We start from the raw sequence: 144,179 nt of genomic DNA, 5'->3' as shown, positions 1-144,179 counted from the left end.
ACACACCGATCAGCGCCTTCCCTAGGTACAGCTCCTATAGGTGCTGTTGGGCCTGGTGCACCTTTAGTATTGACCCAGGCAGCAGGTATGTCACCATGTTCCACTGCAATTTCAGAGGGATGTTGGCGCAGCAAACTTCATCTAGACTAGGACCAAAGCTCTTTTTACCAAAAAACCATGTTGGCTAACACCTTTTTTTAACACCACTTAACATCTAATGTTGACTGTGATTAACACATTTTGAAAAGTGCTAAAACCTGTCTAGTCAAGGGGCTGGTCTACATGCAAATGCGCATCAAGTTCATGCTTGTCTACACATACAGCACTGAAGTGGCACAACGTCTGGTGATGACGCTCTAAGCCAGTGGGAGAGAGCTCTCCCGTCGGCATAATAAAACCACCTCCACAAGCGGTGGTAGCTGTGTCGGCAGGAGAATCTCTCCCACCGACATTGCACTGTCCACACTGGTGCTTATGTTGGTGCAACTTATGTCACTCGGGGTGGCTTATTTACACCCCCGAGTGACATAAGTTATGCGACATAAACTGTAATGTAGACATAGCCTTAGTTGAGTCTGTTTTCTAAACCCAATCTTATTATTTCACTGCAAATCTGTGTGTGGACTCTCTCATTTCTGAATAAAAGTGTCTCAAGTTGATTTAGCTAAGCTCAGTAACTTCAGCTAAATTGTTTTAGCCACTTTGGACTCTCTTATTTCAGAATAAAAGTGGCTAAAGACAATTTAGCTAAAGTTACTGAAGCTTGAGCTACATGTCGAATTTACTTCACTATAGCTGCCTCTCAGGGGTGTGAAAAATCCACATCATGAGAGACGCAGCTATACTGACCTAGCCCCTAGTGCAGTCCAGTGCTAGGATGATGGGAGAACTTTCCTGTTAACCCAGCTACCACCTCTCCAGGAGAATCCTTCCCGTCAGCGTACACAGTACCTTCTCTGAAGCACTACAACAGCACAGCTGAAGCAATGCAGCGTTTTAAGTGTCGACAAGCCCTGAGTTTAGCTAAAATTGACATTAGCCATTCTAAAGCGAGGGGCCACCTGCAGATTTGCAGTGAAATCACCAAATGGGTTTCAATACACACCTTTTGTTGTTTCAGTGGAAATGCAAGTATAAACCAGTTTGGGATGTGTCTGCCCTGCCCTCAAAGCTATGATTGCAACACACATAGACAGACCAGAGCTAATTTTACTCTAGCTAGTGCAAGTACCAATAGCAGGGATGCCTAAGCCTGCCTAGAACCCTGGGTATTTATTCAGATGGTTAGCCCACGCTGAATTTGTGCTGGAAATGGCCCACCTTGATTATCATACACATTGTAAGGAGAGTGATCACTTTAGATAAGCTATTACCAGCAGGAGATGGGGTGGGGGGGGAGAAAACCTTTTATAGTGATAAACACCCATTTTTTCATGGTTTGTGTGTACAAAAACATCTCCTGTATTTTCCACAGTATGCATCCGATGAAGTGAGCTGTGGCTCACAAAAGCTTATGCTCAAATAAATTGGTTAGTCTCTAAGGTGCCACAAGTACTCCTTTTCTTTTTGCGAATACAGACTAACACGGCTGTTACTCTGAAAGCTGAAATGTGTGTATGTCTACACCTGCTCCAGTCACATCTCTACTTGCAATGCAGATATACTCTGAGGTGTTAAGCGGTGTTTTAAAACATGACAGTTGGAGGTTTTTAAAAACTCCTTTCCCCCTAGTCTAGACAGAGAAATAGAGGAATAGCAGCTGGCATGGAGAACTACCAGTGAAATAGTTATTCAAAGCTCACCATGTCCATGCGAACTTGACAACAACACCTAGCTCTTACATAGCACTTTTCATCCATAGATCTCAAAGCACCTGAACAAAAATCAGTGTCATTATCCCCATTTCACAGATGAGGAAACTGAGGCATGGGGTGGGAAGTGACTTGCCCAACAAGAATACCCCCCCCCTTTTCCATTCAACTATTTATTGGCAACTATCCTGCAACACAAAGGAAATAGATTGCTGACAGACTGAGACTCCTCCATGTATGCCATGGAATTAGTGTGTGGAAAGCAATGAGAATGGGTTACTAGATTTGCCCTGTTTCTTAGTGCAATGACACTTTTCCACAGCCTAGGTCACTTCTGTGCCATTTCCTGTTTTATTTAGGTTCCCACTTTGACCCCTCCTGGCATTCTGTATATTTTGATGGTCTGACCACTTCATCTCTTTCCCACAGATTAGCAACTGGATAAACAGTGGCTGAGATGGACCAAGCAGCCATTTGGAAAACAGCTCAGGTCAGAGTGCCACTGTAGATTACTATAATTCACATAATATTTGAGATATGACAATTGTGCTGCCTTGGTCTCAAGGAGACTAAAGCGGTAAGCAGCAAAACACAAATCTGTTGTCATGACAATGAGGGTAATAATAAGGGAATGGTGTCTTCTATTGAACATTTAATGCTTTGAAAAACTAATGAGGATGGTGATAAACTCCCAATGGATTTAAGTATATTGGAGAGTAGAGTGGCACAACAGCAGATGAAGTTAATTGAGATGAACATGAATTATTATTATTACTTTGTACTGGTGCAAATTGCCTGACTTTCTCCTGTGCAGTGATGGACCCTATTGTTCCTCGCAATTGACAAGAGACAGGGCTCAAGTGCAGTAGACACAGAGGGGATGCTGGTCCCATGTAGACTCTTTACACCTACTTGGCTCTTTGGCTCACAGCAGGACCTGATCCAACGCCCAGTCAAGTCAATGGGAGTCTTTCCAGTGGATTGGGCTCCCAGCTATCGAGTGTGTCCAATATCTGAAGACCATAGCATGTTCTGTAAAGTGTCAGCATACAGGTCTGCTTTTTTCATGGGCTGGACTGCTGGCTACACTCTGGGACCTGAACCACTGTGTTCATTTGAAGGAAAAGGCTGTGTCCAAGTCTGGTCTCCTCCGCTAACTTTTGGAAAGATATGCACTAGCAGAGAACTTCATAACACTGTCTCATACCTGCCTAGCAGCTTCGCACTTTACATCTATTAATTAATTATGCCTCTCTACTCTTACCGGAGATGGTAAGAGGTGCACTCCCAATGGCTCCAGAACCAGACCATGTAGCAGGTGCTGATCCACTCCCTGGCTCACTAAATCCTGACCTCACCATTGCACAGCTGTGGGGATCAGTGCTTCATGCAGACATGAATATCCCATTTTTATGGAATACAGATGCAAAGGGCTCTCCTCACTGGTGGCGCAGCGTGCTCAGGGCAGGCGACAGGTTGGAGTTGGGGCTGTCCAGCACCTAATTGCTGCGCTGCTTCCTGTCCAGCAGCTCGAGCCCCTCAGGAAGCAGGGCCAACCCCACTAGAAGTGAATTGAATTGGGCAAGTCACTTCCCACCCCATGCCTCAGTTTCCTCATCTGTGAAATGAGGATAATGACACTGATTTTTGTTCAGGTGCTTTGAGATCTATGGATGAAAAGTGCTATGTAAGAACTAGGTGTTGTTGTCAAGTTCGCTTGGACATGGTGAGCTTTGAATAACTATTCCACTGGTAGTTCTCCATGCCAGCTGCTATTCCTCTATTTCTCTGTCTAGACTAGGGGGAAAGGAGTTTTTAAAAACTTCCAACTGTCATGTTTTAAAACACCACTTAACACCTCAGAGTATATCTGCATTGCAAGTAGAGATGTGACTGGAGCAGGTGTAGACATACACACATTTCAGTGTGTATGGGCCCTTGTATGGGCCCTTCAGTGGGTGGCCCTTGTGAGACAGCTTGCTGCTGTGGCTGCTTACAGCACAGGAGTGGGTTGCAGACAAAGCAGGGACAGGTCGGGGATGGATTGGGGTGGGTCAGAGGATCTGCCACTGAGCAGATAATGTTGTCACCTCCTATGCAGGGAGCATGCCCAGGCTGGAGGAGCTGTTCCAACCATGAGACAGACATAGCATCTGCAGATCAGCTCTGCTGTAGGTCCACAGCCTGGGGATCTCACCTATACCCAGCCAAGCTACTGAGGCTGGGTGCTAGGAAGTGGATTCAGCCCAAATAATTTGCACTTACTTTGATTATTTAGCCTGCAAAAGAGAAAAATTAGAGAACAGTTGACTGAAGTTTTTTTTTTAAAAAAAAGCTAAATTTGCCCTAATGCAATGGGTTTGCACAAGGCCCTCTGCCTCACTTAAGCCCCATTCATGCCCTGATTGCAGCTTGCACCATACCTTCTGCACTAGAAGTGAATTAAATTCAAAGGGGAAATAGACAATTCTGTGCCATTTGTCTAAAAATAAGGATTGGGGGGACTCAGGGAATGGACACCAATTTAGAACCAGTGAAGGAGAGTATGACTGCAACGTATGATCAGCCCATGATATTCACTGTCACTGGATGTCAGCAAGGGAAATATCATGGCTGAATACTTTAAAGGGCCAGAAAATTTGATGACCAGTAATTAGGGAGCAAGCCTCAATTCCCAGTGTAATCAATGGGAGCATTGCATGAGTGAAAACTGAGAAAAGAATCTCACTGAGTGCAGAATGACCCCATAGAGCTAAATTCACCCTTCTAAACCTATTGAATTCATTAGGGATGAATATGGGCTATAATTAAGATCTAAAATATACAAGAATGGGATTTTATTCTGGCTTTTGGGTCCAATACAATTACATTGAAGCCAATGGGATGCTTTCAATTGACTTACATGAAGGTTGGATCCAGCTTTTAGAGAAAATAGCATTTCATTTATTTTCAGTGTTTTTACTGCTAAAGCAGAAAATGAAAAGATATACAAACTAAAACCATGAAATAAGATGTTAGAAATCTAGCAGGAAAGGCCTTGTGTTAAGTGTAATAGTAGCTTTCAGCTTGGTCTGACCTCTGCTTTAGCACAGAAACAAATGTATTTCCCCCCACCACGATATTATCTTTTCTGATGATACGTGAAAGGTATTCTGTTTCCCACTCCATTTGAAATCAAATTACTTAAAAAAAAAAAATCTTGGGTATGTCATTAAAAAATAAATAACCATGTCCCAGACACATCTGAACTAGGGGATGCCTCTGGAATCAGATGTTAATCTGTTATTTCCTTTAAAAAGGCTCACCTGGGCGTCAAGCCGAGGCACGTGCCAATATTGGGTTTGGAGCAATATTAATAAACAGTTAATCAGAGCGTTTACTGCTCTGAGTTGTTTTTCAGAGAGCTAAACTGAGCAGTATATTGTGAGAGAAATGTGTGCTCTCCACCCCGCAAAATGGCAGCAAGCTATCATGTGATGACAAACTCAACCAAGCCACAGTATGCATCCGATGAAGTGAGCTGTAGCTCACGAAAGCTTATGCTCAAATAAATTGGTTAGGCTCTAAGCTGCCACAAGTACTCCTTTTCTTTCAACCAAGGAAACATGTTAAAGTTTAACATCATCAGAATAATTTATTAGTTGACCGTGCCCTCAGAGCTCGACTCTCATGTAGTCTGTTGCCTTATAGCAATTAACTCTTCCAAGCCAAATCCTATTTCCCTTACTGATTAATTGAATTTAATTATTAGTGAACATATTAATGAGACTGCTCTGGTGAGTAAGCTAAGTAAGGCTTTGCCTTGTGTGAATGTCATATACCCCACAGCCAGCCTGTGGAACATGTTGCAGGTTAAGCATTTTGAGAGTCCACAGGCTGAAATATTCCTAGGTTTTTATTACTTTCTACCTATTGACCTGGCTGTCCAGCTCAATGACAACTTAAAAACAAACAAAAAAAACACCCTGCCCTGATGCCTCACAGTGAGAGAACTCCTCAAAGTGTGCAATCCTTTGGCCTTTGTCCAGTGCTCTTTTGTGTTCATGACTTATTTACTTTTGACCCTACGGCACAGGATTACAGATTTTTTTTCTTACAAGGATAAAGTGATAGTAGTAGACCTTCCAGTTCATAGAGTTTTTTCTTTTGTTTTAAGGCCAAAAGCTATTGGCTTAGATCCAGGCATCTCCCTCAAGCATCTGAATGTGGCTGATTGAGGACAGTTTTAAAACTTTCAGTGCCCAGTGCTGCCGGATTGCTGATATTACATGTTTCCTAGCTGGGTATGGAAGAGATATTAGACGAAAAGTCATGATGGGCAGAGGCATGGGTGATCTATTTAAGATACTTTATGCCAAACCTTTGTCAACCTCCTCAACTCTTTTCTGATTCCTACAGGGCCATCTCTCCACTTTGCTTCTGTTAATCCTAAATGTCGTCTCAGTCTAGTTCCAAGTGGACAAATGCCCCCATCACAAAATCCATCACTGCTCTCCGTAGATTTATAGAAATTAGGGATAGAAAAGATCTAGTCAGTCACTTAGTTCATCTCCCTGCTAGTGCCTGTATTTGTGTATTGTCAAACCTGCTTTGCAATGCCTCAAGTGATGGGGCTTCCATCCTTCTCCTGGGAGACTCTGTAGCCTAGTACATCTCACCCACAGAAAGTTTTGCTTGATGTTCATTCCTCTTCTTAATTTCATCTGATTACTTCTGGGTATGCTCTCATGTACCGTTTGAAGCCATTTATATCTCCCCAGCACATTTCAGCTATGTATAGACTGTTACCATCCCCTATTCTATTCTGTCAAGTTCTTCACTGTAGTATGTGAGCATCTTCCAGTACTTCATTAAGTGACCCGACTAATGCCTGTCATGTGAGGTGTGCTTTCTCTCACCCCCTCTCCAACTCCCCCCTCCCTCCAGTAATTATCCTTCTTCTAAACTACTGAAAACACGGCTGCATATCTGTAAAGTAGACACTGTATTGGGGGTCTTCAAACACCAAGGGCAAAAATCATAGCTCCCGTCAAGTTAATGGAAGTTATGCCATTGACTTTGATGAAGCCAGGATTTCATCCTGACTGTATAACCCACTTCAACTGGTCTAAAAGTGGCCACTTCTGAACATTTTGGTCTTAAATCTGAATTCTTACTTATTCATGGAGGATAGGTCCATCAATAGCTATTGGCCAGGATGGGCAGGGATGGTGTCCCTAAACTCTGTTTGCCAGAAGCTGGGAATGAGCAACAGGGGATGGATCACTTGATGATTACCTGTTCTGTTCATTCCCTCTGGGGCACCTGGCATTGGCCACTGATGGAAGAGAGAATACTGGGCTAGATGGACCTTTGGTCTGACCCAATATGGCCATTCTTATGTTTTAATTAGTCAAGCCATCCAATTGTCTTTGTTGCTCCCTCCTCAGTTGCCTCCACTTTTTCAATTGGCATTAACAGGTGGGTTCTGCAAGGAGGACAAGGACTATGGAGAGTGACTGATCTTCTTTTGCTTAATGGTTGTCTCTCCAGAAGGCGGGGGTGGCTACACAGTCAAAGCCTGTCCTCTCCACCTCTTGGGGTTAAGTATATACACTTCTCTTCCTGGTGGAGACTCAAAAACCTGTCACCAACACTGAAAATGTATTTTATGCCAAGCTGCAAGGAGCTAGAGTGGCTTCCAGCAGGTGGGTTTTAAAGCCAAAAACAATCTCAGGCCTCATTAAAGTCAGTGGGTGTGCCAGACAGTCTCTTCTGGCTCAATAGAAAGAGCCGTCAAGCCCTCTTTATGTAGTAAAGACAGCAGGAAACAATGGTGGCTACTACCTGAGGCACTACCCGCATGTGGCCATGGCTGAGCAGGCAGTGAACCCAGGTAGACTCAGGTCAGCTGACTCAGGCTCGTCTGGCTTGGGCTAAGGGGCTGTTTAATTGCAGTGTAGCTGTTCAGACTCGGGCCGCAGCCCAAACCCTGGGACCCTCCCACCTTGCAGGGGCCTAGAGTCCATGCATCTATACTGCAATTAAACAGCCCCTCAAGAGCCCCTCAAGCCCAAGTCAGCTGACATGGGCCAAATGCAGGTTTTTAATTGTAGTGTAGACATTCCCTAGCCTGACACGGCTTTCCCTGATGGCAAGCGCAGAGTCTAGGTTATTGGCTGCAAGCTGTGTGTGTGGGTGGCAGAAAGCCAGGAGAAGATGTTATTGTGACTCTCAGAGGAAGCAGAGAGGCAGCTCTGTGCTCCTTGGGCACAGAGCTCACTGGAGTGGCACATTTGGGGACTTCTGAGCAAGGAAACTCCCTGTTCTCTGTTTGTATTGTGGTCAAGGAAATAGGACTTTGGGGACACTTTTGTAAATCAACTAGATTATCCCAAAGAATAGAGCTGACTCATACCAATTTCTCATTATAATGGAAACTACCTGCCAATTATTCAGGGCCTTGGCAAATGGGTTGGCCCAGAAGAACATCAATTATAGCCTACAGATAAATCCTGTTTTGTCCTTGCCCTCTCATACTTGAGGAAATTTCTGAAAAGTCCTTTCCTGACTTGTAATCTCGAGCCCTCTCTGGGGAAGCCCTGGTGTTTGATGTTATAACAACCCTTCACATTTATATGGCACTTTTCTTCTTCAGTGATTTTAAAACATTAATCAATCTTCACAACTACCCCACAAACACAAAGGTGTTGTTATACCCCATTTTACAGATGGTGAAATGGAGGCCCAGAGATTAAGTGTCTTGCCCTTGGCAACAGAGGGAGCTAGTTAAAGCCAGGGTTGGTACTTTGTGTCAAAGTTGGGACCAGAACTAAGGGGCTGCTGGTTCCCTACCCTGTTAAGCTTCCCAATTATTTCATTCACTGAAGCGTAGCTACAGTCCAAGAAGTCACTCTGTAAAAACAGTCCCTTATCAGCTCCCACCCTCTCATCCAAGTCATGTGCGATTAGTTCACTGACACAAACACCACTGGCAGAGACAAAGCAGCTGCACGAGCCAGTCGCGATCTGATACAGCTCGTGCCTTTGCAGCACCGTTCCTCCAGTAGCCATGTTCTAGCTGGTTCTAGGAGCCTGGCTGTTGGGGATGGGTTACAGAGCAGAACAAGAGAGCACAGTTTGAGTGTCAGCTATCAGGTGGAGCTGGCTGTGTTGGTAATTAAAAAAAAAGCCAGCCTGGATTATAATTATAAGCAGAATCAGCTTGACATGGAAGTCAGAGGTGGAGAACAAATGAGGGACACCGGGAATCATTCTCGGGGGTGGTTTTTCTTTTTTGGATCGCTTTACAGGAAATACAGCAGCATGAAGCCTGTAGCTCCCTAGCATTCAGGGCCTCCCACATGTAAGCCCTATACTCTGTCTATATTGGGTTCGCTACATCCCAGCACTCCACCCCCAAACCCTTGTAACATCATAATCACACTTTAAAATTCAGGCTACAGACATTCCTTCCATCCAAGCACATAGCGTTTGCTGTAGCGCAGGGGTGGGAAAACATTTTGGCCTGAGGGCCTCATCGGGTTTCCGAAATTGTATGGAGGGCCAGTTACGGGAGGCTGTGCCTCCCAAAACAGCCAGGCATGGCCTGGTCCCCATCCCCTATCTGACCCCCCCTGCTTCTACCCCCCGACGGCCCCCCGGGACTCCTGCTCCATCCAAACCCCCCGTTTCTGTCCCCTGATGGCTCCCCGGGACCCCTGCCTCATCTACCCCTCCCTGTCCCCTTACTGCCCCCAGAACCCCTGCCCCTTACTGCCCCCCGGAGACCCCTGCCCCCATTCAACCCCTCTGTTCCCCACCCTCTGACCGCCCCAACCCCTATCCACACCCCCGCCCCCTGACCACCCCAAACTCCCCTGCCCTCTATCCAGCCCACCCTGCTCCCTGCCCCTTACCGCGCTGTCTGGAGCACCAATGGCTGGCAGCACTACAGCTGTGCCGTCCGGCTGGAGCCAGCCACACCACCGCACAGCACAGAGCCGGCGACTCAGTGAGCTGAGGCTGTGGGGGAGGGGATGGGGGCTAGCCTCCCAGGCCAGAAGCTCAGGGGCCGGGCAGGAGGGTCCCGCGGGCCATAGTTTGTCCACCTCTGCTGTAGTGGTACAATCTCTAGTGATTTGAAGTCTTGCAATATTCAGTGTTTTTCTTCAAGCCCCAACTTCTGGATTCAGGAGGTGGCAGGAGCATCTCAAGCTTCATTGTTTAAAAGAAGAAAGATTGTAGCCATTGTGGTTGTGGAGAAAAGCTTGAAAATGCAAAACAACTGCCCGTCCAGTGCAGCAAATAAAAAGAACACGGTGTTTATTTTTTGAATCGGATGCTTTTAAAGCCAATGTCATGATTTCTGGGGAGGGATGACTTGTGATTTTTGCACACTTGCAGTTGGCAAGACTGCTGCAATTTTTTGAATATATATAATTCTTTTGGTCCAGATGTTTCCAAGACAGTTCTCTCATACTGACTTCATAAATATATGGTAACTTTTTAAAATAAAATAAAAAGAAACCTGTACTATATCTTCTGTCCCGATAGTCGAGTCAGATGCTTAGGATTTTGCCATAGTATGTTTCCTAACTCCTCCCTCCCCCCCATCTCATTCTTGCTATTATTTACAATAAACCCTTGGAAACTGAGATGCAAATTTATTTCCCATTTTCCCGAATGTTTAGTTCATAGTCTGGAATATGCCCGGCTCATACTCCGGAATATAACCTGCTGTGCGAAAAAGAGATTCATTTCTTCTTTGGGGGTGGGAGGAAATATTCATCTATCATTCCATTTAAAACTGTTCTTACTCTGCATTCAAAGTGCAATTCATTAAAATCCTCGTTGTGGTAAACAAGCCATTATTGTGCCTGTGAACCACAAGAGATGAATTGGGAGGGGCGGGGGGCGAGTAATGTTCTCACCGCAGACCCTAAGCACTGAAAAACAGACTGGAGAGAGCATGGTATAGTGGTTAGAGCAGCACCTGGGCCCCAGAACGCAGGACTCTGGTTCTGGCTCTGATGCTCAATCATAGCATGAAACAGGGCAGTCACTTAGGGGCAGATTTTACAGGTATTTAAGCACCTAAAGATGCAGATAAGTACTTTTGAAAAGCCCAGCTGGTGCCTAGGCCTAACTGCCATTGAAAATCATTGGAGTAAAGATGCCTAGGCATCTAAATACCTTTTAAAATCTGATCCTTAATTTTTGTGCCTCATTCTGCCCATCTATAAAATGGGTATAAACAGCCCCACAGGGTGCTGTGATGCTTATTTAATAATACTTAGCATTCTTCATCTTCAAACACTTTACAGATGTTGACTCATTAAGCCTTCCCACCCCCCACATGTATCAGGGGGGTCAGTAGTGTTAGTTTCTCTATCTGTAAAGTGGGTCTAAGGCAATGAAAGGCTAGATCCCTCAAACCTTACCCCTACAAATAGCCCTTTAACTTCAATAGAACTACTGGCAAGAAGGAATAAAAGGAGTAAGTGGGCAAAGGCTACTAAAAGGGATTGATTACAGAGAGGTAGTGTGGCCCAGTAGATCAGGCCCTGGACTGAGATTACAGAGACTGGGATTCTACGCCAGCTTTTCTACTATCCTGCTGGCTGTCCTTGAGTAAGTCATTTAACTTGTCTGTGCCTTTGTTTCCCCTCCCAACTTTTGTCTATTTAGATTGGACCTAGCTCGATGGAGCCCTAATTCTGGACAGGGCTGCTAGCTGCTGTAATACAAATGATAAATTAATTGACCTAGACACACGAAGTTATTTCAGCACTGTACTCTGCTCCCTTTTCCTCTCTGCAAATGTAGGTCTGAGTGAGTTCTCGTTAACAGAAACCTTAGTGGGAAAAAAAGTATTGCAGACACTCATTCAGGAGTTAGTGGCACAAATATTCATGTTGGAAGCATTTTTGTGGCCAGCTTGAAAGCTCTTTGTGGATTTGGGAGTTATTCAGGCAGGGAGCAGAAGTAATATCATGCAGCTCAGGTGATCAGACCGATCACAGAGCCCTAATCGTGAATAGCAGATACTCAAAGAAATAAATTGCAAAGGCAAAAAAGTTCTCAAGCTGCCCTATGGAGTGAAATATCTTTGCACAAACAATCCCTTGAATGATGAACACATCTGTAAAAATGGAAATCTGTTCCTGGTGAACCCACTAAAAATGAAGGGTTAAATTCATGGAAAAGGGGTTTGTTCAGCTGTACTAAAGACTATTCATGTGAATGATTTGTTACAGGACGGGAGCCTAAATGACTAGCCCGTGATCTCCAAGGGGAGGTATTAGCAGAAGAGGCTTCAGCTCAGGAGTTCTCAGCTCACTAGATCATGCCTCTGTGTTTTAACCTAATTTTGCATTTACATGGCACCTCTCATCTGAGCATCTCAAAAGTGCTTTGCACCCTATCAATTAATTAAGCTGTACAAAACCCCTGTGGAGCAGGTCAGGTATTTGCTATTATGTACCAATAATAATAAAGCCATTAAAAAATCACTGGCAGACATTTGTTTGAGCTTCTCAGATATGACGAGCTATACACACAAATTATTATTTAGTAAGCTGTTGACACAGAGGCCAGGGATTGATTTGAGGTTTTTTAATACTGGTCTCCCTTTTAGCACCTCCCTTGTGCAAATGAACACAGGTGTTCCCATAATTACTTGTGGGCATAATTTATGCCACTTGGACATATAAGTACTTGATTTGCAGCCACCAACAGGTACTAGCAGATGGGTTAGTACCTGGTTAAAAAAAAATCCAGTTAAGGCTGGGCAGAAAGTTAGGCTCTGAAAGTGGACAAAAAGCCCAAGACTCGCTTGATTCCACGGCACAAGAGTGCTCTAAGCAGACTGAGCTGTGCTAAATAGAAAATGCCACCTGCAAATGGCCAGATTCACAGCTGGTGTAAATCAACAGAGCATTAGTGAAGTGGCTAGTGCTATGCTAATTGACATGAGCCGTGCCTCTGGCCCCAGAGCTACCCTTTTTCACACACAAAGGATCCAGATCAGAGAAGTGGGGCACCGTTCTGCAATGCATAAGAAGTGAGAAAATTGCAGAATGGTTCAGGTGGCCAGCAGGATTGTCATTTCAACAGGACAGGTGTTTGGTTCAGCTCAGGTCAGCTCCCAAAGAGGTATTGTGCTGGGGAGGTTCCTAACATTAATGCTGGGGCGGGGGAGGGTTCCAGATCTTTTGTGAAATAATTTCAGCTAATTACAGGTTGCAGAGTCCAACATCGTAGAGTCTGCATAGTGGATGTTCACTGAGGACCCGACATTGCAAAGTGCTAAGCGCCCTCAACTTCTACCAACCTCGGCCCCAAGCACCTCACTGGATCACACCCTTCCATTCTCCAGTCTCTCTGTTTTAAAGCTCTAGCAGAGTTACACACCCTGCTTTTACTGTCTATCTATAGGCTAGCAGAAACAGCTGTTGAAGTAAAGGTGAATAACAACACGCAGGCTGTTCTTTGATTCACAGCCTCAAAAATCTCACTAGGCAAATGGAGTTTAACCTAATTACCTAGCCACAGTTGTCGCAAAGTGCAGGCAATGTCTCAGGGGAAGCAAATCCAGGTTCACACATGGGGTCAGTCCAATATTGTTTTACTGGCACAGTTCTAACATTGGCTTCACACTCGATGAAATGGCTTTGAGAGCCACTGGGCCCCACCAGCAACACTTGGCTTCTTGGGATGGGGCTAGAGATTGTCTGAACTGCCAAATTTGGATCCATATCTGGATTTTGTTCCACCCACCAGCATTTGTTGGGGCTTGGAGATGGCTTGTGCGGGATCAGCCACAAAATTCTGACCTAGGCGAACGTTTAGATTCCAACCCCGACTACCGCAGATTAGGGGTATTTGGTCCATTAAAGAAACAGGATCCAGTTATGAAATTTAGATCCAGGTTCAGATTCCCCAAAGTTTGAGACATATAGATCTGAACCCAACCCCAGAGCTGAGAATCTAGTTGCACCTGTACTGCAGGATCATAGTAGTTACTGAGGGGTATTTTGGTATGTAACTGCTCGGCTCTTTTCTATTAACTGCCCTTTAAGGGACATACCACATGAGCTAGTCCAAGATAGCCACGGTTACTGAGCTAATCACACACACTGTGCTCTCTCTAATGGAGATTTTGCATTGGTTCTTTCTTTGCTGTTTCTGTTACTCTAAAACAGCGGTTCTCAAACTGTGGGTTGTGATCCAGTTTTAATGGGGTCGCCAGGACTGGCATTAGACTTGCTGGAGCCTGGGGATGACACTGGAGCCCGAGGCCCACTACCTGGGGCCAAAGCCCAAGCCCCACCTCCCAGAGCTGAAGTCGAAGCCCGAGGGCTTCAGCCCGGGTGGCAGGGCTCAGGTTACAAGCCCCCTGCCTGGGGCTGAAGCTTCCCCTCACACACACACCTGGGGTGTGGGGCTCAGGCGGGCTCAGGCTTCGGTCCCCCCTCCTGGGGTTGTGTAGTAATTTTTGTTGTCAGAAGGGGGTTACGGTGCAATGAAGTTTGAGAACCCTGCTCTAAAATAAAATCATCCAGGCCAAAGAGTATATGTCAACGCTTTTCCTGTGGAAAGAACACAACAGTAAAAGACAGAAGGCTCATTAGATCACCAAGTCCACACTTTGCCAGTGCAAATTTAACACATTAAATCTCAGCCAAAAAAGATGTGGCTGCATGGTACCTCCTAAGGGGACGCAAGTACCTTTATAGCAATTCCATTGGGACGGCATTTGCTATTTATGCTACACATGCATATTTACTACATTGCATAATCTTGTTGATGTTTTTCCCTTCCAAGAGCCAAATTGTGAAGTCAGTGAGCCCTAGAACTGAGTAATATATGTCAGGGTTTGGCTTCAGGTCTGCCTAGTTAATCTCTTGTATTGATTCTGGCTTTTTTACTGTAATTATCTCTTCCTTCCCGTGATTTAATTTTGCTGTGGTTTTGATTTATCACTTTGTTTTTGTGAAAGTTCCTGTCCCAGGTTTTCAAATCTGAGTCTCCTAAATCCATATTATTGAGCCTAATTTAAAATCTGGCCAGACTTTCAGAAGAGCTGAGCACCTACTTCTTCAATGTACTTCAATTGGATTTGTGAGTTCTCAGCACCTCTGAAAATCATGTCCGACTGATTTCGGTGCTTAAATATAGATGTAGGCACCCAGGTTTGAAAAGTTTGGTTTGTGGATACTTAGCCTTTGGTAGTCACTTTTTTAATATGCAATCAAAGGAATTAGATTGCTACTATTATTAGGGCTGTCAAGCGAATCAAAAAATTAATCACGATCAATTGCTCGATTCAAAAAAATTAATTGCCGCTCGATTAATCGCGCTGTTAAACAATAATAGAATACCATTTATTTAAATATTTGGATGTTTTCTACATTTTCAAATATATTGATTTCAATTACAATACAGAATACAAAGTGTACAGTGCTCACTTTATTTTTTATTACAAATATTTGCACTGTAAAAAAACAAAAGAAATACTATTTTTTAATTCACCTAATACAAGTACTGTAGTGCAATCTCTTTATCATGAAAGTAGTACTTACAAATGTAGAATTATGTATAAAAACCCCCTGCATTCAGAAATAAAACAATGTAAAACTTTAGAGCCTACAAGTCCACTCAGTCCTACTTCTTGTCCAGCCAATCACTCAGACAAATAAGTATGTTTACATTTTCAGGAGATAATGCTGCACGCTTCTTGTTTACGGTGTCACCTGAAAATGAGAACAGGCATTTGCATGGCACTGTTGTAGTTAGTGTCGCAAGATATTTACATGCCAGATGCACTAAAGATTCATATGTCCCTTCATGCTGCAATCACCATTCCAGGGGACATGCGTCCATGCTGATGATGGGTTTTGCTTGATAACCAGCCAAAGCAGAGAAGACCAATGCATGTTCATTTTCATCATCATGAGTCAGATGCCACCTGCAGAAGATTGATTTCTTTTTTGGTGGTTCAGGTTCTGTAGTTTCCGCATGTTGCTTTTTTAAGACTTCTGAAAGCAAGCTCCACACCTCATCCCTCTCAGGTTTTGGAAGGCACTTCAGATTCTGAAATCTTGGGTTGAGTGCTGTAGCTATCTTTAGAAATTTCACATTTGTACCGTCTTTGCATTTTGTCAAATTTGCAGTGAAAGTGTTCTTAAAACAAACAACATGTGCTGGGTCATCATCCGAGACTGCTATAACAGGAAATATATGGCAGAATGCGGGTAAAACAGAGCAGGATACATGCAATTCTTCCCCAAGGAGTTCAGTCACAAATTTAATTAACGCATTATTTTTTTAACAAGTGTCATCAGCATGGAAGCATGTCCTCTGGAATGCTGGCCAAAGCATGAAGAGGCATATGAATCTTTAGCGCATCTGGCACATAAATATCTTGCAACGCCAGCTACAACAGTGCTATTCTCACATTCAGGTGACATTGTAATTAAGAAGCGGGCAACATTATCTCCCATAAATGTAAACAAACCTGTTTCTCTGAGCAATTGGCTGAACAAGAAGTAGGACTGAGTGGACTTGTAGGCGCTAAAGTTTTACATTGTTTTGTTTTTGAGTGAAGTTATGTAACAAAGAAAATCTATATTTTTAAGTTGCACTGTCATGATAAAGAGATTGCACTACAGTACTTGTATGAGGTGAATAGAAAAATACTATTTCTTTTGTTTATCATTTTTACAGTGCAAGTATTTGTAATAAAAAATAATATAAAGTGAGCCTGTACACTTAGTATTCTGTGTTGTAATTGAAATAGATATATCTGAAAATGTAGAAAAACATCCAAAATATTTAATAAATTTCAGTTGGTATTCTATTGTTTAACAGTGTGATTAATTGCAATTAATTTTTTCAATTGTGATTAATTTTTTTGAGTTAATCACATGAGTTAATTGCGATTAATCGACAACCCTAAATTATTATGTACTTATATGAACATATGCAACAGCTTGAATACAATTATTCCAAATAGATAAACAGACCGATGGATTTTAAAATGACTTCTTCGTGGTGCAGTATGTTTTTTCTGACAGATTAAGACACTCACCAAAGCAAAACACTTGGCGGGCCATATGCAGAAGAGAGAGCGCCATTGCCACAGGTGACCGCTAATACAGAGCATCTTTCTCTGGCAAAGGGAAGGCTAGTCAGAGCAGGTGCACTAAATTAAACTTTTGGCTCTGAGGTTTTCATTCAGAATAGCAATAAACTCTTGCTCTTGGATTATAGGAATGCTCTCTCTATTACAGTGGCTGCTTCAGAGTCAGGCAAACAAATGAAATTTTGATAAGCTGATTTGCCAGTAATGTTATTACAGTTATTTTTAGTCCCTTCACAACACAATCTGACAGCATTTCACTTTATTACTTTGAGTCTTGTTGGTTGAGATGAATCTCAGAAATTTGCTCCTTTTTTAATGCGAGGCTCTTGCATGGACAGTTGGAGTTTGAGCAGCTGCTGGAAGCCTGGTGAGAAAAGGCATGTGTTTATGGCTCTACTCACACTTCTAAATAATAGTTTTGCAATTTATGGGCGTGATCCTGCGTTCTTACTTACAGATGAGCCAAGATTTTTCACTTAACTGTCAAGGGTGCATAGACTGTGTGCTGGCCCTCTGCAGAGGAGTGAATTTCATCCTAAATTTGCGTGAATAATTACGTTAGCAGACCAGACAGAGATAAAGCGATTCTATTATAGCTGCATTTTAGTTAATGTACAATAATGCAGAACCATGAAAACCCTGTCTCTTTCCATTTGTTTCATTTTGATTTATGCATCTTGTCAAAGTTGGTTCTGAGGTTTGTGGCTGACATCTTAATTTTGTGCCACCTTAATCCAAAGATAAGAAATAAAACAAAGTCTCCCCTCCCCAATTTTTTTCTACATATGGTCACTATCAAATATAACCCTCAGTAAACAGACTAGCAGGAAATCGTGAGCAAAGCATTGAACAGAGAGATTCACAGTAACTCATAGTTCCACATTTTTTTTTGTCCTTCCTGACCGAAGAGGCCGCTGGTGACAGTATTATGTCTGGTGAGTACCGTTGGGGAAATAAAGGCCGATGTACAAGTGGCAGTCCTTTCTGGTAGCTCAGTGAGGCAAGAGAGATTACGGTCTGTGCCTGCGAGGCCACTGTGGTTTATGAATCAGCCTCTGTGCCTCCAGATCCGTAAAGCGGTGAATCTCGAACTAGGAAACCGCATCGTTGACTACTGCTTGCCAGTGTGATCTGTTGCTGACGACTCCCAGCTGTCAGCATCAGTGTTGCACTGTTTCAAGTCATGCTTCAGAAAGTCCCTGAAGTGTTTCTTCTGGGCAACTCGTGTGCAGTTCGCCACAAAGCAACTGGTTTGGCATTCTGGTGTCATCCATCCTTAACATGAGACTAGCCCAGCATAACTGTGATGTGACAAGCCTGGCTCCAATCCCTGCGGAGTGACTGCTTTCCAGAACCTCATCAGTGATCACTTTATCCTGCCATGTGATGGCACGCAGGTGTCATAAATGGAACTTATCTAGCAACTTAATGTGATGCCTGGAGCAGGTCCAGGTCTCACACCCATGCAACATGTTTCACAGCACAACTGCTTTATAGCCTTTTAACTTGGGTTGAAGCTTAATGCCATATTGCTGCCAGACTCTGCCTGGTAGTCTGTCAAATGATGAACCGGCTTTGCCGATATGACTTGTCAGCTCCTTGGCTATAGTAACATTTGACAATATGTTGTCAAGATAGCAGAAGTCTGTAACAGCATTCAGCTGTGGGTTGCTGATGGCGACTTCTGGTTTCATGTAAGGTTTCCCCGGGGCAGGCTGATAACTGTCTTGTTCAGACTGATTGTCAGTCCGTACCTTTCTGCACACTCTGCGAATCTGACCATAATCAACCGTGTCTCTTCTACAGTGGTGCCTGTAGGGCACAGTCATCAGCATACAGCAGCTCATGAACAATTGCCTTAAAGACCTTGGTGGAAGATCACAGCCTGCTGAGAATAAATAATTTCCCAGAGGATCAGAAACATATGCTGATGCCGGTATTTGGGTCTTGTGTACCCTCATCAAGCATCGCTGCACAAAAGAGATTGAAGAAAGGTGGACCAATTATGCAGCCCTGCATAACATGATTAGTGATAGAAATGGGTCTGACAGAACACCATCTACACAGACTCATCCAAGCATTCCATCATGAAATCGCCTCACAGTGTTGGTGAATTTTTCTGGACAACCAAATTTACGTAGTAATTGCCAAAGCCCAGGTCTACTGATGGCATCAGATAAAGTTAGTGTAGAGGTCTTTGTTAGAGGGCTTATTCCTTCACCCACTTACTTCCCTGGTCCTTCTCGCATGAACAGAGAGCAACAATACCCGAAGTCCAAAGGTGCAAACAATTCGATGTTTATTGGGGTGAACTTCCAGCAAGCATGATTCCAGTTTCCTTCCTTAGTATCCTCCTTCCCAGCTCTGACACCACAGAGCCTTACACCTGTGTCCCTGTTCCCATTCCTACCCTTAGCCAAACATGATTCCAACTTCCTTACTCCCATTCCCTTCTCCCATTTCCCCCTTTAGCAAAACATGATTCCAATTTTCTTACCCCCATTCCCTGTTTCCATCTCACACACCCACATGCCCACCCACACCCACATGCTCACCCCCACCCACACCCACACCCAGTCACTTCCTCATTGACTACAGATTATATAGTAAAACTTGAGTTCTGCTTAGCTATACCTTAACCAATCATTTTCCTGAAATTTAACTAACCAATCCTAACATATTGTAACATGATTACGTAACCAATTATATCCCACCACCTCAATTAGTTTACACCCAGCAAAATTAATTATACAGCAGACAGGAACAATCACAGAACCAGACAGAGATTATACAGACAAACGACAGCAAAGTGGGAACTATAATGACAAAACAAGACAGAAGTGAGGATTTCACATCCCAGCTATTGATAAATGAGTTCTTGCCAGACAGGATGCTATCAAACTAAGTTTCCTTTTACATTTTCTAGGCACTTCCCTTTCTCTGGAGGTGATGGGAATACAATCCTGTCCTGATAGTGCCTAACAGCCCAACAGCACCTTATTTCAATGTGACTAGTTTGGAATGTGAGGATGTGACCGTTCGCTTCCCAGCTTATGGCTGCCTCTGCTGCTTAGCCAAAGGCCTGAGCCTAAGCACAGGGCCACAAACTGTCACAGTAAGAGAAGGCCCTTACACTGGCAGACAGTGGTTTTGATTCTTTCTTTTATACCTCTATCACTAGCCAAGTGATAAGAATACACCTAAATTCTTAGAGTATAGGCCTTTACAGACAGGCCTGAATATCTATATCCTAACACTCCACCCCTTTTTTTTTTCTTTTTCTTTTGGGATCCTCCTGCCCAGGTATCCCTGGAAAAGCATAGGACATATGGCGACACATTTCCTGATAGGGCCAGGCATCAAGGTGGAAGGTGTCGATATTCCATTTGTCCCACTGCCCCTTGTGTAGTATTGTGCCCTGCACCTTCTCTCATACGGGCATACCACACTTATTCCAATTAGTGTTCCAGACTTCCCATTAGAGTGGGCCTGAGAAGGTTGGGTCCGGGTTGTCTAGTACACTGCAGGGTTTGGAGGGCTTATTACATTCCTAATAGGTTATCTCCCTATGCAACGTAACACAAGTATAGTTAACAATACAAAATCCACAGCAACACCGAGTCCTGACCACTGCAGTATGGTCCAACATCCGAGACACCCCCAAAATACTGCCTCTCCTCCTTCGATGGGGTCACGATCTTGTGTCCAGTTGCTGGCAGTTGCAACAAGCTGCTCCTGCAAGTTTTGTATGCTTTTGTCCATATCACAAGTCCATTGTCCATTGAATGTTCACAGAGAAATGGGATATTGTCCAAACCAGCTTGACCACTTGGTATGGAATCAGGCAGTAAGCCCTGGCTTATTCACAGCAATAAGATTCACAGATCCATTTGTGCACCAAAGTCCATATAGCAGCATGTAGATGGGTGTAGTTTGGTTATGGGCTGGTGTAATTGTGCCCCCAGTAATATGTGCATTCCCAGCAAAACACCTTATACACAGTACACCCAATTGTCCACCCCTTGCATAGGCCATTGATCCTGCTCCTCTATAGTCATAGGAGAGGGGCACATCCAAACATCTTCTATTGATTTACACTATTTTACACACCCCTCTGTTAATTCCCAGTGAGCTCCTCCCCTTTTCATTATTTCCATAGGGCTTGTGGGGGCCACCTTAGTTGCCATTCCATTTCCAGGTACCACGGTAGCTATTACACAGGTGCTGGCCTCCTAGTTGAGAATTTGCATTCCCATACACATCTTCCCCCCCAAGGCCAGCCTTTTGAAGCCACCCCCCACCCATATCATGAGGTTTTCTGTTCATTAAAACACAACAATGCTAGCAACAAGACAAACACCACAGACAACACAAAACATAGATCCATGGTATTCTGGGTTATTTTTCCCGCTGGCGCCACCTTGCTTGTAGAGTGTCTGAAAAACAAAAGAAACAATTTCCTTCCCCATGGTGGGGACAGATTATTGCTTAATAATAATACCACTTTCTTTTACAAATGTCCTTGCTACTTGCAGGAAAAACAGAAGAATTACCTCCAGACTGTCCTTATTTTGTTCTATAGTCAGGCTAGTGAATTACCTCACTCACTGGTCATTTATGAAATTCATGAGATGGTGTACCTCAGTTTCCCCTCTTGTACAACAGACCAAGTTTGCAATAGTTTTTCTGCTGTACCAAGCTTTAAGTTTATTCTCAGGTAATAGCTGAGACACAGCTTCAGATTTGAGCACTGTACACACACACACACCCCTTAAGGTTAACCTGTCCCCCTTATTTTCAGGCTTGACTTGTTTTTTTTTCACCTCCCTTTCCTGAAGGGCCATAATCTGAGTCTTCTAGTAGCTTGTTTGCTGACCAGATGTATTCAGTTATTTGCAGCTCCTTTGTGCCCATCAGCTAGGTAATTTGCATTTACACACAGAGGCTTACTAGCTTGCTTTTGGATCCAAAGCTGTTAGCAGCTCAGACACTGTCTTAAAAGGGAAGCATTTTACTTCCACCAGAGTTCTGATTACTTTCCACTTTCATCTCCTGCTCCAAAACACAGCGATCTGAAAAAGAAAGCACAACCTATTGTGGCTCCTTTTGGAGCCCTATTAGGATTTTAATGAAGTACCATGTTTTATTTGCATTTCTTTTACTCCTTTTCCAATATACACTGCACATGTCCTGGGAAAATGCAAATTCCTTCCATATAGTTTAACCTCCATAACATCATATTAGCCAAATTAATTTTACACAAGGTATAGCTGCCTCCCCCATGCTTACAGAGTTTTCATGCACACCCACCAAAGCAACAATCTAATCCCCCAGAGCCATCCCAAGGCTCAGTGTTCCCATCATTCCTCCCCTTTTTCTTTTCTTTTACCTGTGCACACACACACAAAATTCTGTTTTGCCTAACATCCCTTGCACTGTGATTACTCTTTTTTACACAAGTGTACCCCAATTACACTTCCATCTTGTACAACTAGACACAACTAGGGGCAGCCAAGTTAAGTTCCAAAAGAAACCTCTTCCATCCTTTAGTGATTTTGATTACATTACCCAAAAGTCAAATAATTTTGCTCAGATTCTCTCTCCGCCTGCTGCCTGCAGCAGCCCCCTATAGACCATTTCTGTGGGAAAAGGGCCCATTTTCCCTCAGAATAGCTATAAAGGCTTCTGGGGACAGAAGCGTAGTGGTGGTAGTAGCCACTCTACCTGACCCCCTTGGATAATTTAATTACCAAGCTTCCATCCAATGTGACTGCACAGAGTTGCACATACAGTTACATTGATAGAACTGGGTTTTATCATTAAACAAAAACTTCCTTCTTGACATCTCACATAAGTATCCAAAGTACCCTCCATTAAAACTTCAGAAAAACAAAAGAGTGTGGAAAGGCAGGTTGCATTTTGAAACTTTTATTTTTTTTTTCTCCACTCCCCCAGGACCAAGTCTCAGATCCAGTCTCTAAAGGTAGTCTGTTAACTCTGCTTTTGACCTTAAACCCTTTTGTGCCAAATCATCTTTCACTATCCCTAACTAATTTACAACCCTTCAGCAGCCCTTGCTGAAGCAGCACCAAACTTGAAAGATTACTGGCATCTTCCCATAATGCTGCCCTTACTTCAAACCTCTCAAGCAGACTGAAGTGCCTCTTTTCCCTGGGAGGCATTCAGTCCCCATGGGCAGGGACCTTCTTCCCCTACCCATATACCAAGGAGGGTGGGCTCCTCAGCCACCCCCCATACCTCTGGGTCCCCTAACACTTCCTCCATTTCCTTTTTAATCTTATCCCAGGTTGACCCCTGTACCTGGTATGGGCCCTGGTCCTCCCTTATCCATTCATCCAAAAAATCCTTTACCCTGGCTTGCCAGAACCCGCAACTACCATCACGAGAGTTCGCGATACCCCCTCCAAGCAGCTGCGCGGACTGTTGGGGAGGGGGACTTACAGGCTGCCACTCACCTATCCAATGCGATGCATCCGAGTCACGGCACCAAGATGTTAGAGGGCTTATTCCTTCACCCACTTACTTCCCTGGTCCTTCTCGCATGAACAGAGAGCAACAATACCCGAAGTCCAAAGGTGCAAACAATTCGATGTTTATTGGGGTGAACTTCCAGCAAGCATGATTCCAGTTTCCTTCCTTAGTATCCTCCTTCCCAGCTCTGACACCACAGAGCCTTACACCTGTGTCCCTGTTCCCATTCCTACCCTTAGCCAAACATGATTCCAACTTCCTTACTCCCATTCCCTTCTCCCATTTCCCCCTTTAGCAAAACATGATTCCAATTTTCTTACCCCATTCCCTGTTTCCATCTCACACACCCACATGCCCACCCACACCCACATGCTCACCCCCACCCACACCCACACCCAGTCACTTCCTCATTGACTACAGATTATATAGTAAAACTTGAGTTCTGCTTAGCTATACCTTAACCAATCATTTTCCTGAAATTTAACTAACCAATCCTAACATATTGTAACATGATTATGTAACCAATTATATCCCACCACCTCAATTAGTTTGCACCCAGCAAAATTAATTATACAGCAGACAGGAACAATCACAGAACCAGACAGAGATTATACAGACAAACGACAGCAAAGTGGGAACTATAATGACAAAACAAGACAGAAGTGAGGATTTCACATCCCAGCTATTGATAAGTGAGTTCTTGCCAGACAGGATGCTATCAAACTAAGTTTCCTTTTACATTTTCTAGGCACTTCCCTTTCTCTGGAGGTGATGGGAATACAATCCTGTCCTGATAGTGCCTAACAGCCCAACAGCACCTTATTTCAATGTGACTAGTTTGGAATGTGAGGATGTGACCGTTCGCTTCCCAGCTTATGGCTGCCTCTGCTGCTTAGCCAAAGGCCTGAGCCTAAGCACAGGGCCACAGACTGTCACAGTAAGAGAAGGCCCTTACACTGGCAGACAGTGGTTTTGATTCTTTCTTTTATACCTCTATCACTAGCCAAGTGATAAGAATACACCTAAATTCTTAGAGTATAGGCCTTTACAGACAGGCCTGAATATCTATATCCTAACAGTCTTGTTGCTGTTCTTTGCATTTTTCCTGCATCTGACAGGCTACAAATATCATGTCTTCTGTTCCCCATGTTGGAACCACACTGTGACTCTGGCAGCATGTGATTAACAATGTTGCATATCAGATGATCAAAGAGTATTCTAGCCAGAACCTTTCTGATGATGGAAGGTAACAAGATAGTTACCACAGTTGGATTTTTCACCTTTCCTCTTGTACATGGTGACAGTGATGGTAGGACTCCATATATTGAGAAATAGCCCGTGTAGTCGCCTCAGCAGGATCTCACCTCCACACTTGAATATTTCTGCAGGAATGCGATCAGATCCAGGAGCCCTGCAGTTCTGCATGGCACTGATTGCAGTGCTGATTTCATCAAGAGACAGGGTGTGTTCATGTTGTCATTATATTGACATATGCAACTCAGGAGCATTTCCCTGGAAATTTAACCCTATGAATTTTTAATCAATGGCATTTATAGACGTTATCTAAAGTGATGTCACTGAGGTTTAAATTTCTCAATCATTTCCAGCACTGAAGCATCAGATTAAAAAGTTATTAGACATTTATCAAAAAGAATAGGTTTGAATCATCAGATTAGGAAGGAAATTGACATTAGCTCAAAATTTCTACATACATTTCCATGCTGGGATTTTTCAGGGTAATTGTTGGCTTTTTGGGTTAAATAACAGCAATCTTATGGGGCTCTACAAGCCACATATCTAACACTGATGGATCCTACTGCTTCATCCCTTTTCAGGTCACACTATACATTCCACCACTATCTTGGGAGCATGTTAAACACCAGCTACTAAGAATAGATATTTTTAAATCAGCAAATCCAGATAACTTTCATCCAACAGTTTCAAAAGAGCTGGCTGAGAAACTTGCTGGGCTGTTAATATTGATTTTCAATAAGTCTTGGAACACTGACAAAGTTCCAGTGTTCTAGGCTAGAGGAAAGTTCAAATGTTCTAGAGGAAAGGCTAGAGGAAAACTAAAGTTGTCCCAATATTTAAAAAGAGTAAACTGGACGACCTGGGTAATTATTGGTCTGTCAGTCTGACATCGATCCTGGGCAAGATAATGGAGCAGCTGATACAGGACTTAAATAATAAAAGAATTAAAGGATGGTAATATAATTAATGCTAATCAACATGGGTTTATGGAAAATAGATCCTGTCAGACTAACCAGATTTTTTGTGTGTGGATGGAATTACAAGTTTGATTGATAAAGGTAATAGCATTGATGTAATTTACTAAGACTTCTTTAGAGCATTTGCCCTGATACTACGTGACATTTTGATTAAAAAACTAGAATATAAAGTTAACGTGGCACATATTAAATGGATTAAAAATCTGATAGGTCTCAAAATATAATTGTAAATGGGGAATCATCTTCAAGCATGTATATGTCTAGTAGGTTCCAGCAGGGATTGGGTTTTGGCCCTGCGCTCTTTAACATTTTTATCAGTGACCTGGAAGAAAACATAAAATCACCACTGATTAAATTTGCAGATGATACAAAAATGGAGTTGTGAGTGATGAAGAGGACAGGTCAGTAATACAGAGCAATCTGGATCACTTGGTAAGTTGAGTGCAAGCAAGCAATGTGTGTTTTAATACGGCTAAATGAAATTTATACACCTAGGAACAAAGAATGTAGGCCATACTTACGGGGGTGGGGGTGGGGAACTATATAATGGGAAAAAGATTTGGGAGTCATGGTGGATAAACAGCTAAATAGGAGTGCCCAGCGGTACACTGTGGCCAAAAGGACTAATGCAATCATGGGTTGTAAAAGCAGGGGATTCTTGAGTAGAAGTAGAGAGGTTGTTACTTGTTGGGCACGGTGCAATTGCTGCTTGAATGCCGCGTCCAATTCTTCCACAATTCAGGAAGAATGCTGATACTGATTAAAAGATTAGAAAGCATGCCTTGTAGTGACAGATTCAAGGAGCTCAATCTATTTCCCATACCAAACAGAAGATTAAGGGATGACTTGATTACAGTCTATAAGTGCCTACCTGGGGAACAAATAGTTGATAATGGATGCTTCAGTCTAGCACACAAAGGTCTAACATGATCCAGGGGCTGGAAGTTGAAGCTAGACAAATTCAAACTGGAAATAAGGAACATTTACCAAGGGTCATGGTGAATTCTCCATCACTGGCAATTTTAAAATCAAGACTGGATGTTTTTCTAAAAGATCTGCTCTAGGAATTATTTTGGAGAAGTTCTATGACCTGTGTTATCTAGGCAGGTCAGACCAGATGATCATGATGGTGCCTTCTTGCCTTGGAATCTATGAATCTCTAGATATTTACACTCAATATAATCGGTCTGTGGTCCCCACACATTTTGTGGAAGGATATATCCCTCAACATCTAACTAGTTTTCTTCTGTTCAATACCTGGTAATATAGTGCCCTTTAGTATGTGGCATGACAGGTTAATGTTGTGAGAGATGACAAAATGGCTCCACATGGATGCTAACAAGCAGCAACATTATTGCTTATGAAATAGCAAGTCTTGTTTATCTCCTGAACCAAAGAAAAGGAAACTGGCCTAACAGCTATTAAAACATGTTACACATACAGAGAAAGACACACCACTTGAAAAGACCTGAAACAAGCTTTCAACATCCCCAAAGGCATTTGGAAAGAGCTTTCACTACCACTGAAAGATAACCACCAAGCTTTTCCACATTCTAAACCATGTGAAAACCATGTGGAACATACTTCTAGCAACCCAGAGCTCCTTCCCAAAGGGACTCTCCATAAGCTGGCCCAAGCAAGGACGGGCTTTCTTTACCTAAACAGTATCCAGAATGACTTTTTCTCCCAGTGGAAATAACATGGAACAAGATTTCCATACTCGTCAGAACCCAGAACCAGTTTCCCACACCTCTAGGGCACCCAGCAAAGGTTGGCTAAGCATCAAAACCATCTTGGCAGGGCTTTCCACAATAAGATCCATGTTGGATGGACTCACATGTGCCATCCACAACAGACTTTCAGCTAACCAGAACCGAGCATGCATTTAGCCCTAAAGCATCCAGTAGGACTAGTAATAGCCCTAAAAACATCTGGATTGGTATCTAATAAATTCATTAAGTCAATTTACTGCAGGGATTAATTTGGCCCGGTAAGTTTTCCATTATACAGAGACAAAATGAATGGATTCTTCACTTCAAAGAACTAATTAAATAGTGTTTTCCTTGACACCAAAATACTACTGCTTTGTATTCACAGCACCTTTCAGCCAAACATCTCCAAGTGCTTTTAGAGGATTATCTAAAGCCTACAATGGATTTATTAACATAACATCTCTTTAAATCAGGTTATGTCCATTATACAGAAGGGTAAATTAAGGCACAGAGAAGGTAAGTGACTTCCACCAGAACACACAGCGAATCTGACACAGCAGGGAATAGAAGCCTGCAGGAGTGCTAGTCACAAGTTACCTACTCTAATCACTAGGTTATATTCTCTGTATAAACAGATATCCTATGTATGGGGGTTGTTGGCTGTTATATAGTTTTCTAACATGCTGTAAAATGTTCTGTCATCCCTCTGAACAGAATTTCCATTCCCTATAAAATAGGTGAACTCTGTTCAGAGTCTTCTCTCAGTCTGAGTCTCTATGCACTTTTGCAGCCTTCTGGATGAGATGCGAGATGGTAGAGTTCCACTATTAACGCCATCCTTTTTAACAGGGAATGGAGGGACTTGACAACTAATGCAACAGTGAGGCAAAAACCAAGTTTCTTTAATTCAGAGTGTAACAAAAACAATAATATTGATTACAGTTACAAAAAACACCACTTAGAAAAGGACACTGTGCATCCCAAAACATTGCCCAGGCCTCTGTTTGTTCCTAGATAAGTTTCAGCCTTGCTTTTGGATGCAGTGAGTTCTTTTCTGCATACTGTGTGAGCCACAGTTGTAAAATCATTCCATGTCCTGCAACACCTCCTCACTCGGTGTTCCAGTTCAGGAACGGTTCTTCTAACGCACTGCGCCCCTGAAAGGGTCACTCCAAGAGGCAAGAATGAGAACTTCAGAAGAGCTTAGGCACTTTAAAGGTGAATTACAGACATTTTCTTGGGGGACAATGTTGAAAACAATCAAAAGATTGTGCCAGATCCTCCACTGGAATAAATCTGTGTAACTCCCTTAGAGACAAACTTCTAAAATGCCAAATAGGTATACTTGGGTGTGAGCCACAACATTTAGCTCCCAATCTGAGCTTTCCCACAGTTTATTGATGTTCAAATACAGATCCATCTCTACAAATAGACATGTTTCAAAACTAAAACCAGTCCATCTTTTGCTTGCCTAATAAGCTGTGACAGGTTGTACCTCTCTGGCACCCCCTTGGGATGAGAGGGGCACCTCTCTTGTCTTGGACATCCTTCTTTGGATGGCAGCATGACTATCATCTGGGTTCCACTCTTGGGGTACAGCCTTCCAGCTGGACTTCTTACAGAGTCTGCCCTCTTCCTGGTCATGGGAGTGTAGAGGAGTCCAAAAGAAGAAGGCAAAATACCTCCTTGGCCCAGGAAAAGGGGTTGGCCCCAATAATCTCACACAGGGTAAAGACCATGATCTCTTGGGAGGAAGATCTGGGCTCCTTGTCCTTTGTGTGTCCAGACAACCAAGGCCAAGTCTCAGGGCTCCTAAAAGAAAAGTTTATCCCTCTATTTCTTCAGAGATCTGGTGCTCTCAAGCAGTTTCCCCAGGAGACACCCTGTGTTTCCTGCAGGCCAGGAGCTCTGTGCACTAGCTCTGTATGCCCTTGAAAACCACCCAGCCTGAGTCAGGATCCTCCCTTTTACGGACCCACTCTTCTCTCGGACTACCAAGCCTTACAGATGCAGTGGGTTGGGGCTGATTGGCCCAGAGGAGCTCTTTAACGCCTTCTTGACTGGGGCAGGGAGCTGCCCCATCACACAAGCCCTGAGTTCAGTATTCTGCATTCCCCTACAAATAGCTAGTGGCATCATAAAGAACAACAGTGCTGAAATAACTCAGGAGAAACAGAGTCCTGAGCTCAGAATTACTCAGGGAACGAAGGGATCTTCAGGTTGTGAATCCCAAATAGGCACTCAGAACAGGCTGACTCCATAACTGTTCTTAATGGAGTTCAGGGAACCCCAGTTAGTGTCCAAATTCACTCCACCCCCTTCCTGGGCTTTGGCTTCATTCATAAAGATACCACACAACACAAATCTTAGGCTAAGATTACTCCTTTGGCCTGACTGTGCCTAAACTTTCCCATGAGAGCATCCTCTATGCTCGTTCCTTCTTTCTAGAGCACGGGTGGCCAACCTGAGCCTGGGAAGGAGCCAGAATTTACCAGTGTATATTGCCAAAGAGTCACAGTAATACAGCCCCCCATCAGCAGCCCCCCATCAGCTCCCCCCTGCTCCAGCCCGCAGCACCTCCTGCCCACTGGCAGCCCTGCCAGTCAGCACCTCCCGCCTGCTGCAATCAGGTGTTTCACGTGCACAGGAGGCTGGTGCAAGGGGAACAGTGAGCGCATGGCAGGCTCGGGGGAAGGGGCAGGGGCCTTCAGGGAAGGGGTGGAGTGGGGGCAGGACCTGGGGAAGAGCAGGTGTTGAGCAGTGAGCACCCCCCTGGCACACTGGAAAGTTAATGGCTGTAGCTCCAGCCCCGGAGTCAGCGCCTATGCAAGGAGCCGCATATTAACTTCTGAAGAGCTGCATGTGGCTCCATCCCCAGAGGTTGGCCACCCCTGTGCTAGAGAGTCATTCCCCCCTCCTTTATCTCCTCAGGATAGGTAATGAGCTGCTCTTGTCACAGTGAGTCAGCAGACTTCTAGCTACTTTAGACAGGGTTGTAACTAGGCTAGGTTTCAAAATCTGATTTTGTTCTGATGCAGAAAATGGAGTCCTTTAGAAATTTTCCCCCCAAAATGAGAGAGAGCAAGAGCGAGCAAGCGAGTGTGAGAGAGAGAGCAATATCCAATGTTTAGAGCACTCACATGGGATGGGAGACCCGCATTTAAGTCCTTCTGCTCTCTCTGATTTTGACCAGAAATTCCATCTATATGTTAAAGAGGTGCTGTAGGATTCCTGTGAGCTGCTTTTAAGGAGCTGTGTCCCATAGGAGTATACGATTTACCATAATGCATCAGAGCATTGGTCCAGTGTCCTGTGTCTGATGTCAATGTTGCTAACGTTTCAGGGCAGGGGACACAATCTTGAACCCAGCCCAGTGCAGCTGGCCGCTTCTGATCAAACGAACAGGAGTGGAAAGAATTACATGTTGCCATTTAAGTTACCATCTCTGGTGTCAGAGCTCGCCAAACCAGGTGCACAGCAGGGGCGTAGCCGTGGGTGGGCCACCCACTTAGCATCCAGGCCCACCCAAATCTGAGCAGGAGCACACCCTGGCACACAGCAGCCGCACCCAGTGAAGCGGCAAAGGACACACATTAGTGCGCCAGCTGCCCCACCCCCTTTCGCCCGGCCATACCATCAGGCTGCTGACATGCGGGTAGGGGGTGGGTTGGAGAGGATTGGAAAGGATGCAATGGGAACCACCGCCCCATGCAGGAAGCGCAGGGCCTGGGCCCTCCCCCATGCAGAAGGCAGCGTGGGCCATTTGTGCTGGGAAATCAACCCGGTGCATGGTGCGGGATGGCCACTGCATCTCCGCGTCCTCCCGCCGCGGGAGGGGGAATAGTTAGGCCCTCACTGGCAGCTGCTCTGCGGGGACAGGGGTAGCGGGCACGCAGGGGTTCAGCAACACGCAGCGCCGCGTCTGGCCCCTCTGCGGGGGGGGGGGGAGGCACGAGGAGGAGGCGCCATGGCTCCCCCCAGGAGAGGGAAACTGAGCCCGGTGGAGAAGGAGCTGCTGGCAGCGCTTGCCCAAGGTGAAGCCCTGTATCTGGGGGCACCGGGGCAAGGGAGAGGGCATCGGGGGAGAAGCTGAGCTAGCAGCCTCTGTCATTGCCCGTCCACCCGAAAGTCAGGGCCCACCCAAATTTACACTCCCAGCTATGCCACGGGTGGGCAGCCTGGACGGCCGAGGGTTTAGTACAAAGCCCACGGCGCCACTTAGCCCCCCCCGGGATGACTGCACTGCTGAGTAGTCCACGCATAGCGCTGGTACATAGCAATGCCGCCACTCTCCAGCGTGCTGCAGCAGGGCCCTCCATGCTTGCCTCATCTGGAGTGCAAGGAAGGCAGTGACGGGATGGGGTAGGGGCAGGACACCTGCAGATCCAGGGGCATCAGCAAAGGGTGCGGAGAGTTGGCAGCCAGTTCATACCATAGGACGCAGCAACCGCATGCCCTGGCCCTGTCTGAGGGATGGATTTATCCTCCCCTGGTTCAGCTGTGGCTTCAGTAAGGCACTTTTTAGGGGGAGTAAGACGGCAGCATCTAGCCCAGAAGTAGCAAAAAGAGGGATTAGGTAACCATTTGTCCAACACTTTCCTCCAGAGCACCTAGCATAAGTCAGGATACTATAAATGAGCATTGGTCTGATTCAGAATGGTGAGGCCTCCATTTTTCTTTCCTTACCAGGACATAGTTCTGGCAGGGTTTGAGCAGGGTTACACTTCGCACTTCAGTGACTGTAAAGAGCAAAGGGCAGACACAAAACCCGCCATTAGGGGAGCTTTCTTTGAAGACATAAACAACAACATCACACCCCCCACATCAGCTCTTTAACTAAAACCAGCCACCTCATTTTGTCAGGTTCCTGTTTGCATTTTAAGATCTGTTTTTCTTAATGTGATGGGTGGAAACGTAAGATTTGAGCAAATAGGTATTCAGCTTATAAATCAAGCACCAGGCATAGATTGATAGTGGGCACCTGTCTCGTGCAGAGAACTTTGAAAGAGCCTAGAGGCCCTGGAAAGTATTAAAATATAAATGTGGGAACCATTAATAAATTAATAATTATGTTACCGAAGAAATTCTCAAGTAGAAGAGCCCACAACTACTAACCATCAAGCTATAGTCAGTCTCCCTCCCTCTCTCTTTCTGGCCCAAAGACTATCTAATTATTTATACTTAGTGGAACAGCTTCAACAGACGAGATTGAGCAAAAGAAAGACTGACTCTGAGCTGACCGGATAATTTTGTAAAAACTGGTAAGGTTCTGCAAAACATTTTGATTTTGATGAAATGGCATTTTCTGGCAGGGAAAAAAAATTGTCAAAAATTTTTCAACCAGCTATTTGCCTGCTAACAGGTGTAATGAAAAACTGCTTTTAGTAAGAAAACAGCTGCATTATTAGAGAATATTGAAGCAGGGTTTTTGTTTTTTTACTATAGTCAAGGCATGTGTGTGTGTGTGTGTGGACATCGTCAGGTTAATTTTGCTTTTTTAGGACCTGATCCCACAGATACTAAGCAGTCTCGGCTCTGAAGTCAATAAGAGTTGATAAGTGCTCAGTATCTCACAGGACTGGGCCCATCCAGTCAAACTCAAAGTGATAACTCTATTGAAATCACATACAAGATGTGGCAGTTTATCTCTGTTTTTGTGGTGTCATCTCCTGAATGTGTACTATTGTGCAACCGGCCCCTTCTGTTATTTAACACATTTGTTTTATATTTTCATTGCATTGTTTGACACAGAACAACCATGTGCAGTATCTGGCACGTTGTCATGTATAATCAAGAGATAATGTCAATGGAATTGCATGTTGTCACAGGATAACCGTCTCCTGCTGCTAGAGAAATGCCAAAATGAAGCTGAGGCATTTATGGAAAATAATCGTCAAGAAAAGCAGAACTATTTATTTTAAAAATACAATAGATGTGGATCTTCTGGCAACATTCCACCATGTTGCCATTTCTCTAGTAACAAATGTCTAACCATATGGATACAGTCAAGCAAGTGGCAGTCTTTCACTGGGACAGACTTGATAGGGTGAAGTCTGATTACTTTGTATCGAAGGCCTTTTGGGATATTTCTGATTTTGCTGGAAATGTTTAGGCAACCTGTGTGAAATGGTTTATCAGAAGTATGATACATGTAGAAGGATTTAGAAGTAGCAAGAAAGAAGAGTGAATGACAGATATATGTTTAGTTTGTCTGGACAGAAATTTTATCCTCCAGAGTCAGACGAAAACCAATAAGGGTCTGATCCCCAACTCCTACTGATCCCCGATTCAGAGATTCCAAGGCCAGAAGGAACCCTGGTATATCACAGGCCATAGAACTTCCTGTCACATTCTAGGGTCCAATCCCGACCTCTGGGGGTTATGTCACTGCTTGCCCTACAACCTTAGGTGCCTCACTCTGCTCTGATGGTTGTAGCTCCCCCGCAATCTGGGCTGCTCACAAACATCCTACCAGCATGTAGGTCACACCCTGAGTGTCTGGTTATAGCATCAGTGCTGGTCAGCAGCTCGGACCCCGGCAAACTAACATTTAGAAACACTCCAGTCACACTCTGGCTTCCACCGGTCTCAGTTACTACTTGAAGGGTGACCCCCCAACACACGCCCATTCCCAAATTTAGATTTAAAAAAACAAACAAGTTTATTAACAGGCAGCTAGTGAGAGCTCCTGCAGTGAGGATGAGAATCACCTTACTTAATAAATGTGGGAGCGCTGGTAAGTATCCAACATACACACAGGAAGGGGGAGGAGAGGGGGAGAAATAATAAAAACAAAAGACAGACCAAAATCACAAGATAATCTGTTTTTAAAATCTCATTATTTGGGGTCCGATCACATGATTTGGGGGATCTAATTCATGATTTTTTGAACTTTTGGGGTAAGCAAGACTGGCTCTTAACACAGTCAGTGAGAGCCTTTTCATCCATTACAAGCTACATATTGAATGGACTAATCCTGACCTCATTGCATTAAAACACCTGCTGACTTCAGCAGGTGAAGGATCAAGTCAATAGAGAGGAGCTGTTTCCTCCCTCCTTCATGGTGTCATGTCTCTATGTATCCTAGCCGCAAATGTCATTGCAAACTCATATCTAATTTTCAACATCTCTTTGGTCTCTTTCAGCATCACTTCCATCTACCTAGATGCTTGCATCATGCTCACCCCGAGTGGTACCTGACCATATTTTCTCTAGGTTTCTCCCTCCCATTGAATATCTGTTTTACTAGTTTATTAAGCAGTAATTGTGAATATAGACATTTGTATACAATCCTGTAAGCTGCTCCATGTGAATCATCACGCACCTACTTGAAGCCCCCATTGAAGTCAATGGAACACTCTGCGGAGCAGCTCAGGAGATCCAGGCCCAGAATATACAGTCTACTGCAATTCCTGGGACATTCAACCTTCATTCATATAGTTTGTGTGAACAGAGTCCCTCAATTGAAATTCCATTTTATATTCCCTCGGGGTCCATTTGTTATCCACTGTGCAATGGGTGTGTTGCTAGAACTGACCCCCCTAATTATTTTTTTAAAAAAATACTTCCAGAAAAAAATAGATTAGCTATTCATTAAAAACTATGACCTGAAGTGCAGGCAGAAACAATCCATCCAAGAGTTTTGAACTCACTCCACTTGACCTGACATCCTTAAATAATTTGCACACAAAGAGCTATATTAAAATCATGCTAAGCATCTCGTCTGAAACTCACAAAAGCCAGGAATTTAGAGTTAAAGGTGACCTGCAAAGGTATCATTCTGAAAACAAGTTAACCCTCCAGTTATCAGCAAAATGCTCTAAAGAGCAAGGGGCAGAGGGCTGGCCAGCACATAAATTCTAAATGTACCTTTGGTTTTTCCTTTTGAGACAACCCCAAAGCTATGCTGGCTCCAGTTCTCATGTAACATTCCAGAATTATGCCTGCTGGCACAACAACGATCCCAGGAAACCCCAAGGGACTATAGACCTTCTGACTTATTGTGTGGCCTTTGGCAAGTCACTTAATCTCTCTGGGCCTTGAACTTACCTACCTTTGCAAAGCATCTAAGACATATAGAATGGCAAAGGATTATAATAATAATTAGTATTTGACTAGTCAGGTAAGGTAGTTTATTAGTGATATAAAGGTACCATCAGGACAATGAGTATGAATGAGAGGTGGGTGGATGAGTGTCTTGTGCACCTAAAGCACAGGAGTGGCAGCCAGGAGATCTAGGCTGTATCCCTGCCCGTGTGATCTTGGCCAGCTCATTAGCATTTCTATCCTGTCCACTACTTTGGGATATCTCAATAGGTGAGTGTTTAACTTGCGACATCTAGGGCCTGCTTTTCTAAAGGGCTGAGCACCCACAACTCCCATGAAGTAAATGGGAGCTGCAGATGTCCAGCCCCTTTGGAAATCACATCCCAGGTGTCACAGGCTGGGCCAAAATTACGGGAAACTTTGAAATATTTGGCTTTAACCCCTCTGCATCATGCTTTCCCCACTTGTAAAACAGGGACAATCCATGCAGGAGGCTAAATTCATCTGTGTTTGTGAGGTGCTCAGACAATATGACAATGACCTCCTTAGATATGCTTCTAGATTGTGGGATAGTTTTGAAAGGGGATCCAGCCAGCCTGGTTTCAGGGAACCTAAACAGACGGACTGATATGCTGAATCCTCGCTGTTTGTGGCAGTCAGCACATAGCTTGCTAGGATTAACTCACCAGTTAACAATAAAACCCTTTGCAGGTCATGTTTACAGAAGAACTTCATCCTTATCTCCCACTGTAATGGGCTCTTCCTGCTATTGGGACTCAGGAGGAGGACAGGCGGGCACCAACTATTCCTGTAATTATGGGGGTGATGGGTGGAGGAGAGGGGAAGAGGCAGGGAGGGAATGGATTGGCAGTTACTGACCTTCCTTGTCTCCTGACACAGATGAGCAGAAACTTGTCACGGGTGGTTAGCCATGATCCTTTCTGAAGCTATTTGCTCTGCACTTGGCGTATGGCGCTCCCTCCACCCCGCAAGGCCCAGAGCTGGGCTGGCTGAGCAGCAAGCCAAAGATTACAGGAGAACTGGGGAGTAGTGGGCAGGTCTGAGCTGGCCTGGCCGTTTAGTCAGGGTTAAATAGCGTGTAAATAAATACAAAAATAATTCACCCCCAGGTTGTAACCACGCCTGAGCCTGGAGGGGATTTTTAATGGCTGAGCTGGAACAACGACACAACCTTAGCTGAATAAATAGAAATGGGGAAAAATAAAGACTCCAGTTGCTCCCGTGCTGAGTGGAGTAAAGTGTAAAAGTCCCAAGTAATAATGACAGGTTTCAGAGTAGCAGCCGTGTTAGTCTGTATCCGCAAAAAGAAAAGGAGGACTTGTGGCACCTTAGAGACTAACCAATTTATTTGAGCATGAGCTTTCGTGAGCTAAGCTTATGCTCAAATACATTTGTTAGTCTCTAAGGTGCCACAAGTCCTCCTTTTCTTTTTCCAGGTAATAATGTAATACACACTGGTGATTAAAAAAAACAAATAGGCCTGATTCTCATTTCCACTGTGCTGCAGTGCCAAGGAGACTTCAAGGAGAAGTAAATAATATTTACCCCCCTTTTCAGGCTATTTTTCAACATCAAAGCAGTGTAAAGGGGTGTACATATAAATGAGACTCAGGCCCAATGAGTCCAATGAGTTGGGATAGTAGTAGCAGTTGCAGGGGATGTAGCTGTGAACAAGATTGGAGTTTGTATATAATCTGTTATCCAGAAATTCTCTCACTGGGATAACACACATACCACACATGTAAACTGGTTTAGTGATTATTAATAAAGAAGAAGCGTAGCAAGCAGTTGTGTCTTATTTCACCTGTGCATCTCAGTGGTACTATTAGCTCCATGTTATGGCTGGGGTAACAGGCACAGAGAGACTTGCCCAAAGCACCAGAGCAAAGCCAGAAATAGAGCCCTGCAAATCTGCAGGTATCCGCTTTATATCCACGGATGTGGATATCCACAGACCATGTTTGCGGATCGGATGGGATACAAATTTTGTATCCGCGCAGGGCTCTGGAAATAGAACCCAAGCCTTCCAACATCCAGGCTTAGGAATGATACAGGGATTGAATAGGGGAGCCCTGCACAAAGCCAAAATAAACAGGACTTGTGATGGAGAGCTATGCAGGGCTTGGAAAGTACAGCACCATCTCCTACCACACACCAGGCAGCAGGACACTGACACAGTCACCGCGGGCTATAGCAACCAGGTGAGCAAACCTTTGTATTCAGACCCTCCATCCCATGCCAGCCTGCCCTCCCTGTTGCTGTACTGAGGGCTAATGTGAAGCAGTGGTGCTGTACCATCTTAGTCACAGTGTGTTGCAGAACAGCATAAATTGCACAGGTTTGAAAGGTCTTTGATACATCTGCCTTGGCTAGGCGGATTGCTCCCTATTTGTTATTTTGTACTTTGCTCCTGCCGTATTTGTCACTTAAAACAAAAATCAAAATAAAATATTTGGGGGAGACAAAAGGATCTCTGTTCTTAGCGAAGGGTTTTATAATTATTTAATTATAAGAATACTTGACACTCACAGTGAGCTACATTTCCAGAGCACTGACAAGATATTTAATACTAAAATGTGCAAAGTGCAGCCAGCCCATGGCAGGAGCAGTGAGACACAGATTCTGAGGTCTGTGTTTCCTCCGCAAGGGTTAGTGCCATCACTTAAAAGTAAAAACAGTGGAGGGAACTGCATTCCTGCTGCAGCTTTAGCTGTTGATGATATCAGCCATTCCAGGGGAATTAGAGACCACTCAACTCAGTGCTTGGGTGGTAAGTGATAAAGGACTAGACCCAAAGCACAAAGAAAACAATGGAAAGTCTCTCACTGACTTCTGTGGAGTTTGGATCAGGTCCAACGTCCAGAGTGAACATTTTGTTTTAATACATGTTTACTCATGGAATCATAGAAGATTAAGATTGGAAGAGACCTCAGGGGGTCAGCTACTCCAACCCCCTGCTCAAAGCAGGGGCAAAACCAACTAAATCATCCCAGCCAGGGCTTTGTCAAGCTGGGCCTTAAAAACCTCTAAGGCTGGAGATTCCACCACCTCCCTAGGTAACCCATTCCAGTGCTTCACCACCCTCCTAATGAAATAGTGTTTCCTAATATCCAACCTAGACCTTCCCCACTGCAACTTTCAGAGTAGCAGCCATGTTAGTCTGTATCAGCAAAAAGAAAAGGAGTACTTGTGGCACCTAACAAATTTATCTGAGCATAAGCTTTCATGAGCTACAGCTCACCTCATCGGATGCATGCAGTGGAAAATACAGTGGGGAGATTTTATATACATAGAGAACATGAAACAATGGGTGTTACCATACACACTGTAACAAGAGAGATCAGGTAAGGTGAGCTCTTACCAGCAGGACAGCGGGCGTGGGGACCTTTTGTAGTGATAATCAAGGTGCGCCATTTCCAGCAGTTGACAAGAACATGTGAGGAACAGTGGGGGGTCGGGGGGGGGGGAGAATAAACATGGGGAAATAGTTTTACTTTGTGTAATGACACATCCACTCCCAGTCTTTATTCAAGCCTAAGTTAATTAATTCCAATTCAGCAGTCTCTCGTTGGAGTCTGTTTTTGAAGTTTTTTTGTTGAAGAATTACAACTTTTAGGTCTCAGAGTAACAGCTGTGTTAGTCTGTATTCGCAAAAAGAAAAGGAGTACTTGTGGCACCTTAGAGACTAACCAATTTATTTGAGCATGAGCTTTCGTGAGCTACAGCTCACTTCATCGGATGCATATTGTGGAAACGGCAGAAGACATTATATACACAGAGACCATGAAACAATACCTCCTCCCTCCCGACTCTCCTGCTGGTAATAGCTTATCTAAAGTGATCACTCTCCTTACAATGTGTATGATAATCAAGGTGGGCCATTTCCAGCGCAAATCCAGGTTTTCTCACCCCCCCGCTCCAAAAACCACACACACAAACTCACTCTCCTGCTGGTAATAGCTTATCCAAAGTGACCACTCTCCCTACAATGTGCATGATAATCAAGGTGGGCCATTTCCAGCACAAATCCAGGTCTTCTCAAACCCCGCCCCCACACACCACACACAAACTCACTCTCCTGCTGGTAATAGCTCATCCAAACTGACCTCTCTCCTTACAATGTGTATGATAATCAAGGCGGGTCATTTCCAGCATAAATCCAAGTTTAACCAGAACGTCTGAGGGGGGAGGTAGGAAAAAACAAGGGGAAATAGGCTACCTTGCATAATGACTTAGCCACTCCCAGTCTCTATTTAAGCCTAAATTAATAGTATCCAATTTGCAAATCAATTCCAATTCAGCAGTTTCTCGCTGGAGTCTGGATTTGAAGTTTTTTTGTTGTAAGATAGCGACCTTCATGTCTGTAATTGCGTGACCAGAGAGATTGAAGTGTTCTCCTACTGGTTTATGAATGTTATAATTCTTGACATCTGATTTGTGTCCATTTATTCTTTTACGTAGAGACTGTCCAGTTTGACCAATGTACATGGCAGAGGGGCATTGCTGGCACATGATGGCATATATCACATTGGTGGATGTGCAGGTGAACGAGCCTCTGACAGTGTGGCTGATGTTATTAGGCCCTGTGATGGTGTCCCCTGAATAGATATGTGGGCAAAGTTGGCAACGGGCTTTGTTGCAAGGATAGGTTCCTGGGTTAGTGGTTCTGTTGTGTGGTATGTGGTTGTTGGTGAGTATTTGCTTCAAGTTGGGGGCCTGTCTGTAGGCAAGGACTGGCCTGTCTCCCAAGATTTGTGAGAGTGTTGGGTCATCCTTCAGGATAGGTTGTAGATCCTTAATAATGCGTTGGAGGGGTTTTAGTTGGGGGCTGAAGGTGATGGCTAGTGGCGTTCTGTTATTTTCTTTGTTAGGCCTGTCCTGTAGTAGGTGACTTCTGGGAACTCTTCTGGCTCTATCAATCTGTTTCTTCACTTCCGCAGGTGGGTATTGTAGTTGTAAGAATGCTTGATAGATATCTTGTAGGTGTTTGTCTGTGTCTGAGGGGTTGGAGCAAATGCGGTTGTATCGCAGAGCTTGGCTGTAGACGATGTTTCGTGTGGTGTGGTCAAGGTGAAAGCTGGAGGCATGTAGGTAGGAATAGCGGTCAGTAGGTTTCCGATATAGGGTGGTGTTTATGTGACCATCACTTATTAGCACTGTAGTGTCCAGGAAGTGGATCTCTTGTGTGGACTGGTCCAGGCTGAGGTTGATGGTGGGGTGGAAACTGTTGAAATCATGGTGGAATTCCTCAACGGCTTCTTTTCCATGGATCCAGATGATGAAGATGTCATCAATGTAGCGCAAGTAGAGTAGGGGCGTTAGGGGACGAGAGCTGAGGAAGCGTTGTTCTAAGTCAGCCATAAAAATGTTGGCATACTGTGGAGCCATGCGGGTACCCATAGCAGTGCAGCTGATTTGAAGGTATACATTGTCCCCAATTGTGAAATAGTTATGGGTGAGGACAAAGTCACAAAGTTCAGCCACCAGGTTTGCCATGACATTTTGGGTATACTATTCATGACGGCTTGTAGTCCGTCTTTGTGTGGAATGTTGGTGTAGAGGGCTTCTACATCCATAGTGGCCAGGATGGTGTTATCAGGAAGATCACCGATGGATTGTAGTTTCCTCAGGAAGTCAGTGGTGTCTCGAAGGTAGCTGGGAGTGCTGGTAGCATAGGGCCTGAGGAGGGAGTCTACGTAGCCAGACAATCCTGCTGTCAGGGTGCCAATGCCTGAGATGATGGGGTGCCCAGGATTCCCAGGTTTATGGATCTTGGGTAGCAGATAGACTACCCCTGGTCGGGGTTCCAGGGGCGTGTCTGTGCGGATTTGATCTTGTGCTTTTCCAGGGAGTTTCTTGAGCAAATGTTGTAGTTGCTTTTGGTAACTCTCAGTGGGATCATAGGGTAATGGCTTGTAGAAAGTGGTGTTGGAGAGCTGCTGAGCAGCCTCTTGTTCATATTCCGACCTATTAATGATGACAACAGCACCTCCTTTGTCAGCCTTTTTGATTATAATGTCAGAGTTGTTTCTGAGGCTGTGGATGGCATTGCGTTCTGCACAGCTGAGGTTGTGGGGCAAGTGATGCTGCTTTTCCACAATTTCAGCCCATGCACTCAGCGGAAGCACTCTAAGTAGAAGTCCAATCTGTTGTTTGAGACCACTGCTTCTTGTTCTGTCATCTGCCACCACTGAGAACAGCTGAGCTCCACCCTCTTTGGGACCCCCCTTCAGGTATCTGAAGGCAGCTATCAAATCCCCCCCTCACTCTTCTCTTCTGCAGACTAAACAAGCCCAGTTCCCTCAGCCTCTCCTCCTAAGTCATGCCCAGCCCCCTGATCATGAGGCTCTAACCCCTGGTGTGTTGTAGCTAAAAACGGGCAGCACTTTTCTTCCAGCCGGGTTTCACATAAAGCCATAAAACCAGGCGAAGGGGCTGCCGAGTTCGGCTACTGAATTACGCTCCTGTCACTGGTTCGAGTCTGAAGCGCGGGAGCGGACGCCCGCTAATTAAACACGATCCTTTATTCACGCCTCCCTTCCTTTGCACGTGAAACGCCGGCCCGCAGCCTTCCCTGCTCCGATTACCACATTCCCGCACCCCAGTTCGCTGGCTGGGACTGCGGGTGCCGCGGCCCGGGTCCACCTGCCCCTGGCGGGACCCACCGCACTGGGCTCACCAGAGCGGACCGCGGGACAAGAGGGGGGAAATCGCGGCAACAAGCTGCCGCCAGCGGCACCGCGTCCGGCTGGCAACCGGCGCCGTCCAACACGCCCCAAGCCCGCCCGCCGCGCGCTGCCTCCGGCGGGGGCCCCGGGGCGAGGGGACGGGCGCGAGCCCTGCAGCGAGCCCCGGCGGGCGGAGGCTCCAGCGGCCGCTCCAAGCCCAGCCCGGGGGCTGCAGCCGCGGGGCGGGGCGGGGCGGGGGGGGGTGTGGCCGCTGCCCCCACGCCATTGGCTGCGCGGCCCGTGACGCGCCGGGGCCGGGGCGGGGCGCGGGGCGCCGGAGCCCGCCGCGGGGCGCTGGGAACCACGCTGCAGCCCCGGAGCGGCGGCGGCGGCGGCGGCCGGGAGATCGCTCCGGCGGCGGCTGCAGGGAGCGCGCCCCCGCCTCGCCTCGCCTCGCCTCGCCTTCATGCCGCCAGCCCGGCTCCGCAGCCGGCTGCCCTGAGCCGCCCCAGCCATGGGAGACGGCTGGCTCGCCCCATTTTGCAACCCCCCCAACCGGTCCAGCTCCCCGCCGCCCGTGCCCCCCAGCAGCGCCTCCACCCTGCCCTACCCGCCGGGCAGCAGGCAGCTGCCCCTGGAGCTGCCCTCCCACCAGTGGGCGGTGGGCATGGGCATGCTGATGGCCGTGATGGTGCTGCTGATCGTGGTGGGCAACGGGCTGGTGATCGCGGCCATCGGGCGCACGCAGCGGCTGCAGACCCTCACCAACCTCTTCATCACCTCGCTGGCCTGCGCCGACCTGGTGATGGGCTCGCTGGTGGTGCCCTTCGGGGCCACGCTGGTGGTGCAGGGCCGCTGGCTCTGGGGCTCCTTCCTGTGCGAGTGCTGGACCTCGCTGGACGTGCTGTGCGTGACGGCCAGCATCGAGACCCTGTGCGTCATCGCCATCGACCGCTACCTGGCCATCACCTCGCCTTTCCGCTACCAGAGCCTCATGACCAAGGGCCGGGCCAAGGGCATCATCTGCACCGTCTGGGCCATCTCCGCCCTGGTCTCCTTCCTCCCCATCATGATGCATTGGTGGCGGGATGGAGATCCCCAGGCTCTGGATTGCTACCAGGACCCCAGCTGCTGTGACTTCGTCACCAACAGGGCCTATGCCATCGCCTCCTCCATTATCTCCTTCTACATCCCCCTGCTCATCATGATCTTCGTGTACATCAGAGTCTACCGGGAGGCCAAGGAACAGATGAGGAAGATAGATAGGTGCGAGGGCAGGTTCTATTGCAGCCACCCCCAGCCTCCTGCTCAGGCCCAATCCCACCATCAGCCCATCCTGGGCAATGGCAGAACCAGTAGGAGAAGGACCTCCAGGATCCTGGCCTTGAAGGAGCAGAAAGCCCTCAAGACCTTGGGCATCATCATGGGTGTCTTCACCCTCTGCTGGCTCCCCTTCTTCCTGGTCAATGTGGTCAAGGTCTTCAACAGGGACCTGGTGCCAGACCAGCTCTTTGTCTTCTTCAACTGGCTGGGCTATACCAACTCGGCTTTCAACCCCATCATCTATTGCCGCAGCCCTGACTTCCGCAAGGCCTTCAAGAGGCTGCTCTGCTGCCCCAGGAAAGCTGACAGGAGGTTGCACGCTAGTGCTGGGGAGCTCTCCCGGTATGCAGGGAGCTTCATCAATACTTTGGGCACCCCAGAGCGCAGCCTCGGAGGGACGTGGTCCGATTGCAATGGGGGCACACAGGGAGGCAGTGACTCCAGCCTGGAGGAGAGGAATAGCAAAATTTCCTATTCGGAATCCAAGGTATAACGATAGGGTGTGTGTCGGGTTTGTGGGGCAGAGGGTTGTGTGAACTGGACACTGAGCATAAAGAAAGACAGGAAGGGAAATAAAAAGGAGGAAAAACCCACCAGGAGTCTGGTTAATAAACACCAGACCAAACTGATCTCTTGCTGTGGAGAGAATCTGTGTTTACTTAAAATTAAAAGCAGGTGAACTTGTATGCAGCATACCTCATCTAAAGCTAAAGGAAACGGGAGGCCACTGACCACTGAACAAAGGAAATTAACAAACTGTCTCAAACCCATTTGGATTATTATTATCTTTTTGTGGGGAGTTCGATGTTGGCAGTTAGGGAAAATAATTTGAAAAGGAAATAAGAAAATAGGTTACGTTTTTCTGAGGGCTCCAGTTGCAGAGGGGCCTGATCCTGAAACACTGAAGTATTGGAAATTTGCCGTTGCCGTCAGCGTTGGCAGGGTCAAGCTGTTATTAACCTTGCTTCAAAGGTTAGGACTATCGGCTGTCCCTGTCCTTACTTCTGGGAGCTGCAGCAGTAGCCCCACATGGAGGAAAAGAGCCTCATTTTAATAAGTGCTGGCTGCCGAAAAATCTCACTGAAGTCCGTGGGAATTGCAGGTGTTCAGCACTTTTGCATATGGCTAAAAGTCACTTTTGAAAGTGTATTTGTGTTCTGATGAGTTTTATTTTAAGCTCTTGGGTAGCTGGGCTCCCCCATTATCTAAAGCAGATAAGAATAAAAAATACATAGTGTTGAACATTGATATACTTGTATTTTGAACAAACCTCTTCTGCTTTTTTCTTCGGCACCAGCAAACTAGTGACTTTTTGTGCTTATCTTCCCTTGCCAGACAATAGCAATCAGGCTGAGAAACTTCTACCTCAAACTGTGCATATTGTACAGGGGAAATGAAAAAGACGTGTTTATATTAAACAGCTTATTTATGTATCACTATTAGTATTTTCTAAAAAAAACCCACCCCGGTCATTGAGCCTTCTGCAGTTTGTTCATTGTAATTACAGATGAACAGTAAAAATGAATTCCTTGTATCAAAAAAATTACTGCACATTTTTAAAAAACGGCAACATAGCCATTTTTTGCACAGTGTCAAGAATTATAAAAAGAAGAGGAGGACTTGTGGCACCTTAGAGACTAACAAATTTATTTGAGCATAAGCTTTCGTGAGCTAGTGAGCTGTAGCTCACAAAAGCTTATGCTCAAATAAATTTGTTAGCCTCTAAAGTGCCACAAGTACTCCTTTTCTTTTTGCGAATACAGACTAACACGGCTGCTACTCTGAAGCCTGTCAAGAATTGTAAAGTGAATTAAAGATGTTACTTGCACAAAAAGTCAAATTACAAATAAAACGGGGGTTAAATAACGTCAAACCCCAGATCTATTTCTGTTCTTGTCTGCTATGTTACGATTTTACTGAGAGTTACTTTTTTAATATTACTTTATCAAGGTACTGTACATGTATCTATATTATAAATTAAAGTATCTTAAGGGTCCTTTTATTTTTATTTTTTATGTCCAAGTGCCCACATGAATCTGCTGTTGTTTTAGCACTTGTGTGTCATTTCCATTTTCCCATCTGTGTGTGTGTGTGTGTGTGTGTTTTATAACGTATTTATACTCTGGTGCAATTTACTACTGTGTAAGTGATCGGTCAATGTGCAATAAATGTCATTGCATCACAAGCAAGTTACGTTCAGTGTTTCTCTATAGGTTCAGAAGCGGTCCCCGGCTAGACTGGAAAGGACAGAGTTTGTTTTGCTCGGAAATGTGGATCAGGTTAACGATACAGTCCTGTCTAATGGCTTTTCCTGACACAATATTGTAAAAAAGAAAAAAGAAAACAAAAAAAACCCTTTCTAGACCAAATAAGGTTGTGTTCCTGTTACAGTGAGAGCTGCCTACTTCTCTTAAACTAATGGCCAAAGCAAGGTGTTTCCAGCCTAATTTTGAAAACATTCGTTTTCTTTAATGATGCCTACTTAGCTATACCAATCTTTATTGTTAAGTGTACTGGACTGGGAGTCAGGATACCTACTATTTAGAAGTACAAAACTATTTCATTCTATTTTGTTTGAAAGCTGAAAATTCTCTGTCTAATAGAAACTTATGCATTGTACTCCATCATAAAGTCAATGATACTCTTAGAATAATTTCACTTCACACGGATGGGGTCTGATCCTGTGTCACTGAACTCTCAAGGACTTTTGCCATTGACCTCAGAGAGAGCAGGGTCAAGTCCCTATTCTATATGGGCCAGAACCTACTCCCACTGAAGTCTATGGAGGTCTCCACTGAGTTCAGGGTATCTAACTGGAGATATAATTTTCAGGCTGTAATGATCTGAAACAATTCCGGACTTTTGTTCTGCTGCATTGTAAAAACACTTTCAAGCAAAATTCACAATGAGTTTGACGCTTCACACACTGGAATCAATGGGAGTATTGCCCTTGTCTTTAATGGTTGCAGGATCAGGCCCCCTAAGTGGTTTCAACTCAGTGAATCAGATCTAAAGACTACTGAAGTTAGTGGGGATCTTTTCTGTTGACTTCCATGGGCTTTGGATCAGGTCCTATATCACACAAGTTAGGTGACTGGTTTAAAAAAAAAAAAACTTTCTGTAGCTTAAACAATTATATATTGTGAATAAAGCAAAGCGTATGTGGCCCTTATTTTGTGATGGTATGTTACTCTTAGTAGTGGATTCATTTGGGGCCAGGTTCTGCTACCCTTACGCACATTGAGTAGTGTCCTAGTCACGCTGGTATCACTGAACTTCGGCAGAACTCTGCATATGAGCACAGCTGTGCTGAGAGGGGGAAGGTGGCAGATTCAGATCTTTCATGTGCATCTTGAACGTAGAACTCCGTCATAATGCCACATTTTTTACATTGTTTCATAATGGTGCATTTCATTCAGGTAGCTGAATAAATAGTTAATTACTAGAAACTGCTGTGGCAAATAGAGCAACAAAAAGACAGACTGCTCGATATTGTAAAGCACCTCTGTCCTGTGATGTGCAGAGTAAAAGTGAGGCTGTCTTTAGTGCTCTAACGCTCCGAGGAATAGTGAAGTTAGCAATCAGCAACCTCCCTGGGAGAACGTTTGTGAAAGTCAGTTCTTTTGGAAACAAGCCAAGCCCTAATGTTTAAAATTTCAGGAACGATCTTTTATTCAAAGTGCTCTTAATATTACAAGAAGATAATGCTTTTTTATGCAGGACCAAATTGAAGGGCCTTTAGAAGGTAGTTTTGCCATTGATTTCATTGGGGTTCAGGCTTGAACTGCAGTTAATAATTCCCCCGTAACAAGTGAAATGGGCTAAATGCCAAAGTGAAGCCAGGTCAGCTGCCAGATGAAACATACGTTCTATCGTCATGGTCCAATGACATCTATTTAAATCCAAGAATTCAATTCTGCCTTCAGTTGTACCCCTACTATTCCAGATAAGTCAGTAGAATTGCAGAGGTGTAACTGAGGGCAAAATTTGACTCCAGCTGACTAATATAGGATGTGATGATTTTATACATGATGGAGGCAGTAGAGTGACGATTTGCTACTCTACGATGCCAGAAAAGATTGAGTCTAATGGACTTCGACCTTGATCCAGCAAAAGCGGTTTAGCACATGCTTAACTTTACGCACCCCAGTGATCTCACTGAAGTCAATGGGTCTGCTCATGCACTTAAAGTTAAGCGCATGATGAAGTGCTTTGCTGAACTGGGGGCCTTAGATCAGCTTTAGGACCAAAACCTGCTCAGCTCGCTCTCCCTGGGAAAATACACTGGGCCACACTCATCCTTGATTAATGTAACACCCTCAAAGTCACTGGAGTTACATGTAGGATGAATGGTGCCCATGGACTTCAATGGGACCACCTGTGTGAGTAAAGTGATCAGGATTTGGTCATTGTGTTTTGGACAATCAGAAATGACCTGATAGATAGGCTATAGGTAGATACTGCAGTTTTGAAAATCGGAAGGTCTCTAATTGGCTGAAGGATTAAACAGTCAATAAAGATAATCCATCCCGCAATCTGAATGGCTGATACCTGACTCACCTCATCCAGTGTAAAAAAGGCAGCAGCACCTTAGAGGCCGAGCAAGTCATATGGTGTGCATGTGTGTGAAGAAGGGAAGACTATGGATTGCTGTCTTAGTACAGCCTGTTCTTAGTATTAAAGCAGGAATATGCTCTGCGAAGAGTTACAGCACAGCTGAGTTACTCCGGAGGCAATGAGTCAAACATCCATAATGATATTTCTTTGAAGAAAACCAGACAGGGATTAACAGTAGGAGCTGCACTAGGAGAGTACAAACATTAGACTCGCAGCCACACACACATTTGCACCGAACAGTTAAGTAACAGAAGAATAGAGACCTGAAGGGAAGGGAGAAGCAGATAAAACAGAAAATCTACTGTAAGAGTACAGACTGCATGCATTATGGCTCAAATTGTTGGGCCAGGATGTCTAAACAGGCTTCTAAACTTTAGGCACTAAAATAGAAGTGGCCTGTTTGCCAAAGATGCTAAGAGCCTGTAGCCCCCATTGACTTCCTTGGGAGCTCAGTACTTTTGAAAATTAAGCTACTTCTCTATAGGCATGTACATGTAAATCTAGGAGCCTAACTTTAGGCATATGGGTTTGGAGATTTGGGCTTCAGTGTAGCTGCTTTTTGCAGGTAAAAAGCATAAGGAAACCAGATCCTGCATTTCTTGTGAATCCAGCACTGCAGACAAGTTAGGAGAGGAGTTGGATTTTTTAAAAGTAGTCAGGTGCCTAAAGATAGGCATCTAATGGAATTTTCAAAAGTTCATAGGTGCCAATGGGAGTTAGGTGCCTAGCCAATCTTGAAAATTCCACTGGGCACCTATCTGCATCTTTGGGCACCCAAATATCTTTACAAATCTGGCTCAAAGTGTGCACCTATATTGCACTTTCATCCATGGATTACATATAGATCTAGTACCAGCATGAGCCATTAGTAAGCAAAAATTGCAACTAACTAAATCTGGTTCAGTAAGTGTGGCCTAAAATGCTTAGAATTACATCTTTACATCGCCCACAACGTGCAAGGAATTCAGCATGATAAGTAGTTTGTTTCTGATAGCATGCACTATTTCTGTTGCAAACACCATCTCTGTCATTTGGCATGCAAGTGTATTCAAATATAGAAGACAACTTCCTTATCTTTTTTTTCCAAGCCTTATCTGAAGTTGAAATTTTATTAATAACTTTTAAGCTGTTATTGTGCAAACCTCCCCTGCTCTGCACACTTTCCTAATTTATTATTTCCCATGTGGTGGAACGTACTTACTTCTTCCCCTGTAATATATCAGTGATGGAAACGGTACAGTCATGAACTAACAGCACAGACATTCTTCAGGCCAAATTCTATCCTCAGCTATGCTTGTGATATGCCACTGGAGTCAGAATTTGGCCCTTATAATCTAATCTTTTATGAGAGCTACTAAGCAACGGCTCCAGAAAGGTCCATTGTCACCAGCAATAATTGACATTTACTAATGAAGCTGGAGCAATTAGTCCCATTAAAAGCATTCAAGGAAAATGTTAACTGCTAAACCACGGTTAGTGCTGTATACATCAAATAATGGGTGTTTTGTTTGTTAGTTTCTGTTAGGTGATATGATGGAAAATAATTATCCTTTGACTAGCAGCCAGCTTTGTACTATTCAGAAAGGGGAAGACATGTTCGGTTTGAAGGATTATACTTAAAATAGTTCTGCTACATTAGCCACATCAGCAGCTGGCGTGAAGTTAATTCCCATGCACACATACACACGCCCTCCGTGTTATTTCGCAACAAGAACAGGAGGACTTGTGGCACCTTAGAGACTAACCAATGTATTTGAGCATAAGCTTTCGTGGGCTACAGCTCACTTCATCGGATGCATTCAGTGGAAAATACAGTGGGGAGATTTATATATGCCGAGAACATGAAACAATGGGTGTTATTGAGAGTAATCAGGAAAGGTGAGCTATTATCAGCAGGACAGCGGGGCTGGGGCGGGGGGGGGGAACCTTTTGAAGTGATAATCAAGGTGGGCCATTTCCAGCAGTTGACAAGAATGTTTGAGGAACAGCGGGGGTGGGGGTGCAGGAAATAAACATGGGGAAATAGTTTTACTTTGTGTCATGACCCATCCACTCCCAGTCTTTATTCAAGTCTAAGTTAATTGTATCCAGTTTTCAAATTAATTCCAATTCAGCAGTCTCTCCTTGGAGTCTGTTTTTGAAGTCTTTTTGTTGAAGAATTGCCACTTTTAGGTGTAATCGAGTGACCAAAGAGATTGATTTCGGTTTCACTCCTGTCGGTCAAAGTTTTTGGTTTGATTGAAAAAACAGTAATGCAAGCTGCTGAAATAAGGTCAAGCACACTGTCCCACAGGATTGTTTTTCATATGCATCACTGATTCACATTCAGAGGGTGCCAAGTTCCAAAATGGCTAAGGAGGAAGTAAGTATTCTTTGTCTTTCTGTAAATAATCATGGATAACATAAGATCAACAGTAGAATTGCTATGATTGCCTTACACAACAGATCCAATTTTTTTTTTACTTAGATGTCCATTTAGCCTAAACAGTAATAGCCATGCTAAACTGTGTCAGAGAAAGTGACAGAGTGGGGGAAAAAAGAATAAACAAGATGATATCTGGTGGCAAAGCCGGAGGGGGAACCAACAGGGCTGGATGTTACATTTTCTTTCCAACATAATGCCCCTTATGAAAAAGTCCAATAGTTTTTAATAGGAATGAATCTGTCAGCTACTCAATAGAAATAAAATAGCCTTCAACAGAAATGACTCTAAAAACCTAGAGAATTTTATCCCTTCTATATTCTCTAGGCCGGTTAAGCACTTTTCCATAAGCAGATAAACAGCTGGAGCAAACTCCAACACTTCTTAAATGTTCCCCACCTCTAATGCACCTTGAAAGAAAAATATTTGAGCCAGATCCTCAGCTAGCGTAAATCACTGGAGCTTGTTTCAGAGTAGCAGCCGTGTTAGTCTGTATTCGCAAAAAGAAAAGGAGGACTTGTGGCACCATAGAGACTAACCCATTTATTTGAGCATAAGCTTTTGTGAGCTACAGCTCACTTCATCGGAGCTTGTTTGACTTCCATGAACTAGAATGACACCCACAACCCCCTTCTTCAGCCATTAGGTTCTCAGAGTGGCGGCTGTGGGCATACACATTATCTCATTAGGCAAACTGTTTCAACAAAGCCTTTAATTTCCACTGCCTCTGGATATTTACATTGTTCCTCCTAAAAGCAAGTGTGGCTCATGCAACTTAAGGGAGTCTTTCTATTGAATTCCATGGGAGTTGGATAATACCTCATACTGGGCCTGACTCTGAAACCATTAAGTGAGCTGTAGCTCACAAAAGCTTATACTCAAATAAATTTGTTAGTCTCTAAGGTGCCACAGGTCCTCCTTTTCTTTTTGTGGATACAGACTAACACGGCTGCTACCCTGAAACCTGTCACTTTGCACAGTCCCGCTAAAGTGAATGGGCCCAATTCTCCAGTGCCTTTCGCCTTGTGTTGTCATTTATACCTGTGCAATGAGGATGTATAAGTGATGCGGCCAGTGTAACTCAGTGGAGAATTCTGACCAGCTAATGTTTTACACCTGCTTTGCCAGGTATAAATGATTACACAGGTTACAGGGCAGATGAGAATCAGGTACTTTTGTAAGACTCCTAGGAGTTATTGCTACTTACTGCTAACATAAGCAGCAGAATTGGGCCTGCCTAGAACTGTATCATGTTTGGGTTTGTCATGTAAACTCTCACACATGTTCCTGGTTCACATTATTTAACTGACAACTGAACATACAGATTCACTTTGCAAACCAGCATTGTAGCTAGCTGGCTCTTTGGCCATAGTAAGTTTTACAGCTAGACCCACCTGCAGAGTCTGACTTGGGATCTGAACATTGGCAGAGCTTTGGGAGGCTCAGATCCAGGGGGTTGGTTTAGGCACATTTCTAATTTGATGCTCATTGTTAATAATTATGTACCTAGAACTGTAGGGAGCAAAGAGGAAAGCCCACCAGGCCAGCTTAATCCTCTGGCCCTGCACCTTACGCCTGCACTGTCTGTGGCAAAGACAGTCACTTAAGAAGTGGGCTTTTTAGCCACCCACATGCTTTGGGTGTTCATCCACCATCTTCCAAGATGGAGGGCTGCCATTCAGTTCTATTCGAACAGACCCAACATTTTTCAAAACAAGTAAGACGAGAGGCCTGTCCTCAAAGAGTTTACAATGTGACACAGAAAACAGCAACACAATCCTGCCTTCATCATGGCATCTGTGCACCCGAGACATAAGGACATGGGACAACCTTTTTTCTTTTCTCTTCATCTACTATGTTGGACCCAACACTACAGTCCTCACTGGATATGTCTACACAGCAACTAGACACCTGCAGATGGCCCGTGCTAGCTGGCTCAGGCTAACGGGCTGTTTAACTGCAGTGTAGACTTCCAGACTTGGGCTGGAGCCTGGGATCTAGGACCCTGGCAGGTGGGAAGGTCCCAGAGATCTGGCTGCAGGATCTGGAAAGTCCACACTGCAATGGAACAGCCCCTGAGCCCTGGGAGCCAGAGCCAGGGTCAGCTGGCACAACCCAGCCACAGGGGTTTCTCTGCAGTGTAGACATACTGAGAGAGACAAAATGGGACTAGGTGCCTAACCTGCGGTTCTGTAAATCCCCCCAATCTGCATCTTTAGGCACCTAAATCCCTTTAAAAATCTGTCCCTCGAGGATACATCTGTACTGCAGCTGGGAGTGAGCCTTCCTGCCTGGGTAGACAGCCGCATGCTAACAGAGCTTGAGCTAGCAAGTTAAAAATAGCAGCATGGAGGTTGGGGCACTGGGTGGAGCTCAGGCTTTCAAGCCTAGGGAGTAAGGTAGGCATTGTAGGTACATATAATAAAAAGACAGTCCCTGGCCCAGAAAGCTTACAATTTAACCACAGAATGACAGTAACCAGTGTCTCCTTTAAATGTGAAGAGTTAAAACAAGTCACTTTGGTGGAGCAGTGAGTATTATTTTTATTTCACTTTCAGGCACACTGAAGACTCTAAGATATCCTTCTGGCAGACAGAATATGCTGTGAAAATACCAGAAAGACACGGTATAGTGCCAGGAATGTCAACAGGAGTCACCAGGAGTCATATGTTAAAGCAATTACTTTTCACTTGCTTTTTTTAAAGTACAATCTGGTAATGCTCCTGCTATGATAGTTATTCAAGGGGGGATGAATGTCACAAAAAATTAAAGGGAAAACAACAAAAACAGCTGACTACAGCAGATTATCAGTGTTGTCAATATCACAATGCTTCTTTTAAGAACAAGACAGTCCAAGAAAACCCAAATGAGACTTTCTGGCATGGAACCAAGTGTGATGCTTTAGATGAAGGTTTCTAAATATACCTAATGGACGCAGCTCTGCCCCTCAGTCACACCCCCCAAGTTCCTAAAGGCAGCGAAAGTTCGATGTATATTTCTGAAGGTAGCTTGGCTCTGCAAACCCCAGTCATGCTGAGGACAGGGTAGTGTCAGTACCAGTCTATGGTTACAGTTCTGTCTGTGGAATGCACAGTTAGTGCCCAAAGAAGTACCCTCTACACTTCCTTTTTGGGGTGTATAATGTGCTCTTTTCTGCCCCCACCCTGCCAGCTTCCTTCCATCAGCTGGTAAAGAATGCAGCCCGGGCCCACAGCCTCAAAGGTATCTAGGCTCCTAACAGCCATTGAAATTAATGTAAAGTTAGGAGCCCAATTACCTTTGAGGCTCTGGACCCAGGTTCCCATTCTACACCCCCTTGGAATGGCTGGCACTAAGGCTGGTAGCACTAATGCTCCCAAGGTTTTGCATTCAGGTCCCTCTGCCTCACTTCTAATTGCCCATCTGTGCAGAGCCATTTCAGCTCACCCACAGTTGGTAACGAACCAAACTGTCATTTAATTGATTGTTTGGGATATAGCTGAGGTTTAACGATTATTGTTTGTAACACTTGGGCAGTCATTATATAATTGTTAATCCTCATAAACACATTTTAAGTAGTCATAAGAGCTGTTGTGTAACAATCAGCATCTGTCCTGTTATTTTAAACTCTAGGTATGGATTGTCCAAGAATTTGTGAAATCAGGTGCAAAAGGGTGTGCCCTTGGCCAGATCCTGCTCCCGGTGAAGTCTATCATAGTTTGTCTTTCACAGGAGCAGAATCAGGCCCAATGTATGGCAATACATAATGAGCATCTTTGAGCCCTCCAGGCCCAGGTCCAGCCCAAGATGGTATATCCTTGCACTTCTGAGCAACACAGGCTGCAGGCTGTAGCAGATACTATCTCTGTGGCAGGCTGAGCCCCACCCAGCAGAGGTCAACCACTGTCCTGGAAGACAAGTAACAAACTAACCATCTCCATATCAAGAGTTGTAGAGCTGGCTGGTAGGGGCACACTCCAGTGTTCTGCTACCCTCAGCTCAGTCACCCTTCCCATCCGGCACAGCTCTGCGGAGATTACGCTGGTCTGCCTGGGACCTGGTGGGAGTATGGGGTATTGCTGGTTCTAGATGTTCTAGGAAGGGGCTTTCTCCTCTGCTTCACCCTTGCCTCTCTAGGTGGTAGATAGGAAGCCTGCCACACCAACTGCACTTGGGCTGGCCTCCATCATCAGAGGATCTTGGGAAGAATAGAGGGGCAAACTCCATGGCCCTGGGTAGCCTGGCTTCCATACATAGATGGGACAACCCCAGGAAGTCCATTGCTTTGGCCCTGTTAGTCTTTTCCTGTTTTTCCCTAGCTGATGGACATTGAATCGTCCTTTGATGAAGAATTTGTCCTTGTGAAAGAGGGATTAAGATACGCAGAATCATAGGACCAGATCTGAAGCAGCTGAGGATCTGGTCTTTAGGGGACAATTGGAAGGCAAAGGTATCTGACAAGCCACTCCCATAATATAGGATTAATAAAACCACAATTGTATGTTATAAACAAAAGTACTTCCCTCTCGCCGTGGTGCAGGTAACTTTGGAGAAGTCCCACAAAGCTTCCATTGTCTAACACCTGCAGACATCCAAAGGGTTGGGTTTGATTTGGTTTGGTTTGGTCCTATTCCCTAAATATTCACTTGGGAAGCTTGTTTTAAAATATTAGTGAAATCATGTTGTTGTTTAGCGAGACAAAACTAGTTTAAAGATGAGTTCTTTAAATGGCAGCTATGTGTAACACAAGGCAATGTGAGCTAGATGCTAAGGCCCTGGACCAGGCACCAGGAGACCTGTATTCCCTTCCTTGCTACATCAGGAACCTGCTTTATGACCTTGGACAAACCCTTCACCTCTTTGTTTCCCTTTCATTGCCTTGTCTATTTAGATTGTCTGTCTATTTTCTATTTAGCCAGGACATGGGAGAGCAGGGGTCAAGTCCCAGCTTTACCACAGACTTCCGGCGTGACCTCAGGGAAATCACTAGGGTATATCACTAGGGTATATCCAGACAGCACAGTGAACCCAGGCTGTTACTTGTCTTTACCTCTCCTACCATCCACACATAAAAACCTCTCACCTGGGTTTGGAGGTCCTTAAACTGGGGATTTAGATTAGAGCATAGGCTCTGATTAAACTTGGGCTGGAACCCGTCCCCTCTGCAGTTGGAATGCAGGCTAAATCACACACGTACTGATAGTCCTCCAATGCCCCTGCCACAGAAGGACAGACAAGTTCTCCCACAATTGACACAAGTGATGGGGAAAGAATACTAGATAGGGTCATCCCCGAGAACCAAGGGATATGCTCCCAGATACACACCGGTGAGTGCAGAAAGCGTGAGGGCACAGTAATACGGGTAGGGCTTGTCTGTGGAGGATGCTCACAGGTGGATTAGGTTAACCTCCTGGATGCTCAGACCCAAGGACAAATCACCTGGGTTAATTGTGCAGTATAGACACAGTCTCTGCCTCTCCAGGCCTCCGTTCCACGTCTGTAAAATGGGGATATGGCACTGCTCTACCTCATAGAGGCATTGTGAGGATAAATACGTTAAAGAGAGTGAGGTGCTCAGATATTATGATAATTGTGACAATAGAATGACCTAAAATAGATCAAGGGAAGGCTTTTGGAGCAGGGACTGTCTATCTCTGGGTACATCTACACTTTGAGCTGGAGGGATAATTACCAGCTTGAGGAGACAGACCTGCACTAGTTCTGATCTAGCTAGGAGCACAAAAAAACTAGAGTGTAGCTGCTGTGCGTGAGCAGCAGGAGGGTCTAGCTGCCCCATGTATGTACCCATCTGAGATGCTAGGCATGTACTCGGGGGCTAGCCCCTCGCACTGCCACATTTACATTCTTAATTTTGGCACGATCGCTCAATCAACGCTAGCATGGATATGTCTGCTTGGGCTGAAATTTACACCTCCCACTTGACGTGTAGACATACCCTCTGTGTTTATAGAATACTCAGCATGATGGGTCTCCTAGGCATTGCTGCAGTACAGCTCCTAGTAATAATAACGAATGCAAGAGGAGTTGTAATACTGGTTCACGCTTTATAGGGTGTGTCTAGACACAGAGTAGAGATTTTTGTTCCTGTTTGAACTTGAGTTGATTGCCAATTAACCCAAGGTAGCTAGCATATTTATAAATGTTCGTCTAGCCAATCCACAGATGCTGTGCTCTGGAGTAAACCACTGACATTTGTAGAGTGTTTTCGACAAATATGTTAGCTAAGGTAACTCAAGTTGGTTGGCAATCAGTTAACTCAAATTAAAATAGGAGCAAAAACTCCAGTCTAGCCAGCCCCTGGTTTGATGAGATACTCAGTATATGGTATTGTTCTCAGTGTACAGTGGCAACAGTCGTTTCTGTCACCTTAAAGAGATAAAAGCAAAAACGCCATTGGGCCAAATTCTGCGCCGACTTAAACCCTCCATGATTCCACTGAATACAAATACAAATCTGTGCAGAATTTGACCCAACAAATATTCTGAGTGAGTAGGGATTGCATAAGGTACATAAGAAAGCAGACACAGGCAAGGGGGTCCAGTAGCTAGGGTGACCTCAGGAGGTCTGAGTTCTACTCCCAGTTGTCACTGATTTACTGTCAAACCTTGGGCATGTTAGGCACCCTCTCTGCGCATTTGTAAAGTGAAAAAAATAATATGTACCTTTGCCGCGTGCTTGGAGAGTTACATATGAAAAGCACCATTTATGTATTATTATTATTATTACCTGTATAATTATTCCTCAGCGAGTTACCATTTGAATAGAAGGAGTAACTCTGTCATCTGGTCATAGTAGTAGGCTGTTATCCTCCAGCCACTAGAGGGCAACATGACACACTGAGGCTAAGCTAAGGTAATTTGAAAACAATGAGCAATGCAAAACTTTGAGAATTATTTCCATCTGACAGTTAGGCTGTTTTCACAAATACCAGTGTGTCCATTACAGCATTGATGAACTGATAGCAATATGTAACGCATTCACAATTTTACATATCGAAATCAGCTTTGGGGGAAGCAGAAGCCAGAGTAGTGTTAACACTTATTCACAAGTAAAGAATGCAGTGATAAAAAGACTGAAATCATTTCAGTGAGGTGTTGCTTCCATTAATATATTATGTAACAGTTCCATCAGTACACAATTTTTAGTAAACATCCCCTTTGGATAGATAAATGTATGAAGTCTGTATGTATCCATAATTAATATATCTTCATTTTAAAATTGGCCGGACTTAAATCAGATGCTTTGTCTTTACGTTACAAGGCACCTCGTAAATTAAATGTTTGATATTGTCAGATGCATGCCATTAACACTTCAGGGAGATAATCCTCTCAGTGACCTCTGTCCTGTCTATCAGAATGCCTGACTCCGCAGATAAAACCTCTGGAATTAGAACAACGATTCTCTGAACTCATCATGGCTTCTTTTCTTCAATTTTGAACTTTGCAAGAGAAAAATAACCATTATCTGTATTGCTCAGGCAGTTTTGAAACACGGGTTGTTGTTTTTTACTCATCTATTCCAAACATTATTGTATAAAATCTGGTAGAAAAGTGAAAACCTCTCGAGGAGAGGGATTTCTTTTTGCCCTGGTAATAAAAAAAGTGGATAGTTCACATGGCAAAGTTCAATTACTTATTTAGCATCAAATAAGAAAGAAAATAATGAACATAACGTTATGTGCCTGTAATTCTTCTAGAGGGAACACAGAAGCAAGGGATTTGCATTGTTTTCTGCACTGCTCCCATTCATTAGAGATAAGAAAATGCTGATGACTCTTTATCTTTCATTTCCTGGCTCCCTTCTTACACCGTTTAGTATTCCTAAACTAGTAGGTGAAGTATCCGTTTTCACCTCTTCTGTTTTAACTTTGGATGGCAACAGGGACACCACTCTGATTGACAGAAGAAAGTTTGCCAGGTTAACCCTCTGAAGTTTGACAGGGTAATTTACGCCTTTCTATGTAGTCTTTTATTTTATTTAATATAGCATCAATAACACTCCATAGTTAATTTTGAAGTTAGTTTCCTATTTTTCAATTTTCATTCCCTGCCAAGGAAAGTTTGTCTGCCACATCTCATACCAGGACAGAATTGTTCTAGGAAGTTTGAAAACAAACTTCAGAAAAGTCATTTACATTTGCGGTGTTTGAAAACATCTTTGTATTTGACTTGTTAAAAATATTCCTATTACATCTCCAGAAGGTCTTGGCCTACAAACTCCAGGTTCGTGTTATTCGCCTCATTGAGCAATGCAGTTTAGTGTTTGGTATTGGGGAGGTAGGGGGGGTGGTGTTAGTGGGGGAATTATTGCAAAGCTATGTAATATAAAGAGCTTTCTCATATAAACACCTAACCGGGGTAGGCAAGACAGGGGTTAACTAGTGGGTCCTTAGAGCAGGGCTATTATTAGAAGGCACAGGAAGTCGGGGAGGGGCTCTGAGAGGAAGTGGAAGTAATCACCAGGCACAGAGGGAACTTCTCACCTTGCTAGGTAAGTAAAGGTTTCTTTGGTCTTTTGTTTTGGCCTAGGTTAAGGCCTCATTTTTGATTCTGTATTGGACTAAGGTGTAGAAACAATATGTGTGTTCCTTAATGCAGTGGTTTTTCAAACTTTTTTTCTGGGGACCCAGTTGAAGAAACTTGTTGATGCCTGTGACCCAACAGAGCTGGGGCTGAGGGTTTTGAGGTGTGGGAGGGGCTCAGGGCTGGGGCAGAGGATTGGGAAATGGGGGTGAGGGCTCTGGGGTGGGGTTGGGAATGAAGGGTTTAGGGTGTGGGAGAGTGCTCTGGGCTGGGGGTTGGGGTGTGTGTGGGGGGCTTTGGGCTGGGGGTGCAGGCTCTGGGGCTAGGAATGAGGGGTTTGAGGTGTGGGAAGGGGTTCTGGGTTTGGAGGGGCTCATAGGATCTGTAAGAGCAGGACTCCCTTCCTGTGGGCTTTATAAGCCCCCTGGATTTGAGCTTTCAGTGCTGGGTTTTTTTAAATGTGAAACTTGCATGAAAAACAGTCTAAAGGAACATAAGATAGAAGGGATCTTGTTGCGATCACTTTGATGTCCTCTATAGAACCCAAACATTAGAATGTCTGGAAAAGGACAGTGAATGGGCTGGCAAGTATTCTGCTGGCATACAGTCACATGTGATTGCTCTGTCCACTGTACAAGTTCCAATTTTGTTTGTGGAATGTGTCTTGTATGTGGGTTCTGGATGAAAATAGCGGTGCTGGAACAGTTTTTGGAGTGGGGGTGCTGAGCTGCACCCCCCCCCTTACCCCTGTCTGTGCCCCTCTACTGCCCCTAGAGCTGGGGCCGGCAGCAGAGCCCCTGGGGCTGGCAGCGGGCCCAGCGGCCAGGACCCTGAGTGGGCAGGGGCGCAGGGCTGGTGGCTGGGACACTGGGCACAAAACTTGAGGGTGCTGCAGCACCCCCTACACCTCTACTTCCTGTGCCTATGGCTGAAAACCTGGATAACCTCTGTTCAAGGATTAAAGTTGTTGGGTGTGTCTGCCATCAAACCTCCAGGGCTCTGGGTAACTGAGGAAGATCTTACTTCAGATTAAGGCCTTATCTAAACAAGGTTGTTTTTTGTACTGATTTAACGGCACTAGTTTAAAACTGATAAACTAGTGCCTTCCCTTAGTATGGATGTATTTATATTGGTTTAAAGGTAAGTTATATACTCCCACTAGAGGCAGCACCAATTAACTATATTGTTAATGTAGTTATTAAACCAACTACAGTAGAACCTCAGAGTTACGAACCTCTCAAGAACAGAGGTTGTTCATAGCTGAAATATTTGTAACTCTGAACAAAATGTTATGATGGTTCTTTCAAAAGTTTACAGCTGAACATTGACTTAAGGCAGTTTTGAAACTTTACTATGCAGAACAAAAATTCTGCGCTTGCGTCATTTAAATTAAGATGGTGAACAGCAGCAACAGTTTCCTTACCTTGTCAAATCTTTTTTTTAAAACTTTCCCTTTATATTGTTAGGAGTTTACGTTTAACACCGTATTGTACTGTATTTGCATGGGTGGGTTTTTTGTTTTGTTTTGTGGGTTTTTTTGTTTTTTGTTTTTGTTTTGTTTCTGCTGCTGCCTGATTGTGTACTTCCGGTCCCAGATGAGGAATGTTGGTTGACCGGGTCAGTTTGTAACTCTGGTGTTTGTAACTCTGAGGTTCTACTGTATATTAACAATGCAATTCAACTGGCTCAAAATCTATAGACCACTAAGGATACAAAGTTCAGGGTATCGCCGTAGAGTGGCAACCTATTTGGAATACAATAAGAAGCCAACCCCCAAACCTTCAGGCAGAACTGAAATGTGACTGCAGCTGAATAATTGAGGCTTAGTAAGGGCAGTTAAAGCTGTTGCTGGTAATCTTTTCTTTCCCACAGGCACTTTTGTACTTCCTGGTTCTGATGACAACTGGACCTGGGCCAGCCTGCTTTTCAGACCCAGGAGGTTCAGGCCATTCATATAAGCTTCAGAAATGCATCTTAATTTTTAACAGCTTAGCCAAACGGAACAAAAATCTTTTGAGTTCCAGACATCACTAGTCCTATCTTACACATGTCACCACAGGACTCCTTGCCACTGAAATTCTAACCCTTCCCACATGTGATAGTACATGTGGAATGAAGATCTCTCAAACAAGTTTTCCATAATCTTTCTATTTTGGCCTGCTTTTCAAGGTCATCTGTCTGGCCCGCTGCCTCTTACAAGACAGCATCTGTATGTACACGGGAGTGGCAGATCTGACTAGCAGCTTGATTTACAACCTGCTTGCAGCCTGTAAGGATGTTGTTGTGACATTGTATCATTGCCAGTCTTCTCCATTCAGGATGTGTGGAAAAACAGCCATCTGGTTCATAGATGCAGCACCCTGGTAGGGTCATATCTATTTCCTTCTAGAGAAGGATGAAGTTTGTTTTCATAAAGTGATAAATAAAAAAGGCTGAATAAATAAAGGGTCCAGTCACTTATGAGTGAAGTTCAAAGGCTGACACGCCCAGGTCTAAAACTTCAGATCCCTGAATTTCCACTATTCTATACCAGTGTGGGGGGGGAGCCCAACAATACGGTCATAGCCCCTAACTGAAATATGCCTAGTGGAAGGAGCACTGGACTGGGACTCAGGAAACTTGAGGGCTATTTCTGGCTCTGCCAATGGCCTGCTGGGTATCCTTGGGCAAGTCACTTCATATCTGCCTCAGTTTCCCCATCTGTAAAATAAGTATAATGATAAAGTATTTAAAAAAAAAAGAGTCAGTGAGCTCTACTGAGGAAAAGCCTTAAATAAGAGCTAGGTATTTGTCCCTTCTTGAAGTGCTTTAAGGACATGTGGTGTCTCGTAAGATACTTTAAAAGGTGAGGGTGAAGATAGATACATTGATATATTTTCTGAAGTGGCCAGTGAGTTGTTTTTGTGTGTGTCCTGCCTGAGTTGCTTTAAAGGGGCCTGACTCTTTTCAAAGGGCAGGTGCTTTGGCCTTAAAGTGTCTGACGTTGAATCCAACATCACCTCACCAATGAGTTTGCCATGCTTTTATTGGGTCTAGGCCACCCAGGATTTTCAAGAGTGATCAACTTCAGCAGTTTAAAGGTTCACAGCTCAGTGTCTTGGCCATGCAAAAGGATTGTATAATTACTCAAGTGCAGAATTCAGACAGTTTGCTATTCAGGCTCATCAAGAGTCTGTTCCACACTTTGTATTTGGTATCAGGGCTGCAGCCAAATTCTTACTCTGATGTGGAGCTGGCTCAAAAATAGTCTCTGATCCAGTCATTATGTCAACATTTTTGCCAGAAATAACTAGGGTGAATATTTCCCCAAAGGCCACTGATTTACAGTAAAGCTGAGTCGCAGTGGGGAAGCGTCAGGGTTAGCGTTTGGTAACTGCCTTAGAAAATGAGGAACAGGATCATCAAGTGTGAAGTAAAGAAGCTCCAGAAGCAGTCTTCCAAAAAAGCATAAACTGTCAGTAGCCAAAGTTCCAGTTTAATCTTAAAAAAACAATAACAACAAAACAGCTGGTAGGTTCAAATCCTGCCCAAGCTGATAGTGATTTAAAGTTACTACTGTTTGGTGATCCTTAGGCAACCAAACAGCACTCAGCCCAGTTGATTTTAGTCAACAGCAACAAGATGTTGGTGTACATAAAAAATAAGATACATTTTTTTTCGACAAACTTTCTTCCACAAACTGCCAATGAGCCACATTTTGCTTTCATTTACACTAGTTTCACATTGGTGTTATTCCATTGTATTGGATGAAATCACTCCTCTTCCCACTCTCAGTTGTAAGAATTAGACCCAATCACACAAACTACATCTATATTGTGATAAAAGATTGTAAAGCTCCTTACAAATCCTATAACCTCTGTCTGTATTCCTCGAAGACCTTCTTCAGGTTTAAAATGAAAAGCAGTTGAAGTCTTGGCCTGTACAAAACCGCTCACTAGCAGATGTGACAAAAATGTTTTGTCCCAGTAGAAACCTAACCCCACGAATGTTTTGAGACATTCCTTAGAAGCTTAAGAGCTATTTTCATTTTCCCCCACCCCAATTTCTGTACTGTTTGTCCTGAATTTGTTGCTGTTTTGTGTTTAGTTTAACACTGCATTCCAGTATTGAAATAGTTGTTCTGTAGCTATAGGAATTTGTTACTCAAACCGTGCAATCCTGCTGGAAGAGGGAGTGTGATCTGGTGGCTGAAACTCTAGGAGACCTAGCTTTTATTCTTGGTTCTGCTTCACCTCTGTATCTTCTCAGTCTGTAAAAGAGAATGGGACAACATATCTAACTCACAGGGGTAGCTGGAGTTAAAGTGACTTCCATTGGGAGCAGTATGGAACCACCATGCCTAGAAAGAGCATAGGGGCAGATTGTCTGCTTTCACTGTGCTCCCAGAATACTTGCTCTCTATCGCCATCCTAGCTGTAAAGCCACCTGGCTACTCAGTGATGCCTGATTTGAACATGGTTGTTGCATGTCATCCAATTGGACATGCATTTGCTGCACTGAAAACAATGCATTAATGTAATCCACTGAGTGTGCTACAGGTTCCACTCTGGGTATATCTTCTGTGTAGACTTCCGGGCTTGGGCTGGAGTCTGAGCTCGGGGACCCTTCCCTTCCCTTGCAGGGTCCTAGAACCCAGGCTCCAGCCCAAGACCAGACATCTACACAGCAGTGAAACAGCCTCACAAGCCCAAGTGGGCTGGTATGGGCCAGCCAACAGTGTCCAGTTGTGTAGACATACCCTCTGTGCTCATCTATAGAGGAAATTTTAGGCTGCAGCTAGAGAGGCTTGACTCTGAGGCTGAAGCAACCCTGGTTTCTTAATTCTGCAGGTCCCTAGCTCAACTCTTGGTCTACCAACCCAAATGGAGGCCATCCGCCTCTTTGGGGAAAGAAGACTTTTTCCTAATAATGTATCGATAGTCTATATACTTACGCATGTTCGCTGGCCCACATTACAATTCCAATGGTGCTCTCAACAAGCTCAGTGGCTTGTGAAAATTGACCTAACCTTATTCCCAGAGGTGGTCCCATGTGGACACCACTGAGTGGGTCGTGTGGGAAAGATTTCACTTGCTGAAATGAAAATGTTTCATGGCTAAGAAGAGGACTTCAATCTTCAAGGTTGTTCACCTGGCACCTTTAATGAGCACTAGGAATTATTCTGGGGCTCCCTGCTCTTCACCTCTTTGGTTAGGAAAAGTCAACCTAGCAACAGCGCATGTCTGAGATGCACAACTCCTGGTGCCAGCAACTGAGATGACCAGACTCAGTCACTGCTGGATCTTGGGTTTCTGGCAAAGCAGCTGGAAATACGTTGGAAGCAGCAGGTGTAACAGAAGAGGAAGTAGGGTTGAAGGACCCTGAGCCGAAGGCGTTTCCATGATGACAGTGAGAGCACACTAGAGGATGTTGCCTTAACCAGCCAGCTCATTACAATATTTTTGGTGGAAACAGGTGCCATGGGATAATCCTACTCTGTTTTTCTTGGTCATGGTCCATTTCTATCATTGACATTGAGCAAACATGATCACTATATAAGTGAATGATTTACAAGGATAAGTTACCAGAGATGGCTATGGGCACTTGACTATAATGTAGACTCTTGATTTGTTTAACAATCTGCCTTAATTTTTGGCAGCAGAGGGGAGAGGGTGGGCGGTTGGCATTTTGCAGTAAACAGGCTTTCTAGCTGGGTCATCCCCTTACCTTGCTTATCATACGGGATCAAGTAACTTGTGGGAGGGAAATTTAGATTCATTTTTAATATGAAAAACCATGCTCCATCGAGCTTCCACACATGTATAAGATGGAAATAACACTTCCACAAAGATTGCTACTGTAGGACAGTTCACTTTAACTATCATAGAAGTTGCAAATAGAAAAGACAGAAAGGACAGTTGCTAAAATGTCAAGCAATGAAATAGTAAACAATCCTGGCATTTAAAGTGTCATCGTTAAGATTAAGAGTAAACACCAAATTGACACAAGCAAGGGCACTTCAAACATCTTCCATCGGTCTGTCTGCAGACTCTCAAAGTTAGCACTGCATCTGTTCATAGCGAGAACTTTCTGAACCAGAAGGGCCAGCAATGCAAGTATCCAGTTGAATGCTAAAGTTCTGCAGACACTGATAGGGCCACCAGAAAAGGGCTGATATGATGCGCCAGCCCATTCTGGCTTGGTGCGACTTCAAAGGTTGGCCATCCCTGCCGCCCTTCCCCCCACCCCCCACCTCCTACAGCATTGTCCCTTACCATAGGTTTTGTAACATTGTCCGGTCTCACTCTAATCCACTCCTGATTAATACACTTCCACCATTCTCTTGGAAGACTACTTCACTGTCTAATAGGTCCTCATTGCCATTAGAGCATTTTTCTTTGCTAGTCACGCTAAACTTTCCTTTGTCCAGCTTTATCTTGTTACTCCTAGCTGTGTATCTCTTTGAACCACTGCAAACAATTCTTTTTTCCATTAGCAAGATGGAGGAAATATAACTTTTTTTGGCAGGAAATAATGGATATAATGCTGACAAGCGCGCTTTCCCATGTTCCCTTTACACAGTTTCTCACGTTAGGTTCAGGAGTCTGTTCAGGCTGGAGTACAGGAGTATCACAAGTGATTAAGCTTTTCCCAACTCTGTGGTTCTGCAGCCATCTCAGTCTTCCAACCTGGTATGGAATAATATTAACTCTCATTGAAATTAAGAAATAGTATATTGTTTCATAGGCCAATATCGCATTTGTATAGGAATGGGGGTGGGGGAAGTGCAGCTAGATTAGAGAGCATTAACAAGCCCCTAATCCCCTTCCAGCTTGCAGTGACACCGATAAGGCATTTTCCAAGAAACTGCCCAACCCTTATGGTGCAGAAACTGTCTCTTTAGACCAAGCCTTCATGTCCTCTTAGACACAAGGTAAGTCAAAACTGAAACCTAATTCAGGAGGCTATTTCTTACAAGGAAGACAAGGATTTTAGAGTCCCGTTTTAGAATTTGAGATCTTAGAGTCAAAGTCCTACAAAGGAAAAAAATAAACACACCTGTGTTGTTTCAAAATGTATTTTGTAACTCTAGTGAAATGTGATCTAGCGCTACAAAAGACTTCCTTTGTGTGGCTTGAGTGTTCTTGTGTTCGCTCTCATTCATGACCTGAAAGTGTTTGATTACATTGCTGCAGTGTTTGTGGTCTAAGTAGTTCCGAAGACTTTCAGTGGGCCATTAAAAAGAAAAGGAGGACTTGTGGCACCTTAGACTAACAAGCTTGTGCTCTAATAAATTTTTGTGAGCTACAGCTCACTTCATCAGATGCATTCAGTGGAAAATACAGTGGGGAGATTTTATATACACAGAGAACATGAAACAATGGGTGTTACCATACACACTGTAACTAGAGTGATCAGGTAAGGTGAGCTATTACGAGCAGGGGCCGGGGGGGGGACAGGACCTTTTGCAGTGATAATCAAGGTGGGCCATTTCCAGCAGTTCACAAGAACGTGTGAGGGAGAGGGGGGGATAAACATGTGGAAATTGTTTTACTTTGTGTAATGACACATCCACTCCCAGTCTTTATTCAAGCCTAAGTTAATTGTGTCCAGTTTGCAAATTAATTCCAATTCAGCAGTCTCTCGTTGGAGTCTGTTTTTGGAGTTTTTTTGTTGAAGAATTGCCACTTTTAGGTCTGTAATCGAGTGACCAAGAGATTGAAGTGTTCTCCGACTGGTTTTTTAATGTTATAATTCTTGACATCCGATTTGTGTCCATTTATTCTTTTACGTAGAGACTGTCCAGTTTGACCAATGTACATGGCAGAGGGGCATTGCTGGCACATGATGGCATATATCACATTGGTGGATGTGCAGGATAGTCATTTCACCTCTACGCTGCTGCTTTGTATCCAGCCTGTGCTAGAAGTGGTGGCTTACAGAAACAGCCTTGATTGTCTGCATAGTTTTTGGACAGGCATCTCATCAGAAGGACTGCTGCCACCACAGCTGGCACAAATCCGTGTTTGCTGGTAGGCTTAGACAGGTCAAGATAAATTACCCTGCGTTTCAGTGTGAGATGTATCTTGCTTAACCTGTTCTAGCTATGGCCCTGGTGTGGCCCCATCTGTATCTGAGCACCACACAATCAGTGATAGCACGGAATTTCACAACACCCTTGTGAGAGGGGGACGTGGTGTTTTCTCCACTGATGCACAGAGACTAAAAGATTTCCAGTGGGACAAAGGAGAAGTCAAAGCACAGAACTGAACCAAGATCCCCCAAGTCAGCACTCAAATCACTGAATATCACTTCTCCCTATTCCTCCTGTTCTGTGCATGGAGGCCTTCATGTTCTAAGCTCACTTTGCTGATAACTTTCACCAACACACTAAACTCACTCAGGAAAACAACTCTTGCAGTGAGTAATAATCGTTTCCTCAATTCCATAATATCTTATAGCCCAGCTAGCCACATTCTAGGTGGTTCTAGTTAGGCCGATTAAACGAATTCAACGGACTTGCTTTGACTTAGTATAATGGTGATATTTTTTTCTTCCCAAATACCTCCTGCAGGTGTATGAGAGTTGACACAACAGACTGGGGACTCTAGAGCACACACCAGAGTCTGTGATGTAAATATCTATGTTCATTCTTAAAGTGCTGATGCACTGTTTTGTAAACATTTGCTTAACTTCCAAACCAGTGCTATCCACATAGTTCCATTTAATAGTACTTAGTCATGTCAACGAAGTAGTGCAATACTGACTTTGACTATAACCATCCTAGTGGCTTTCTTAGAGAGAGATTAAGAAAAACAAGACTAGCTTGCTGGCACTGGTCTACCATAGGGTTGCCAGGTGTCCTGGTTCTCGAACAGAACACCCGGTTATAAAGCGACCCTGGCAGCTCCAGTCAGCACTGCCGAGCAGGCCGTTAAAAGTCAGGTTGGTGGTGCTGCAGGACTAAGGCAGGCTCCCTGCCTGTCCTGGCTCCATGCTGCACCCCGGAAACGGCCAGTAGATCCTGCTCCTAGGCAGGGGGCCCATGGGGCTCCATGACCTGCCCTGCCCAAGCACCGGCTCTGCACTCCCATTGGCTGGGAACTGTGCCCAGTGGGAGTTAGGGGGCAGTGCCCGTGGGCAAGAGCAGCACGTAGAGCCTCCTGGCTCCCCTGCATAGGAGCTGGACCTGCTGGCCGCTTCCGGGGCAGAGGCAGAGAGCCTGCCTTAGGCCCACTGTGCCACTGACTGGGAGCCGCTCAAGGTCAGTCCAGTCCCAACCCTCTGCCCCAGCCCTGAGCCCACCCAGAGCCTGTACCCTGCCTGCACTCCAACTCCCTGACTCAACTCACAACCCCCTCCCACACTCTGAATCCCTTGGCCCTATCCCCCAGCCTGGAGCCCCCTTCTGCACCACAAACCCCTTATCCCTGGCCCCACCCCTGAGCCTGTACCCCCTACCACAACTCAACCCCCTGCCTCAACCTGCAGCCCACTCCCACATTATGAATCCCTCACACCCAGCCGGAGCCCTCCTGCACCCCAACTCCCTGCCCCAGCCTGGAGCCCCCTCCCACACCAGCAGCTAGAGCCCTCACCCCCTCCTGCACCCCAGCCCAGTGAAAGTGAGGTGAGGGTGGGGAGAGCGAACCAGCGAGGGAGGGGGAATGTAGTGAGCGGGGACAGGGCCTTAGGAAGGGGCGGAGCAGGGGCAGGGCCTCAGGGAAGGCGCAGGGCTAATGTATTGTTTTGTGCAATTAAAGTTGGCAACCCTAGTCTACAAGAAGACCGCTGCCTGCAGGAGTGGCTCATTGTCTAGATCTCTGCCAGCAAGCCTGATATTATTTCTGATGCTTCCAGTTATTATGTAACAAACTTCAAAATTGTTAAGCTTGTCATATTTCAGCTAAGAACTGTTGTACCTAAATGTACACAATTAGCTATTAGCAGACAATAGACCTATTGTGCGCTTGTCATGTCAGTGGAAGCCCACATTAGAACAACTTCATGAGCCTACTCCTGTTTAGATAATGCTACTCACTTGGGACCTGGTTCAGCAAAGCACTTAAGCCCTTCCCTGATCACCAAACCACATGTTTACCTCCTGGTGGTCCCAATTTAGGAAAGCATGTGGTGATTAAGGATGCTTTTCTGAAACCAGGCAACTGAATTAAGCATGTGTCCAGGTGTCTTGCTGAACTGGGGTGGCTTTGAGCCTCCTAAAAATTCACATCTATGATCTTGCCTACAAAAATGAGTTCTCATTTGTAAGAAGCTACAGTTAGTTACCCTCAGGGTGTTCACATGTCTGAACTTAACAGCAGGAGCCAATTATTGCAAATCATCTTCTTTCACCCCTTGTTATAGTCACATCATTTGCCATCACTAAAGTCTTTTGCTAAAGCCCAGTCCTGCTAGCACTGTGCATGAAGCTTGATTTTTTTTTTTTATTTTAAATCAATGGGAGTTTAGCTATTGATTTCAGTCAGAGATGGATCAGACCCTTAAGGCCTATTTTTGTTGGCAGCGTTTGCAAAGCCAAGTCCTTCTAACATAGAATCGTAGGACTGGAAGGGACCTCAAGAGGTCCCCTGCACTCATGGTAGGACTAAGTATTATCTAGACCATCCCTGACAAGTGTTTGTCTAACCTGCTCTTAATCTCCAATTATGGAGATTGTGGAATCTCCCTAGGCAATTTATTCCAGTGCTTAACCACCCTGACAGTAAGGAAGTTTTTCCTAATGTTCAACATAAACCACCTTGGCTGCAATTTAAGCCCATTGCTTCTTGTCCTAACCTCAGAGGTTAAGAACAACAATTTTTCTCCCTCCTTGTAACAATCTTTTATGTACTTGAAAACTGTTATCATGTCCCCTCTGTCGTCTTTTCTCCAGACTAAACACACCCAGTTGTTTTTTCCAATCTTGCCTCTTAGTTCATGGTTCCTTTAATAATTTTTGTTGCTCTTCTCTGGATTTTCTCCAATTTGTCCACGTCTTTCCTGAAATGTGGTGCCCAGAATTAGACACAATACTCCAGTAGGAGGCCTAATCAGCGTGGAGTAGAGCTAAAGAATTACTTCTTGTGTCTTGCTTACAACGCTTCTGCTAAGACATCCCAGAATGCTTTTGGTTTTTATTTTTTGGCTTTTTTGCAACAGCGTTACACTGACTCATATTTAGCTTGTGATCCACTGTGACCCTCAGATCCCTTTCTGCAGTACTCCTTCCTAGGCAGTCATTTCCCATTTTGTATGTGTGCCACTGATTGTTCCTTCCTAAGTGGAGTACTTTGCATTTGTCCTTATTGAATTTCATCCTGTTTACTTCAGACCATTTCTCCAGTTTGTCCAGATCATTTTGAATTTTAACCCTATCCTCCAAAACACTTGCAACCCCTCCCAGGTTGGTGTCATCCGTAAGCCTTATAAGTGTACTCTCTATGCCATTATCTAAATCATTGATGAAGATATTGAACAGAATCAGACCTGTTAATGCAGTGGTGTGCCTCGTCTCACGCTAGTGGCTAGGACATCTCCGAGGGTATGTCAACACAGCAGCGATCCTCTGAGCCTGGGGTGGCAGACTTGGGCTCACTGGACAGCGGTAAAAATAGCTGGGTAGATGTGGCTTAGGCTCTGAAGCTTAGCGAGGGGTGTGTGCTTCAGAGCCCAATCTCTAGGCTCAGTCCCAACATAACTGCTGTCTACATAGCTATTTTAAGTGCAGTAGCCTGAGTCCGAGTCTGTCGACCTAAGCTTGCTGCTGCTGGTTGTGTAGACCTACCCAGAGAGGCTTATGAGTCTACAGCCTGTGAGTTAAGGGAGGTGGGTTCTCTAGGTTAGTCAGTAGAGGCTCCACATTTTAGATCCAGAGGTCCTGTGGTTCAAACCCAGTTGCTATTGATTTGCCCAGGAGCATCTCCTCATGTATCATTGTGAGTTCCCTAGGGTACAAACCTTTCTTTTTTCACTTGTTCTGCAAAGTACTAAGCACACTTGAGTGCTGTAGAAATAACGTATCTTAGCATAGGGTTATTTATTCCAGACTGCTGCAAGTCTCTAGAGAAGGTTATTGTGCCTAGCCACCTGCAACACACAAGCATTCTCCTGCCTAGATCTCCATCTCCCATTCAAGGAAGGACTCTCAGGTCACCTCTAGCCAGTAGTCCTCTTTCCTGGAACAGCATCCCATGGTTAAGGAAGCCGAAGCCCTCCTATCGAAACCATCTGTGCCAGCCATGAATTTGTCTCCAGGATGCACGTGTTCCTGTCCTGGGTCTTTAACCTCAACTGGGAGGATAGCTGCATACACAACCCTGCTCCCAGGGCCCTGTAGTCTCTGCTGATTTTGCTCAGGGTCATACCTGGTGGTATCCTCAGTGCCCACATGGTATCATTAGTGCCCTGAGCAGCATGGGGTAGTGGTCAGACAGATGAGCCTCAGCAACCTTTCCATAAACCCTTGGATGCAAGCTGCAAACAGGAAGCACACCTGCTGGGACATCATGTCAGGTTGGCGGATGGATGCATCCATCCATCTTGACCACAAGCCCCCTATGTGGCCACCACTGCCTCTGGGTGCAATGGCCATGAGCTTCCTGGTCTTGGGGATAACTGGCTGCTGCTTCTCAGCTATTGGAGGCGGGGAGGGGTCGGGTCTGCTCCTCCCCTCCTGTTGCTAGTATAGCTCACGACTGCAGTGGTGGGGGGTGGCGCACGGTCTACTGCCCAAAGCTGCCAGCAGCCAGTTCTCCTGTGGTGCTGCTGTAGTCTGGGCCTCCTCCATCCCAGATGAACAAACAAAACATCTTTCTGAATAGTGCAGATATTACGGAAAATGTATCCTTCATGAACAAAAGCCATTCTTTAAAGTTAAATATTTTTAGAAGATCAATTTTGAACGGTGGTGGTGATGGGGAGAATCATATTAAGTTTGGCCTGAAGAGTCACTTCCCATACAAAACTATTTCTTTGTCTGGCATTCAAGCAGGCATTTAAAGCTTGTAAACTTGGACACTCTTTTGCACTCCTTTTACGAAAAACAGAAGAACCATTGGTACTCTTTACTGTAACAATGAATCCTTTCTGGGCACATCCCTTGTATTGCCATTATTCGATCCACAGCAAATATTCATCTGAATTATTATCAATCCCAAGAGACGGGGCTTTATGACTGATATGTTGATGGATCTTTAACAGCGGTGATGCTCGTTAAAATGAAATCATGGCCCAAAAGTCAACAGGGCCAGGTTTTCGCTCTGTGTGGTGCTAGGCACTTGCTGAGCAATGCAAGGTCCCATCAGGACCTACAGATGTCACTTGGGCATAGAATCAGACTCCACTTCAGTCAATTGTAATAGAGTTGACTGAGGTGAGGATGCAGTCCCTCCCCTCACAGTAATGTTAGCAGAGGAGTTTTGTACCTACAGTGTCGGTAATCCTTCATGGAGAATGTTAATAGCAGCGTGAATTCAAAGCATCAGTTCCAGAATGTAGTTCTTTAAATTGTTCAGTGCTGTGAAGCCTGCACTTAAACATGGATGGAGTGTCTAAAATGACTTTAAGTGTTGGCCCAGGGAACCACCAAGACTACCCTGCCTTCCTATAACGCTAGATGACTACTACTGACCTAAAGCATATTGCTGTAGAAGTCAAGCAGTCTTGCATGGCATCTCTGCTAACCTCACAAGTCCTCTCATTCCCTGAGAGCAGGTGGAAGAAGGGAGTCTATCAGGGATGCTGGGGGATTTATTGCTGTCTAGCCCTGCTGATACGGATTGACTGTGGATTGTGGTCTGGTTAACTGGATTACACGGGCTCTTTAAACGTTTGCATGTGACCTTCTTAACTGACGTCCGGATGCCTAAGGCTGCTATGGCTAAGCCAGTGTGGTACTCCAGAAATCAAATACATAAATGTGGTTTTTATTTTAGGAAACAGACTGAACGGCCACTGCAGTTGCTATTGTGCATAGGACAATGCTTTGAGAACCTGCTGTGCTAAGAAATAACAAGAATAAGATGTTGCTTGTTGGGCTTCCAAACTGTGCTGTATTGACATGATAGGTTTGGAATGAGCTCTCCAGCTCTAACCATGAGAAGTAATGATGTGTGAAAGCGCACTCTAATTTTTCACTCTTTTTTGGAAGTGCAGAATGTTTTGCAGTCGACAGTACGACACTAATGCCTTATGAGGCAAGTAACTATTTTTAAACAGTCTGAGATTTGCTTAATGACTCATTTAAAGCAAGTAATCAAGGAATCCGAAATGTGAAATATCAAATACATATTTGACCCAGCAACTTTGTAATCATGTGACCAAAGTGGCTCAGACTCCCTGCAAACATGCTGCCAGTGCAGTAGCTATAACTTTACAGTTAGCCATAGGAATACATCCTGTAGGCACAGAGCTTTACCTCCATGGGACTATGATGCATGAATGAATTGTGCCTTGTGGTTGTATGTCAGAGTAACCTTTTCCTGTGTACAGACTAGACTAGAACACAGTGCGTAGATGATAGATCTTGCTTTCTTTTCCTCATTCACGAGAGGCAGCACTTCAAGGCTTGATCCTGGAGTTTTACTTATGCAAAGTAACTTTAGATTTAATAGGGATGTAAAAAGTCACAACACTGGACCCTGCTCTCATACCTGCAGGTCACAATGGGGCAATCCTGCCCCCACTAATTGGCAGAGTAACAGCTAGCTCCCTCTGAGTTCACTGAGGCCAGGTTTGGGCCTGAGAAGCTATAGAGTGAATACTGGGTGAAATTCAACATACAAATACATTGATTAATTGATCCCTGTTCTGGGTTGGCCCTGTTTTTCTAGTAGTCTTTCTGTAAAGTTCCTCCAATGATGTGGGATTTCCCAGTGGATTGATATGAACAGTAATGACTTGTTTTATTACACAGACTGTAGAAGCTAATAGAAACATCCTATAGGGTGGCATGATCCTTGGCATATACTGTGCTTAGGTTTTGTATTTCAAATACATGAAATCTCCATCACCTCTTTGGAAATGTGGCCTATTGATTACCATTGACTGGAAAATTGATCAGAGCAACCTAGACTATCCATGAGATACTCTGAATTAGTGTCAGGTATCAGAGGGGTAGCCATGTTAGTCTGTATCCACAAAAGAACGAGGAGTCCGGTGGCACCTTAAAGACTAACAGATTTATTTGGGCATAAGCTTTCGTGGGTAAAAAAACACTTCTTCAGATGCACTTCAGTTGCATCTGAAGAAATGGTTTTTTACCCATGGAAGCTTATGCCCAAATAAATCTGTTAGTCTTTAACGTGCCACCGGACTCCTGTTTTCTGAATTAGTATTCATTTAATATTAAATCTGTCCCACTGCAAATTCCTTGAATAATTGAATTATCTCTATTGTGATCAGTACTGAAAGGAATTAAAGTAAGAAACCCAGCCCTATCTGACAGGATGATTGACAGCCAGGGTGCAGTTACTGCTTGTGAGAATTTTGCTCTGGCAACCCAGCCAGGCTTGTTTCCTGGGTCTGTGTGTCTGCTAGGTTTGTCCCTTGATCCCAAGGGAACAACGTATCTTTGGAATTTTGTTAAAATGAGTTTGAGTTTTGTAAAAACCCAAGCTCTGAAGAGACAGGGTTTGGCAAAACCCCAACCAGGGGTTGATTTGGACTTAAATTCCTTCTTAACTCCCAAAGTTTGGGGAAGAGGTCTACAGGGATGGGAAGACCAACAGAGTTAGCGTCCATCTCTAAGTACCAGTGCTGAAAAAGATAAAAGGCCTGCTTCTCCTCTCTCACCAACTCAACTATAATGCATTTAAAGTAACCGAAGTTTCACCTGTGTGAAACTTTGGCATAAATCAGAATCAGGGCCTGCAGAGTGCTACAAATGGTCGGTCTTCTCAGGAAGCGGCTAAGCATCCAACAAAGTGGGTATTCAGCCACGAAAGCTCATGCTCCAATAAGTCTGTCAGTCTATAAGGTGTCACAGGACTCTTTGCGCTTTTACAGATCCGAACTAACACGGCTACCCCTCTGAAGCTCTTTCTTCTCAGTTAACTTCCTGACTGCATGTAGCAACTTCTGTCCTTCCTCAGGCTCACCACAACACTATGCTGGCTTTTGCTAGCTGGAAACTACTCACTAATGCATGATCCTCTTTAAAAGATTTCCTATGCTTGTACAAATACCACCTCTTTAGAAGCACTGTACAATCCAATATTATCTTCTGCACAAAATGTCTATCCTTGTAATGCATTTTGGGGTCCTGAGGACTTAAATTACAATAAGCTTGTGTATAAAGGCATTGTAGGCTGTGCTAAATCACAATGATCTTCCACCTCCTAGTTCTCCTTTTCCCAGCAAAACACATAGGAACAAGGGACCTCTACGTTTGTAGAGCAATAACTATTAAAATAGGGGTTATTGTCCTCTTAAGGTCCTGAGACCTAGGAACTATGATGCAACAATTACAGAAAAGCTCTATGGAATCTAATAGGAAATGTCTTTTTCTCTAGCCTCTTTGGGAAGATTTGTAAATTCTTACAGAGCCCCAACAAGAAGAGAATTCTCTAAACCCTTTGGGGCTTTAGTAACTTTTATACAATTCTTTAAATGCCTATAGGCTGCTCCGTTCCATTGCTATTAAAATCTATAGGACTCTTACTACAAGGGTACGAACAACTTGTAGCCAGCTTTGTGTCTAAAATGAATTCTGGAGTTGATCCATAGGGTTTATGGAAGCACATTGGTACTGGGAATGAGGGTCCCTGTGATATTTAAAAAACATTGGGGGTGGAACCTTGGCCAACAGAAGTCAATGGCAAAACTCCCCACTGACTCACTGTTGGGTCTTGGTTGAGGGGATATGTGCATCAAGTTCTGAGATAGATAGGCATGAGTCCCCTAGCTCAGAATCAGGATTGTAGCTGGAGCTGGACTTCCAAAAAGTTTGGGAACTGGTCCAGAACTGGTTTATGGCTTAACCCTTATCTGAGCATGGACAATAAAATCTCTTGGGTCAAAAATTCTTTCCTGGCCCCTGTAGTACACTTGCTCCTCGACTCCTCTACCTTACAGGTGCATCACGTGAGACTTTTTTTACTTCCTCTGGAGAATGCATTAGAGATAGGCCATTGCTAAAGGCAGGATACAGCTTTAATAGCGGTAATTCCTAGAACTCTGCTGCTGTTCAACAGCAAAAACAAAGGTGCCTCCCCATGACAACTAGAACATGACATGGTCGTCTATGATCTCAGAGGCCAACATAAACATTGTGAAGGATATAATTCTGACATTCTCATGGCATCAGTTTTGCTCATGTGCAATGGGAAGAAGTGGGGGATGGAACCTGGGGGTTCTTTTGCTACCAGTGCCCCTTAAACAACATGTTTAATTTAATAAATGCAAATTCCTGTCTGTTGGTCAGTTCAGGATGACATGGTCACTCTGGCCTACTAGGAGCTTTGAAAATGAGGAAAGTAGGTGTGACTGCCTAGGCTTGGGTCTGTGGAAAGAATGAGATCATCATCCTCCCCACCTCAACCTCTGGGGGTCACTTCCTCCTGCTAAATTATGAATAATATTCCTAATCGCCACCCCTTTGCAAAGAGCACAGTAAAAGTAATACTTGGGAAGAGTCCCTTCTATCACCACCCTCATGACAAAGAAGAAAACAAGAGGCTGCCAAAAAGACAGCAGTTGGATAGAAAATATTTCATGACCAGCAGAACAGGATAGCAAGGGGCTCCTCTCTGCAACAAAAGGCAAGAGAGCAGGTCTAGTAATCAGGGATTAGCACTGGAAAGGTTCCAAAGAGGATGGAGCAAGGCTTTTTTTCTTTGGTAGCATATGACAGAACAAGAAGCAATGGTCTCAAGTTGCAGTGCGGGAGTCTAGGTTGGATATCAGGAAACACTATTTCACTAGGAGGGTGGTGAAGCCCTGGAATGGGTTACGTAGGGAGGTGGTGGAATCTCCATTAGTAGAGGCTTTTAAGGCCCAGCTTGACAAAGCCCTGGCTAGGATGATTTAATTCGGGTTGGTCCTGCTTTGAGTGGGGGGGTTGGACTAGATGACCTCCTGAGGTCTCTGCCAACCCTAATCTTCGATGATTCCATGAAACAGGTCTCTGAGGCCTTTGTGCCGTCTCTCCACCCCCCAAGCCTGCCCACAATACTGCAGTAAAACAAAAATGACATGCAGGATGAGACAATTCAGCAAAGCACTCAGCGTGTGAGGTGTCCCACTGACATCCATGGGACTAAACGTGCTTAAATGCTTTGCTGAAATTTGCCTTGGACTGGAGAGCAATAACCACTTCATTTGGGTTTTATTGAATTTTAGATTTTTTCCCTGCCTCTCCACTTTTATTGTCTGCAAGTTTAGACATATCTTTTTTTCCTTGCCACCATTATTACATATGACCCCACAATTATTACATATGTGGTTCCAATATGACTTTCTCCACAATATCCATGTTTTGTTTGTCTCCTCTGTTTTGTATTTGTGCACTTGCCTTTTCCCAAAAGTTTGGTGTATATTTTCCCTCTTTTTTTATTTATCATGCTTTCTCTGCTATTCAGGAAATTCGGTCTGCTCCACTCATGATCTTCATTTGGATGTGTTTACAGCTCCTGGTAGAATTGGTGAAGGCTCTGAGCATTGTCATTTGAGTTCATGTATCTCACCTCTACTACCTATCTCAAAATTAGTTCATCTTGTCAGATCTGATGCAGTAGAACTGCAGAGTTATAAACTGATCAGTCAACCACGCACCTCATTTAGAACCAGCAGTATGCAAACAGACCGCAGTGGAGACCAAAAAAAGGAAAAAGCAAATACAGTATGGTGTTGAACATGAACGACAGTACTAAAAAATTAAAGGGAAAGTTTAAGAAGAGATTTGACAAACTAAGGAAACTGTCTCTGCTTGTTTCATTTAAAATAAGATTGTTAAAAGCAGCATTTTTGTTCTGCATAGAAAAGTTTCAAAGCTATATTAAGTCAATGGCCATTTTGTAAACTTTTGAAAGAACGAAAAAGGATTGGTGCAGTCCTGTTCATTTGCAAAGAATGTGCCAAGTCCTATTTCCTAGAACACAGTAGGATCAAATAGGAGGCAGGTTCCTTGCTTACATTCAAAGCCTGTCCTTCCAACCAACAATTTGCCCAGAACACTTTCTGAGCTACCTCTCAAGGACATACTACCAGTAGTTTTCTCACTGTTTGCTAGCTTACTCCTTGCTTCTAACACAGACATGCAACTCCACCAACTAATCCCTCAGCTCCTGTGTTTATCTGTTCCCAGGAAAACCCCTCTACCTGCATGGCTCAGCCACTGCCCAAGCCTTGCGTATAGTCTAGTCCTTGGGTGGTGGCTTCCACTGTTTCAGCTCTCATCAAACAAAGGAGCATGTCATTGTTCCCTGGTTTTACCTGAATGGAAAGCAGCTAGCTCACCCATCTGCTTCAATGAGATTTGTGATTGCCCGGAGATGAGATGCTTGCTGAGAGCCAGGTAACCTCCACCATAATAATGGTATCAGCAAATGAGCAGTACCCTCCATACGGGAGTTCTTATTTATTTTTTTTCAAGCAAAGAAACTAGACATAATCCATCTTAGAAGCATAGAATATCAGGGTTGGAAGACACCTCAGGAGGTCATCTAGTCCAACCCCCTGCACAAAGCAGGACCAATCTCCAATTAAATCATCCCAGCCAGGGCTTTGTCAAGCCTGACCTTAAAAACTTCTAAAGAAGGAGATTCCACCACCTCCCTAGGTAACGCATTCCAGTGTTTCACCACCCTCCTAGTGAAAAAGTTTTTCCTAATATCCAACCTAAACCTCCCCCACTGCAACTTGAGACTATTACTCCTTGTTCTGTCATCTGCCAGCACTGAGAACAGTCTAGATCCATCCTCTTTGGAACCCCCTTTCAGATAGTTGAAAGCAGCTATCAAATCCCCCCCCCATTCATTCTTCTCTTCCGCAGACTAAACAATCCCAGTTCCCTCAGCCTCTCCTCATAAGTCATGTGTTGCAGTCCCCTAATCATTTGTTGCCCTCCGCTGGACTCTTTCCAATTTTTCCACATCCTTCTTGTAGTGTGGGGCCCAAAACTGGACACAGTACTCCAGATGAGGCCTCACCAATGTCGAATAGAGGGGAGCGATCACAACCCTTGATCTGCTGGCAATGCCCCTACTTATACAGCCCAAAATGCCATTGGCCTTCTTGGCAACAATGGCACACTGTGTTGACTCATATCCAGCTTCTCATCCACCGTAACCCCTAGGTCCTTTTCTGCAGAACTGCTGCCTAGCCATTTGGTCCCTAGTCTGTAGCGGTGCATGGGATTCTTCCGTCCTAAGTGCAGGACTCTGCACTTGTCCTTGTTGAACCTCATCAGATTTCTTTTGGCCCAATCCTCTAATTTGTCTAGGTCCCTCTGTATCCTATCCCTACCCTCCAGCATATCTACCACTCCTCCCAGTTTAGCATCATCTGCAAACTTGCTGAGGGTGCAATCCACACCATCCTCCAGATCATTTTATGAAGATACTGAACAAAACCAGCCCAAGGACCAACACTTGGGGCACTTCACTTGATACCGGCTGCCAACTAGACATGGAGCCATTGATGAGCCCGACAATCTAGCCAGCTTTCTATCCACTTTATAGTCCATTCATCCAGCCCATACTTCTTTAACTTGCTGGCGAGACTACTGTGGGAGACCATGTCAAAAGCTGTGCTAAAGTCACAACTGAATGGTGCTTCAGTGAGAGAGCAGGCTTGGAAAACAAAAGTGAGAACCTGAGAGAAGGAAGTGGTTTTAACATCCTCTCATAAAAATGTAATCTGGTAGTTTTGCTTACTGGCTTATTTACCAGTTCATCACCCCTTGGTCCTGCAAGCTTCAGTTTTCCCAGAAGAAACAAGGAAAACTCAGTTTAAGGCAGGGGTCTCAAACTCACGGCCCGCGGACCATCTGTAGCCCAAGAACTTCCTCAATGTGGCCCACAGGGCTCCAGCAATTTTGGGGCTGGGTGTCTTCCTTAGCCTCGCCTGCTGCCCCTGGGTGTGCCCTCCCCCCCCGCGCATGATTTACAAGTGCTCGGGGCCCTGCCCACCACCGGCAGCACAGTGGAGCTGAGTGGCTTCTGCCTGCTCGCTCCAGGTGTCTGCCAGCCCCTCCCTGCGGCCCCAGGGTGGGGCAAGGCTGTGCTTCCACATGCCGCCCCTGCCCCGAGTGCCCCTGCGGCCAATGGGAAGCTGCAGGGGCAGTCCCTGGGGGCAGCAGCGCCTGACCCCCTCCCAGAGCCTGCACCTCCTTCCCCACCCGAACTTCCAGAGCCTTAGGCAGGTGGGGAGGGGGAGTGTTGGTGGGCAGGTTCTGAGCAGCAGGAGTGACATTATTGGCCCACTGGGAGGATTTGTGGACTGGCACTGACCCTACAGTAAATTGAGTTTGAGACCCCTGGTTTAAGGTGAACGTTATGATTTTTCCAGGAAGTGGTTGGAAGGTCTATCTCCGTTTGTCAAAAACCAATTCAGCTAACCTATTTTTATCCACGCTTGCTTATTTAGGAGCCTTGTGTGCTACAGGCGTGCATGGGGCTGTTCCTTCTGTGTACTTCGGACCAAGGCTTCAGAATTGCAGAGCATTTCCACACAACTAGGCCTGAATGAAGACAGGGAGTGGATGGGCCACTACAAAAAGTAATCTTCCCTCTGATATTCACTCCTTCTTGTCCAACTGTTGAGAATAGGCCACTTCCACCTTAATTGAATTAGCCTCATTAGCACTGACCTCCCACTTGGTAAGGCAACTCCCATCTTTTAATGTGCTGTAATATATATACTGCTTACTGTATTTTTCACTCCATGCATCTGATGAAGTGGGTTATAGCCCATGAAAGCTTATGCCTGAATAAATTTTAGTCTCTAAGGTGCCACAAGGACTCCTTGTTGTTTTTGCTAATACAGACTAACACAGTGTCAGGGCTCCCTCCCCCCTCTGAACTCTAGGGTACAGATGTGGGGACCACATGAAAGACCCCCTAACCTTATTTCTACCAGCTTAGGTTAACTTCCCCAAGGCACAAATTCTTCCTTGTCCTTGGACAGTATCGCTGCCACCACCAAGTGAATTACACAAAGATTCATGAAAAGGACCACTTGGAGTTCCTGTTTTCCCCAAAATATCCCCCCAAGCCCCTTCACCCCCTTTCCTGGGGAGGCTTGAGAATAATATACCAACCAAATAGGTAAACAGGGTGAGCACAGACCAGACCTTTGGGTTTGTAGAACACTAAAAACCACTCAGGTTCTTAAAAACAGAACTTTCTAATAAAGAAAGTACAAGCAGCTCCTCTGTAAAATTGGGATGGAAGGTAATTTTACAGGGTAATAAGATTTAAAACACAGAGGATTCCCCTCTAGGCAAAACTTTAAAGTTACAAAAAAAGGAATAAAGCTCCCTCTTAGCCCGGGGAAAATTCACAAGCTAAAACAAAAGATAACCTAATGCATTTCCTTGCTATTACTTACAATTTGTAATCTTAGATGCTTATTTCGGATATGGCTTTAAGAGATGTATTTTTCCTGCCCTTTGTCCCAGAGAACAACAAGACAGCCCAGAACAAAACGTTCCCCCACAGATTGGAAAGTATCTTCTCTTATTTGTCCTTTTGGTCAGGTGCCAAACAGGTTATTTGAGCTTCTTAATCCCTTACAGGTAAAGGAGGGATTTTATGCTACCTTCAGCTGTATGTTTGACATATGGCTACCATTCTGAAACAACTCCCTACGTGTATGGTTTCTCCAAGTCCTCTCTAGTTGTCTATTCCTGCTGGTTTTCCCTCCCCCCCGCACCAGGGCCTGGATCCTCTAGTCATGGGCAGCAGGTGAACCCCTCCGATGGGGAGGGTAGGCCACTGGCCCCACCCATTCTGCCCATGCCCCCCCATGGCCAAAGGAGCCCCGGCCTGCCTGCCCTAGCCAAGCTAGCCCCCCCAGTGCCATCCTGGCTGCCAGCTGGCCCAAGCTTCAGGCTGCTGGCTTGACCTGAGCCTCCCACTGGCTTCCGGGGAGAGGGAGGGAGGGGCCACAGCCTGGGTCAGGGGAGGCTTAGCCTGCCATGACCTTTGATACCTGCCACCCATGCCTTCAGTCCTTACATATGCAAAACTTCTGTTTTGACTTCATGGCAGTGGAAACACACACTGGGGCTGTGACCCAGATTAGAAAGGTGCTGTGATAATGGGGGCTAGAGGAAAACAAGAGGGCTTGCAACTATCATTGTCACCAAATTCCTAAGTACTCTGCCCCACTGCCAATTAGACCCAGATTGACTGAAGTATGTATCCGACTACATGTCTCACCTTTGAAATGGCTGCTTGAATTTGGGCTCATTTTGATACAAAACCACTCCAGTTCCACTCTGCACAGCAGAGTGGAGAGAAATTTCTCCTGGCTTGTCCTACAGATTCTTACAAGAAAACAGTCACTTTCTTTTTAATTACTTTCTCTAATAGGTCAGGTCTGAATATTGCTACCCTTCATACTGATTCAATCCTTTAAACCCCTTCCAAAAAACATCTACTGGGGTAATTTTATTGCCAGTTTTGATAGGTATTTTTTGTCAGCAATTGTAATCAATAGAATGAGATGAGACCAACAGCTTAATACAAGCCAGTGAACAGCTGTCTGAAGGGAACAACTTCAGATAACCTGGCCACGGTTAAAATCAAAAGTGAGCTGGAGGGGAAAGGCTCTATATTCCATTATCAGTCCCCTGAACTATCTGCTCCAACCACTGTGCCTGTCTAACCTCTTGTCAATAGTCTAAATTAAGAATGAAATTTAGTTCAGAATTTCCTTACTTTAGTTAGTTCTAATCTTGTAATGATTTTTTCCCTTGCTTTAAAGAAGTCCCAGGAATACAGAATGTCATAAATAATTCATGTACCTTCAGGCCCCAACTAATCGCGTTTTCCAGGTACAACCCTGATTCAGCAAGGTACTTAAGCATGTGCCTCACCATAGAAGCATGTGAGTAGCCCCATTGATTTAAATAGGAATATTAGCGTGTTTAAGCTACCTTGCTCAATTAAGACTTCCCAATTTATGTAGCACCCAGCAGACCAGAACATTCATAAACATACTGAAAGACGTATATAGTATTTTCACATCAGCTGAGGAGAAGTTGTTCAGAGATGCTCTGGTATAACTGTTACCCACCTATGTATGAAAGTCTCCTCCCCCCCCCCCCAAGTTCTACTTTGTAAAAACAATCTACCCCTGTTACAAACCTCTGAAAACAAGGAAAAGATAATGTCTAGAGCTTTTCAGCCTCCTGGGCTGTGCGCCATTAGAATGTGGTTCTAGCCGGAAAAGTAACTCTGGAATTCTAATAAATTCCATATTTATTACCAATAGTTTAATATCGGTTTAAGACTGAGTACTTATCTACCGCTTTACACCTTTAAAACTCTTTACAAACACAGCCTTACAATATCCCTTTAAAGCAGGAATGTGTCCGTCCCCTCTCCCTTATGTGTAGAACGGGGTGAGCTATTACTTGCCAAACATTGCATAGCAAGTGGCAGACCGAGGATTAGTATTAGAGAACTGGCTTCCCTGCTCAGTTACGCTGCTACTGTCAGGGCCAGCCCTAGACCAAATGGTGCCCCTGGCAAGGAGCATCTTTGGCATCCTCCCCCATTTGTTAAACTTTTAATTAACTTATTTTTTATTGCATATGTAGCAAGATTTATATCTGTCATATAAGATAAATTTGCATGCTAGGATCTGTGAATCCGTATTTACAGAAAGTCTCAAAGGTTCCACAAGATTCTACAAAGGTCCAGAACATTCTAGGAGGTTAGTGAAAAATGAATCCACATACAGAATACCTGAAACATCTTACTTTGGCAACATGGCTTGTGCAGTGTCCTTCGGACTGGTGGAGGGGATGTAAGAGGCAAAAAGAACACAGCTAGACTGAGCTAGACTATAGAGCTGACAGTAAGAAAATGTTCTGCTTCAGATCCTTATCCTGTTCCTATTGAAACCAGTCGGAGTTTGCCATTAATTCCATTGGGAATAGAAATGGACCTTCGTCATCTGCCATCATTTCAGAAGCAATAAAATCTGAGCTAATAAAATACGTCAAAAACTCCAGCCCCCATCTTATGATTTAATCAACTCCTGTAGATCTGTGGGCAGAATCCAGCCCTTAGGTTGACCATTTTGGTTGGGAAGTGAGGCAACATGGAACCCAGTTTGCTCTCCTACTGCTCCATTGGCTCTGCTGTATTCACCTCGCTGTCGGAAAGGAAGCAGTTATGGCATGTACTTACAAAAGCAGCTGATCTGTTAAGATGCTGTTCTTACAATAATCTGACAGCAGCAATTGATCTGGCCCATGTTAATGAATATTGGATTTCCAAGTTTGTATTGGAGGAAAAAGGATATTTTAATGGCAAGGCCCAGTTGTTGGAGCTGATTATAATAAAGAGAGAGTGGGTGAAGGGAATGCCTTTTATTGGATCAACTTCCATTGGTCTCTCTCGTATCCTGGGACTAACATGGCTACAACACTATAGTCAAAATAGTACAAAAGCTCACCATAGATCAGATCTACTGCCAGTTACAGGATGGGGGGAAAAAAATCTGACTCCGGCTTTCAAAAGTTTAAAGTACAATACAGAATGTACACAATTCTGAAATTGTATACTGCAGATACACTTGCACTAACAGTAAAACCAATCACAATGATGTACTGCCATCTTTTGCTTATGCAGTGCAATAGCAAGTTCTACTTACAGTAACCAGACTTACCAGGCCCAGTCTCTGCTTCCGTAACAAGGGTTAATTAGAAACTATTGGCACTGGAGCATTTAATCTGACCACTAACTTTCTAGACAGGCAAGCAGTTAAATATATGCCAACTCATCCCCATTTCTTTATTCAATTTTATAATCCTAGATACTAGTTGTCTGGGTTCATATTTGGACTTGTTCTGATCGCTTATGAACAGATTAGGGTATAAAACCATTGTTAGGTCTAATTTCTCTTGCTAAAATATTCTCTATTGTATAGTTTGAGTAATTACTCAGTTTCAGATGTTGCCCCAGGAAATGACACCTCATCACCATTGTAGATTCGTAGATTCCAAGGCCAGAAGGACCATTTTGATCATCCAGTCTGACCGCCTGTACACTACAGGCCATAGAACTTCCTCCGCGTAATTCTGAGATCATACCTTTTAGAGAAACATCCAATCTTAATTTTAAAAAATTCAGTGATGGAGAATCCACCATGACCCTTGGTAAATTCTCCCAGGGATTAATTACTCACCATTTAGTAATTTACATCTTATTTCCAATCTGAATTTATCTAGCTTCAACTTCAAACCATTGGATGGTGTTACTACTTTCTCCATTAGAGTGAAGAGCCCATTATTAACTGTTTGTTCCTATGTAGCTACTGATAAACTGTAATAAAGTCATCCCTTAACCTTCTCTTTGTTAAACTAAACAGATTAAGCTCTTTGAGTTTCTCTAAAGCATGTTTTCTAATCCTTTAATCATTTTCATGGCTCTTTGCTGAACCCTCTCCAAGTTATCAACATCCTACTTGAATTATTATATACAGTAGAAATTGGACATTAGTTTTCCAGCAATCATTCCACTAGTGCTGGACAAGTAACATAACATCTCTACCACTACTCAAGATTCCCCTGTTTATGCATCCCAGGATCTCATTTGCTCTTTTAGCTGCAGTGTCATAGTAGAAGCTCATGTTGAGTTGATTAGCCTCTTCCACTCCCAAATGTTTCTCAGCCACTGCTTCCCAGGATAGTCCCTCATCCTGTAAGTATGGCCTACGTTCTTTGTTCCTAGATGTGTATGTTTACATTTAGTGGTATTAACCATTTTGTTTGCTTGCTCCTAATTTACCAACTGATTTAGATTATCTGAATCAGTGACCTGTCTCCTTCATTATTTACTGTTCCTCCAACTTTTGTGACCACTGCAGACTTTCAGTGATTACTTTCTTCCAGGTCACTGATAAAAATGTTTTAGTGTAAGGTCAAAACCAGATTCCTACAGGAAACACAGCCACTCAATGAGTATTTTCCATTTCCATTTCGAGACATTTTGAGCAAGTAGCCAGTTAATCCTTTTAATGTGTGCTATGTTAATTTTATATTCTAGTTTTTTAATCCAAATATGATATGGTACCAAGTCAAATGTCTTGCAGAAGTCACCATAAGCCCATGTTTTGCATTAATTATATTGATTCTTTATTAATCAAGCCCCATATAAACCACTCCATTATATTGCCTGGGATCGATTGTCAGGTTGACAGCCCTATACTTACCCAGGTCATCCTGTTTTAGCCTTTTGAAATATTGGCACAAGATTAGCTTTCTTTGGAACTTCCCCAGTGTGTCAAGACTTATTGAAAATCAGCATCAACAGCATCCAGCAACTTCCTCAGCCAGTTTTTTAAACTTTTAGATGCAATTTATCTGGACTTGACTTTTAAAATATAAATTTTAATAGCTTGTCTCACACTGTTCAGAGATTCTAGTGGAATGGAAAGAATTATCTTCACCATATGATGAAGCTATATACTTTTTTCCCCCCCAAATACAGAACAGAGTTATTGAATACATCTGCTTTTTCTGTATTATTGATGAGTCTACCATTTCCATAAAGTAATGGACCAATACCACTGTCAGGATTTTTTGTTCCTAATGTATGTTAAAAACAAAAAAACCCACCTCTTGTCCTCAGTTCTGCTGGCCATAGATTTCTCCTTGTCTTTTGACTTCCCTTATTTTCTACAATTCCTAACTTCTGATTTATATTCGCTATCAACTTCCCCTCTTTCATTTTGTTGTTTTTAAATTGTTTGATTGCATTCACTTTGCCTCTAAACAAGGTGGTTTTTTTTTTTAACCAGTATGACATTTGTGGAATTGTGGCTTTTTTGAGCATCTAGTAAGTTCTTAGATAATTGAGAATTCTCATTCACTTTTTATTTAAAATTCTTCCTCCTAGTTCATTTGGCTCATAATTAAGTTTTGTGAAATTGGCCCTATTAAAGCAGAGTGTGTGTGTGAATTACTGGTCTGGACTCTAGTCTGCTTGCATGACCAATTCATGATCACTTGTACCAAATCTATGGTTCATTTCTAGTTGGGTGATCAGTTCCTCTTATGTCTTAGAACAAGGTCTACTAAGAATTCCCTCATGTTGTCTACAACACTTCTTGAGTTAGGAAGTTGTCATCTATGTTTACAAATTCCAAGGATGTCTTTAGTACTGGCAGCATGAGACCTCCACCATAAGTCACTTCATTTGAAGTCCCCTCTTGTGATCATTCATGTTACAGATAGGTGTGTAAGGAGGCAGTCATCCTTTCTGAACTATGATTTGGTGGTCCGTAGCAGACACTAATACCACATCTTGAGCTTTATCTCTTAGGACATTCATCCTTAACCTTGGAAGAAAGTGGTTTTGAATGCTTGTCAGTGACTTGGAAACAGCTAATGCCATTTTTGACAGAGTGCTGCTTCTCCTCCCGTTTTGCCCACTCAATCCTGCCTAAAATAAGATACAACCATTGATTTTTTTTTTTTTTAAAACATTCAGTGGTACCAGTAATCCTCCCCAGGTTCAGTAATAGCAATGCAATCCAAATTATACTTAAAGATCAGCAATTCTCTTGTTTGTTACCTAGGCTCCCAGTAATTTCTTTCCATGTCCCTTGGGTCATTCATCACTTTTGTTCTCAACTCATGTCATCAGTTACCCATTTTGGGCAGATTTACACTCCCACGCTGGAGAAAAGGAACTGGGCATGGCCCAGGATGTGGGCTACCTCTTGCAAGGGGTATTGCATGGCCTCTCCGAAATATAGGAGCTATAAAAGCTAGGTGATATTAATAAGCCACATGTAAATAAAAAGGATACCAGAGGTGCTGCAGGGAGGTATAAAATACAGCCTTCTGTAACCATATAACTGTCCGAGCTTCCAAATACACACTCCCCCACACCCTTAAATTAAGATGTAATAGGAAATATCTGTGCTCTGGGCATATGAGTCTCAGACATCCAAAAACCACTTGATTTAAAACCATGTTTAGATTCTCCTGCACAACTTGAACTCTCATCCATATCATAGTTTCCATCACCAAAATGTTACTCAAAGTTTCACATCTTATAAAGAAACATGCAACAAAAGCAAAGATTGGAATTGGGGAGCCTCCCCTTTCTGAGAATCTGGGCCTTAAGCCTTCCTCATGCCAAGTATTTCCCAGATGTGACATGTGAAAACAAGCATTCAGATATTTTCATGTTTATTATTTCAAAGTACACTATATACATAATGTATAGTCATGTCTTGAAAAACTTCATTTTATACAGAAATGTATCTACAAAATTAACAATCAAATCAATAGTCAAAGTATCTTTGTCAATACACATATGTACATATTGGAAGATTGAACATCATTATCACCATCAACAGAGAATGGGTAAGTAAATAAAACCCTTGGGGGGAATCTAATAACTAGATCATTTTGTATCATAACTGAAAATTCTTTATTTGGCAACATTTTTAGCTATCTTTTTGATGGGCATGAAAAGGTTGATTTCTTCCGCCACCTACTGTTACTAATAGTTAATAGCACAGTCATGTGTCAAGTTTTAAAAAAAAGTCAAAAGTATTGGCTGCTATTGACAGTTTATGGAGACACCTGTACAGCTGAACTGCCTTGCTGCTCCTAAAGTAAGTAGTGGGTATAAAGTTTTAGATAAGAACACAGCAATTCTACTGCTGTGCCGAACCAGTTTCAAAAGTTACTTTTTTCAGCATGTTGCCAGCAACGAGCAAAGATCAGTAAGCAACTGCAGAGCAGAAAATATTTTGGGAAAATAAACCATATCCCATTGTTTTCTAGAAAAGTCTGTTCACAAAAAAAACTTGCATACACTTAAGTGGATTTAAAAGGGAAAGGACAACTGATGTCTGGCATACAGGGTGCCATTCAGATACATGGGCCTGACTTCCTAATCTGGAATAGGATTTTCCATGGTGTGGAAAGACCACCACAGCTAGGCAGCCAGAAGCAATTTTCTTTAGGACCTGAAACCACAATCCACCTGGATGGTGGGATGTGTTACCAAAAAAAAAAAAATTGCAAATTCTCCTTCAGCCCGTACGTGCAACTGGCAAAAGGTTTAGATAAGTATTTTCAGAAGAAACTTGAGGCAGCTAACTACCTAGTACCACTAAATTTCACTGGACAGTGGGCACCTAATAGCCTGTCTCTCCTTCTGAAAACACTAGCCTACTATACTTCCTAGAATTCAACATACTGAATTTATTTAAAAAAAAATCCCTCCTTCCATCTTTGAGAGCCTGGCCGATACTTATCACTGCAGCAGCCAGCACAAAGCTGATGCAACACTCCAGTTCCCCAAACAAGGATCAACTGGATACAATTGTTGCACAGGCCTTGTGCTGATTCCATAGAGGGCTGGATTTCACTTTGATTTAAAGCTATTCCTCTCGAGAAGAGGCTGTTAACAAAAATGTTTTACCTCCACCAAAGAAATCATTCCAATCCTTGCAGTATACCATGAAAACACTAGCATAGGAGTCAGACAAGAATATTCATGAGGAAAATACAAGCTTCTCTTAATTTGCAGCATCATCTTCTATATGAGAAAACTGACATCTGTACAGTCAAGCAAAACTACTAACAAATTATTCCTACAACAATCTGCATCATGTCAAAAGTATGATGGCAAAGACGTGTATAGACACCAACGTAAATACTGGAGTGCCATTTCTGGCTGTGGCAGGGGCTTTAAAGAAAAAGCCTATACAAAACATCTGACTAGAATATAATGAACACTAGGATGTCATGGCCACTACATATACAATTTATACAACCAAGGGAAAAAACCCTGTGAATGTGAGTGTTTAACACAGAGGAAGCAGCACCTTTCAGCAAGACAAGAGGATAACAGCGTGCTCTAAAATCATTTAAGAGCTGGAATGACACAATGCCATAAAGCAGTAAGAATTTCCACAATATCATTGCACTTATCCCATCTGCATCACATTTCTTTACTACGTTCACATTAAACAGCTGCAGAACACCACACTAAAAGGTTACATTAATATTAAATACTCCAGCAAATAGCAAGCTTGGTTTCAGATTAAACAGTGGAAACATTCAGTTTATTTTTTTCAAAGCATGAAAACAGATCTGGGACATGTAGGTATGAGAACTTTGTTGTTTGGAGATGTGACCGTTGTTCCTGAAAACTTTGTTCTGCCGTGGGGTCTAATTCAGTCAGACACACTTACTAGTCCACTGACTTCAAGAGGGGCCAGAATTTCACTCGCTGGCACAATGTCCATTGAAATCAATGGAACTAGGATTTTCTCCTTCAGAGGTTAACAAAGTTTCCTACTCACTTAATGAAGGAGAGGTAAGCCTGATCCAGGCTGGCTAAGCTTTCCATCACTGGCCTCATTTGTTCTTAGATCTTGGAAAAAAAAGTATTTAAAAAAAAAAACTAAGGTTGAGAGCCACAGTTGGGGCACATTTTCCCCAACTCCAAGTTTTGAATCAATAGTTTTTACCTTCTTCCAAATAAATGCTCAAAAAAAAAAAAGTAAAGATGACAGTTATTCAGGACTCATAAGGAACTCTAAGCAGACCAGGCCTTGATCCTACAAACACTTACATACCTTGCTTAACTTTACATGTAGGAATAAATCTCACTGAATCAGAATTCTCATAGACCAAGTTAAGCACTCATGGATAAAACTTTCAGAAGGGTTAAAGTGATTTAAGGGCTTTTGACAATACATAGGCACCTACATAACTTAGATCCCTTGGTAACTTTTACCCTGTGTTTACAGATTACAGCTCGGTTTGCACATGAAGTAAGGGGGTAGGAGGTGAGGAGGTATAGAAACATTTAAAAGATTAATAGACAACACTGCAATAAAGTTTAAGTGGCCTTTCAAATTAAAACGGGTAATATTAAATTGTGGAGTGTACATGTGCACTAAATACTTTTCATGAGAATAGGAAGTGCAAATATTTAATAAATACAGTATAAACCCTAAATATATTTACAAGATGAACTGGTCTGACTCAGGCATTTTAGTTACATGGGCACTAATTCAACAAAATACGCATTTACTGTAGGAGTGGAACCATTCCAGTCCATCTGTTACCTTTTTCTAATATTACACTGTAGAAAATACTGTGACTCAACCTCGAGGTGACACCATTCTTGTTACTTCCCATCACTTTGAATGAAGGGTGGAGATATCACCTGACATTTCAAATGATGGTCACAGTTAAGTCATTTTGACAGACTAATTCACATTAGTAAAGTGGAGTGTGATGTTTGTTCAGCTTCTACAGTTCCACCAATAAATTTCAATTCACCGTTTAAATATACCTTCCGGTCAGTTTTACTAGCTGGGCTATACTTACAATTAAGATGACTAAACATAATGGGGGGAGGGTTTTGTTTTTTTAACAGATTGGAATGTCTTGGAATAAGGGAGTATGTATATAAATAATGGACAACTTAACTCACACACGTTAAAAGTTGTGTTAATTTATATTGAAAATCAAACTTATTTTACAAAATCTACCTGAGTTCAAAGTTATTCAGATTCATATGTCCAGAGATGTGGATTTTATGAAAGACTTGGTGAGCTGATACAGTCTGATACAGCTGAAAATGCCTAGTATCAGCAGCAGAAGTTTCTCATTCTAATTTCTTGCTAGTTTACCTACCCCCCACAAAAGTCAATTCATATTCAGTTTCTAGGTAAGCCATTAAGCTTTTGTCCAGTGGTAAAATATGCATCATGTCCTTAATTATTTTTACAAAAGTTAATTATAAAGCCCCTTTCCCATGCATATGTTAATTGCTTGATCAACTTAAATATATCAAACACTTAGAGTAGGGAAGAAGATTCTGAAAGCCCTGGAAGCTCAGTAGCACTGGATATGTTCCACAGCAAATCAATTTTTCTCCCCTGCAAGCTTTATCATTAGCAGGCTGCTTAATTGCACAGTGCAGAAATTAAAATCTCACTGAAATGTACTCTACATGTAGTGCACACCGCAAAGCATCTGGATGCCTTAATTTCAAAGAAGAGTTCTAAGAACGTAGCCTACAGTAAAGTTCATCAATGGTTGAGGCAAAACACCCTTCACACCTGATCCTACAGAGCCTCTCCCGTCCAGAAGGACAATTTGTGTGGTTAAAGGTCTGCAGGATTAGGCCCTGCCATTGGTTGACACTTGGTTTACAGGAGAAACTTCAAAATGACAGTCTGCAGCACCTGTTTCTTTGTTCTGACTGTTCCATAGTTTGTTACACTTGCTTCATCCTCCGTTCCAGTTCATGCTGGTGCTTAATAAGCCGTTCTATTTCTGTTCCTAGTGTCTGCAGATTTTCCTTTGAACAAAAGAGAAGGGAACAATAAGAGGAAAACATCAGTAGATGCACCATACAATACTGAATTTAAATTACCACTTGCCATCAATATGAGTGGATTGCTACCTGAAAATAGCATGCTTACTTGGCAGTGAAAAGGCGGGGGAGCAACCCTTCTCTCCCCACATTAATAGTGAATGTGATGCTCTAAAGGACAGTATCTTTCTTATAGATTTTAGGATTCTATTGAGCATGCTGAAAAGGTATACTGCTTCAGTTCAAAACTAATCAATATATAAAGATAGACAGAATCAGAGAGCAGCTTATACAGTAACTCCTCGCTTAACGTTGTAGTAAAAAAATGCAAAAGTTCCTGAAAAATGCAACCTTAAGCAAACGATGTTAAGCAAATCCAATTTCCCCATAAGAATTAATGTAAATTGGGGGGGGGGGGGTTTACATTAGGTTCCAGGGAAATTTTTTTCACCAGACAAAAGACTATTAAGTTTTAAACAAAATTTAATACTGTACACAGCAATGATTGTGAAGCTTGATTGAGGTGGTGAAGTCAGAGGGTGGGATACTTCCCAGGGAATGCCTTACTGCTAAATGATGAACTAGCACTCAGTTGAGCCCTCAAGGGTTAACACGTTGTTAATGTAGCCTCCCGCTCTACAAGGCAGCACAAATGGAGGGAGGAGAGACAGCATGGCAGACAGAGAGATGTGCATTGCCCCTTTAAGTATGCTGTCCACACTTTAAGTACATTGCCCTTTTAAGTAGATCAGCAAGTTGAGACAACTGCTGCTGCCAGCAAGCCTCCCTCCGTCCTGAGCCTTGTCATGTCCACCCACCTGCTCTATGGAGATGGGGTAAGTGGAGTGCAGGGGAACACCCTGACATTAGCCCCCTCTTTTCCACCCCCCTTGTATAGCAAGCAGGAGGCTCCCAGGAGCAGCTCCAAGGCAGAGGGGCAGGAGCAGCACATGGCAGTCGGGGGAAGAGACTAGGGTGACCAGACAGCAAGTTTGAAAAATCAGGACGGGATGGTGGGTAATAGGAGCCTATATAAGAAAAGACCCAAAAATCGGGACTGTCCCTATAAAGTCAGGACATCTGGTCACCCTAGGAGGGACAGCTGAACTGCCGACAACTGATAGCCTGCTGGGCGGCTGCCACACAGGGAATTTAAGGGAGCTGATAGGGGGGCTGCCAGTCCACCCCGGTTCCAAGCCCCCACCAGTTTGCTGCAACGGGCTGCTCTTTCTGCAAGCAGTGGACAAAGCAGGTGGCTGCCAAACAACGTTATAAGGGACCACTGCACAACTTTAAAAGAGCATGTTTCCTAATTGATCAGCAACGTAACAATGTTAACTGGGATGACTTTAAGTGCTTGCATATTTATACCTGCCTCTGGAAATTTCCACTACATGCATCTGACGAAGTGGATATTCACCCACAAAAGCTTATGCTCCAATACGTCTGTTAGTCTATAAGGTGCCACAGGACTCTTTGCTGCTTTTACAGATCCAGACTAACACGGCTACCCCTCTGATACTTTAAGTGAGGAGTTACAGTAGATACATTCCTTACTAACTGTTAATCATGAGCCTAGTGGTAGAAGAATCATCCCCATTTTAAGAAATACACACACACAAAATTCCAACCTGTACAGAAATCAGAACGTGTGTCTTTTGAGCATATTTTTGCTCTCTCTCACTGTCAATGTTCCAAGACAAACCATGATGATGATCTCTAGAGAGACCTCTTCTTTGGTAGTTGTGTGTTCAGGGCAGTATTTATTTGAGAAGAGCAAAAAGAAATTTGACTCATAGAAGGAAAGGCTACCATAGGTACTCACTTTAAGTGTAATATTCTTTAATAAAGTATCCTCTAGCACAGCCTGTAGCTTCCTGTTTATCTCCAGAGAGAGTTCTAATGTGAGCCCACTGTCTGCGGGATGCGATGTATACAGGGATGCCATGATGCCACCGCGCCTGCTCAAATGGACTTTGTTAAAGTCCGAGGCTTCTGAGGACAGTGTGCCAGCTTCTTCCCGCAAAATGTAACTCTGAATAATTCTGGAAAAAAGAGAAATCCAAGTGAAACTTCAGGTGTTGAGTTATGGTTCAGGATTCTTTGCGGGAGGTATATATACTATATTTAGGTTACAACAAAACAGATCTTCACATGCATGATGTCAAGAGCAAAAACCTGATACAAAAGCTCCAAGGCTTAGAAGGGTGTATTCAGACGGGGAGATGGCTGAAGCCATTTCTTGCCACACACAGATTCATCTCCTTTTTCACATATTAACAGCAATCACCACCCAAAATAGGATTTCACCCTTGGTCTCTCCTTCTGGGTGGACCCTGGAAATCTTTAACTCTCATTTAAGTCAAAAGCAAAACTTTTACTGACTTCAGTGGGGTTGGGATTTCACCCCAAAAATACACTTAGTGACAAAAACCAACCCTGGTACTGAAGGCCACCGCTTTAGCAAAGGACTAAGCTCCTTAGGGAAGGGACCATCTTTGTTTTTTATATTTGTACAGCACCTAGCACAATGAGGTCCCGGTCCATGAGTGGGACACCCAGATGCTAGAGAAAAGCAAATAAATAATAAAAGGGTGTGAATTGCAACTGTTACAGTTCTTGGAGACAGAACCTTATGATGTAGTCTGACTAGAATCCAAAGCATTTCCAGAAAAAATGTCAGTTTTGTTAGCAGAAATATTCAAGGGTGGGATTTTGCAAAGCATCTGAGTGACTCAAAAGTACAAGTCACAGATCCCAAAAAGTTGCAAGCCTGTGCAAATTTAATTCAACCCCTTCTGCATTATAATGTAGTCTTTAATTACATGATCACATACGACTTTCTTCTATAGTCCCCTGCCTCATTGCATGCACAGGGTGGATGTTCTGGAGATGAATAAGAATTGTGTAATTAAGGAGACCCCTGTCATCTGGTGAAGTTGGAAGGTGAGCAGTGAATGAGGCAAGGGATGACAGGAAGATAAAGAATGGTGTCATAGGTAAGGCAGCTGGATGCTATCCCTGGATAACTGGATTCTATCCCTACCTCTGCCACAGAGTTCTTTTGTGATGGTGGGCAAATCACTTAATCACACTTTTCACAGACCATTACTAACTGTGTGATCCTTATTTCCTGGATGCTTTATGTAAGACCTTTGAATTTGATTTGCAGAAATGTTGAGCACTCACTGCTGCAACTGAAGTCACTAGTAGCTGTGCTTTGAATGTACAAAGTGCTGTATAATGCTAAGTACTCAAACACTAGGGTCTGATTTTTCAAATTGGACACTAAGACTGGTAGACACTTTCAACCTTACTCTGTGCCTCAATTTCCATCTGTAAAAGGGGGATAATATCCCTTCTCCTCACAGGGATATTGTAAAAATACACTTATTGAGGTTTATGAAGTATTCAGCTACTGTTGAGATGAACCCCATAGAACAGCTCATGAGGAAAATTAACAATTCTGTCCTCAGAGCAGGGTTTAAATAGGGTACAGTAAATAAGGCCTCGGGGCACTCATTGAACAGAGAGGATAAAGCAAAATACTGAGTAGCTGCTTATTGGGTGAGCACTGTCCATCGTGCACAGAATGAATCTGCACTCATTCAATTTACATGAAAGGCAGTAATTACTGAGAGTTAGAAAATTGCATTAGGTTTCTGAAAGTTTTTTTTTTTTTTTTTTTCTAATTAGTCACTTTTAAATCATGCTGCTTTTCAGAACAGCCTGTGTTTTCAAACATGAGACACCGAACACATTACTTGTTTTTCGTATGGTTTTGAAGTGCCAAAGTTATCAGTAGTTGTCTGGCTTTGTTACAGTCTGAATGAGACAGCTTGTTGAGCATTTCTGTTCTAGTAGCTCCTAAGGAACCCAGTGAGGGATCAGGGCCCGGTGTTACAAGGCACTCTACTGGCACTACAGAGGGTCCCTACCCCAGGGAGCTCACGATCTTTTATGAGAGACCGTCTCATGAGATGGCATCACCATAAGAGGACTGCATGTGGTAATGGTTAGATTTAAAACAAACAACATTCCTTCAAAACAGAGTATACTCCAACTTCTTCCTTATGACCCCCAGCAATACTGAACGAGCAGACCTTAGACAGGAACCTAGCCAGTAGGCTAAATGACAGGAAATCCCATAGCCTGCACAGCATGGAGAAGAGAAATCTTACATCGTATACTAAAGATGGACAGGCTTTGGCTCAGATATTTTATTACAGTAGGCATCAATCATCATTTATTATTTGTATTATAGTTGCACCTAAAGGCTCCCATCAGGAATTATACTAGACTCTGTATCAACAGAGGACCTCTCAGCATAGAAACGATGCATCACAAAACAACATTTTTTTTTTGAGAGAGAAGAACTTGACTCTATACCAATGTCACACCTCAAACAGCCAGAGCGAGTCGCTGTTAAAGCGGAGGCACTGTTGACAGGGTGAGAACCTGCAGCACTGACAGCTCCTGACAAGTTCAAGGAGCAAAGGGGACTAAGGCACAGATCCAGGGCCTTCCACTTGGTGCTGCACAGTCTAGTAACTGTTCACAGAAAATAAGGTGAACATTAAAATCTGAGGTCTGCTGTGGTTGCAGATGTTTTATCATTTAACATTTTTCTATCTCAAGTTAACATTGTAAGAGAGTGTGTTCCAGTGCAGGACAGTCATTGAGAGCCAACACTATGTGATCCAAATATCATACATACTTGGTTTTTTTCCGGATTTCCTCCACCAGTTGCTTAATGTGATCCTCCATGAACTCCATCTTTTCATTTTTCCGAGCATGAGCCTTCTGTAGTCTTACTATTCTCTCAATCAGGACAGCCTTGTCCACTTCTGGGAAACTATCGGCAGCTCCTGAAGATCCAGTATTCTCAGGCGAGCGATCTTCGTTGCTGCTTCGTGCGTTAAGGGACCCTACCAAACAGTGACGTTGTTTAGAACTGTGTATGTTATAATGAAGTACTTCTTGCCAAGTAAACCAGTCCATCTCATCACAAAATCAATAGCTCCAGACTGTGCCCAAATATTTTCTTCATAAAATATTGATCTCATTTAGCTACTCCTGGAGTAGCTGCACGTAACTACAGTACCATTTTCACTATATAGGTTCAGACAATGGTAAACCCCTCAGTGTAAACACAGCTATCACGGAATAAAGGTGCTTCCATCAGTATATAGCCTATTTCTGTACAAGAACCTTTATACTGATATAACTGCCCACGCTAGAGAGTTGGATCAACTTAACTGTATTATGTTCTACACGGATATAGTTAAACCTTTACCAAAAAACTACAGCTAGACCAGTGAAACTATTAAATACAAGAGTGCTGCAGGGTTGATGGCAGGAGAAGGACCGAGCAGCTCTGGAAGCAACTTTAAAAGTGACGGGGATGGAGAGGGATTACGAAGAGAAAAGAAAGGGCTACATATCTCAAACACAACCTTATGGACTAAAGGTGCATCAACTTTGATATAAATTAACCTAATTTAAAATTATGTCATATCGAGCAGGTAAATAAATGCCAATGATACAGCAGAAAAAAAAAACATTTTTCTTCATGGTAGAATAATAAAGGAATAAATTTGACAAGCACACTGATGCCTGTAAATATGCCCACTGATTTACCCGTTACACAGTGCCAACTGTCAATTAGTGCAATTTAATTAAACAATAATGGAGACAACTACTGATTTTTGCTTTGCCTTTGGCTACATTTAAGTGTCATCTAAGGTACCTCTGAACATAAAAGCAGCAAGTTCAAAAAGATAGGAGTAAAAAAGCTAGACTGTCTATAATAAGAACACGTGGCTACAATTATATTAACAAGTGCCATTATTAGGCCTGAGACCCCTATATCTATATTAAGTTCCTGAACCTCAATGAATTCCCCAGACTTTGCAACATGAAAAAGATATTCCTTTTACTCGGTTATACATAAATTGATTCTCAGTTAAGGATTACTGGGCAAACATTGCAGTTATCAGGTCTATGTATCTCAAAACTAAAAAAGAAAAGGGGGATAGCAAACTAAAACAGACTCCAGGACTTTCGCTACCAAGACTGACGATATTCCATAAGTCTTGGTGTTCTACAGGAGAAAGTTTTGTTGAAGTGTTAACAAAAGCATTGCTCAGAAGTACATAACCTACAGAAATAACTAGTAACTATTTAAAACACAAACACCCTAAATCTGTGGCAGTAAAATAGGTTTGAGTTATTAAAACTGAACAGTAAAGGCAGAACTGTTACTTGTTATGTTACCTGATGAGCTGGAACGACTCCCCATACTGCTAACTTCTTTATCACAGCCGCCATTTTCAATCTGATCCAATTTCCTTCGTGCTAACAAGAAAACATGAGGAGGGTTACCAAAATGTGAAAAAAAATCCTAAGAAAATGGAACCCGCACATACACACCACCCCAATCCACCAGGAACTGAGACAATTTTCTTTAATTGCCAAATCATACATGTGAGAATACTACAGACTAACAAACTATGTGAACATCACTAAGTGCTTGGTCTAATGCCCACTGAAATCCATGGGCTTTGGATCAGTCCTCAAGTGAAGAGGTAACTCCATGCACTGGGTTGTCTTGAGACTACTATTTAAGCCATGCTTTATTATTGATATGGCATGCTATTTAAATAGCTAATGAATGACATAACACAGCCCTGCTCTGTGGAAATCAGTTATTCCGTGACTGCTATCACTACAGTGGCTGTGCCCAGATGTTGAATAGTGCTGGGAGAAGAAGTATGAGCACATGTGTTCATACCTGTATAAGAAGGTAAACAGAACTTCCTCTCCCAATATATGAATAGTACATAAGAGTTATGTTTTCACATAAATTCCAAACACCTCATTAAGCCAAACTGCACTCTAAATTCAGAGCACATGCACTTTTGAATTATTAATGTTAACTTCCTGAAAGTACAAAATTAATAATCAGTCTCTGTATGAACATATATATATTTAAACAGATGAAGCACTTCCTTAAAATTAAATTACAAATGCCACCAACAATAATTCTGGCTACAGTTGGCATTTAGAAAGCTTCTGATGTGTCTTGAATAGCCTTCTGTGTAATGATAAGGAATCACATGTATCTGGTTACCATGGATGAAGTCTCAATTGTCCCATGCCATTTGATTCATAGAATATCCTTTTAGCTGAATACCAAGAATGTGTAGATCCCTTCCAGTACTTCTATTTTAATCAAGTCAGCATTTGAAAATCACACACGTAACATGCAAGCAATTTACTGCCTACGAGATTCGATCTCCGATTTGATAAAAAGAAGGCCTGCAAGGATTGCACCCTAACAGAATATACGGATGCAGGCAGGAATCCTTCTCTAGCTGCGTATGCAGGGCGCGAGGAGGAGTATGTTAGTACACTCTAGTGCAGGGGTTCTCAATCTTTTTCTTTCTGAGCTCCCCCACCCCAACATGCTATACGAACTCTACGGCCCACCTGTGCCATAACAACTAGTTTTCTGCATATAAAAGCCAGGGCTGGCATTCGGAGGTAGCAAGCAAGACAACTGCCTGGGGTCGCACGCCACAGGGGGCCCTGCGAAGCTAAGTTGCTCAGGCTTTGTCTTCAGACCCGGGTGGCAGGGCTCAGGGTCCTGGGCTCCAGCCCCATAAAGTGGTGTTTCGGCTTTCTGCCCTGGGCTCCAGCGAGTCTAACACTGGCCCTGGTTGGTGGACCCCTGAAACCTTCTCGTGGTCCCTCCAAGGGGCCCCCAGACACCTGGTTGAGAACAACTACTCTAGTAGACACAAGACTAATTTGGGGGGGGGGGGGAGGAGAAAGGGGGGGAGTTTTCACCTTGCTGAAGTTGCTTGGTGAGGTCTTTAAGATTTGCCACATGTTTACGCTTTTGAGTAACCAACTCGTCTTTTAATTCATCTACTTGGGTGTTCAGTGCTGTTAGTTCTTTCTGTTGAGAAGCCAAGTCTGTCCGCAGTGTCTGGACTTCATGTTTATGTAGCTCTTCCTCCTTTTGCAGTTTGTTTGCCTGAATTTACAATAAAAAAAACCACCTAAAATCACTAAGCATAACCATCTGCTTAACGTCAACATCACCACCACTTTGCACCTGCCCTTCATCTGAGAATTTCACATCATTTTATGAACCATTAATTAAGCCAAATACCACCAGTGTGGGATAGCCCAAGGCAGTAAACAGGGTGTACTCCTTATTCCAGAATTTAGCACAGTACAGAATAAGATTTAAACTCTAAAAATAATCCAGTTTGTAACTTTTCAAAATATATCTGCACACAGTAAAATAGAACCATGATGAGGCTATTAGTAATAATTTTTATTATAGCCACAAAATTATTCTTACAACTGATGGGAGCATACAGATACAAGCACAAAGGCTGCTCCAGGTTGATTTTAAAAAGTCATTTTACGAAAGGACCTCCAGTTGTGGCACACTTGATACACAAAATCAAGCTACAATCCTGCAAATGCCTACACTAAAAGTGAGTAGTCCTACTGAAGTCAGAGTGGGCCTATTTAAATTACACTGTTAAATATTACAGGAGTACCTCGGGACAATGGGAGCAGCCTAAAATAATTCTAGTCTCCTATATAACAAACAAGTTCTTTAAACATGAATGATTTGCAGAGTCAGTTTCACATCTGAGTTAAATCCTGATGGGTATAAAACTGAATTAAGGCAGTCCTGGGCCCTAGGCATGCCATGACATTGGCCTCCTGCTATGACTCCACTCCCACTGCCCTAATTCTGTGCTGAGATCCCATCCTTCGTCTACCTAAATGACGGAGCCTGAAGTCAACTCTTGCCTCCTAGAGAGACAGGAGAAGCAACAGGGTCCCTCTCCCAGAGCACTGGGTCTTCCATTGACACATATAGGGCAGTTCACACGTCAAAGCTATGGTTCTATGCAGTCTACTGGCTCAGGAAGAAGTTTTTGGTTACATTCAGATCACATTTCCAAGCTTTTATTCACAACTGCAAGGGCTAGCAACTAACTTTTTAAATGAAAGCTGAAATTCTGCACTCAAGATGACACTCCACGAGCTGGAGCCTTGGCACAGACCTTAGAGCCTTTGCATTAATCCAGCCCCGATCAGATAACCTATTAGTACAAAATCCATCTGCATGTTGTACTCACCAGATCATCTTTAGTCTGTCTCACATGTTCCAGCTGACTCTGTAACTCTCTTTCACTGTAGGTAAGCTTATCGAGCTGGGTCTGTAAGAAGTTGGTTTCAGACTGCAGCTGTGCATTCTTACTCGTTAGCTTTTCAGTGAATACAAGCAGCTCAGATTCTCTTTTCCGACTGCCTTCAATGTCCTTTTGGAGATCAGTAATCAGAGAGTTCAGACTGTCCAGTTCTTCCTTCAAGGTGTCGATTTCTTGTTCATCTCTACCAAAACAAACGTATTTAACCTCAAGTCACCCCTAAAACATATATCAAATGTGAAAATACTAAATATTTATCACAGATACAAAATAGCTTTCAAACTTCAAGCCATTTCATATCTGTAACAACATCTGAAAGATATTTCTTACCTCCAAGCTGTTAGTGATCCCAATCATATTACTGCTGAGGGAATTCTGTGCCCCTGCACGTGCACAGAATTCACGTCCCGCACAAATTTCTTTGCTTCCCTGCAGAAGAATGACTTTCTGACAGGGAAGCAAAGGGAAGCTGAAAGAGCAGTCGCGCACCACTCCCTAGCTGCGCAGGTACATCATTTAAGGCACCCGGAGCAGCTGGCGGAGAGGTAAATCACCACAAGTTTAGGGCACCCCAGCCAGTGGTTCCTACCCTGAGCCGGGATCAGCTGCTAGTTACTGCTGGAGTGGAGGCAGGTGGGGATGGGACTTCCTCTTCCCCAGCAAGGAGTAACCAGGCCTGTGTCAGACCCATCCCCAGAAACCTCCCCCAGCTGCAGAAAGCTCAGCATCCTCCCCTGCTTCCTGCCCCCATTACTCCTCAGCTGCAGGGGGAGGGATCACTGTACAGGGAGCTGCTCCCCCATCTTCCCAACCCCTGTGCATCCAGACCTCCCATACCCAGACACCCCTGCCAAGCCTCACCCCGTACACCCAGAACCCCTTTAGCCCTCCATACTCTAACTCCACCCTACTGAACCTCAGCCCTGCATCTGGAGCCCCCTGCACCCAGACCACCCCGCACTGAGCTCCCTGCACTCAAAGCCCCACCCTGGCGAGCCCCACCCCCCTGAGCCTCCACATCCAGACTCCCCTGCTGAGACACCCAGACCCATCCACTGAGCCCCAACCACTTTCTCCTGGAAGCCCCTGCAGAGTCCCATTGCACCTGCACTTGGAAACCCCCCCAATGATCCTCTGTGCATCCAGATTCCCCCACAGCTAGACTCCCCACTGAGCTGCCTGCATCCAGATTGTCCCACAGAATCCTCTCGCTACACAGTGGCATCCCCCCACACTGAGCTGCTCCACACTTAGATCCTGCCTGATTGAGCCTGCCTGCCCCACACCTGGTGCGCCTGGCGCAGAGGGCCAGGGCCCCAGGGTGTATTTGGGGCAGGCCCAGGCCTTGTGCTGTGTCAGTGTTGGGCACAGCCTCACCACTGAGTCCGTGTCCCCGGGGTGGGTGCTGGGGAGGCTGCAAGATGATCTCCCATCTTCGTGCAGCCAGCGGCCTTTGCTCTCCACTGCCATGCTGGAGCCTCTGCATTTAATTATTAGCAAATAAAACTTGAAGAATTTTAAAATATTGTGCACAGAATGTTTTGTTTTTGGTGCAGAATTTTTAATTGTTTGGCACAGAATGCCCTCAGCAGTATCATATCCCTAATAATGACTAGTAAATAGAAGAGTCTGAATGCTATATAAATTTGAAAATTCCATTTTATAATAGTAATACTGTTACAATACTGAGTCGACCCTGATGGGGGATTCACCCCCATGAGTTCAAGTGGCTGCCTCCCCCTGCCAAAGTGTTCTACCAGTTTCAAAGTACCGCAAAGGCTCCATTTGTAACGTGGTGGAGGATGTCTGGAAGATAAGATGAATCCAGTGCATTCTCTATGGCCCCTAGCCTAGCTCCCATGACTAGCCTTGTCTATTCTGAGGGGCCACAGCACAGCCAGGTTTGCATGCCCATATCTAAACCAAAACTTCAGAGCAGGACACCCCAAACTTTGGGGAGATTTAGAATCTGAATTCGGATCCAAGGTTGCAACTGACCCCTATTTTCTATAAAGACTAGGCCAAAATCCCAGATCTGAGCATCTTGTGAAGTCTGGAAAGGTGGATTCAAAAAAATCTGGATCCAAATTTTGTAGCTCAATTCAATTCTAACCAATTTATTGGACTTAACTTTACAGTCTTTGGGGACTATAGCGTGGTGCATTTTTCTTTAATTTTCGTTTGTAATTAAGATGTCAACTACAATATGCTCCTTGACTGTGCTAGATGGTTGAGTATTCATCACTCGCTATTAATAAAAAGGACTGCATGAGAAGATTAATTTGAAAACTTGTATGAAGTCACAGGGCTTGATCTAAAGTCAATATGAAGTGAAACCACTCAGAATTTTGCAGGAGGCATTTAGCAACTTGCAGCATTAGCCCTATAAGGTACTACTTTTGCCAGCCTTTCCCAGTTAACGAGCTTGAATTTTCTACAGGAATGTTTTCACACTTTCTCTTTATGGAAGCAGAAAACGTGTATTAGGAACAGGGCCATTCTGATTTATATCAATTTAATACTTTGCCTGCCATGTCAGTATAATCCATTGTGTCTCACATTACTTTGTAATCAATGGGTAACAAAACTTCTTCACAAACTTTCATAACAACCTTTTGGGAAAATATTAGTTACTACATAAATGCATCCTCAGTAAATAAAAACCCCTAATCTTTTCATGCTTTTTTTGTTACCACAAATACACCCTAAACCTGCCTAAGTGATTTGTTGCCACACGTTCATATGGTATTTGACAATTCTTTTAGACCCAGCTATTACATAACAATCCTCCACAATAACCTAGTTAAGACATCGGCTGTTCTCTTCATTAGGACAGACCTAATTTTAGGTCACTGACTATTACGTGGTCAAGTATTTCATTTCATTCTAATCCCAACTAAAGGAAAAATCTAATAGTGAATTATGATTTTTCAAAGCAGACAGTTTTCCTTTCATCAGGTAGATTAGTCAAGAGTTTCCAAATTCCAGTTAACCTCCACAGAGAAAAAAGTCACAGCACTAGATCATCCTGTCCTAAATTGATAACTTCTTTAATAAAGGAGATAAAAAAACCTTGCTCTTAAGAGGTATATTTAATAGAAACACCTTTGCTTTCTCACAGAAGTCACTTTTCTATTCTGATCACATTTTCTACAAAGGTTTGATTTATAAATAGTTTACAAAAGGTTAATGAATGATTAGATGTGTTAATACATGCTTAATTGTCAGACTGTTTTAGAGTCCACCAGGGTGCTTATAACTATCTAATACCTTCTACTGATGCATTTATAAAGCCACCTATGACACACATTACTCCAGTATGTACTATACTTAAAAGTATTTATAAATGGAATCTTAATGTAAAATGACCTCTACTTCTGATGTCGCTACCTCAAACAAGGCAGAGTTGTCTTTCTGGGTTACTAGGGCACATTTCTCATCAGTCAGCAGCACATACTTCCCTTACAAAAAGAAGGGAAGAAACCTCCACCATACTCAATGAAGACTTCCTCAAGCACGAGAGTACTAAAGGCCTTTCCTCGTAGGGAGGAGGTTGGCACTGAGACAATGAGAACACGAGACTTCTGCAGCAGAGTACTGGTTTCCTTCTCCCTGCCCCAGGAACTGGATCTCGGCATTAAGGAACGCTCTCTGCCTGTGCTGGTTTTCTTATAATACCAGACTAAACAAAATTTGTGATTTTTTGTCAGTTCTACAAAACTAGCTCTAAGGTTACAACATACAAATGTTCATGAGAATCCCAAAAGGAGACTGGCATCTAAGCCACAATGTCAAAGGACACCTCAAAAAGATATTTTTTAAATGGGGTTGCACTTCTTTATTTTATTTTTGTTTGTTTAGAGTATTTTTTTAAAGTTTGTTTTGTTTTGTACCATAGAAATCTGAATAATGTCACGTTTGCTCTTTCTTGCCTTTTCTGGAGAACTTCACTGTCCTCCCCATCCCTTCCCTTGAGTAGGTCATGTGTATTGCGTGCAATCACACTTTAAATGGAAGGGGCACGATGCTGAATCTTCAGTGAAGATGACCTGTTAGACATTGGAGCTAAAGTGATGCCAAAAACAAATTTTAGGAACATACTAAATATCCCTTTCCCCTCAGAGTTGCATTTGTGATATTATTTCTCGAGTCCTCCAGCCACTAGAGAGAAATCTAGCCTGGACATGACCTGAACTAATGTAAAAATACCACCTCTCTCCCCACTAAGGGAGAAAAGAGCAAGTCAAAACCCAAACCAAGTTACATGCACTTCTTATATCACATAAAACAGTAAAAAAGGTGCAAACCCATTTTTAAAAATTTTTCTGCAGGTTACTTTAAGATGTTCAAGTCACATTGCATTTAAAGAAGAAATAAAATCACTAGGCTAACATGCTTATCCATTTTTGGATGCACTCAAATGCATTCTCCACACCTATTCATAATTTTGAAAATGAAGCCCAACTCTTATAAAACTAGATAGCTGACACCTGGCATTATCCACATTGCTATAAGCTGCTCCCTCTCTATGGCCATAGTATGGTGACTGGTAGCATGTTGCTGGTTTGGTGGCCACAAAAGTATGGCTGGTATTGTATTCCAGCTAGGGAATGTTAATCGTTTATTCCCTCCTTTGTCTCATTCTCTTCCATGTGAATACAGCCAAATATACTGTTTGCCCTTTTAGAAAAACATACAATGAATTACAGCAGTACTCTGGGTTGATGTCAGCTATTTTCCTTACAATAACCCCATTTATATTTCCAGTTCATCCCATACTCTTTGGGAGAGGCTGTTTTCCCATTGCACATTTCGAACTGTGTTGTTTCACTACGCTTAACAACAAACAAACAAATCATGACGCAGTTTGGGCATGTTAGGGTAGAATACCCTGCATCCAGCAACTTCATTATACAGAATATGCAAGTGTTATTTAGAACACTATCCTTGCAAAACAGAGCAGTGGTTATACAACCTCCATTCAGACATACACCGGAAAAGGTGACTAAAAGAAAATTCAGAGCAAGGCTACAGCTTTCTCTAGCTACTTTTATAATAGCAGATGTCCCCTATACTGCAACTGGCCATCCACCTCCAATTGCTGTCACTGCAGGGTTGGCCTCTTCTAGACCAAGCACTAACAGCACCGACCAACGTGTATTTTGCCCTGTGTAGTTATAAAAGGGACCCTGTGGTGGAAGGCAGCAATGAAGCTGCTAAACCTCCACTTTGTGCCATGTAGGCAGAGTCTCTGGAAACGTAGTTATTTTGACAGAGATATTTCTTTTAGTGTGTGGCTTTTCCTCCCCTGGGATAGTACATTATTAATGTAAATTAAAATGCAAAGAATTAGAAAGCCCCGCTTTCCATTCTCCCTCCCACCCAACCTAATGAAATTCCTAGTCAAATATTTGTTCAATCATCATCATCAGAGGAGGAAAATGTATTAGCCCTCCTGTAGTTGATGAGTAACTGATATTGATCAAGGTGTCGTCTGACTGACTGCAGTTTTCTCGAAAAGATTGATGCCATGATGTTAATAGGAGCCAAGGTTGATATAAGGAACTGAAAACGTTTAGTTGTATAAACCATAAGGAAAGCAGATAATTGATTAAATGCTGTTCAACCTCAAATGAAAATTGCTTACAAATTCCACAGGCACATGTGGGCGTTTCTGTTTAAACGATGGTCATCTGCCTCCAATGCAACATTGTCAGAATCCATGAAAATGGATAGTATGTGTTTTTGCTCTAGTTCACATGTACCATATAGAAATAGGATTATGCTCTGACATTGCTCTGGAATGTCCGTGAGCCACAGTCTCCTCTAACTTACAGGGCTGTAAACAGTGGTGAGCTGGAACCGGTTGTTCAATTTTGAAGCCAGTTTAGAACCGGTTGTTAAAGGGGTGGGGAAGCTCAGGTGGGATGGACAGGATGTGGCCCGTGGGATCGTCCTGTCCGTCCTGCCGGAGCTTTCAGCTGTGGAGGCTCCCATGTGAATTTTTACTGAGCCAGCAGCACTTCGGCGGCGGGTCCTTCACTCGCTTCAGGTCTTCGGGGGCATTTCTGTGGCAGGTCCTTCAGTGCTGCCGAAGACCCGGAGGGACTGAAGGACGTGCCATTGAAGACCCAGAGCGAGTGAAGGAACCGGTTCTTGAACTTCTGGCAGCTCATCACTGGGTGTAAATCTGTATTAGCTACATGGCAATTAAATAAACTACACCACTGTCAAACTGGTGCAAGTGAAGGGAGAATCAGCTTGTCTGCTCCTTCACTTCCTTGAAGCAATGGCATTTGTTCAGCTGAACAGATGCTACGGTTTTTAGTGACACAAATGCTCATAAGTATTAGTTAATAATATTTAATGCAGCATATGTTAAAGAAGATTTGTTAAGTTTGTATTTTTGTAATACTTGAATGTATCCATCATATTCAGAGAGGGCTGATCTTCCCAGCTCAGCAACCTCTCCCCTCCCTATCTCCAAAACACTGGGGACACTAGCTCCATTTCTCTCATCCCTTCAATAAAATGAGCATTGGCTGATTTCCTTGAATGGAGGTTGTCCAGAGTCAGCAGTAGAACGAGCATCGATCAGTAAAAACCGGTGTGACACAACCTATTACCATCCACCGTACACCATATCTGTCACTTTTACTGAAATCTAGTGAAATGATTAGGGACCAGTGACTGAACTCATCCCTATTGGAATACTACCAAAGTCAATGGAGTTACCACAGAGATTAAATTTTGCCCCGTACTATTTCAAAGGTAATTCGTTACAGCTATCAGTTAACCCTAGAACTGTCAGGTTTCAAAGTATTGCTCTTGGGTGCCTGTAAGACTAAATAATTTAGAAAGGTTCTATGAGGAACACGCCACAGCTGGGAGAGGATACAGATTCTCTAAGGTCCAATACATTGTAAAGGCAGCAATACTTTTAAAGTATAGAAATGCTCCAGGCCCAAAACATAAATCTATATAATCAAATAAATTCTTTAAAACCTTTAGTTTATACCTTTGATGTTGCTCCTGCAGCTTATCTACAATTTTCACTCTATCCAGTAAATTCTGAATCTCGGCCTTCTGCCGATTAATAATTTCTTTGTACTTTGATAATTCATCTTCTGTTCTCAACCGTTCATCCTCCAGACACTTTACCTAAGTGCAAAAGAACATAATCTTAATTGTAAATTGGTTATTTTCCTGCCAAACTTCAGAGGATAGTATGTTTCATCCAATAGGTCTAAAGCTCTAACCACAGTTACGGTAGTACTCCCTCCCTGTTTTTGAGCAATGTATAAAATCAGATGCAAACTATTTCACAGATCAAAAGCTAAAACAGAGAACAGTTCAGTCACATAAAAAACAAAACAACTATAAGAATTAGCTTCTAAAAATAGTCAAGTCGTACAAGCTTTAAGAGGGATAATACCATCCCCCTCCAAAAGATTCATAAACCCACACGTATGGGTGGACCAAAGCCAAGCTGCAGTTTCATCTTCCTACAGTTACCACAACCAACCCACATCATGCTCACCCATGCTTCTGTCTAAGAACTGAAATGCTTCTCCCTACAGAGCTAGTCCATGCTGCTCTTGAGCTGGCCAACAGATTGATAGATGGGCTGCTCATCAGTGATGTGTGGCACTTCTTCACGAGCTCTCAGAGGCCTAGTGTGCAGCCTCTAGTACACTCTGAAAATGCAGCTGTACTCTGATCTCTTGCATGGCAATATACTGTGCTGTCAGAACACCTCTGGGCCACCTCCACTAGGAAAAAATCTATGTGCAATGATCAGAATATTGCAATTAGAGGTACATACAGAAACAGCCCCACACAGACATGGATAGTACTCTGAAAACATGTGCTCAACACGCAGTTGCTGTCAAAAAAGCCAAACACAATGTTGTTATCTATCCCTTTCCTGATGGTTCCTAAGAGAAAAAATTATATTGCCGACTGTATAAATCCATGGCAGGCCCACACCTTGCATACTATGTGCAGTTCTGGTCACCCCATCTCAAAAATGATATATTAGAATTGGAAAAGGTCCAGAGAAAGGCAACAAAAATTATTAAGGGTCTGGAACAGCTTCCATGTGAGGAGAGATTAAAATGACTGGGACTGTTCAGCTTGGAAAAGACAATTAAAAAGGGACATGACAGAGGTCTATAAAATCGTGACTGGTGTGGAGAAAGTGAATAAGGAAGTGTTATTTACTCCTTCACATAACACAAGAACCAAGGGTCACCCAATTAATTAACAGGCGGCCGGTTTAAAACAAACTAAAGGAAGTATTTCTTCACACAATGCACAGACAACCTGTGGAACTCATTGTCAGAGAATGTTGTCAAGGCCAAAAGTATAACGGGATACAAAGAAGAATTAGATAAATTCAAAGAAGATACCATCTTGGCTAATAGGTCCACCAATGGCTCAGGGATACCACGCCAAGCTCTGAGTGTCCCTAGCCTCTGATGCCAGAATCTGGGAATGGGAGACAAGGGATGGATCATTTGATGGTTGACTGCTGTGTTCATTCTCTCTGAAGCACCTGGCACTGGCAACTGTCAGAAGACAGGATACTAAGCTAGATGGATCACTGGTCTGACCCAGTATGGCCATTCTTATGTTCTATCCTCCTGAAATGTGGTACACAGGCCTTTTAAAAACAGGTTTCAGAGTAACAGCAGTGTTAGTCTGTATTCGCAAAAAGAAAAGGAGTACTTGTGGCACCTTAGAGGCTAACCAATTTATTTGAGCATGAGCTTTCGTGAGCAACACCTTATGCTCAGATAAATTGGTTAGTCTCTACGGTGCCACAAGTACTCCTTTTCTTTTAAAAACAGCCTCTAGTCTAACCTGGGCAGCAAGGCATGCTGGGAAAGAAGGCTACTCTATAAACCCTTGTCTTCCTGATAGTAGGGGGAAACTTTGAGAAGAACTGTGGCTGTTCATGGGTCTCTCCAGGAAAAAAACTTATGAAGTGACTAATACTACCCAAGAAGAAACCCTGGACATAGAGTTCATTTATTTTTGGGCTTGGGCTTTGTTTGGAGTTGTTGTTTTTTCCCCACTGGGTGAAATGAGCGAGCTTGGGCATTTGAGCCGTGTTTGTGGCAAGCGCAGGGCAAGTACTTGCTTCCTTTCCAGGGCCCCAGTTGGGGAGGGAGGAAGCCTCCTCCATGTCATCTGTTCCCCACGAAATCTAGATGGGGAAATTTGTTAGGTTTTCCTAGGTGAGACAGCCTGTGATCATGTAGCCTCTGGCCAGATCTTCAGCTATTTCAGATATTTGGAACCTTTTATGTTTTTGAAACAGACTATGGTCGATGGAACACAATCGGGAGGAAATTTGCTTAATGAACTCTTGTGGCCAGGTGGCTACTTGTTGATCTGGGATTCAGGATACCCCAGAAAGGATGGACTTTTATGTCCCCCCCAGAGAGCTATGCCTTCTAAAGTAATGAGACAGCTCCAGAAGGGGAAACTGAGATAGTAACCACATCCAGCAGCAGAAAGGTAAGAACTTGCTCCACTCCCTTTCTGGCAAGGGATCCTGGGGAGCCAGCCGCTGCTCCGCCCGCCAGGGGAGGGATGGGGGAGCTCCTGGGCCAACCTCTGCTCTGGCCACCCTAGGACCGCTGCTGGGAGCCACCAAGCTGCAGCAGCTCCCGCCGCCCCCAAGACTGCTGCTCCGGTGGTCCCCGAGGCCAGCTACCTGAGGCTGCCAGAATAGTGGCCGGTGCGGCTGGCCCCGGGGCTTCTGGTGTGACTGGCTGTGGGCTGCCTGAGCAGCTGGCTGCAGAGCTGCTCCAACAGCAGCTGGTGTGGCTGTTCCCAGGGCCGCCTGAGCATCTGGTCCCAGGGCCAGCTGCTTGGGTGACCCTGTGGTCAGCCACACTGGCCACTGCAGAAGTCATGGAGGTCGCAGGAAGTCATGGAATCTGTGACTTCCACAACCTCCATGACAGATGCTTAGGAGTAATGCAGCCATCCTGAATTCATGTTGACAAATCTCTATGCCAGATCACGATTATTCTTGCTCTTTATGTAAACTAGCCAGATACAATAGGATCTGTTTTCAAAATCCTTATGTTCCACCTTCAGTCTCATGGCAAGAGAGAACTCTTTAGTTACCTTTGTTCTTAGTGTACGCAGCTCATCCATACCCTCTTTAAATGTTCTCTTCAGGTCCTCCAGTTCTTTTATTTTGGCATAGTGTACCTTTTTAAAGGGAGAAAGCATCAGAACACTGTCATTTTAGGAGGCACAGGATCCCCTCATCCACTGTAAGACTACACCCACCAATAGAGAACTTATTTGCTGCCTGCCTAACTACCTGGGTTTAATAAATATCAGCCCAGAGTCCTGCGCAAGATATAGTATGTGATCATGTAACTAATGACTGCATCATAATACATGTGCTTAACTTTGCAACCTTAATGTGCTCTTAATGTAATTTTTTGGGGATGTAATTTCTTAGGGTTTTTTCAAAAGGCAAACTAAAAAAGCCCAGATGTTTCATCATACTGAATCACATTGAACTCCAAGATGGATCATCAAATAGCACAGGGATATCTTCATCCACAAACAGACCTCTACCACTTGAGCTAACAGTAAATGGTAGCAGCTGAAAGTAGTTAGGCTTGGTCAACCTGCCACTAGAGGGGGATGAGACATTTTGCCAGAGGGCTCCATAGCTATTTGTTAGACAGAAAAGGAATGTTAAGACTCAGGCCTTGTCTACAATACTGTGGTAAGTCAACCTAAGTTATGCTACTCCAGCTACGTGAATAACATAGCAACAGTTGACATAGCTTAGGTCGACCTACTGCGGTATCTACACCATGCTGCATCGACAGGAGACAGTCTCCCATCAATTTACCTTAATCTTCTCGTTCCAGTGCAGTACTGGAGTCGACCAGAGAGCTCTCTGCAGTCGATTTAACGGGTCTTAACTAGTCCTGCTATATCAACCCCCCGCTGCATCGATCGCAGCAGCGTCAATCCCCAGTAAGTGTAGACAAGGCCCGTGGAATCCTAGGTTTAATGCCAGGTTCTGAAAGGGAGTGTACTCTAGTATTAACAGATCCTAGTCATACTGCCTATAACAACAACAACAGTTTACCTCCAGCTGCTCAGACTTTTCCTGCATTTGTTTTTCTAGTTCGCCCTTTGTTACTCGGAGCTTTGCATCCAATTCATTTGATTTAATTTCTTCTGACTCCTAGTTGATTTGGAAGAAATTTAAAAAAAAGGGAGCATTTTAATTATAGAGCTTTTTTAAAAGAAAAACTCTTTACCTATTTTATGAACACAGAAGACACACATTCTTATCACTATCTGTAATTTGTACCACCATATATAGTAGTTTTGAACATATAAAAACACATTGCACTCAAATGAAACTGGACTCAAGATCTCACTTTTTCCCTAATTTTTTTTATTTATCTCTAATCATTGACATTTATACATTTAATGGCATAACATCTCTCGTGGCATGCATGCATGCAATAATTTTTCACTTTATTACAATTTAAGATGAAAATAAGAAACAAAAAATCAGATGTTAAACATGTTAATTTCACCTCATGAGAAAGTATGCCTACTTGGTATGTTTTTATCATTTCTTGGCAGTTTTTCCGTATTTGGTCTCCCTCCTCTTTTGCTTGAGTTAACTTTGTGGTTGCATCTTTGAGTTTATCTTTGGTTTCCTAGAAAATAAACCATGAATAACTATTTGAACCTACAGAGTGTCACAGAGCAAGATTTTGAATTAGCAGGGAAAAGGGAGTTATCAGCAAAACGTTTTCAATTCTAATAGAGTTTCCGACTAATGATTTTATTGAGAATCATAATATTTGCTTAGAAAGTGCTGCACCACCAACTGTTAAATCATCTGTTTATGGCTCTCCAGAATGGCAACACCACAACTCAAAAACTTCAAGGGAAAATCTGCTTTTACCACTGTGTTCCTGTAGCCACATTTCCATGAGCCACATTGAAGGCTCCCTTTGGTAACACTGAAAAAACAAGTGGCCTGTAGTGGCTGACTCATTATCTCCACACAAAAAATCATGTAACTGAAAATTTTACTGTTCAATCACAGCAATGTGTTTCGTCCTATCACAGTTGTAAGCTCTTAAGAGCGAGGATCTAGTGGTCATCTCTCTGTCCTTGTGGTAATTCAGCTCTCTCTGTTTTTGCAATATACATATTTAAAGAGAACCAAGTGCAAGGAACCATGTCCAGTTGCTTTCCTCTTTTCCAATCAGACTAGAGTGACCAGATGTCCCGATTTTATAGGGACAGCCCAATATTCGGGGCTTTTTCTTAAGTGGGCACCTATTACCCCTCCACACTCTGTCCCGATTTTTCATACTTGCTGCCTGGTCACCCTAAATCAGACTGTTACTGTTTGTGATTTAGACTGTGCACACAGTCTGAACTGACTTGTTCAGGAGAAGCGAGAGAAGAAATTCTTAGCGAGGATTGTAGGATGTGTCATTCACACTGTGTTACAACAGACTGAATTAAAAGCACTCTTGCAAATCAGAGTAAAGCAGAAATCACCCTGGATATATTCCAGTGTTTCCTCAATCTTTTGTGCTGGCGAACCCCCTCGGATTTAAAAATAAATAAAATTAAATTAAAAAAGTGACCTCACTATTAAGACTTGAAAAAATTGTAACCCCTTACCTTAAATATAATGAAGTAAATAATTAATACTCAGGGCCAGCATGAGGGAATGGCAAGCAGGGCAACTGCCCAGGGCCCCACACCACAAGGAGCCCTGCAAAGCTAAGTTAGATGCTTCAGCCCTGGGTGGTGGGCTTAAGCCGAAGCCCGAGCCCCGCTGCCTGGGACTGAAACATGTAACTTAGCTTTGCGGGGCCCCCTGCGGCATGAGGCCCCACGCAATTGCCTTGCTTGCCCCCCCCGAACACTGGCCCTGCACTTACACCCTAAATCCATCCCAGGTTGAGAAACACTGATATATTCTATCCATCCTTTCACATTTTCCACTTCAATATCACTATCTTTAAAGTACTATTCCAAAATCCATCAAGTTAAAAAGTAAACAATGATTTTTTAATCATTTTAGTGCTACTAAGCAAGAAAATGGCATAGCAACTATATTGGACTCATTATGATCTTACTTCATGGTATTGCTTTACTAACCTTGTGTGAATCCATTTCAGTTTTCAATTTGTTTTGGGCCCATTTTACTTTGATGATATGAGAATTGATTTCTTCTTTCAATTTTTCTATTTCTCTGTTGAATCTAGTGGCTTCACCTTCCTAAAAAAAAAAGGAACAAACAAAAACATCCACAGATTACATTTTATTGATTTTAAATCCCAATTTTTATACAGCTATAGAATTAGCCTCATACATGAGTGACAAATAGATTTCATCTAGAAGGCCCCAAACCTGCAAAAAGCTGCATACTGTTAGCCACGCTAAAGGTTTACAGGACTGGGTCTTAAAGCCTTAACTGTCTAGGTCTATGGGCCCTCAGTGAGACACTGCCTCTCTGTCCATGTGTGTTGTTGCCACATTTGTGATCAGAGGAGAGATTCTATCTGAAGCAACCTTGATTAATTCTGAGACAGTTTCTAGCAGACTGTTTTCCAGAAGGACTTTTTTGTCTGGAATTGCATAGATCCATGACAGATTAGACATACTGATCTTCTGGACAAGTGGCAAAGCCCCTTTTTCTTTTTGCAGGCTTACGGGAAAGATGCAGGTTTGGGGGTGGGGGTCAAATTGTAGGAGGATATAGCAGAAAATGTGAGGTTTACTGACTTCTGTGGGTACTCTGACAGAAGCATTGTGTACATTGGATATTTGACTAAATGGACAATTATTGGAAAGAAGTGTAAATTGTTCAAATAATGAGAGGACAACTGCCTAGATAGGTGCCAGATATAATAGGTCAGGTATCGTTAGGCTGCACCTAAATATAGTTGTTTACATCAGTGCAAAGTGGGTGTAAAACACTATCAAATCACACTGCTATTGTTTGACACATTTTGCACTGATGTAAATGACTACACACGGTGAAGGGCAACAGTGATTGTTGGCCAAAAAAATGTACATCACACAAACCACCACTCTATTTTTCTTCAAGTGAACATCGAATGGTATTAATCAGCAAAGCATATTACTGAGATAACCTTAGATACCAACAGCTACAAACTAATATTTGCAATTAAAAAACCCGTGCATTATAATACAATCCCAGCAGCAAATAATATTTCTGAAATAAGAGATCTAAACTAAAACAGGTTTACAAAAGCACCATGTGAGGGCAGCAGAATCACTCTAATATAAGTCTCCAAGCAATGTTGTCCTGACTGTTAAGCTAGAAGTTAGACCTACCAGCTACATTTTGTTTTGCTGACCTGAACAGGTCACACTGTCCATTCCAATCTGCTTAATTCTTAGGAGCAGGAATGGCAATGACATACATAAAAACTATGCTCCAGGAACCAAAGTTCTCAAGTTTCAATAAGATGGTTCTTTTGATCTTCTTCCTCTTGTGAGTAATGATCACTTGGAGCAATGATCATGATCAAATCCATCAGAGTAGTCTGAACCCTCTCCGTTTTGGGGAGAATACTGGATCTTTCATGAGCATAAAATCAGGTTGTTTGTTTTTTTTCCCATTAGTTTAAACAATTATTACATTTCAAAATTTTTAGACCGCTGGTAGTTTAAATGTTTGTCTCTTGCCTTGACACTGCACTTGTAATGAGCATTTGCTGAACCTTAGTACTTAAGGAACATATCTGCACAGATGCCTCAAAATTCAGTCAGTCAAACAATCCTGTGGAAGAGTACAAGGGAAAGGGCCTGATACTGACTTCCAAAAAGGAGTGCAGGCTTTGATGGCTCAGCCAGTATGGACAGCCACAAGGGAAGAAAAAAAAGTATAACAAAATTCTACAGTGTTTGTAAATCTTCACTGTTTGTAAAAGAAGTGACGATCTACAATATAATGGCTGCAAAAAGAAAATTGTGCTGTTAGCATGCTACAAACTTCAGTTCAGAAGAACACATAGGAATCTCAGGAAGATGACAATAAAATCTCATTCCCCCCCACTCCCAAAAATAATATATTGACATAAAATGGGTCTTTCGCAGCCACACAGTAAAAGGGAACGTAATAAGATATCACAATTATTAAATGAAAGGTGACACGTAAGTGTTTTCCTGATTATTTAAATAGTGCTTTTAACCGTTTCTTTAAAAGTACCTTGGTTTCATAGAGCTGGTGCAATCTTCCTTTTTCCTGAGAAAGTTGTTTGATTTTATTCACGTGCTTTTCAATTTCTTTATTTGCATCTCTTAGTCTTCTCTCCAGTAACTCCTTTTCCTTTCGGAGATCTAGAGACTCTTTTTCTCCTCGAACATACTTCATCACCATAGTTTCCTTTTCTTGGCGTGCCTCTTCACATTTCTTGTTTGCCTTTAAAAATTTAAATTCAGCCATAAGTTTACATTTCACTGATGATAGTTTTTATACATGAACAATGGATACTCACAGTACTCCAACACAGTAATTAAAACATAACTGAAGGCAAGTCTTAAAGTCCCCAATTCTGCAAGCAAGGTACGCACTGGCTTAACATTACTACCATGAGCAGTCCTGCTGATTTAAATGGGACTACTCAGAGTTGTAACTGATGTGTTTAAGTATTTGCAAGCTAAAAGCTAAATATTTTACTTCAGCTGCATAATCAGCAGGCCGGTGCAGTTGGAATGTATTTGATGACTCCAAAATGGAGAATATACACTTGATAACTCCTAAGTGGAAAAATATTTTTGCAGATATCCAGTTCCATTCCCCAGTTATTGTCCCTCCACTAAATAATTTAACAATTACTATTCAGCTGTACATCATTTCTCACATAGAGACTTTGTGGTCCAGATATTGCTAATATTGTTTCATTAAGGAAAACAAAAATTATGTTCTAAAATTCTTGTAACACAGAGAAAGCATCTGACTTGGCTAAATCTTAAGGAAGAAAACAGATGACCTTCCAGCAACATAAAATGAGGTGAAAATATTATTTCTTTGTATCATTTTAATTGTGCTTGAAAAGATCAGATTTCACTGGTAAGCCTGCATAATTGTGGACTTCTCCCTCCATTCCAAACCAATGTAAATGTTGATCAAATTAAAATTTACAGGGAAACAATCATTCCAGGGTTTATTATTTTACATATAAATACACAAATGAAAGAGCGTGGCCAGACAAAGCATATGTGAGTGTTAGTGGCTCTACAAAAGGTTACAAATACTTGAAAGCTCACTAACCATCAAAATGCATGAATAATTGAATCCTATTAATTAAAAAAAAGTTTAGAAGCCTTGGTGTATCAATTTTCAACATATCTACTGACTGCAATGCTCAGGCTGCTGAATGTTTCCTACAGCAAGCTAATTCTTTAATGAGAGATTTAATTATTAAAACTTCAAAGGAATTCAAAATTACCTGGTCCATACGAAATGCCATCTCTTTATGCAATTGCTGAATAGTATTTTTGACTGCAGCATCTTGTGTTACAAGTTTGTCTTTAGCAGTTTTAACTTCTTTTTTAAGCTCTTCTATTCTTGATTCTAACTGTAAAGCAAACATTAGCAGATAATTATAGAAGTCAGTAAAGATTCTATCAAGTTTTGTACAATTATTTCTTACAAATTAGATGTTACAGCATTTTTAAAATATGTACTGCACTTGCCAAACTCTAATCAAACTGTAACATTCACTAGTAACAGCCCAGCTTTTGTATTACAGTACTAAAGATGAAAGGAACTGAGATCATCATCTGTCAAGGGCTGATTGCATCACACTAAGCATAACCTCTGGACTAGAATAAATTACTATGTGAAAAGGTAAAGAGAAATGGGTCAAATTTTGAGGTTCTTATAAACCAGGGGTGGCCAAACTGTGGCTCGTGAACCACATGCGGCTCTTTTACAGCTGAAGTACGGTGCGCGGAACCCGTCCCCATAACTTCACCCCCTGCCCAGTCTCCACCTACCAGACTGCAGGGGGGAGCTCGGGACCTCTTCCTTGCAGAGGGGTGGTAGGGTAGGGGCTTCTGTCCAACAGGAGGGGGGGGTCTTGGGGCTTCAGCCCCACAGGGTGTGTCTATTGGGGCTCAGGGCTTCAGCAGGCGTGGGGCTAAAGACCCGCGTTCTGGCAGGTGTGCCCCCTGAAGATTCTGAAGATTGTCATATGTGGCTCAGAGGATGAGTAAGTTTGGCCACCCCTGTTATAAATGCTTTCTTTGCTTAGGTAATGTTTCACTGAGCAAGGACAGAATAAAAACTGAGAGCTAGGCATTACGTCCTACATTTTTATGCAGTTGCCTATAAAGATATACATGTCCAAAAGGCAAGAATAAGACAAGACAGTTTTGTCACTACATCAAGGATTTGATCCTGCCCTCTAAAGCTATGAGCATGAAAAACAAACACAAACAAACTTAATACACTTGTGTAAGCATGCACATACGGTAGCAGGTTTTGCTTGCGGTTGTGAACACATTTTAGAGCCGTATGATTTTACTCTGCTGAATGTCAGACAAGCTAAGGAAGATAAGGAAAGACTTATCTAAGGACTTCGTGTATACAAATTCATTGAGCAACAACTACAAAAAACCATCCCTAAATCTGTTATTGCAACCCATGAATCTAGTTGCTGCCAAGTTCCATTTCAAGATGCAATATCAAAGAGCTACTTGAATAACTTCTTTAAAGTAATCTCTTCTGTAATCATCCCAAAGTGTGCAATATTAAAAGTGTTAAAGGTCTGACTTAACTGACAAATGGAATTAAACAGTAGTAACAGAAAGGCCCACTTATCATTAGCACTTTCCATCACAGCCCATATGGTATGAAATGTCACATAGCAAATCCAAGATACTCATGCAATCACTGAGTGATATTGGGGAATATGAGCAAGGGACAGTGAGTGAGCTGCATTTATTGGTTTATACAGACGTTTGTTTCCATTCAACTTGTAATGTTTTTTAAATGTCAATTCCAACCATGCTATGTACTTTCAAAAAAGCTTTGAGATACACAGAAAGCAGACAAAGCTTCTGTACCCTCAATGCATTCAAGTACTGTATAAATCTTTGACGCAGCACTTGAGAATGTCTCCTGCCAATCTGTGTGGCACAGAAATTAATAATCAGATCTATGGCATGACTAAAACATTAACATTGATTTTAAAATATAAAAATTAGTTGAGACACTATTTCACCACAGAACAAGTTCAATGTCAAGTTATAAACACAGGCCTGAACAACCCTTACAGCAGTAGCACTAGCAAAATAATCGTATAAACGTGTAATAACATTCAAAAGGATGCCACGCTAGTGATATTTTGTGCCAGTAAACACCAAGTGTACGTTTCTTTGGTTTGTGACAATTCTCAATAACTATTATATTGAAAATGCCTGGGTCATATACAGTAACTTGAAGTACCACACATTATTTGTTCTTATAATTATCTATATGGAACATATATACCTAAATAGCATTCTTTTGAAGAGTGTGTCTATTCTAGAGTGTATTTATATATCAGAGATTTTTTTCCCTTTTTCTAATTAGTCTCTCAACTTTAGGGGTTTCTTTTCATTTTCACTAACAAAAAGGAAAGAGGACAGATTACTGTTTACATCTCTTCTGACTCTCTGTAAGCTATTTGTGGAGACATCTGTAGAAAATTCCCCTTTTGTCTACATACACACAATAACTGGTCCCAAAAGGGAGTGCAACTCTTTAATATATGTTAAGATTCTTCTAACATCACCAATTGCAACAATGCCTTAAGTCAGTGGTCCAACTGTGGGTCCCGACCCCGTTTTAATGGTGTTGCCAGGGCTGTCTTAGACTTGCTTAGGTCCAGGACCAAAGCCTGAGGGCTTCAGCCCTGGGTATAATGATTCAGGTGACAGGCCCCCTGCCTGGAGCTGAAGTCACTGGGCTTCAGCTCTGTCCCCCACACCGGGGGCTTGGGCTGGCTCAGGCTTTGGTACCCCCTCCTGGAGTCATGTAGTAATTTTTATTGTCCGAAGGGGGTCACAATGCAATGAAGTTTGAGAACCCCTGCCTTAAGTGGTCAACAGCTGCAGCATTCCCAGATTCAATTGTAACTTTAGCCTTCAATCTTGGGTTTATATACAGTTATCTGTAGCTGGCAATTTGTATATAGTACAGTATTTAAACTAACAAATATATAACCTTTAAAGGTGGCCTCACACATGACACATCCGCTACAGAAAATTGGCAGGCCCAAATGGCAATATAATTTTCAGATAAATGCAGTATACAGTTTCAGAGTAACAGCCATGTTAGTCTGTATTCGCAAAAAGAAAAGGAGTACTTCTGGCACCTTAGAGACTAACCAATTTATTTGAGCATAAGCTTTCGTGAGCTACAGCTCACTGCATCGGATGCATACTGTGGAAAATCACAGTATTTTCCACAGTTTTCCACAGTATGCATCCGATGCAGTGAGCTGTAGCTCACGAAAGCTTATGCTCAAATAAATTGGTTAGTCTCTACGGTGCCACAAGTACTATTTTTCTTTTTGCAGTATACGGTGCATGCCAAGGTTGCGTTTTGCAATTTGAGTATGACTCCTGTTGCTAACGTTTAGTCATCCAGCCATCTTCAAATGGGAACTGAAGGCATTTACAGGATTGGGCCTAAGGAGCCCAGCACCCAGAGATGCTGAGCATGTGGAACTCCCATTGACTTCATTAGACTTCTACAGGCTTAACATTTCAGTGGTTCGAAGCCAAAGATAGTAGTAAATGCTTTCAACAAACTAATAAGGCTTTGTGGGATGGAAGAATGAGTCAACAAATGCCTAGGCTACATTAGCATTGGGAGTTTGTTCCCTCCCTCGCTCACACACACAATGCCGGCTAGAAACTCCAACTAACATCAATGACAGTTAAACATACATGCCAATGAAAGGTTAGACAGCGTAGTCAGCTCTTTTGTTATTTGTACCTGTTTAATAATGTTGAGGTGCTGCTTTTCTGTTTCTGTTCGTTTTTTCAATTCATCTTTTAACTTGTCCTTTTCTGAACAAATATCCAAAATCAGTTCCTGATGCTTTTTGTTTTCTTTAATCAATCTGTAAAGATGAAATAAAATTGCTTTGCTTTGTTGTCTGTGTGGAAGACAAGGAAAAGTGATCCAAACAATTGGGCACTGGTACTTTTCAACCCAAAACAGCTTTGTTGCACACCCCTATATGCAAGGCTTTTACAAAACTGCAGACAGAGCCTTAGCTACAGTGCAGCAATTGACGTGACACTAACAATGTGGCTGGTACTAATGTAAGTGATTACTTGCATGGTCTCCATCACCATGACACTAGAGTACTTCCAACACGTAAGTGTAAAGTCACAACAATTTGTAAACATACAGATATTATCTTCATTTTACGGTTGTGCAGAGTGATGTGACTTGCCCAAGGTCACACAGGAAGCCTGCAACACAGCAAGAAATTGCACCCAGTCAGGTCCCTTAACCACAAGATCATCTTCTCTCCCCCACCTGTAGGTAGTTCAAATGTTTTAAAATAGTTTGTTCCTTTACAGTAGTGGTTCTCAAAGAGGTGTACACGTACCCCTGGGGGTATGCAAGAGGTCTTCCAGGGGGCACATCAACTCATCTAAATATGTGCCTAGTTTTACAACGGATTACATAAAAAGCACTAGCAAAGTCAGTACAAACTCAAATTTCATACAGACAATGACTTGTTTATACTGCTCTATAGACTATACTCTGAAATGTAAGTACAATATTTATATTCAAATTCATTTATTTTCTAAGTCTATGGTAAAAATGAGAAAGTAAGCAATGTTTCAGTAATACTGTGCTCTGACACCTGTATTTGTAGGTCTGATTTTGTAAGCAAGTAGTTCAAGTGAGGTGTAACATGGGGGTACACAAGACAAATCAGACTCCTGAAAGGGGTACAGTAGTCTGAAAAGATTGAGAGCCTCTGCTTTACAGTATAACAGTTTGAAGGCTGAATCAAAGCTGTAGCCTAAATGATAGCATATTTGTGCTGATGATTATGGCTACATACTGCAGCATTCCAGAAGTGATACAGAAGACAGTTATACCTAAAACTCCGGGGTAAAGTTTTCAAAAGTGCCTTAGGGCCCAATTTACAAAGTACTTAGGAGTCTAAAGATGCAGACAGGCACCAAGGGGGATTTTCAGAAACACCTAAACAGGTTAGCTAACTTCAAGGCACTTAGGGGAGTGGAGGAAGTTGCAGGGCTCACTGTTTTGGAAAGGGTATAAAAGGCAGAAGTAGCAGCAGTACTGGTTTGTCTGCATCTCTTTAAGACAGTGATCAGTACACAAGACTGATCGGCTACAATCAAGTATTTACAAATGAGGGGCACAGTAAACAAACAGGTAAAACCCAGCTAACTGGTTTGTATACAATACCATGGAATTACTACCATCTAGACACCCACTGCCTTCAACTCCCACTCCCCAAAACACTCCCAAATTCTTTGTAACTGCTTTATGCATAATGTACACATGCCAGACTCACAAAGTCACCGTTTTTTTACACTTAGTATGTTTTCTGATAGCAAGATTACCAAAATCATAGCAGATCTCTCCAGAATCCCATGCTTTGAATGGGAAGTTCTCTCTGGAAGATTTTTTTTTTAATGTGGTCATCCATTACTGTGGTATCACAGTTCCTCCCACAAGAAGTTAACACAAAAAATACAGAGATATATAAATAAAAGCCACTTTCACTTCCAGCCCTGTCAGCAGAAAAAAGAGTTTAAAGTGGAAGGTTAGGTTTTTCCAGTGACCAAATGCCCCTCATGTTATACAGAGAAAGCAATAAGAAAGATAAAATGAGAACCAAGAACTCAAGCAGTGAGCTGAAAGAGTGTTTGAACAATCTTCGTTCAGTAAAACTGAGTTAACAATTCGAGTACAAAAATTTCTTGTAGCAAACTTTGTATATATACAGTAAATTATGAATTTCAAAAGCTTTCCTGTAACTTATTACTGTGTTACCAGATGTTATTTCAATGTTATTTGATGCTTGAAGATGTATGCATAAAAATAAAATCCCTTAATTGCTTCACACTTTTATGAGAATTGAATTCAAGATTTTCTTTTCAAGCCTTCTTTTTAAAATCCAAACTTGGCCATCTCAAAAACTGGCAGAGGAAACTTAAATTTAACAATCATAACTGGTTTAACAATTGGGACAGCTGATGAAATTCTTCTGGAAGAGATATAAGCATGAAACTGAATAAAAATTAGAGTGGATTAATTTATCATGTTTGACAAAGGATTCATGTCACCAGTACTTTGATGGAGTTAACAAGGAATTCTAACTAATGTAGGCTAACTCACCAAGGATTTCAGATTAAGGATTAGCAAATGTCTGTTCAGTTCATGCCACATTCAACAAGAAGTTAGAGGTCTATGTATACTCATTGTATATATTTGTAAATTAAATTTAGAATGATTATAGAGTTTGTAAAATAAAATAAATAAAAAACCTCATTTACACAACATCTTTAAAAAGAGCTAATATAAGCCAAAATCATGACAGGGTTAACAGCAACAACTAAGACCACATATGTTGCACAACATGGAAGTTGTAACTCCACAATATACAAGTAAGGATACTCTTGCACATACTTATTTGTCCTGAGGTTAATCTAGATACTCACTTCTTTATCGTTTGCTCCTGTTGGACGTATTTATCTTGCACACATTTTTCAAAAGTCGCTAAGGCATGTTCACCCTTCCTCATTCCATTTGGGAGCTTACGCTCTTTCGTAAAATCTGTAGCTAACAGTTCAGATTCTATTTCTTCTAGCAAAGCCTCCTGTGATGATGATTGTTGTATTGTGGAAATAAGTTTCTTGGTGCAGTCTGTGTCATAAGGGCTTTCAGAATAGATTCTATTGCTAGATTTTTTTGTAAAGTCACACTCCTCCCTTAGCTCCTGCAGGATTTCCATTAGGGATTGTTCTGTGCCATTACTTTTTGAAACCTGTTGTTCAAAATCTTCACCAGGCAAGTGTTCTGCATTCACAGAGTCTTCTACTTGCCTTTCAGAACATGTATTAGCACAGGAATCCCCGCCTCCACTACAATCAGGTGAAAGCTGCAGCTCCTGTGCTTCACTTATGGCTCCATCCCCTCTTACATCAATAGTTGTTACATTGTAGTTTGATGCCAACAATTTAGGTACCCTTTCCAAGCTGGAATCCTCATCACCAGTATAACCAACATCTGAGCAGTCCTTCACTTCAGAAGTCTTGCTTGTGCTCTCATTACTTGATGAGCCGGAAGGTGTATTGTCTTCCTTTGATAGATTGACTGGCTTCAGTATGCTCTGTATTTCCGGTAAACACTCTTCCATCCTTCCGTTTTAGGAATCTAGAAAGAGAATTTGGACAATATATTACATTCAAGAAGTCAAGATTAAAACGGGGGGAGAGGAAAAAATACTTGGTTAGAAGTTCAGATACTGGAGGAAGGAGAATAATTTTGTTTACATTGCCAATGGTTAGCCAATGTTTTTGTCTGCTAAACATTTGAACATTCACTGTTCCAACAATTATAAATCTCTTATTTAAAAAAAATGAAGTTCAGGGGACGGGGGGAGGATACCAGACACTGAAATTTAACCTAATTTTTATGTAGTAGAGGGTTTTTTTTTCTCCCTTTCAGTAACTCTTGCAGTCTGAAGGGAGGAAACTGTAGAGGTGGCAAATGTTTTGTTAATTCTACTGTGTTTTTAAAAAACAAAAACCAAGCACTTCCTGCTACTTTCAGATAAAAATAGCAGAAACAATGCTTTCAAAGAATAAAATACTGTAAAGGTTTCATTTTAAGCTTGCCAATGAAGATGATTCAAAGACTCACAACAATGATGCCTTAGAGTACAAGGTCTCTTGCTATAGAGTGGAAACCACCAGTCATTCATAACAATCCTTCAGGGGGTCCACAGGTTTTTCCTCCTTCACAGTCAGTGAGCACACATACGTACACTAGTGTCTCGTCACCAAGTACTGACTGATCAGTTCTTTGCTTGTTGTGACCCTTGAGTATGTATGGAGGTCTCTAGACCCAGAAAACTGGAGTGGTTCCTTTCACCTTCTTCCCCACATGGAGCTACAACTGATCAATGCCCAGCTACTGGATTTTCAGTCAGTCAGTCTCCAAGGAATCCCCTTAGGCTACACATGGGTAGCTTCTCTTCAGCCCTTGCCTTGCTGGCCAGCACCTTGAGCAGTAGCTTGTATGGCTTCAGCTATCACTAAACAAAGGGACATCTAATTGGTTTCTCTTTTAGCTTGAATTAAGGGTGCTTAATATACCCATCAACTTTAACAGGTCTGTGATCCACAGCCACCATTAATGCTTTCCACTATAATATGTAAATGCAGCTGGAAACAATGAGGAGCCACCTGCCCAGCTGTCTCTACTAGGAGGAGACAGGAACACTACCCAGGGATGGAAGCCAGTAGCTGCACGGGAGCTGCCAGCCACCAACAACAGGAAAACGTACAGGGGAGTGGAAAGAGAGGCAGACAGAGACAATATCAGAGGAGGAGCACACCAGGAGAGCATCAGATGCCTGGACAACATAGATAGGGAAGCCTGTGGAGAATAGCAAGTTACAGGAACAGAACACATAGGAGAAAAGATATACTGAAGACAACAACGATCAGCTTTTTTCAAAAAGGACAGCTCACTTCTCAGACCCTTTAAAAAAGACGCAAAACACTTTCCTCTCGTCACTTTCAACACAAGATGCAATGCTCTGGAGCTGCTGAAGATTAAATCATCGGAAGCAGGCAGGGATATAGTCTGTGCAGTCACGACTGAATGGAGGTGGCGTACAAGCCACTATTACCATGTAGTCTGCACTATGAAAGAGTGAACTATGCCTGCTGCATCTCCTTTGCTTTCACACAGCACTGGGGCTGATTCCTGTTGTATTCTTCCACCAGGATCCCCTATGCAATCTCTTCATAGATGTTCACATTTCTGCAACTGGGCTGCAGCTGTGTCTGCACAGTCTTGTCTCCCCAGAGACCCAGGGGACCCAATACTTCTGTCTACTCCAGGCAACTGCACATCTAGAGCATGTAACTGGCATGGACAGTTGCTCACAACAAGGGAGAGCTGCTAGGTGCGCTCACTTAGGTGGGCAATCAGGAAAAAGTATTTAAAAAATAAACAACATGTGGGGGAAGTGACTTCTGACCTCCATGACCCTGGGCACTGGTGTTCACAACTGTAGCCAGAGCGGTCACCGTCAGGCACTGTGGGACAACTGCTGGAGGACTGTTATGGTCGACATTGGTCACACAGTGTCTACGCTCACATTACATTGACCTCAGTAGGTTGACCATGCCTCAACACTGTTTGGGGAGGTGATGTTACTGCATCACTGTAGCAAGGCGTTTATATCAGCAAAAGACAAATTTGAGCATAGACATATGCACAAATAGGTTGACATAAGTCGCCTTGCGTGAATCTAACTTGGTAGATTAGACCAGGCCTAAAAAAGGAAGTCATACCAAAATAACAGTCTACATAAGGAGTTTTACTGCCCTACCTTGACCCAGGTCTCAGAGTCACAGACTTTCAGGCCAGAAAGGACCATCACGATCATCTAGTCTGACTTCCTTAACATCACATGCCACAGAACCTCACCCACCCACCCCTGCAATAGGCCCACAACCTCTGGCTCAGTTACTTTAGTCCTCAAATGTTGATTTAAAGACCTCAAGTTTCAGAGTATCCGGCACTTATTCTAGTTCAAACTAGCAAGTGACCTGTGAGAAAGCCCAAGATGAATGTGGAATCAATAGACCCCAATAGGATGTGATAACTAATTTTTTCCATTTCAACTGCTAACATTTAAATAGAAACAAATGTCAACATTTTTCATCATTTCACTCCTGAGCTTCATATCAGAAACTTTCATCCAATATGTTTACATAAGCATGGATGACCCTCCCAGCTCTATTTTGCTATTTATGTAAAATAGCCTTTGCAAATGAATAGAACAAGACAACAAATTCGAACATGCATATGGCAGAATACACCAAATATTCTTTCAATTATTCAAGCAATTGCTTGCTACAGGTCTTATAAATTAAGGTAAGAGATAGTCACCATTTTATCAACTAAAGTGTGTTGGTAATGATGCAGTTTGTAAAATTTCAATAAAACTTAGCCTAGCAGTAGCAATTTTGTTAAATCAAACCTGACATTTTGGCTAATATCTATGATGCTTTCTACTGTGCCCTAACGTAGGTTGTCAGATGTCAGCGTGGTTATGGAAAAACAGAACACTGACACAAGCTTATGACAAGATAAAATATTTTATCGACAGCGATGGAGGTGGCATTTATTTGTATACGGTGTAAGAAAGTGGCGTGGTTAATCTCTAGTTGGCGTCAGCACACAACATGATTAAGTCTATTAGTAACCATGGCAGCTAACCATGTTTTGACTTTGCCAGATACCTAGATCCTGTAACTAGTCCATGACACTTGGGTGCTCTGGCAGAACCCTCCAAGCATGCCTGTACCACTAGTTTGACCAGTTCTCCTTCCTCCCAGTTCTCTACAACATAGGGCATTCCAAAGTGCGTTCTCTCAACATTTTGCTTTCCATGCATAACCTCCCAGCACTTTTGCCTCTGTGCCGCAGCTCATATAGGATTAAGCAGCATGGATGGTGGGGATACACAAATGTGGTTTCAAATGAGCTGCACGGGGGGGGGGGTCCAGGGGGAGGGGGGGCATTGCATGGACACAGTTCAACCAGACTTGATGTCAACAGACCAAATGAGAGTTTCAGACACAAATTACCAAAAAAAAAAAAAAAAATTAAAAAAAATAGGTGGTACGTGGAGTGCAGACAAGTCTAAGCCTTCTACTTCAAAACCATAGCCCTGCTATAAGGTAATAGTCACCAGTTCGGCACAGGACAAGAGAGAGAATGAATAAGATTTGCATAGGAGTAAAACACCCCTCTCTCCATCATACTGACAGACAATAGCATAGCCATAAGTACTAACTCTGTATTCCCAAATCCAAGCAGTCAAAAAACCATGAGTCAGGCCTTCAAAATCATGATTTCATCATTTTTAAGTTTACATTTTGCTTTCTGGTTTTTGAGTTTTTAGGGTTCACATTCCAAGCTTTTCTCTCTAAGTATGAGGACTAGAAACTGGCTTATTTTGTATAAATGAAAGCAGAGAGTCTCATCACCACATGATTCCAGGAGCTTGAGCTTTAAGGGGAAAAAAAAAAACACCACTGAGAGGGTTGGTAACACTACTAACTCAGTGTTGCAAACTACTGCTTTGGTGGGAATGCTACAACATATTTTGCATGCACCAGAGATGACTTGCAAATATTTTTCCTCTGTCACTTGACGGTATTTCCAAAACTTTAAAATTTAATTTTGCGGGGCAGCACAATTCAGATATGTTTTAAATATTGCCTTTGTGCTTTGAGGGAGTAAAACTACAGTTGCAGCAGATGGAAGACGTAGGGTTTTTTTGGTTTTGTTTTGTTAGTACCAGAGGATGGCACTGGCAAGAATGTAACAATTTTTGTTACTGATAGTAATCCCAGGTATCATCCTTCAAAGTAAAATGTGCCAGCAGGAGCAACGTGGTGAGGGCAGCAAGGAGGACAATGACATCTGAACAGTTTGCACATACAAAGAGTGGGAAGCAAGGGGAGGAAAAGAGGTACTAATTTGGTTTAATCTCATGGTTTAGATTTAGCAGTTTGGGGGTTTACATTGAGTCCTGTATTTCACTGACGTCTTTTCTGATAAATTGGTCCATATGCATTTCTGCTACACGAGTGTGTGCAGGACTGAATTTTTCAATATACACAGCAATATACCCATGAGACAAGAATCGTCCCTATGTTTATAAGTTCTGTGCTGCCTGCTAAAATGAGTAACACTTTTTTGGCATTCATGACACACTCTGCTGTAGGAATGTTAGGGGAAAAGCAGACCTGGAAGTGGGTGGAGGGAAGATGGGTCTAGCTAATGACAAGGTCTTAGAAAGCTGAAGGATGTGTGTTATTAATTCTGCTCTGAAGGTTGATGAAGAGGAACCTTGTTTTTCATTATTTCCTTGTAAATTGGATCATAAAAATACAGACTAATATTATCATTACCACTTATATAGCCTCTTATGATTCAGCATTTGACACAATATTCAGAGTAAACTGGTTTAAAATCTTAGGGTCACGTTTTGAGCTTCAGCTGGAAAACTTTTAAAGGGACACTGTCAACTTAAATATTTTGGAAATGAATATTTAAATAATGCATTTTTTGCCTTTTGCAGAGTGTATATTTTTTTTTTTTACGTTTCCTTTAAAAAAAGTTTAAGGGTTTTTCAGCTCCCCCTTTAATGTTTATCACAGTCTTTTCAGCAAGCAAGAAACTGACTATATAAAGGGGAAAACAGTGACGCTGATGATATACAAGATGCTGTCAAATGCACAAACTGAAAAGAAGTGTTTTGCTAGTGTCTTTCAGTGTCAGTAATCTTACAGGTGTGTTGTAACTATGGCCCTGCGTCCACAGTTAATGAGACTATCGGTATCTTTAAAAGTTAAGCATCTGTGCATTTGCAGGACCATGGCCTTTACTAAGCATAAAATTTCAGACAAGATCATTTCCAAGTTGAAGGTGTCAATTTAGAAAATACTTAAGTAAAAATATTTATTTTTCTGCTAGTCTTTTGTCTGACCCAGAGCACTTTTGCCGAGATTGAAGTGCCCTCAAATCCACTTGGGAATTTTTTAAAGAAGTTTAATATATTTATTGGAATCATTTAACGAAGTAGGGGCCTGATCCGCACAGTATGGATCCAATCTGCAAAGTGTCTCATGTTGGGCTTACCTTGTTTATCCGTTTATGTCTGATCTACCCCAAGGTAATTATTCAACTCTGGTTCTTATCCAGGGTTCACTCCCATACTCTTGCAAACTGACAACCAATTATACAGCCCTCTGTTAACTTCACTTTAAGAAATGTAATAAGCAGAGGATTTGGTGGGTTTTTTAAAACAATGTCTGTCAGACACTGATTTTTAATGTTATTTTGTGGTGAAAAATTAAATTGTAAAGAAGAGCACAAGAGTAAGTTACATGCGTGCACAACCATGAGACTGATCATAGTACAGTAATAAGTTTATCATGCTGAATTACTACAAGAGGAGAGTATCTGTGATCACACTTAAACTAAAAAATATTTTGCAAGTCTCTGCAGAAAATAATAAGCTTAAGGAAATTCACTCACTGAAGACTAGATGATGCAGATAGCATTTGTTTTAAAATGTTTTCAAATTAAACTTCTGATTAATTTATTAGTCTAGAACCACAATAATGCATGACATACTAGGCTGGAGAGATTCAACTTTAACTTGCAGTGATAAAGTAAAGATTATTTTCAATTCTTTGTCACCAAATGTCAACTTACTAAATGTATTAGCCCATCATGCAACCACCAGACAGACTTCAGAGCACAGGTCAGCTAAAATACAATATTCTTTCAAACTCTGGAGATGTGAAAGTATCGAGACACCTCTTACAGGAAGTGAAACAGTAATGTCCTACTCCTCAAGAAACACATGCCACCCCGCCTGCTACCCTTCCATATATTCTATTCACTCTAGATATGGCAAAAAAGCAGACGGTTCGCAATTTTCATGTGGAACTCTTAGTCCTTGTCTAAATATAAATTGTACTGTTTTAATTAGGTGTGGTTAAAGTGGTACAACTCTCCCCAGCATGGATAAAATCATACCAGTATAAAGATGCTCTGTAAAGAACACCTGCATCTACCCTAAGGACTGTACTGATAACTATTTCAACAAAAATTTAACCAAAGTAGTTAAAGCGGTACAAAAACGGTGCGTAGACCAGACCTTACCTTAAGATTTCTTCAGAGGGACTCATTTATACCTTCCAATTTTAAACAGCAAAGTCCTTAAACTATTTAGAATCTTTCTTTATATTCATGGTACCTCCTCAAACCTGTGTTGACCAACAACCTAGAAATCTTCCTGTACTATTACTGCTCCTGTAGCTTTTATAGGTTGTATTTTGTCAAGGTCATTTTCCTTGAAATTCATCATAGAATATCAAAGCAAACACCTCTAAGCAGTAATCCTTCAAATGCTCTGCAACTTCCACTAATCCTCCATATTGCTAACCCCACAAGCTCAAAAATGAGAGGACAGACTATAAGAGATATTTTTAAAACCTGAATTGCACATACAATAGATAAAAGTGAATTAATGTGTAGCTTGCTCTGCTGGTCACCAGGAGAGGGGACTATTAATTTTCTCTCCCTCCTGGTTGGTAGGGTCCTTCCCCTCTACTGGCATCTGGAAAAAATGGGGATTTACCCCTCTGTTTTTCTCTTCCTCTCCGTCCTACTAATGAGTGGAAGAAAGATCTACTTTTTCTTCTCTTTCTCTATAATTAGTGGCCAGGGTTGTGGGGCAGCTGTCTGCTCCACAGAAAAGAACTGGTTGTCTGTGCTATGTGGTGCAGACTTCCTCTCCTTTATGTGCAAGGAACTAGTGGCACGCATAAAGTCAGGTCCATTTGCTCCTCCAACTCCAGTAACGCTCATCTGATCTGCATAACACTCACTCATAACACTGCTCATCAGGACACACAGCCAGCAGAATCCAATAATAAGGTTATTGTTATTCACCTTCCCCATATCGCCAAGAGGGAAAGAACAGCATCTTCACGCTGCTTATGTGAATCACGAATGGTACTCAAAGATGTTGGGTGCATGGGACCTGCATATCAGTCAAATACTGTCGAAGCTGAATCCAGAGCACAATTGTCTAACCACATGAGTTGTACCACTTTAAGTACACCAGTGAACTTAAACTTTTACAAACCCTCCCCGCCACAGCATGGATGTAGTTATCACATAAAACACTTTTATATTGATACAGCCATCCCCATACGGAAAGGGAAACGAACTATACTGGGATAAGTTACAAAAAGTATATCATCAGCCCTTAGTGGTTAAACAAGGTGGTTAAAAGACCTGTGCCGGGTTCATACTTCCAACTGTTACTATTACTGACAGAGCTGCAACAGCGGTAGAAGGAAATATAAAGAAATTCTAGCGTAGACCTAGCCTTACTGAGCTGAAGAACAGAAGCCAGAGTCCCTTTTTGAGCATGGGTTGCATGATTTCTTTTATTAGATATTCTTGGTAATCTCTACATATCAAGTACTGTACCACACCAACAAAAATAAAAGTTACTCATTCTTTAAGGCAGGCTTGTGATGTAAAATTAATGGTAAAATTCTGCTTTGGATGGGACTTACAGAAGTTGGTCCGGAAGCCAAATGGCAAACTTGAATCAAGAAGGAAAATCAGCTGCATTACGTGTAGGACATGGTACAGTTCTCTTTATTTTTCCAGCATTGTTGCTTTTGACACAGTACTACAGGACTAGTACACCCTTCAAAGCAGCTGAAACCAATTGTCACTGGTTTCACTCTTACAGGAACTCATCAGCTGTGGGCAACTGGTCCAACCCCCCCAAACAACAAATTTTCTTAACGATACTTTTAAAAACAATTCTAATAAAATCTAATAAATCTAGACAACCATGATTGCTAGTGGGCTGTAGGGTGATAAATGAAGATTTTTTTTTTCCATGAAAAGTACAAGGCATCTAGAATCAGAGATGCTACAAGAAAGAATTCATGGCTTTTCCTGACTCTTCCATTAGCAAATATAAGCAATATGACTTCTATTTCCAGGAGTAAATTGCATGTATTACTGCGCTTACTTTGAAAACTCATGGTTACGGGTCATATGGTGTTGCAACACAATTTCCTACTCCAAATTTAAAAAAAAAAAAGAGAGAGAGACAGGGACAGAGAGAGAACGAACTCCACCCACAAATTGAGGATTGCTATAAAGCATAGTAGATGTGTTTGACCTATTCTGCTCCACCTGTTATACGTCACCTTTGTTAATTAGGGAAAAGAACAAAGTGGCCTGATTTTCAAAAGTACTAAGCACCCAGTGCTCCCATTGACTTCACTGTGTGTTATGGTTGCTCGGTACCTCTGAAAGTCAGGCCACAAGATTCCAAGTGCATCCTCAGCTGAAATTCAGCCTCTTTTTGTTAAAATGGAATGTAGTTTATCTATGTCTGCAAGCTACACTTTGAATGTTATCAAGATATTATTCCACTTAGAAAATATTTTATCTGTACATTTACTGACAATTCTCCAAAACTCATGTTAAAATATGTCAGTTTTATAAATCTATATGAACCTGCAAACTCTCCTTAAAATTATTCTTTACTGTGATGTCTGCAACAAGCGCCAGTTATAAATTATTTTATGAATCATTTTTTGTCCCATTAAGATGTGCACATGCCTAAACTGAACAACTGGTCTTATTGCTATAATTAACCCTTTACTTTCCTCCCACCTTCTTTTTCCCTATCATTTGCTACACTCACTTGTTTCTTCCATTCTGATATTAGGCCTCAATCCTGTAAGATGATCTGCACAAATGGGCCCCTATATAAAAGCACTTTTTTGCCAAGGAAACAATTGTTAAAGCTAATGAAACAACAGTGATCACTGGGAACATTTGTAAACATTTTTCTGCTGCAGTACAATCTAGAGTGGATGTTGTAGGGTAGACAGGGTTCACGTATTTACCACATCAGATCATCCAACTCCTATGACCTGTCTACACTACAGCTTCCATCACCAGGAAAAACCTATCAATGAAGTTTCCAACTCCTCTAGATTACCAGAAATAAAAACGTGTACAAGTATCTATGGGATAATTTATTTATAAAGCTGTTTTTGCGTTCAAGGGTTTTGAGCAATAAAAATCTTGAGTACAACTGATTTAAAAAACCCCCTACTCCAAATGGAAATACTAACAAATGACAAGATACTTTAGTCATTGTAATATAGAATAGGGTGAAGGATTTGTTTATTTGAAAAAAAAAAAAAAAAGCGTTAACTGTTAAGATTAATTGGATGGAAAGTATTCAAAGTGTATAAGATTGTTTAGAATTTTCTTGCTGAACATACAAAATTCAACATAGAATATTCAAAATAAGACTGGAAATTATGTGCAAAGACCTTCATTAACAGCACTAAGTATTATTAGCAAGCCCATAACTGTTCAGATAAATTAGCCCTATGTAGAAATTTTCTCCTAGTAATACCATAGTACCGAATATCATTCCATGTCCTTTACACCATCCTGTTATAAACACCTTACTGTAAAATTAAAAATATATTTTCCACTACCTTTTAAAAAGTTACTCTACTACAATACACAAAAACTGCATTACAAGACGTATCAAGAACCTGACAACTGACAGAAACAAAGAAACTACTTTGTTACTAATTCAATAGTTACTAACTACTTAGTTACTAACTACTAGAAAAACAAATCCACATGATGCAATGTGGCATGGTCTACACTTCATCGCACAGTTTTACACTAGGGTAGTATTAAAGGAATAATGATTTGATACTACAAAATATTCTGAATTTTTACAATTATGTGATTTGTGGTAAAAAAAATTAAACTTTAATTTAAAACCATGGGTCTCATGGGCTAAGGTCACTAACTATAATCATTTAATTAGGGAAAGAAATAGGTCAGCATGCCCAGTCAGTGTCTAGGAAATGTATAGATATGCATTTGTCATCAGAGCACGCTTTATGACACATGTACTGTACGCATAGTACAGTCTAACAATTAAAATTGAACAGAGAGCTCTTGCAGCTTGGATTATATGACAACTATGTTGTTACTCAAATCTCAAAGCATTCACTCAGCTGAAAGTAAAAGGACTGAACACGTCTTTGTACTTCAGTCGTTCCACCAGTCTGGAGAGGGGGAGGGTAGATTTTTTAATAGAACAGGATATCTTCAGTTACTGTTTTATGTTCATTGCATAGATCAAGACAACTAGATTTCCTGTTCTATTTCCAAGTCAATAATACAACACATCTTTAATTTGCATGGTGTCTTTCATACAAGCTGCATCTCAACACACTTTATTGAATTAAACAATACTACCAGAAGTAAATGAGAGAGAATTTAAGTAGTAAAGGCAAGTGAGAAAAATGTATTTTCAACCAAGATTCATAAGGAGATGGGGAATCAATTAACTGGAGAAATAAAGAAATTGTGTTCTACGTGACAAGAAATAAAGAGGAGCTGCCTCTCATACAGGTCCATCAGTTATGGCTATAATTAATATTGTGCTTTATTAGGTTAGCATATTTTATTCTCTCTAGTATGCTTGCTGCTAGTTATATATACGCTACAGAGTTGACAATTATGGTCAGAGCATGTGCAGAGTGACAGAGAAGAGAGATTGCTGCTAGAAGTTCAAAAGAAGAAACAAAGGTCCATGAAGTCAGTTACAGAAAGTCTATGGAGGATTTTAACAACAAAGGGAGGGTTGGAATCAGATCCTTAAATGAATATTGGACCAGTGGGTGCTGTTTGAGGATGATGCTCATATAATCATGGGGTTTTTTGTACATGTGAAAGGGCAGGTGCAATCTGGAGAGATGGGACTCAGGGAGGCCAGGGCAAAGGACTGTGCAATATTAGAAAAGAGGGGAGTAAAAAGGGATACTTTCAGATAAGATGGAATTGAGTCAGTGACTCGCATAGGCATCATTGTGGTTGTAGCAGTGATAGACACCAAATAGCAATGAGGTTACAGAAGTGTAAGTAAATTGACAGTCAGAGTCAAGGAGAGTTTTGCTCGATTGCCAACTGGCTTTTCAAAAGTTAGACCGGCTTCTGTCTTCAGTAACCTTGTTAACTATCATACCAATAAACTCTGCATCTAGACTGGCCAGGAACTCCCATCAGCTCGATGACTCAATTTTCTGCATGTTTTCAGCAGCAAAATCATGCACTTTTGCATCTGCTCCAGTCTCAACACTGATTTTGGTTAGTAAGATAGATGAATGATTCCAGAGAGATACCTAAGTTATAGTAGTAACTGCCTTTTTACCAGAATAGTTTCCTAGGATTCTAGCCAATTGTCATCTTGGGGAAATTATGTTCTGTCAGTCTAAAATTTCCCTTATAGGTTCAAGATTCCCTCCTCTCACACACACACAAACTTCTGCCCTTTATAAAACAAGCACAAAACCCTACTCTGTAATAATGCTAGTGCAGATCAGTTGCTGTGACCCAAATTATGCAGCGACCAATGATATCACAATAGTTTTCAGAATAGCAGCCGTGTTAGTCTGTATTCGCAAAAAGAAAAGGGGTACTTGTGGCACTTTCGAGACTATCAAATTTATTGGAGCATAATCTTTCATGAGCTACATATCACTTCATCGGATGCACCACGAAAGCTCACAATAAAATAAATTTGTTAGTCTCTAAGGTGCCACAAGTACTCCTTTTCTTATCACAATAGTTGTTAACTCTATAGCAAATATAATGAATTCCAAACATACCAGAGATAATAAAATATGCTAACCTACTAATGCACAATATTTTATTATAGATATAATTGAGCCACCCGTTTCTGACTGAGAACTTCATTAAATCATAAAGATCTAGAGACCAATCATTTTGTAGCATGGACAGATTAATAATACAGAGAATCTCATGCACTCCTTCTTTTACTGCTGGGGGGAATTCTGCACCACTGCACAATGCAGAATTTGCACAGAAATTAATGTTCTGTGCAGAATTTACTCCCCACACCTCCAGAACTGAGCTGCTGAGCTGATGGCCGCCACTAGGGGCCACTGGACCCAGCAGAGCCCAGCTCACAAATAGAAGACACTACCAGGGGAAGGAGGAAAGAGCAGCAAGGGTTCTGGGCAGCTGCAGTTCCTGGCACGCCCAGGAGGAAGCGTGCAGGAAACTGCACACAAGCCTGGATCCCAATAGGATCAGGCTGTTTCTCCCTCTGGCTCCCTGGTCTCTAGGGGTGTAGGGGGTGCGTGCAAGTATCTGGCCTGGGGAGAAGGGGCCCACAGGTGGGCTCGGGGGGGGGGGGTGTGAGTGTCTGAGTGGGGTGGAATCTGGAGAGATGTCTGGGCCCTGAGCTGGACTCTAGGGGAGAGGTAGCAGAGAAACAGGAACTGGGTTGTTTTAACTCTCTACTCCTGGGGGGAAAATTTTGTGTGTGTCTGTATTGTTACAGACACAGTTTCTGACTTTATTTTTAAATAAATTATAAAAATAATTGAAACTAGAGTGATTATATATAGTGTTATTTTGACAAAAAAAATATGTAAAGTTTTAAAATACTGTATTGTGTGCAGAATTTTTTTTGGGGGGGGGGGGGCAGAATTTCCCCATGATTATTCTTTCCCATTTATAACCACATGGACCACTTCTCCTGCTCACTCAAAAACTGAATGGACCACTTATTCCTAGCCCTAATTGTGTAACATCCCTGTGGCAACTATAGTGATTGCTCACACAGAAGGATAATATGGGGAAAGTGTTTAATGTATTTTAGTGATGTTTTAATGGAATTTAAAAGCTTGAAACAAGATAGAGAGACAACTCTGATCAACTAGCTACCAGTCATGGGTCCACGAACAGCAGTCTGAGAACCTGTGTGTTTAAAATAAAGAAATTGTTTCTGCTGCCTCTTGTACTGCAAGCAATTCTTTCTAGGACAGCTAGTTTGATCATATTATTGTACCACTTGGCGACGTTCACTTTGCTTGCTGATTTCCAACATAAAGCCAGCAATCCTGTACTAAGTTCCATTCCACTGTTTCAGAACAAAGTACGGATAGAAGACACCATGTAAAAAAAAGTTGTACTTTAGTTCTGTGTACTACTAAATAAGATAAGAATGATACGTTCTGTGCACGCAACAGGAGTAGAATATGCCTGTCAGTGCTGGTATACATGTGTTTAAGCACCATTAAGGAAAAGTGCTTGAGCTCAACTCAAACATGGCTCAACATGGTTACAGATAAGATGGTTTCTAACATGGTTTGGCTTGAACTAAACCATGTTTAAAATCTGTGTTTTAAAGGTCTTTACTTAATATAGTATAACTTTCTATTTCCCTGTTTGATTGAGACAAGTAGTTTATTACCATTACTACTATTTAGACAGTGCAGGTCTAGGCAACATGGCAGTAAAACCACCTGAGCTCTATCTACACTAGCACTCCCTTCAGTGGTAGGGCAGAAGTAGGAGATTTCTCAAAAATTGCTACTATAAGACACTAGTCCTAATCATAGTAACTTCAAACATCGCTTACTTGGCTCATGGAGGTAGAACCAAATTGTGTTACATGCTGCCTGTCTACACAGGGAAAGTCAAAGAGGATTGCAGCCGTGGTCAGGGCACAAATCTGTAACAGGAATGGAAAAGTCTACGGTGTATTAAGGCTGTAACAGTGCTCTAAACACAAGTGTAAATTGACGCAGCTCTCTGACCCAGTGTAGACAAAGCCTCACTGTGTTATGAGCACTAAGCTTCAGGAGATGGGAGGGATAAAGGTAGACTGGCAGAGTACATAAAAGCAAGGAAATTTAAAGTATCAGACTATCATTTTATTTAATTGTTTTTAATGCTATTTATATATATTTAATGGTTGCAGGTTGCTCCATTTCAGCACTGAGGTGCAAAACTCAGGACTGTATATCTTCAAAGCACTATGACTCACTCTAAAGGAATTGGAAAACAAGATATGCTGTTTTAACTGGGTTTTCTTTGCTTATGTCACACCTTGTGCATTACCTTAGTATGTATTTTTTACATGATTCCTTTGAGGTACCTCTGAGTTTTTCCCCGTATCCTGCAAAGACTTCATATTGTGATCTGATTGATGTTTTGGCAGTGAAACCAATCACAGCTCAACTTGAAGATAAAACTTGAACATGGTTAGGTTTACCACTGGGGCTAGATTTGTTACAATTACAATGCAAGTCACTGGGCAACCAGAGTCTGTTAATATTTAGTCTGTCTGGTTCCAAGGTTACTGTACATGCGATGGTCAAAGTGGATCTATTCATAATTGTCGGGGGAGGGCAAGGTGGAATCCTACAGTCCCAGCAATGGGGCTGGCCTGGGGCCCAAAACCAGTAATCTTTACACAGGGTTTTAAAACAGCCTTTAAGCTCTAAGGGCTTGCTAACAAAAGGAAGGGGAGGGGAGGGACAAGCAGATAAATAATCCTTCATTGGGGGAGCTGCAGCAGTGCAGAAACATATTTCATAATTTTCCCAGTGTAGAAAAGACTTAGCACCCTCCTAGCTAAACTGACACATTCCTAACTAAACCCGGTTGTTTCTGTACTGTTCAGCCACCCACGTCTCAAACCACTGCAGCTCCACTGGCAACAGCCCTAGTGTAGCCTTGCTGCAGTAGCAGCATCTTAGCTACCATGTCATCCAGACCCGCTCTGGGCAGGGGTGGATGACTTGCCTGCTGAAGTGCCAATTAACTCCTAGTAACCTGTCTATATGAGAGCTCCCCCAGACCATTGCTAGTTAAAACACTGTAGCACCCTGAGTTGGCTACGTCAGTGGTTTTCAACCTTTTTTCATTTGCAGACCCCTAAAAAATTTTGAACGGAAGTGCAGAAATCTTGGACATAGGCTGCAGACTCCCAGAGGTCTGCAGACCAAATTGAAAACTAAGTCATGGGTTGAGCCAGTGTGAACTAAAATGGGTTTTTAATTAAAGGAGTTTCCAAAAGTTGCTACAACTCTGCAAGTCCAAAGTTAAAGAACAGCTGAAATATGGTACTGTTCCATATATACTGATCAGTCAGACTCATGTGTTACTGTGCTGGAGCATTTCTATATTACAACAAGGTCCCCCTGTAAACTTTTAAAAGTGCGGATGGGACCAAAATATCAGTGCTCAGGAGACCCAGATGAGTGAATAAGCTTTAAAGGTAAATTCATTAATAGAGGTCTGTTAAAGATGAGTAGTATAGTGGGCACACAATATTCTTTTAATTTTAACTTTTCAAATATAAATCTCATGTGCTCCCAGGAGTTAGGAACTATACGAACCTATGAAGGAAAACATGATCCTAATTCCCACGAGCACATGAGATTTTACATTTTAAAAGCCACTACTGAGTGCACATTTGTCCACACTTCTGCATAGCCAGTTTCACTGTTTCCCATGAAGAGTCAGTTTATCAGTTTCCCCTGTTCATGAGAGTCTTCCAGAGAGCAACAGCACAGAAATATACGTTTTTTTAAATAAAGCAGGAAATTGTGACTATATTCTATCCAAGAAGTTAGCAGGGAAGACTCAAAGGAAATGAAACTACTTTTTAAAAATTATTTTATTTTGATGAAGCCAACTAGATTTCACCTGGGTAATGTCCCTTTAAAGTTAGTATCTGTAAATTTGATATTATGAAGCACTTTGGGATTTTTTTAATGAGTGCTGCATTATTAGTATTATACTGTATTATTTTACCTTTCATAAAGGAAATTCTACTAGAAGAAAAAGTAAACAACAAAAATAAGAGTACTGTATTAAAAAGAAATAAAAGGGCAGATTGGGATCTTCATGTGTAAAATCAATCCTGCAACACAACCTGCCCAGATCTTCAAAATGTCTCTCTGAGGTTCCTGGAACTCTGTGTGGGTTTAAAGGGTCCACCAGTGAAGATTGCTTTCTCAGGATCAGAGCTAAAAATATGGACTACGCAAACAGAATTTTTCTTCTTGCCTGAGTTGCTGTAAAACCTCCCATTTTTAAACCTGGAACTTCAGACAGCTCTTATAAATAAAAGCTGAAAATACATATTGTACTGCAGTAATCTTGCAAGGTTAAAAAAAAAAATCCCTTCATGTCAGCTATTCCATAGCCTTCACATAGTTTTACCACAAAAACCGCAAGTGTATAATAGAAACACAAACCGCAGAAACAATGGGAAGGCTTTGTACACTCTATGCATTAGGACAGTAAAAATATAATCAACACTTTCCACAGAGGGGGGAAAAAAACAAATATGAGGGGGGAAAATCAGATGATACACAGCAGGAGCTAGATACTTTAAAGCTTCTGAATGAGGAGATGGTATAAAGCTGCCTAGTCAAGACTTTAACCTCCTTGTATTCAATTTCATTTTGCTTTTTTCCCTCTCCTAAACTTGACCCTTTCCCACAGAGGCCACAAGTTACTGATGTCACTCCAACTACAGCTACCTGCACCTGGATTCCTTTGCAACAGATTCATTGAAATCTCATAGCAACTAGCAATTGAAAAGACCACACACAAAAGCCCAAAGTAAATTTTGTCTGCTGTAGTTTCCACTGTACAGAATAACCACAGTTAATATTTTATTATTATTAAAGCAATCATTAAATCCTACTGTTTTATTATTAGTTTTCAATGTACATTTAGGGGCAGCTCTGGCTCTCAGTATTTAGAGAAAGAAAAGGAGTACTTGTGGCACCTTAGAGACTAACAAATGTATTTGAGCATAAGCTTTTGTGAGCTACAGCTCAGTTCATTGGATGCATTCAGTGGAAAATACAGTGTGGCGATTTATATACATAGAGAACATGAAACAGGGTGAGCTATTACCAGCGGGGGGGGGGGGGAGGGGGGCGGAGAGAGAGTGAGGACACCTTTTGTAGTGATACTCAAGGTGGGCCATTTCCAGCAGTTGACAAGAACATCTGAGGAAGGGGGGGGGGGGAATAGTTTTCCTTTGTGTAATGACCCATCCACTCCCAGTCTCTATTCAAGCCTAAGTTAATTGTATCCAGTTTGCAAATTAATTCCAATTCAGCAGTCTCTCATTGGAGTCTGTTTTTGAAGTTTTTTTGTTGAGGAATTGCAACTTTTAGGTCTGTAATCGAGTGACCAAAGAGACTGAAGTGTTCTCCAACTGGTTTTTGAATGTTATAATTCTTGACGTCCGATTTGTGTCCATTTATTTTGTTAGTCTCTAAGGTGCCACAAGGCCACAAGCAGACTAACACGGCTGCTACTCTGAAACCAGTGTTTAGAGAAACACCAAGGCTCCTTAGAGTTCTATTACCTAATCACTTTTGGTACTTTGGAGAAGGAAATAAAAGCACTAAACTGTCAGACAACCCAGCAGGCAGCTGCACACCAGGATCATCGGTGACGATCCTATAAAGGAAAAGAAAAAGGAAAGAAAAGTACTTGTGTCACCTTAACACCTACAGAGGCAGCTCTAGAACGCTGACTGGCAAGAAAGTCAGGACTCCTGGGTCCTCTCTTCCTCCGTCACTTGTGGCCTCTGTTTGCTACAGGAAGGTTTCCCTAACTCCCAGGCAGAAGGGAAACTTCAATAACCAGCCTGGCCATAAAGTGCTGCGAGATCTTTAGACAAGAGAAGCGGGACAACCATAAACCATCAGCATGATCCTAGCTCCCTTGTCCACACCAGGCTTCCCCAGCGAACTCTTCCTGGGGGGGAGGATAGCGTCCTAAGCATCAGGGGTTAAAACTCTTCAGCAGCAAACTAGGGAGGCGAACTAGCGAAGCAAGTCTAACGCGGGCGTAGCGATCAGCCAGGGCCGGCACCCAACGGAGAGAGCTGGGCAGGGGCACAGGGGGGCTGAAATGCACCGAGCCAACCCCCGCTTCCACCCTCCCTGCCGCAGTCCCACTGACCCCGGCCACAGCCTCCCGGTTTGGACTTCACAGCCTCCCGGTCCCCAGCCAGCGGCCTCTTACCCGCTTGTTAGGAGGGTGGGAGCCAGAGCGGCGGCAGCGCCTCCATGGCCGCGGCGGGGTCCCCCGCGTTGTTCCTCCTCCTGCGGCAGCTCCCGGCCGCAGCTGGGCGCTGACACATCAACAAAGATGGCGGCCGCAGACGGCCCGCCCGCCTCGGGTGGGCGGGAGGCGGGGCTGGCGCTGGCGCTCTGCCCGCAGCGGGCCCGGCCTGTGTGGCTCGGGCGGGCGGGGGAGGCGCTTGTTGACGGTGCGGAAAGGCTTCTCCTGTGTCCCTGCCCCACCTTTTCTGCACGGCGCTTCCCCGTCTCTTACTCACAAGGCCCGACGCTAGCAATGACGAGGATGATGAACGGCGGCAGCAATCCGACTGAGGGATGCCTCCCACTGGCACCTGCTCCAGGCCCTCATGGAGGAGGGACCACAGCTCCCACTCGGGGCTCGTCTACACTCACAGGGCGCTACAGGATTGCTTCTCCCGTCAGTGTAGTTTAGCCACCCCCCGGAGAGGCAGTAGGTGTGGGAGGAGCTCTCCTGTCAACACAGGGCTGGCTGCCCTGGGAGTTAGGTCAGTGTAACTCGGTTGTGCAAGGGTGTGGAAAATCT

General features: G+C 42.8%; 2 protein-coding genes across 7 annotated transcripts; one reads left to right on the top strand and one right to left on the bottom strand.

The window, feature by feature from the left end:
* Positions 1–42,512: 42,512 nt before the first annotated feature.
* ADRB1 (adrenoceptor beta 1) lies at positions 42,513–80,850 on the top strand. Of its 3 annotated transcripts, none has more exons than XM_077823104.1 (2): positions 42,513–43,918; positions 80,560–80,850. In XM_077823104.1, the coding sequence occupies exons 1-2, from the start codon at positions 42,623–42,625 to the stop codon at positions 80,659–80,661; spliced, it is 1,398 nt and encodes a 465-aa protein (XP_077679230.1). In that variant the 5' UTR covers positions 42,513–42,622; the 3' UTR covers positions 80,662–80,850. The 3 variants fall into 3 exon arrangements, with proteins under 3 accessions (XP_077679230.1, XP_077679231.1, XP_077679229.1); XM_077823105.1 differs by lacking the exon at positions 80,560–80,850 and adding an exon at positions 53,029–53,087; XM_077823103.1 differs by lacking the exon at positions 80,560–80,850 and adding an exon at positions 45,645–46,586.
* A 7,481-nt stretch (positions 80,851–88,331) lies between these two features.
* Positions 88,332–143,708, bottom strand: CCDC186 (coiled-coil domain containing 186). Of its 4 annotated transcripts, none has more exons than XM_077823099.1 (18): positions 143,577–143,702; positions 142,912–143,006; positions 139,153–139,245; positions 124,523–125,237; positions 121,803–121,929; positions 118,264–118,392; positions 117,021–117,233; positions 114,941–115,060; positions 113,347–113,472; positions 112,887–112,985; positions 111,896–111,982; positions 108,771–108,913; positions 101,681–101,936; positions 100,362–100,551; positions 98,787–98,867; positions 97,228–97,438; positions 94,336–94,555; positions 88,332–92,495 (listed from the first exon to the last, which is right to left on the bottom strand). In XM_077823099.1, exons 4-18 carry the CDS (start codon positions 125,218–125,220, stop codon positions 92,412–92,414), a joined length of 2,784 nt encoding a protein of 927 aa, XP_077679225.1. In that variant the 5' UTR covers positions 125,221–125,237; positions 139,153–139,245; positions 142,912–143,006; positions 143,577–143,702; the 3' UTR covers positions 88,332–92,411. The 4 variants fall into 4 exon arrangements, with proteins under 4 accessions (XP_077679225.1, XP_077679228.1, XP_077679227.1 ...); XM_077823102.1 differs by having other exon boundaries at positions 113,368–113,472; XM_077823101.1 differs by lacking the exon at positions 139,153–139,245.
* Between the last annotated feature and the right edge of the window lie 471 nt (positions 143,709–144,179).

Source organism: Eretmochelys imbricata, chromosome 7, assembly GCF_965152235.1.
Source record: "Eretmochelys imbricata isolate rEreImb1 chromosome 7, rEreImb1.hap1, whole genome shotgun sequence".
NCBI classification, from domain to species: Eukaryota; Metazoa; Chordata; order Testudines; family Cheloniidae; genus Eretmochelys; species Eretmochelys imbricata.
The sequence above is the reverse complement of the archived record's forward strand: the minus strand, read 5'-3'. Positions and strand labels throughout refer to the sequence as shown.

Excerpts from the sequence above, each read along its gene's own strand:
- CCDC186 (XM_077823100.1), bottom strand. The coding sequence starts at position 125,220 with ATGGAAGAGTGTTTACCGGAAATACAGAGCATACTGAAGCCAGTCAAT. Across the intron at positions 115,061-117,020 it reads ACCAGCTCTATGAAACCAAG|GAAGGTGAAGCCACTAGATT; the intron begins GTACTTTTAAAG and ends TTTTTTTTTTAG. Across the intron at positions 108,914-111,895 it reads TGCGTACACTAAGAACAAAG|GTAAAGTGTCTGGAGGATGA; the intron begins GTAACTAAAGAG and ends TTTTGCACTTAG.
- ADRB1 (XM_077823104.1), top strand. The coding sequence starts at position 42,623 with ATGGGAGACGGCTGGCTCGCCCCATTTTGCAACCCCCCCAACCGGTCC. Across the intron at positions 43,919-80,559 it reads TTTCCTATTCGGAATCCAAG|GAGCCTTGTGTGCTACAGGC; the intron begins GTATAACGATAG and ends TTGCTTATTTAG.